Raw genomic sequence first — 132,885 nt, forward strand, 5'->3', positions numbered from 1 at the left:
AATATCATTATCAAATTTAAACAAATACCATTTTGACATTGTTTTAATGTCTCGTGTTGTAGCTCCTTCAACCTCATTGTAGCTCCTCAGTTCAAGCGGTTATTGACTGAATACCTTTTTTTCCTTTTTACTCATTTCTAAATAAACTATCCTGAATAAACGAATCATGTCTCGTGTAATCACTCAAACTAAGAAAGCTTGAGAGCAATGTTACATTTACCTCATAAAAGTAATTCAATAAACTCATTAGACAATTACATTAGACACTATATTACATATTCATTATATGTACATTTCTTTTTCTGTATATCTGAATAAATCTAACAATCTAAAAGTTTTTATATCAACCAGTTAAAACAAAGTTAGCGATATAACTTAATTATTATTACTGTGATCTTAAAGGATTTGCTATCCTGTGGCTCCCTCTGATGGACAACATTAGTACTCATCTCTGAATCGAACTGACATAAATGTCTGATATTTTTTTCAACGATTACATTTTTTAATGATTATTTTATTACTGATAATATAGCCACATCAAACTCAGATTCACTGATTCGTGGTACCTTATTTCATGCTTTAACGGTTGAATTTTAAACTTCCATTTTGTAGCTAAGCAGTAATTATACATCATAATATCACTTGTTAAATGGTTATTTAATAATTGCATTCAGTCCTGCACGAACAGATTCGGTTTGTTTGCAGATTCGATGTGCGCTCACGCGCTCTGCTCACGCACGCGACTTCGGGTGCGCATGCGTGCATATGAGTGATTTGAATTTGAATTGCTATGGCGACGGGGACGCCTGTTATGAATTCTGACTGCAAATATCAACACTTTTGACTGTCTGCTGGTTGAGACTAGACGAGACGGACTCAGAGACTTTTTGCTGAATATTTTCTGCGCTGATCTTGAGATTTTGAAGCTGTTCGGAGGATTTCAGAGAGGAGACTTTCATTCTACAAGGAGCTCGGATAACCCCTAACGTTACATCGTTGTATTTTTTTTAAAACTTCATATTATTTCTGAGGACTCTTTCATTTGATTGTTCTTTTCTTATTTTAGAGGGAGTTCGGAGTTTTATTTTATTTCTTTTTTTGGGAGGGGTATTTCTGAGGGGCATTGTATTGTATTTTGTATTGTATTTGTATTGTTTTTATTGCACTTTGAAGGATGCCAGGCCCACATGTTTCTGCGCCCACAGGTCCGGCTCACAGGGAGCAGAGCCCAGATGACGGACGTCCGTCCACTTCCTCTGGCAGAGGTCCGGCACTGAAGAGACAGCTTAGTTCTCGCGCTCAGGTGTACGACTCCCATCAGAGCGCTGAAAATGAGATGCCACTGAGAAAGAGGAGGAGGATGGACAAGTCTGAAGGTAAAACAAATGACCATTGGAGAATATCGCTGGAGTGTCAGTAATTACCATATTTGACCACACCGGCATATTATATCAAAATATAATTTTTGAAGTTCTTCCTCCTGCAGATCAGCAGGTTCAAACCCCTCCAGCTCCAGGCCACCACAGTCCAGCACTTTTCCGGAATTGGTTTGAGGTATTGGCCCTAATAAGCTACAAATGAATTTTGATTTTGATACCTTTTTGTGCATTTGTTTTAAATGTTCTTTGTTTATTGTGATATGGAAAGAAATCAGGGTCAAATCTCTTCTATGTGCTCTATGTATATCATCAGCCTGTTAGCAGTGAGGGAAGTGATAGTCAGGAGAGACAGAGGAAGAAGAGTAGGTCTCTAGATCTGATCTCTCTTCACTGGAGTTCTGGAGAGCATCTCTCTCTTCACTGGAGTGGCTCAGGTCAGGTTCAGAAAGTGGAGGATCAGACCGCTGCAACCATTAGTGAGAGACACGCTGAGGGTAAATCCAGTGACCAGTTGACAATGTGTAAATGCTCTGTTTATTAGTGCTCTGGACATCATAAAGTCTACATCATTTTCAGCTAGATATGAGTATCCATTAATGGAAACGTGTCGTTCGTGGGAACTTAATTAATTAAGGGAATTTTTCTGTTCCCTTGGATGAAGTGCCATTAATTACCATATGCTACAAAATTCACACCATATCAATAAGTTTGATCAAAGTCATGATTTGTCTTAAATATTTAAACAGAACTTTTTATTTTATTTTAAGAATTAATGTAGTGACTGAAGAATCACCATAATATGACTATGCAGTGTTTAATATTTTTTGATTGCATTTAAACATGCTTTTGTTTGATATTCCTTGCTCTATCCGGTGGTCTTGAAGATCATCAGGTTCAAACCCCTCCAGCTCCAGTCCATCACAGTCCAGTCAGTCCAGCACCAGCTCACGACAACAGAGTGGACGAGGCAACTGAGGGTGAGTTTACGGCCATGACCTCAAACATTAAACTCACTGCTGTCCATGCAACTAAATTGAATCATCTTTTTGCAGACAACATTCTGAGCCGGTATGAGATGGGCAGAATGCTTGGTGAGGGATCATTCGGCTCCGTTTACGAAGGGAAACGCTTGGAGGACGGCCTTGAGGTATCGTCATTTTCTTACAATATTTAGCCAGCAAATTATTTTCTCTCACTACATCCATTTCAAGTCTTTTTGTGTATATTTTTCCACTATTTACTGCATTTGACATGTTAGAAATGTAACAGTGTTGTTGTTGTTTTTTGGGTTGATCAGGTGGCAGTGAAAATTGCCAGAAAGCCGCAGGACCTGAAATACATCAACATTGTAAGTATAGCCTACACTCACTGTGTTGTTTTCAAATTAAAATATGTAAACATAATGACAACACCTTCATGTAATAATGATCTTTCTTCCAGCCTGGACATCCCGCACCCTTCCCATTAGAGGTCGGCCTATTAATCCTGGCTAATGGGGGCCCCAAAGTTTCAGGGATCATTGAGTTGCTGGACTGGCAGGACCAGCCTGACCAATACATCATGGTCTTGGAGCGTCCCTCACCCTGTGAAGATCTGTGGCATTTTTTGAATCGTCACGAGGGCATCCTAGATGAGGACACGGCGCGGTTCATCGTGGCGCAGGCAACACTGGCTGCTCACATGTGCTGTCGCCGTGGAGTGTTTCACCGGGACGTTAAGCTGGAGAACCTGCTGGTCAACACAGAGACGCTCGAGGTCAAACTGATCGACTTCGGGTGCGGGGATCTCCTGCAGGAATCTGGCTATGAAAGATTCTGTGGTATGAATTATGAATCAAACCTGTAGTTTGGGACTTAGGTCCTAGTGACTAGTTCAATTGGTATCATATTGAACCGTATCTCACATTTGAGGCAGCATTTTTTTTAAATTAAAAACACCAGATGTTTTTGCCACATGTTATGGTATTTCATGCTATGGTTCTTACCCATCAGACAAATCTTTTTTCTGCAGGCACTCTATCCTACCGCCCACCTGAGTACTGCGCAGAGGGCAAGTACCACGGGAAACCAGCTACCGCGTGGTCTCTGGGAGTGCTCTTATTCCTGTTGGTGTGTGGACGCTTTCCAGAACCAAGAGACAGGCGAATGATTGAAGAAGACACCTGGTCTGATCCTGGCTTGTCAAACGGTAAGATGGCATTCATCACAACAAAGAAGACCAACTGTAATTTAAATCATACAAAACAAAGAAAGTACGAAAAAGTAACACCTGAGCCAAGTGGCTGTATAGAAGATAGATATTGGATAATGCAAGCGTTTCTTCTGATTTTCTGAGCGTACTTTATAGAATAGTCGAATCTTACAGCTTAATTAAAGTTGAAGGGAATAATCTGACTCGCTTCTATCGTTCTGCACAGAATGCTGCCTCCTGATTCGATCCCTCCTGAAGGAAAGCCCGAGACGACGGATTTATCTGAGGAAAATCCTTCGACATGAATGGTTTAAGGCAGGGGTGCCCGATCCTGCTCCTGCCGATCGACTGTCCTGCACCGTTCATCTCCAACCCTAATCAAACACACCTGCCTTTAATTTTCAAGCGATCCCGAAGACGTTAATTGGTTGCTTCAGGAGTGTTTGATTAGAGTTGGAGTCGATCGGCAGGATTGGGCACCCCTGTTTAAGGTAATGAGCCAAAGATCAGCTGCAAATGATTTTGAAGATTATATTCACTTTTCATTTGAAAGATTTTAAAAATGTTTTCTTCTAATTGTAATCTATGACTGTAACCTTTTTTGTTTGTTTGTTTCAGGTCACCGAATAAGACATGAAGAGCAACGTCAGAATTCCTCTCTTAGCCGCCCCAGATGTTCCTGCGAAAGCTGCTTCTGCCACGGCCCTCTCCGAAGGATCTCCGGAGAACACCATCTTTGTATATTTGTGAATAATGGCTGTTATTGTTCATTAACTATTATTGTATATACATTTTATTGTAATAAAATAAATCATATTTTATATAAATACAATATTGGCGTACCTGATTTTGAGAAATGGTACGTGTGTTAGACCGCTTAACATTGTGATTGCTATCAGGATATGAGGAGACTTTCAACTAGCATAACACAATTATTTTTTTGTAGACAATCACCCATTGCACCTCAGCATTTTCCAAACACTTTTATCTTTATATGGAAACAATTCTGTATTCTTCAGGAGGGGCAGGTCCTCTTACCACCTTATTTTGTATTTTTTATTTTTCAATGCCAAGGTATCAAAAATACAAGTACATAGCAAAAATGTAAAAGTTACATACAATTAAATGATAATAAAATCCATAATTTATACATGTATACATGGGCCTATACATACAGGTTTCATATAGCGATTTACAGCTCATTTGCAAGGAGCAATAATAGATTAATAATAAAGTATTCGTTAGTTTTAGCTTTTTGTATATTAAAGAAGCAAAACATGACATCCTTAACAAACAAAGAGAAACCCGGAAGCACATTGCAGTTAATAAAATGAGGAAATTCATCCCAAAATAGTTGTACGAGGACAATCCCAGAAGATATGAGGAGCAGTTTCATCAGGGGCGCCACAGAAAGAACAACTTGTGTCTACATCTGACTTAAACCCTTTCAAAACAGCTTTAGCAGGGTACAATTTGTGTAATAATTTGAATGAAATTTCTTTCTCTAGCCTTGTTAGTTATTATGTATTTCAAAGGCAGAGTAGGCTATATACTTTTTTCCAATCAATATGGTCAACCAAATTCATCCAACATGACGCCACATATGGAATTGTTACAAGCTCCTTTTGAAAGAGAGATCTAATTCTATAATTACGTGATGAAGGATGCGACAGTTTTCCTACTGGGAGTTTACGTAAAAATTCTTCATAATTTAAAGACCTTCTGAATTTAATAACTGAGAAACAGTCAAAATATGTTTCTCAAACCAATTGCTAAAAAACAAAGACTTATTCTCACACATACAATATCCCGGTTGTTCCAAATAAAGTACCAGTGAGGGGGAAAGTTGTGCTCAAAAATGAAAGACCACGCAAGTGATGCTTGCTTATGGAACTTAGATAAGTTGCAACACAAAAACTGTCGAATCCAATCAATTTTGAAAGTGTTGTTCAGAGATGCGAAATCAAGAAAATTCAACCCACCATCCTTGTATGTATTCATTATTACAGACTTCTAAAGATACTTTGTTTTTCCCAATAAAATTTGATCGGGTTATATCGACAGTGCTCTGCCTCTCCAGGTCAAGTCTCTCTGCAGCCATGCATTAAATCTTCTTTGGGCTTTTTATTATCAAGTTCAAGGTACTTCTTTTATCTTGATTTTTAGTGATCGTCACGATGCCTAAATATGTAACTTCAGATCTAACTGGAATATTATAAAAAGAGGATGCGGTGCAATCTTTAATAGACCTTAACTCACACAGTTTTATATAATCAATTACTATAGGGATTTAGGAAGCATCTCTTAAAAATAAGGTAGTGTCATCTGCTAATTGGCTATCCTAAATACCGATCGGATACCCTAAATACCGCTTTCACAGATAAACATTAAGAGTAAGTTAGCTGCAAACAAAGTAGAAATAAATACGGAGAAATGGGACACCATTTGTCTGACTCCTCTAGATAAACTAAACCTTGGGGAAGTGCCATTCTTTCATTTAATTCTTTAATTTAATCGAACAGCTTCCATTATTGTAAAGGGTTTGAATTACTTTGCAAAACATCTCCAAAACCAAATCTATGTAATGCCTTAATAATAAATTGGTGCTCTAAAGAATCAAACGCCTTATAGAAAAAGAAGGGAAAAAAGAAAAGAAAATGTGTTAGTTTTCTTTTGCTCTCACACAGGCACACTTCAACTACAGGCGTGCGTGATCAGAAAATGGCGTCGGTGAACAAGTCGAATGCATTCCTCTTTTCAGTCGGCTTCTTCTAAATGCATCAAATGAATTAGATCTCAAACTTTCTCCTACTTTTTCAAAGATTTTCAATCTAAGATTTATAAAATGGATCACGACGATCAGATTGCGTCTGCTCCTCTCAATCAAGCTCGTCTCTTCTCTTCTGTCATCGCGCATGCTCGTCGACACCCATAGCGCGAATGACAAAGAGCTCTCATTGGTTGATCACTGAGCTTTTATCTAGAATGAATTCGCATATATTTTTTTTATTATTATTATTTTTTTTCATCTCTTATCGACTTTTATTAAGGGAATACGATATCACTAAATTGTGTATACATTAAATAATTACCTTTATTTAAGGTAATGACTTAATAATAAATTGGTAAAAAAAAAAAAAAAAAAAAAAAGGATAATTCTTTAGAAAACTGTTTGTAGAACTCTGCGATAAGCACATCAGTTCCGGGTGATTTATTGTTTTTTAAGTTCTATAATTGAGTTATTAACTTCTAATAAAGTAATTTCACTATAGCAGAGGTTTCTATCATTACCCGAAATAGTCTTGCAATTTTTAACAGATTCAATAAAAGTAGCTGCCTCTTCAGAATATTTTTGATGGTAAAGATTACAGTAAAAATCAGCACAGAAATCTGCAAATTCTTGAGGGGTATTAGTCACTGTCCCGTCAATATTTAGAGATTCAATTCGCTTCTTATTTTTATGAAGGAATATCAATTCTTAAAGTCAGTCATTTTTAAATTAAATCCCAGTTGTGCAGGTGGAGCATGTTGTCACACTGCGTTACAATGTGCCCCTATTAGAAATATGCTATTCTATTCTATACTTTTTTGAATTCTATTGAGGAAACATGAGAAAAAGGTGAATAAAGACTGAGAGTCAATGCTCAGAAATGACTAATTATTAATATGTTTTGAAGTATGTTGTATAGCTGTGTTTTCCTGTGTTCGTAGTCAAAACTCAAAAATGAGTTTATATTTAATTATTAAAAAATGGCATTATTTTATATGAAAAGTTTTTTTTGGTTTTTTTTTGGAGAAAATATTCTAGTTTGTCTTGTATGTTTGTTTGATTAGATCAGATAGCATTTTAAGCTGTCATATGGTCATGTTACTATGAACCCCTCACATGTTACAATGTACCCCACCTATGGGGCATGTTGTCACATTTCACTTCCATTCTTTCGGGATATATCAAGAAAAAAAAGGGTATACTGTATTAAAAAAAACAAAGCCACATAATTGTACTAGACATGTGTGAAATTAATGTGGGAAAAAATTCAAATTGTGTCAATATCATTATCAAATTTAAACAAATACCATTTTGACATTGTTTTAATGTCTTGTGTTGTAGCTCCTTCAACCTCATTGTAGCTCCTCAGTTCAAGCGGTTATTGACTGAATACCTTTTTTTTCCTTTTTACTCATTTCTAAATGAACTATCCTGAATAAACGAATCATGTCTCGTGTAATCACTCAAACTAAGAAAGCTTGAGAGCAATGTTACATTTACCTCATAAAAGTAATTCAATAAACTCATTAGACAATTACATTAGACACTATATTACATATTCATTATATGTACATTTCTTTTTCTGTATATCTGAATAAATCTAACAATCTAAAAGTTTTTATATCAACCATTTAAAACAAAGTTAGCGATATAACTTAATTATTATTACTGTGATCTTAAAGGATTTGCTATCCTGTGGCTCCCTCTGATGGACAACATTAGTACTCATCTCTGAATCGAACTGACATAAATGTCTGATATTTTTTTCAACGATTACATTTTTTAATGATTATTTTATTACTGATAATATAGCCACATCAAACTCAAATTCACTGATTCGTGGTACCTTATTTCATGCTTTAACGGTTGAATTTTAAACTTCCATTTTGTAGCTAAGCAGTAATTATACATCATAATATCACTTGTTAAATGGTTATTTAATAATTGCATTCAGTCCTGCACGAACAGATTCGGTTTGTTTGCAGATTCGATGTGCGCTCACGCGCTCTGCTCACGCACGCGACTTCGGGTGCGCGTGCGTGCATATGAGTGATTTGAATTTGATTTGCTATGGCGACGGGGACGCCTGTTATGAATTCTGACTGCAAATATCAACACTTTTGACTGTCTGCTGGTTGAGACTAGACGAGACGGACTCAGAGACTTTTTGCTGAATATTTTCTGCGCTGATCTTGAGATTTTGAAGCTGTTCGGAGGATTTCAGAGAGGAGACTTTCATTCTACAAGGAGCTCGGATAACCCCTAACGTTACATCGTTGTATTTTTTTTAAAACTTCATATTATTTCTGAGGACTCTTTCATTTGATTGTTCTTTTCTTATTTTAGAGGGAGTTCGGAGTTTTATTTTATTTCTTTTTTTGGGAGGGGTATTTCTGAGGGGCATTGTATTGTATTTTGTATTGTATTTGTATTGTTTTTATTGCACTTTGAAGGATGCCAGGCCCACATGTTTCTGCGCCCACAGGTCCGGCTCACAGGGAGCAGAGCCCAGATGACGGACGTCCGTCCACTTCCTCTGGCAGAGGTCCGGTGTTACACCAGAATCTGTGACCGTCATAATCTGTGACCGTAGTGGGCGCGGTTGTTACTGTGCTGCGTGATCTACGCAAACAGCGTAACTTCTGACTATAAGCCAAAGGTGAGGTATTTATGAAACGTTTGTTTAGAAATGATGGTTATTTACACAATAAATGATTATTTGCTTGCCCAGATTGAGCTCAGTGTGTGTGTTTTTTCCAGAGTAGCCCGACTTCGTGTGTTTCCGTGTTCATTAATGTTTAATGTTTATGTTCTCTTCTCACGCGAGAAGAGAACCGCCCTGACGTCCGTGCACGTTTAGGAAAAGTTTTTTCTCAGAGGATATTAATCATAATAATCATAATTGGATATTATTTTATAAGATATATGTTTAATTTGCGGAACCAGTAGTCAATGAAAGACATGTATGGCGGTGTGGGCGGGTACTACAATGTGTACAATGTGATAAGGCTATTTTAAAGGTCACCAAATTGTGTTACCCTCCTCTATTTCACACTATTACCCTCTAAATTCACTCTGATGATGTGTGAACTCCTCAGCTTCTTACAGTAGAAATCATTTTGGGCTGACATGAACAGAAACAGACATACAGTATAGGGTCACCAAATCTGATAAGGCTATTTTAAAGGTTACCGAATTCTGTTACCCTCCTCTATTTCACTCATAATGAAGGTGAAATCCTCCAAATTCACTCTGATGATGTGTGAACTCCTCAGCTTCTTACAGTAGAAATCATTTTGGGCTGACATGAACAGAAACAGACATACAGTATAGGGTCACCAAATCTGATAAGGCTATTTTAAAGGTCACCGAATTCTGTTACCCTCCTCTATTTCACTCATAATGAAGGTGAAATCCTCCAAATTCACTCTGATGATGTGTGAACTCCTCAGCTTCTTACAGTAGAAATCATTTTGGGCTGGCATGAACAGAAACAGACATACAGTATATGGTCACCAAATCTGATAAGGCTATTTTAAAGGTTACCGAATTCTGTTACCCTCCTCTATTTCACTCATAATGAAGGTGAAATCCTCCAAATTCACTCTGATGATGTGTGAACTCCTCAGCTTCTTACAGTAGAAATCATTTTGGGCTGACATGAACAGAAACAGACATACAGTATATGGTCACCAAATCTGATAAGGCTATTTTAAAGGTCACCGAATTCTGTTACCCTCCTCTATTTCACTCATAATGAAGGTGAAATCCTCCAAATTCACTCTGATGATGTGTGAACTCCTCAGCTTCTTACAGTAGAAATCATTTTGGGCTGGCATGAACAGAAACAGACATACAGTATAGGGTCACCAAATCTGATAAGGCTATTTTAATGGTCACCGAATTCTGTTACCCTCCTCTATTTCACTCATAATGAAGGTGAAATCCTCCAAATTCACTCTGATGATGTGTGAACTCCTCAGCTTCTTACAGTAGAAATCATTTTGGGCTGACATGAACAGAAACAGACATACAGTATAGGGTCACCAAATCTGATAAGGCTATTTTAAAGGTCACCGAATTCTGTTACCCTCCTCTATTTCACTCATAATGAAGGTGAAATCCTCCAAATTCACTCTGATGATGTGTGAACTCCTCAGCTTCTTACAGTAGAAATCATTTTGGGCTGACATGAACAGAAACAGACATACAGTATAGGGTCACCAAATCTGATAAGGCTATTTTAAAGGTCACCGAATTCTGTTACCCTCCTCTATTTCACTCATAATGAAGGTGAAATCCTCCAAATTCACTCTGATGATGTGTGAACTCCTCAGCTTCTTACAGTAGAAATCATTTTGGGCTGACATGAACAGAAACAGACATACAGTATAGGGTCACCAAATCTGATAAGGCTATTTTAAAGGTCACCGAATTCTGTTACCCTCCTCTATTTCACTCATAATGAAGGTGAAATCCTCCAAATTCACTCTGATGATGTGTGAACTCCTCAGCTTCTTACAGTAGAAATCATTTTGGGCTGACATGAACAGAAACAGACATACAGTATAGGGTCACCAAATCTGATAAGGCTATTTTAAAGGTCACCGAATTCTGTTACCCTCCTCTATTTCACTCATAATGAAGGTGAAATCCTCCAAATTCACTCTGATGATGTGTGAACTCCTCAGCTTCTTACAGTAGAAATCATTTTGGGCTGACATGAACAGAAACAGACATACAGTATAGGGTCACCAAATCTGATAAGGCTATTTTAAAGGTCACCGAATTCTGTTACCCTCCTCTATTTCACTCATAATGAAGGTGAAATCCTCCAAATTCACTCTGATGATGTGTGAACTCCTCAGCTTCTTACAGTAGAAATCATTTTGGGCTGACATGAACAGAAACAGACATACAGTATAGGGTCACCAAATCTGATAAGGCTATTTTAAAGGTCACCGAATTCTGTTACCCTCCTCTATTTCACTCATAATGAAGGTGAAATCCTCCAAATTCACTCTGATGATGTGTGAACTCCTCAGCTTCTTACAGTAGAAATCATTTTGGGCTGACATGAACAGAAACAGACATACAGTATAGGGTCACCAAATCTGATAAGGCTATTTTAAAGGTCACCGAATTCTGTTACCCTCCTCTATTTCACTCATAATGAAGGTGAAATCCTCCAAATTCACTCTGATGATGTGTGAACTCCTCAGCTTCTTACAGTAGAAATCATTTTGGGCTGGCATGAACAGAAACAGACATACAGTATAGGGTCACCAAATCTGATAAGGCTATTTTAAAGGTCACCGAATTCTGTTACCCTCCTCTATTTCACTCATAATGAAGGTGAAATCAAATGAACAGCAGACAGTCAAGTAAATTAGTAATTTAGAGATAGGTTGCAGACAGTAACACTTAACTCTTAACTTTTATCTCATTTGCAGGTGATGAAAAAGCACACCGATGAGATGGGGAACTTCGGTCCAAGGGTATGTGTAGCAGGAAAAAGGTGAGCATGCAGGTAAGTAGTAATGGCGCTTTTCCACTACACAGTACCAGCTCGCCTCGGTTCGGCTCGGCTCGACTCGACTCGGCTTTGTTTGGTTTTCCACTGTGTAAAAGTTGTACCTGTACCTGCTTCCAGGTACTTTTTTTCGTACCACCTCCGGCGAGGTTCTAAGCGGGCTGAGGCGATACTAAAATGTGACGTGAAAACACGGCAGACTGCTGATTGGTCAGAGAGAATCGTCACTATTCACTGTGTCATCATTGCACGCGCCAGACGCAGTATCCTGAATAAAAAACAGCAAAAACAAAAACAAAAACACAGCATACACTCGATTTCCTCCATTGTCCTGTGTGTGTGGGTAGCGGGTCTGTCTCGCGCGTCTCGCATAAAAGATTAAGTCACGGCAGTTTCCTGCGGCGTCGCTATGACGACCAGGTACTATTGTGGAGGTACTATCTGCAATGGAAAACTGAGCGAAAAGCGAGCCGAGCCGAGCTGAGTCGAGGCGAGGCGAGGCGAGCTGGAACTGGTAATGGAAAAGCGCCATAAGAGTCAGGCAAGGGCGTTATCATGTGGAGATGAGACTGGACAACGAGTTAGTGTGGCTAGTGAGTGTATGTAGGGTAAGTAATCAAATGGCGACTGGTTAGAGTTCGGGCGATTGTGAGTAGATAGGTGGAGTTGAAGCTGGTGCTGAAGGCGTGTTGGTGGAATCCATGACAGAACACCAGAACACCTCCACGGGCAGGTCCAGATCACTGGGCACAGCGGTGAGGACGGCCTCTGCCCCGAGGTGCTGGGCATTCTGAATGGGCAGCGTGGAATTCTGTGAAAAGAGTAGGATCAAGTATATCATCCCGTGGTACCCAGGATCGTTCCTCACGGCCATATCTTTCCCAGTCTTTACCAGTGAGTACTCTAATCACCCTCTTCGCCAGCACTAGGGCCTGTGGAGGAAGGGAGAAGAGATGCATGGTGAGGTTTAAGCAGTGGTAGGTAAGGTTTAAGGAAGGTAGGAGCAATCTTATATTGAGGAGGTAGGTTTAAACAATATGTGATGTCATTGATTTGCCACTGAATGGTGAATGGTCCAATCAATCGGGACTGAGCTTGCTGGAAGGCAGCCGGGGACGGATGTCCCTGGTAGAGAGCCAGACCTTCCCCCCTGGATGGAAAGTGGCCTCTACTTGCATTGCCCTTATGTCTCTGTACTGCCCTATGAAGGTGTCCTACACCCTCTCACTCTCCTCGGTCAACTGCAGGTGTTGATGTCGGAAGGAGGTAAGTGTGTGACGAAAACAATGCTAAGGTGAGACATGGGTCTATTGGGAATGGGTAATGGTTGCAGCTTGTCTTCTGGAAGGTATCTCAGAGTTCTGGAAACAGCGCATGTGGAACAGCCTCAGACCAAGCGCTGTCCTTAATGGCAATGACTTTCCCCTGAATCATCTGAACAGCAGATTCATCAATAATGTAACCGAGGAATTGGATGAAGGGACAATGGAATTCGCACTTTTCAAATTTCAGGTAAAGATGGTGTTCCCTGAGTAGTTGAGGACCTGCAGTGTTCAGCCAGATTCCAAAAATAGATGAGAATTTCATCATTGTAATGAATAACGAATTTCTGGAGCATGTCTCGGAACACCTCATCCATGAAAGCCTGAAACACAGTAGGTGAGTTAGCCAGCCCGTTCTGCATAATCCGGTACTCATAGTGGCCTGACGGTGTTAAGAAGGCGGTCTTCCGTTCAAAACCAATCCATTCCTTCCCTTCCTTTCCTAAATTCAATTGATTGACTTTCAGTAGATAAAATGCATTAAATTCATTACAGTTTTATAAAGTTTAAAATGGTCTAATTTAAGTCTAATCAGTTTACAAAGAAATCTGTGTTCTCCAAAATACCTTCTTTTTTAAATATAATTATTAATGATAATGAAAACATATTTGTCAACCTGACTGATATGATTGAATGTATTTTAATGTAGTATTTATCTATTTTATCATAGCACATGGAATAGACACTTCATAAATCGTTTAATATTTAAAAAAAGATGTGGCCATTGTACAATCATATCCTCTTTTTTATCATATATCTATATTTGTGTAAGGCTTCTCTTTATATTTTATTTATTTATTTTTTTAGAGTTCTTGCCAAGCTGGTCGAGGATAAGCCCAATACCTGGGACCAATATTTGGATGCAGCTATGTTTGGGCTACGGACAAAGAAACAGCTGACAACACAGTTCTCCCCATTTTATTTGATGTTTGGGAGAGAAGCACGCTACCCATCCGAGGTCCCAGAACAATATCAGGTGATTTTGTGTAAATATTCTGGATTACATGATTGTATTACATAATTATGTAGTATAGATAAATGATTTATTAATCAAATTTGTTCACAGGTTGATGCTTCCTTCGAAAATGACAACAATGACGAAGTGGTGGCCATCGACATTGAACGGCATAAAAAAATTATGGACATTGTTCAAGAAAATGTTGAAAAAACACACTATAGAACGAGGAGAAGGCTATCACAAAAGGACAACAGCCAAAGCCTTTCGGTGGGAGCCATGGTGTGGAGGAAGAATGTCCGCAGTGAACAGCGGAAAGGAGGAAAACTCGATCCAGAATATTTTGGTCCCTTTATGGTGACCAAAATAGAAGGGAAATGTATTGATCTTGTGGATTCGGAGGGTCGCACCACACACAAGGTCAACATTGACCATCTCAAACACCATCATGAGGAGACCCCAAGAATACCACACAATTTGAGGAAGCAACAACCAGCTGCTCACTCCTCCCCTCCTCCAGCTGCTCACTCCTCCCCTCCTCCAGCTGCTCACTCCTCCCCTCCTCCAGCTGCTCACTCCTCCCCTCCTCCAGCTGCTCACTCCTCCCCTCCTCCAGCTGCTCACTCCTCCCCTCCTCCAGCTGCTCACTCCTCTCCTCCTCCAGCTGCTCACTCCTCCCCTCCTCCAGCTGCTCACTCCTCTCCTCCTCCAGCTGCTCACTCCTCCCCTCCTCCAGCTGCTCACTCCTCCCCTCCTCCAGCTGCTCACTCCTCCCCTCCTCCAGCTGCTCACGCCTCTCCTCCTCCAGCTGCTCACTCCTCCCCTCCTCCAGCTGCTCACTCCTCCCCTCCTCCAGCTGCTCACTCCTCTCCTCCTCCAGCTGTTCACTCCTCTCCTCCTCCAGCTGCTCACTCCTCCCCTCCTCCAGCTGCTCACTCCTCCCCTCCTCCAGCTGCTCACTCCTCCCCTCCTCCAGCTGCTCACTCCTCCCCTCCTCCAGCTGTTCACGCCTCTCCTCCTCCAGCTGCTCACTCCTCCCCTCCTCCAGCTGCTCACTCCTCCCCTCCTCCAGCTGCTCACTCCTCCCCTCCTCCAGCTGCTCACGCCTCTCCTCCTCCAGCTGCTCACTCCTCCCCTCCTCCAGCTGCTCACGCCTCTCCTCCTCCAGCTGCTCACTCCTCCCCTCCTCCAGCTGCTCACTCCTCCCCTCCTCCAGCTGCTCACTCCTCTCCTCCTCCAGCTGTTCACTCCTCTCCTCCTCCAGCTGCTCACTCCTCCCCTCCTCCAGCTGCTCACTCCTCCCCTCCTCCAGCTGCTCACTCCTCCCCTCCTCCAGCTGCTCACTCCTCCCCTCCTCCAGCTGTTCACTCCTCTCCTCCTCCAGCTGCTCACTCCTCCCCTCCTCCAGCTGCTCACTCCTCCCCTCCTCCAGCTGCTCACTCCTCCCCTCCTCCAGCTGTTCACGCCTCTCCTCCTCCAGCTGCTCACTCCTCCCCTCCTCCAGCTGCTCACTCCTCCCCTCCTCCAGCTGCTCACTCCTCCCCTCCTCCAGCTGCTCACTCCTCTCCTCCTCCAGCTGTTCACTCCTCTCCTCCTCCAGCTGCTCACTCCTCCCCTCCTCCAGCTGCTCACTCCTCCCCTCCTCCAGCTGCTCACTCCTCCCCTCCTCCAGCTGTTCACTCCTCTCCTCCTCCAGCTGCTCACTCCTCCCCTCCTCCAGCTGCTCACTCCTCCCCTCCTCCAGCTGCTCACTCCTCCCCTCCTCCAGCTGTTCACGCCTCTCCTCCTCCAGCTGCTCACTCCTCCCCTCCTCCAGCTGCTCACTCCTCCCCTCCTCCAGCTGTTCACGCCTCTCCTCCTCCAGCTGCTCACTCCTCCCCTCCTCCAGCTGCTCACTCCTCCCCTCCTCCAGCTGCTCACTCCTCTCCTTCATCTGCTGACTCCTCTCCTCTTCCAGCTTTTCTCTCTTCTCCTCAGCCATCTGTTCCATCTTCTCCTCTTCCAGCTGCTCACTTCTCTCCTTCATCTGCTGACTCCTCTCCTCTTCCAGCTTTTCTCTCTTCTCCTCCGCCATCTGTTCCATCTTCTCCTCTTCCAGCTGCTCACTTCTCTCCTTCATCTGCTGACTCCTCTCCTCCTCCACCTGTTTTCTCTTCTCCTCCTCCACCTGTTCTCTCCTCTCCTCCACCACCTGTTCTCTCTTCTCCTCCTCCACCTGTTCTCTCCTCTCCTCCTCCACCTGTTTTCTCCCCTACTTCAGCTGCAGTCTTGTCTCCTCTACCAGCTGAACAATCATGTTCTGATGTTCTGAATCATAAAAAATGTACGTAAATTTGATAAACAAACTACATTTCCTACATTTTTATTTAATAATAAACTGTTGTTTTAGTTAACATTGTACTTAATTTAATGTTTGATATATATTTTTGTTTACATTCAAAGATGTATTTCATATATTAAAAATAACTAATGCTGTTGTGCAATACATTATAGTTATTTCAATTACTATTTTTACCTCATACATAGGCATAAGGGATGCCTGGGGAGGCAAAAACGCACATGTTCTGCTGTCGCGAATGGGGCCCTACAAAATATTTTACTGGGACATTTTGAGGACAGCCCCAAATGGAGAGCTTGAAAGCGAGGTAAGCTTAATTGAATGACTGGCTTGTCTACTTGGATTGTATATAATTTATCCAAGGTAATGCTACATACTTTTACTCATTTATCTGTCTCACAGGTAATAAATGCATACATAGCCCAGGCAGTCAAAAAAAACAACCAAATAAGAGATGAAAAGGCTCTTCAAATTGACTCCTTTGAAATGACCAGAATATGGGAGAGAAAAAACTCACGACTGAAAGTATGTACAGGAAAATCTTTTTTGTAGGGCCTTAAGTGGATTGTAATTTAATAGAATTTATTAACTGATTTTGTAAATAATTATTATCTGTTTTAGTGTGATCCAATAAAATATAAAGTGATTTTGGGAGCTGTCCATGAGCCGGGTCACTGGATGTTGGCTGTAAGTACCTTGCTCTGTGCATTGCTGACATTTGTTGAGAGCCAAAATATTACCAATAGCTGTTATATTGATACTATATAATAATATATTGTAATATAATAATCTACAGGCAATCTTTCCGGCTGAAAAAAGGAGCCTTGTGCTGGATCCCCTGGGGAATGATGCATTCAAAATAAAACAGTGTTTGGAGTCCACAAGGTAATTGTTGTGTCCATATATGCAAGTTGTTCCCTTTTAATTATATAACTAAAATATGTGTAAATATGTTGCCATAATTTTACCTTTGTCTTGCCTTTTCAGGGCCTTTGTCAGAAAACGAGGCTGCAATGTTTCAAAGTGGACAGCCAGCACAGCTCCACACAGTGCACAATTGGATGGAACGTCATGTGGGGTATTTGTTCTGAAAGTAAGGTTTTTTTTTTATCATACTGTGTCCACTTTATTATACTGGTGTCTACATCATTATAGCAGTAAAGTATTTTAAAACAATAGTATGCTGGTTTATATAGTACTTATGTATTTATTTACTATGCACTAACAAATCAGTTATAAGCATGTGTCATATTAGTATGCAGAGAAAATTCTGGCAGGGGAGCCTCTGACATTTGCAAACAAGGCGTCAGCAGTGAACAACTTTAGGAAAAAGATCGCCATGACCCTGCTGGATGAGAGTGGTATGTTTGTTTAATTATGTACTTTTGATTAATAATTAATCTTCTGAGCGGCTGCACAATAGAAGTGCACAAAATATCACTTATAGGTCTTTAATTCAAGAACTCTCAATACAAAAAAATGTGAAAATTCAGAACAAGTAGTATAAATAAACAGGAGATTATAACTGAGACAACAGGTGAATGGGATAACTAATCAGACACAATGGGAAAACTGGATCAAAAGACAGGCACTAAACTAAAACAAAATAAAACAACCATAACACCAGTCAAATTTAGAGCTGAACACATCAATGACAGCTTTTACTGTAACTTGTGGTGGCAAATGACCATGGTATAAGGAGGAAAATCCAAGGTTAGCTGTTCATTAAACTCCTCTGAGCCTCTCCTCTCCTCTGTGGTGCAATAAAATAGTTTAATGAGCGAGTGGATTATCCCTTACATACAATGTGTTATTTAAACAAATAGCAAGTTAAATTTCTTTTCAATGGTTACCAGATGACCTTACTGATTTGTGCCGCCATTGTGGGGAGAATAATGTGGAGGAGAAGGGCAAGACAACACCTTGGGTAAGAAGCTATTTTTTAAATAAAGAAATCCAACATAGGGCTCTGATCATTCTGGGCATGGCCTGTCTTTGCTAGAGTAGGAAATATATGCATCACGGGTATATGTAACTCATATTCACCCTGAAAATGATAATTATTATCTTTGTTGATACAGATCCAGTGTGATGTCTGTGCCCGTTGGTTCCACATGAAATGTGTTGGGGAGCCCGACCCCAAGAAATCCTATTGCTGTGCAGCATGCATTTAAAATATATTTGCTTTTCTTTTCTTTTTTTTTTCTTTTTTTTTTTGCTTAGTTCGTCAAATTTGTTAATAGTTAATGTTTGAAATCAATGTTTTTAATGTTTTAGGAGGTTAACAGAATTCGGTGACCATTAAAATAGCCTTATCAGATTTGGTGACCCTATACTGTATGTCTGTTTCTGTTCATGCCAGCCCAAAATGATTTCTACTGTAAGAAGCTGAGGAGTTCACACATCATCAGAGTGAATTTGGAGGATTTCACCTTCATTATGAGTGAAATAGAGGAGGGTAACAGAATTCGGTGACCTTTAAAATAGCCTTATCAGATTTGGTGACCCTATACTGTCTGTCTGTTTCTGTTCATGCCAGCCCAAAATGATTTCTACTGTAAGAAGCTGAGGAGTTCACACATCATCAGAGTGAATTTGGAGGATTTCACCTTCATTATGAGTGAAATAGAGGAGGGTAACAGAATTCGGTGACCTTTAAAATAGCCTTATCAGATTTGGTGACCCTATACTGTATGTCTGTTTCTGTTCATGCCAGCCCAAAATGATTTCTACTGTAAGAAGCTGAGGAGTTCACACATCATCAGAGTGAATTTGGAGGATTTCACCTTCATTATGAGTGAAATAGAGGAGGGTAACAGAATTCGGTGACCTTTAAAATAGCCTTATCAGATTTGGTGACCCTATACTGTATGTCTGTTTCTGTTCATGCCAGCCCAAAATGATTTCTACTGTAAGAAGCTGAGGAGTTCACACATCATCAGAGTGAATTTAGAGGGTAATAGTGTGAAATAGAGGAGGGTAACACAATTTGGTGACCTTTAAAATAGCCTTATCACATTGTACACATTGTAGTACCCGCCCACACCGCCATACATGTCTTTCATTGACTACTGGTTCCGCAAATCAAAAATATCTCTTATAAAATAATATCCAATTATGATTATTATGATTAATATCCTCTGAGAAAAAACTTTTCCTAAACGTGCACGGACGTCAGGGCGGTTCTCTTCTCGCGTGAGAAGAGAACATAAACATTAAACATTAATGAACACGGAAACACACGAAGTCGGGCTACTCTGGAAAAAACACACACACTGAGCTCAATCTGGGCAAGCAAATGATCATTTATTGTGTAAATAACCATCATTTCTAAACAAACGTTTCATAAATACCTCACCTTTGGCTTATAGTCAGAAGTTACGCTGTTTGCGTAGATCACGCAGCACAGTAACAACCGCGCCCACTACGGTCACAGATTATGACGGTCACAGATTCTGGTGTAACACCGGCACTGAAGAGACAGCTTAGTTCTCGCGCTCAGGTGTACGACTCCCATCAGAGCGCTGAAAATGAGATGCCACTGAGAAAGAGGAGGAGGATGGACAAGTCTGAAGGTAAAACAAATGACCATTGGAGAATATCGCTGGAGTGTCAGTAATTACCATATTTGACCACACCGGCATATTATATCAAAATATAATTTTTGAAGTTCTTCCTCCTGCAGATCAGCAGGTTCAAACCCCTCCAGCTCCAGGCCACCACAGTCCAGCACTTTTCCGGAATTGGTTTGAGGTATTGGCCCTAATAAGCTACAAATGAATTTTGATTTTGATACCTTTTTGTGCATTTGTTTTAAATGTTCTTTGTTTATTGTGATATGGAAAGAAATCAGGGTCAAATCTCTTCTATGTGCTCTATGTATATCATCAGCCTGTTAGCAGTGAGGGAAGTGATAGTCAGGAGAGACAGAGGAAGAAGAGTAGGTCTCTAGATCTGATCTCTCTTCACTGGAGTTCTGGAGAGCATCTCTCTCTTCACTGGAGTGGCTCAGGTCAGGTTCAGAAAGTGGAGGATCAGACCGCTGCAACCATTAGTGAGAGACACGCTGAGGGTAAATCCAGTGACCAGTTGACAATGTGTAAATGCTCTGTTTATTAGTGCTCTGGACATCATAAAGTCTACATCATTTTCAGCTAGATATGAGTATCCATTAATGGAAACGTGTCGTTCGTGGGAACTTAATTAATTAAGGGAATTTTTCTGTTCCCTTGGATGAAGTGCCATTAATTACCATATGCTACAAAATTCACACCATATCAATAAGTTTGATCAAAGTCATGATTTGTCTTAAATATTTAAACAGAACTTTTTATTTTATTTTAAGAATTAATGTAGTGACTGAAGAATCACCATAATATGACTATGCAGTGTTTAATATTTTTTGATTGCATTTAAACATGCTTTTGTTTGATATTCCTTGCTCTATCCGGTGGTCTTGAAGATCATCAGGTTCAAACCCCTCCAGCTCCAGTCCATCACAGTCCAGTCAGTCCAGCACCAGCTCACGACAACAGAGTGGACGAGGCAACTGAGGGTGAGTTTACGGCCATGACCTCAAACATTAAACTCGCTGCTGTCCATGCAACTAAATTGAATCATCTTTTTGCAGACAACATTCTGAGCCGGTATGAGATGGGCAGAATGCTTGGTGAGGGATCATTCGGCTCCGTTTACGAAGGGAAACGCTTGGAGGACGGCCTTGAGGTATCGTCATTTTCTTACAATATTTAGCCAGCAAATTATTTTGTCTCACTACATCCATTTCAAGTCTTTTTGTGTATATTTTTCCACTATTTACTGCATTTGACATGTTAGAAATGTAACAGTGTTGTTGTTGTTTTTTGGGTTGATCAGGTGGCAGTGAAAATTGCCAGAAAGCCGCAGGACCTGAAATACATCAACATTGTAAGTATAGCCTACACTCACTGTGTTGTTTTCAAATTAAAATATGTAAACATAATGACAACACCTTCATGTAATAATGATCTTTCTTCCAGCCTGGACATCCCGCACCCTTCCCATTAGAGGTCGGCCTATTAATCCTGGCTAATGGGGGCCCCAAAGTTTCAGGGATCATTGAGTTGCTGGACTGGCAGGACCAGCCTGACCAATACATCATGGTCTTGGAGCGTCCCTCACCCTGTGAAGATCTGTGGCATTTTTTGAATCGTCACGAGGGCATCCTAGATGAGGACACGGCGCGGTTCATCGTGGCGCAGGCAACACTGGCTGCTCACATGTGCTGTCGCCGTGGAGTGTTTCACCGGGACGTTAAGCTGGAGAACCTGCTGGTCAACACAGAGACGCTCGAGGTCAAACTGATCGACTTCGGGTGCGGGGATCTCCTGCAGGAATCTGGCTATGAAAGATTCTGTGGTATGAATTATGAATCAAACCTGTAGTTTGGGACTTAGGTCCTAGTGACTAGTTCAATTGGTATCATATTGAACCGTATCTCACATTTGAGGCAGCATTTTTTTTAAATTAAAAACACCAGATGTTTTTGCCACATGTTATGGTATTTCATGCTATGGTTCTTACCCATCAGACAAATCTTTTTTCTGCAGGCACTCTATCCTACCGCCCACCTGAGTACTGCGCAGAGGGCAAGTACCACGGGAAACCAGCTACCGCGTGGTCTCTGGGAGTGCTCTTATTCCTGTTGGTGTGTGGACGCTTTCCAGAACCAAGAGACAGGCGAATGATTGAAGAAGACACCTGGTCTGATCCTGGCTTGTCAAACGGTAAGATGGCATTCATCACAACAAAGAAGACCAACTGTAATTTAAATCATACAAAACAAAGAAAGTACGAAAAAGTAACACCTGAGCCAAGTGGCTGTATAGAAGATAGATATTGGATAATGCAAGCGTTTCTTCTGATTTTCTGAGCGTACTTTATAGAATAGTCGAATCTTACAGCTTAATTAAAGTTGAAGGGAATAATCTGACTCGCTTCTATCGTTCTGCACAGAATGCTGCCTCCTGATTCGATCCCTCCTGAAGGAAAGCCCGAGACGACGGATTTATCTGAGGAAAATCCTTCGACATGAATGGTTTAAGGCAGGGGTGCCCGATCCTGCTCCTGCCGATCGACTGTCCTGCACCGTTCATCTCCAACCCTAATCAAACACACCTGCCTTTAATTTTCAAGCGATCCCGAAGACGTTAATTGGTTGCTTCAGGAGTGTTTGATTAGAGTTGGAGTCGATCGGCAGGATTGGGCACCCCTGTTTAAGGTAATGAGCCAAAGATCAGCTGCAAATGATTTTGAAGATTATATTCACTTTTCATTTGAAAGATTTTAAAAATGTTTTCTTCTAATTGTAATCTATGACTGTAACCTTTTTTGTTTGTTTGTTTCAGGTCACCGAATAAGACATGAAGAGCAACGTCAGAATTCCTCTCTTAGCCGCCCCAGATGTTCCTGCGAAAGCTGCTTCTGCCACGGCCCTCTCCGAAGGATCTCCGGAGAACACCATCTTTGTATATTTGTGAATAATGGCTGTTATTGTTCATTAACTATTATTGTATATACATTTTATTGTAATAAAATAAATCATATTTTATATAAATACAATATTGGCGTACCTGATTTTGAGAAATGGTACGTGTGTTAGACCGCTTAACATTGTGATTGCTATCAGGATATGAGGAGACTTTCAACTAGCATAACACAATTATTTTTTTGTAGACAATCACCCATTGCACCTCAGCATTTTCCAAACACTTTTATCTTTATATGGAAACAATTCTGTATTCTTCAGGAGGGGCAGGTCCTCTTACCACCTTATTTTGTATTTTTTATTTTTCAATGCCAAGGTATCAAAAATACAAGTACATAGCAAAAATGTAAAAGTTACATACAATTAAATGATAATAAAATCCATAATTTATACATGTATACATGGGCCTATACATACAGGTTTCATATAGCGATTTACAGCTCATTTGCAAGGAGCAATAATAGATTAATAATAAAGTATTCGTTAGTTTTAGCTTTTTGTATATTAAAGAAGCAAAACATGACATCCTTAACAAACAAAGAGAAACCCGGAAGCACATTGCAGTTAATAAAATGAGGAAATTCATCCCAAAATAGTTGTACGAGGACAATCCCAGAAGATATGAGGAGCAGTTTCATCAGGGGCGCCACAGAAAGAACAACTTGTGTCTACATCTGACTTAAACCCTTTCAAAACAGCTTTAGCAGGGTACAATTTGTGTAATAATTTGAATGAAATTTCTTTCTCTAGCCTTGTTAGTTATTATGTATTTCAAAGGCAGAGTAGGCTATATACTTTTTTCCAATCAATATGGTCAACCAAATTCATCCAACATGACGCCACATATGGAATTGTTACAAGCTCCTTTTGAAAGAGAGATCTAATTCTATAATTACGTGATGAAGGATGCGACAGTTTTCCTACTGGGAGTTTACGTAAAAATTCTTCATAATTTAAAGACCTTCTGAATTTAATAACTGAGAAACAGTCAAAATATGTTTCTCAAACCAATTGCTAAAAAACAAAGACTTATTCTCACACATACAATATCCCGGTTGTTCCAAATAAAGTACCAGTGAGGGGGAAAGTTGTGCTCAAAAATGAAAGACCACGCAAGTGATGCTTGCTTATGGAACTTAGATAAGTTGCAACACAAAAACTGTCGAATCCAATCAATTTTGAAAGTGTTGTTCAGAGATGCGAAATCAAGAAAATTCAACCCACCATCCTTGTATGTATTCATTATTACAGACTTCTAAAGATACTTGGTTTTTCCCAATAAAATTTGATCGGGTTATATCGACAGTGCTCTGCCTCTCCAGGTCAAGTCTCTCTGCAGCCATGCATTAAATCTTCTTTGGGCTTTTTATTATCAAGTTCAAGGTACTTCTTTTATCTTGATTTTTAGTGATCGTCACGATGCCTAAATATGTAACTTCAGATCTAACTGGAATATTATAAAAAGAGGATGCGGTGCAATCTTTAATAGACCTTAACTCACACAGTTTTATATAATCAATTACTATAGGGATTTAGGAAGCATCTCTTAAAAATAAGGTAGTGTCATCTGCTAATTGGCTATCCTAAATACCGATCGGATACCCTAAATACCGCTTTCACAGATAAACATTAAGAGTAAGTTAGCTGCAAACAAAGTAGAAATAAATACGGAGAAATGGGACACCATTTGTCTGACTCCTCTAGATAAACTAAACCTTGGGGAAGTGCCATTCTTTCATTTAATTCTTTAATTTAATCGAACAGCTTCCATTATTGTAAAGGGTTTGAATTACTTTGCAAAACATCTCCAAAACCAAATCTATGTAATGCCTTAATAATAAATTGGTGCTCTAAAGAATCAAACGCCTTATAGAAAAAGAAGGGAAAAAAGAAAAGAAAATGTGTTAGTTTTCTTTTGCTCTCACACAGGCACACTTCAACTACAGGCGTGCGTGATCAGAAAATGGCGTCGGTGAACAAGTAGAATGCATTCCTCTTTTCAGTCGGCTTCTTCTAAATGCATCAAATGAATTAGATCTCAAACTTTCTCCTACTTTTTCAAAGATTTTCAATCTAAGATTTATAAAATGGATCACGACGATCAGATTGCGTCTGCTCCTCTCAATCAAGCTCGTCTCTTCTCTTCTGTCATCGCGCATGCTCGTCGACACCCATAGCGCGAATGACAAAGAGCTCTCATTGGTTGATCACTGAGCTTTTATCTAGAATGAATTCGCATATATTTTTTTTATTATTATTTTTTTTTTTCATCTCTTATCGACTTTTATTAAGGGAATACGATATCACTAAATTGTGTATACATTAAATAATTACCTTTATTTAAGGTAATGACTTAATAATAAATTGGTAAAAAAAAAAAAGGATAATTCTTTAGAAAACTGTTTGTAGAACTCTGCGATAAGCACATCAGTTCCGGGTGATTTATTGTTTTTTAAGTTCTATAATTGAGTTATTAACTTCTAATAAAGTAATTTCACTATAGCAGAGGTTTCTATCATTACCCGAAATAGTCTTGCAATTTTTAACAGATTCAAGAAAAGTAGCTGCCTCTTCAGAATAATTTTGATGGTAAAGATTACAGTAAAAATCAGCACAGAAATCTGCAAATTCTTGAGGGGTATTAGTCACTGTCCCGTCAATATTTAGAGATTCAATTCGCTTCTTATTTTTATGAAGGAATATCAATTCTTAAAGTCAGTCATTTTTAAATTAAATCCCAGTTGTGCAGGTGGAGCATGTTGTCACACTGCGTTACAATGTGCCCCTATTAGAAATATGCTATTCTATTCTATACTTTTTTGAATTCTATTGAGGAAACATGAGAAAAAGGTGAATAAAGACTGAGAGTCAATGCTCAGAAATGACTAATTATTAATATGTTTTGAAGTATGTTGTATAGCTGTGTTTTCCTGTGTCCGTAGTCAAAACTCAAAAATGAGTTTATATTTAATTATTAAAAAATGGCATTATTTTATATGAAAAGTTTTTTTGGGGTTTTTTTTGGAGAAAATATTCTAGTTTGTCTTGTATGTTTGTTTGATTAGATCAGATAGCATTTTAAGCTGTCATATGGTCATGTTACTATGAACCCCTCACATGTTACAATGTACCCCACCTATGGGGCATGTTGTCACATTTCACTTCCATTCTTTCGGGATATATCAAGAAAAAAAAAGGGTATACTGTATTAAAAAAAACAAAGCCACATAATTGTACTAGACATGTGTGAAATTAATGTGGGAAAAAATTCAAATTGTGTCAATATCATTATCAAATTTAAACAAATACCATTTTGACATTGTTTTAATGTCTCGTGTTGTAGCTCCTTCAACCTCATTGTAGCTCCTCAGTTCAAGCGGTTATTGACTGAATACCTTTTTTTCCTTTTTACTCATTTCTAAATGAACTATCCTGAATAAACGAATCATGTCTCGTGTAATCACTCAAACTAAGAAAGCTTGAGAGCAATGTTACATTTACCTCATAAAAGTAATTCAATAAACTCATTAGACAATTACATTAGACACTATATTACATATTCATTATATGTACATTTCTTTTTCTGTATATCTGAATAAATCTAACAATCTAAAAGTTTTTATATCAACCATTTAAAACAAAGTTAGCGATATATCTTAATTATTATTACTGTGATCTTAAAGGATTTGCTATCCTGTGGCTCCCTCTGATGGACAACATTAGTACTCATCTCTGAATCGAACTGACATAAATGTCTGATATTTTTTTCAACGATTACATTTTTTATGATTATTTTATTACTGATAATATAGCCACATCAAACTAAAATTCACTGATTCGTGGTACCTTATTTCATGCTTTAACGGTTGAATTTTAAACTTCCATTTTGTAGCTAAGCAGTAATTATACATCATAATATCACTTGTTAAATGGTTATTTAATAATTGCATTCAGTCCTGCACGAACAGATTCGGTTTGTTTGCAGATTCGATGTGCGCTCACGCGCTCTGCTCACGCACGCGACTTCGGGTGCGCATGCGTGCATATGAGTGATTTGAATTTGATTTGCTATGGCGACGGGGACGCCTGTTATGAATTCTGACTGCAAATATCAACACTTTTGACTGTCTGCTGGTTGAGACTAGACGAGACGGACTCAGAGACTTTTTGCTGAATATTTTCTGCGCTGATCTTGAGATTTTGAAGCTGTTCGGAGGATTTCAGAGAGGAGACTTTCATTCTACAAGGAGCTCGGATAACCCCTAACGTTACATCGTTGTATTTTTTTTAAAACTTCATATTATTTCTGAGGACTCTTTCATTTGATTGTTCTTTTCTTATTTTAGAGGGAGTTCGGAGTTTTATTTTATTTCTTTTTTTGGGAGGGGTATTTCTGAGGGGCATTGTATTGTATTTTGTATTGTATTTGTATTGTTTTTATTGCACTTTGAAGGATGCCAGGCCCACATGTTTCTGCGCCCACAGGTCCGGCTCACAGGGAGCAGAGCCCAGATGACGGACGTCCGTCCACTTCCTCTGGCAGAGGTCCGGCACTGAAGAGACAGCTTAGTTCTCGCGCTCAGGTGTACGACTCCCATCAGAGCGCTGAAAATGAGATGCCACTGAGAAAGAGGAGGAGGATGGACAAGTCTGAAGGTAAAACAAATGACCATTGGAGAATATCGCTGGAGTGTCAGTAATTACCATATTTGACCACACCGGCATATTATATCAAAATATAATTTTTGAAGTTCTTCCTCCTGCAGATCAGCAGGTTCAAACCCCTCCAGCTCCAGGCCACCACAGTCCAGCACTTTTCCGGAATTGGTTTGAGGTATTGGCCCTAATAAGCTACAAATGAATTTTGATTTTGATACCTTTTTGTGCATTTGTTTTAAATGTTCTTTGTTTATTGTGATATGGAAAGAAATCAGGGTCAAATCTCTTCTATGTGCTCTATGTATATCATCAGCCTGTTAGCAGTGAGGGAAGTGATAGTCAGGAGAGACAGAGGAAGAAGAGTAGGTCTCTAGATCTGATCTCTCTTCACTGGAGTTCTGGAGAGCATCTCTCTCTTCACTGGAGTGGCTCAGGTCAGGTTCAGAAAGTGGAGGATCAGACCGCTGCAACCATTAGTGAGAGACATGCTGAGGGTAAATCCAGTGACCAGTTGACAATGTGTAAATGCTCTGTTTATTAGTGCTCTGGACATCATAAAGTCTACATCATTTTCAGCTAGATATGAGTATCCATTAATGGAAACGTGTCGTTCGTGGGAACTTAATTAATTAAGGGAATTTTTCTGTTCCCTTGGATGAAGTGCCATTAATTACCATATGCTACAAAATTCACACCTATATCAATAAGTTTGATCAAAGTCATGATTTGTCTTAAATATTTAAACAGAACTTTTTATTTTATTTTAAGAATTCATGTAGTGACTGAAGAATCACCATAATATGACTATGCAGTGTTTAATATTTTTTGATTGCATTTAAACATGCTTTTGTTTGATATTCCTTGCTCTATCCGGTGGTCTTGAAGATCATCAGGTTCAAACCCCTCCAGCTCCAGTCCATCACAGTCCAGTCAGTCCAGCACCAGCTCACGACAACAGAGTGGACGAGGCAACTGAGGGTGAGTTTACGGCCATGACCTCAAACATTAAACTCACTGCTGTCCATGCAACTAAATTGAATCATCTTTTTGCAGACAACATTCTGAGCCGGTATGAGATGGGCAGAATGCTTGGTGAGGGATCATTCGGCTCCGTTTACGAAGGGAAACGCTTGGAGGACGGCCTTGAGGTATCGTCATTTTCTTACAATATTTAGCCAGCAAATTATTTTGTCTCACTACATCCATTTCAAGTCTTTTTGTGTATATTTTTCCACTATTTACTGCATTTGACATGTTAGAAATGTAACAGTGTTGTTGTTGTTTTTTGGGTTGATCAGGTGGCAGTGAAAATTGCCAGAAAGCCGCAGGACCTGAAATACATCAACATTGTAAGTATAGCCTACACTCACTGTGTTGTTTTCAAATTAAAATATGTAAACATAATGACAACACCTTCATGTTATAATGATCTTTCTTCCAGCCTGGACATCCCGCACCCTTCCCATTAGAGGTCGGCCTATTAATCCTGGCTAATGGGGGCCCCAAAGTTTCAGGGATCATTGAGTTGCTGGACTGGCAGGACCAGCCTGACCAATACATCATGGTCTTGGAGCGTCCCTCACCCTGTGAAGATCTGTGGCATTTTTTGAATCGTCACGAGGGCATCCTAGATGAGGACACGGCGCGGTTCATCGTGGCGCAGGCAACACTGGCTGCTCACATGTGCTGTCGCCGTGGAGTGTTTCACCGGGACGTTAAGCTGGAGAACCTGCTGGTCAACACAGAGACGCTCGAGGTCAAACTGATCGACTTCGGGTGCGGGGATCTCCTGCAGGAATCTGGCTATGAAAGATTCTGTGGTATGAATTATGAATCAAACCTGTAGTTTGGGACTTAGGTCCTAGTGACTAGTTCAATTGGTATCATATTAAACCGTATCTCACATTTGAGGCAGCATTTTTTTTAAATTAAAAACACCAGATGTTTTTGCCACATGTTATGGTATTTCATGCTATGGTTCTTACCCATCAGACAAATCTTTTTTCTGCAGGCACTCTATCTACCGCCCACCTGAGTACTGCGCAGAGGGCAAGTACCACGGGAAACCAGCTACCGCGTGGTCTCTGGGAGTGCTCTTATTCCTGTTGGTGTGTGGACGCTTTCCAGAACCAAGAGACAGGCGAACGATTGAAGAAGACACCTGGTCTGATCCTGGCTTGTCAAACGGTAAGATGGCATTCATCACAACAAAGAAGACCAACTGTAATTTAAATCATACAAAACAAAGAAAGTACGAAAAAGTAACACCTGAGCCAAGTGGCTGTATAGAAGATAGATATTGGATAATGCAAGCGTTTCTTCTGATTTTCTGAGCGTACTTTATAGAATAGTCGAATCTTACAGCTTAATTAAAGTTGAAGGGAATAATCTGACTCGCTTCTATCGTTCTGCACAGAATGCTGCCTCCTGATTCGATCCCTCCTGAAGGAAAGCCCGAGACGACGGATTTATCTGAGGAAAATCCTTCGACATGAATGGTTTAAGGCAGGGGTGCCCGATCCTGCTCCTGCCGATCGACTGTCCTGCACCGTTCATCTCCAACCCTAATCAAACACACCTGCCTTTAATTTTCAAGCGATCCCGAAGACGTTAATTGGTTGCTTCAGGAGTGTTTGATTAGAGTTGGAGTCGATCGGCAGGATTGGGCACCCCTGTTTAAGGTAATGAGCCAAAGATCAGCTGCAAATGATTTTGAAGATTATATTCACTTTTCATTTGAAAGATTTTAAAAATGTTTTCTTCTAATTGTAATCTATGACTGTAACCTTTTTTGTTTGTTTGTTTCAGGTCACCGAATAAGACATGAAGAGCAACGTCAGAATTCCTCTCTTAGCCGCCCCAGATGTTCCTGCGAAAGCTGCTTCTGCCACGGCCCTCTCCGAAGGATCTCCGGAGAACACCATCTTTGTATATTTGTGAATAATGGCTGTTATTGTTCATTAACTATTATTGTATATACATTTTATTGTAATAAAATAAATCATATTTTATATAAATACAATATTGGCGTACCTGATTTTGAGAAATGGTACGTGTGTTAGACCGCTTAACATTGTGATTGCTATCAGGATATGAGGAGACTTTCAACTAGCATAACACAATTATTTTTTTGTAGACAATCACCCATTGCACCTCAGCATTTTCCAAACACTTTTATCTTTATATGGAAACAATTCTGTATTCTTCAGGAGGGGCAGGTCCTCTTACCACCTTATTTTGTATTTTTTATTTTTCAATGCCAAGGTATCAAAAATACAAGTACATAGCAAAAATGTAAAAGTTACATACAATTAAATGATAATAAAATCCATAATTTATACATGTATACATGGGCCTATACATACAGGTTTCATATAGCGATTTACAGCTCATTTGCAAGGAGCAATAATAGATTAATAATAAAGTATTCGTTAGTTTTAGCTTTTTGTATATTAAAGAAGCAAAACATGACATCCTTAACAAACAAAGAGAAACCCGGAAGCACATTGCAGTTAATAAAATGAGGAAATTCATCCCAAAATAGTTGTACGAGGACAATCCCAGAAGATATGAGGAGCAGTTTCATCAGGGGCGCCACAGAAAGAACAACTTGTGTCTACATCTGACTTAAACCCTTTCAAAACAGCTTTAGCAGGGTACAATTTGTGTAATAATTTGAATGAAATTTCTTTCTCTAGCCTTGTTAGTTATTATGTATTTCAAAGGCAGAGTAGGCTATATACTTTTTTCCAATCAATATGGTCAACCAAATTCATCCAACATGACGCCACATATGGAATTGTTACAAGCTCCTTTTGAAAGAGAGATCTAATTCTATAATTACGTGATGAAGGATGCGACAGTTTTCCTACTGGGAGTTTACGTAAAAATTCTTCATAATTTAAAGACCTTCTGAATTTAATAACTGAGAAACAGTCAAAATATGTTTCTCAAACCAATTGCTAAAAAACAAAGACTTATTCTCACACATACAATATCCCGGTTGTTCCAAATAAAGTACCAGTGAGGGGGAAAGTTGTGCTCAAAAATGAAAGACCACGCAAGTGATGCTTGCTTATGGAACTTAGATAAGTTGCAACACAAAAACTGTCGAATCCAATCAATTTTGAAAGTGTTGTTCAGAGATGCGAAATCAAGAAAATTCAACCCACCATCCTTGTATGTATTCATTATTACAGACTTCTAAAGATACTTTGTTTTTCCCAATAAAATTTGATCGGGTTATATCGACAGTGCTCTGCCTCTCCAGGTCAAGTCTCTCTGCAGCCATGCATTAAATCTTCTTTGGGCTTTTTATTATCAAGTTCAAGGTACTTCTTTTATCTTGATTTTTAGTGATCGTCACGATGCCTAAATATGTAACTTCAGATCTAACTGGAATATTATAAAAAGAGGATGCGGTGCAATCTTTAATAGACCTTAACTCACACAGTTTTATATAATCAATTACTATAGGGATTTAGGAAGCATCTCTTAAAAATAAGGTAGTGTCATCTGCTAATTGGCTATCCTAAATACCGATCGGATACCCTAAATACCGCTTTCACAGATAAACATTAAGAGTAAGTTAGCTGCAAACAAAGTAGAAATAAATACGGAGAAATGGGACACCATTTGTCTGACTCCTCTAGATAAACTAAACCTTGGGGAAGTGCCATTCTTTCATTTAATTCTTTAATTTAATCGAACAGCTTCCATTATTGTAAAGGGTTTGAATTACTTTGCAAAACATCTCCAAAACCAAATCTATGTAATGCCTTAATAATAAATTGGTGCTCTAAAGAATCAAACGCCTTATAGAAAAAGAAGGGAAAAAAGAAAAGAAAATGTGTTAGTTTTCTTTTGCTCTCACACAGGCACACTTCAACTACAGGCGTGCGTGATCAGAAAATGGCGTCGGTGAACAAGTAGAATGCATTCCTCTTTTCAGTCGGCTTCTTCTAAATGCATCAAATGAATTAGATCTCAAACTTTCTCCTACTTTTTCAAAGATTTTCAATCTAAGATTTATAAAATGGATCACGACGATCAGATTGCGTCTGCTCCTCTCAATCAAGCTCGTCTCTTCTCTTCTGTCATCGCGCATGCTCGTCGACACCCATAGCGCGAATGACAAAGAGCTCTCATTGGTTGATCACTGAGCTTTTATCTAGAATGAATTCGCATATATTTTTTTTATTATTATTTTTTTTTTTCATCTCTTATCGACTTTTATTAAGGGAATACGATATCACTAAATTGTGTATACATTAAATAATTACCTTTATTTAAGGTAATGACTTAATAATAAATTGGTAAAAAAAAAAAAGGATAATTCTTTAGAAAACTGTTTGTAGAACTCTGCGATAAGCACATCAGTTCCGGGTGATTTATTGTTTTTTAAGTTCTATAATTGAGTTATTAACTTCTAATAAAGTAATTTCACTATAGCAGAGGTTTCTATCATTACCCGAAATAGTCTTGCAATTTTTAACAGATTCAAGAAAAGTAGCTGCCTCTTCAGAATAATTTTGATGGTAAAGATTACAGTAAAAATCAGCACAGAAATCTGCAAATTCTTGAGGGGTATTAGTCACTGTCCCGTCAATATTTAGAGATTCAATTCGCTTCTTATTTTTATGAAGGAATATCAATTCTTAAAGTCAGTCATTTTTTAAATTAAATCCCAGTTGTGCAGGTGGAGCATGTTGTCACACTGCGTTACAATGTGCCCCTATTAGAAATATGCTATTCTATTCTATACTTTTTTGAATTCTATTGAGGAAACATGAGAAAAAGGTGAATAAAGACTGAGAGTCAATGCTCAGAAATGACTAATTATTAATATGTTTTGAAGTATGTTGTATAGCTGTGTTTTCCTGTGTCCGTAGTCAAAACTCAAAAATGAGTTTATATTTAATTATTAAAAAATGGCATTATTTTATATGAAAAGTTTTTTTGGGGTTTTTTTTGGAGAAAATATTCTAGTTTGTCTTGTATGTTTGTTTGATTAGATCAGATAGCATTTTAAGCTGTCATATGGTCATGTTACTATGAACCCCTCACATGTTACAATGTACCCCACCTATGGGGCATGTTGTCACATTTCACTTCCATTCTTTCGGGATATATCAAGAAAAAAAAAGGGTATACTGTATTAAAAAAAACAAAGCCACATAATTGTACTAGACATGTGTGAAATTAATGTGGGAAAAAATTCAAATTGTGTCAATATCATTATCAAATTTAAACAAATACCATTTTGACATTGTTTTAATGTCTCGTGTTGTAGCTCCTTCAACCTCATTGTAGCTCCTCAGTTCAAGCGGTTATTGACTGAATACCTTTTTTTCCTTTTTACTCATTTCTAAATGAACTATCCTGAATAAACGAATCATGTCTCGTGTAATCACTCAAACTAAGAAAGCTTGAGAGCAATGTTACATTTACCTCATAAAAGTAATTCAATAAACTCATTAGACAATTACATTAGACACTATATTACATATTCATTATATGTACATTTCTTTTTCTGTATATCTGAATAAATCTAACAATCTAAAAGTTTTTATATCAACCATTTAAAACAAAGTTAGCGATATATCTTAATTATTATTACTGTGATCTTAAAGGATTTGCTATCCTGTGGCTCCCTCTGATGGACAACATTAGTACTCATCTCTGAATCGAACTGACATAAATGTCTGATATTTTTTTCAACGATTACATTTTTTATGATTATTTTATTACTGATAATATAGCCACATCAAACTCAAATTCACTGATTCGTGGTACCTTATTTCATGCTTTAACGGTTGAATTTTAAACTTCCATTTTGTAGCTAAGCAGTAATTATACATCATAATATCACTTGTTAAATGGTTATTTAATAATTGCATTCAGTCCTGCACGAACAGATTCGGTTTGTTTGCAGATTCGATGTGCGCTCACGCGCTCTGCTCACGCACGCGACTTCGGGTGCGCATGCGTGCATATGAGTGATTTGAATTTGATTTGCTATGGCGACGGGGACGCCTGTTATGAATTCTGACTGCAAATATCAACACTTTTGACTGTCTGCTGGTTGAGACTAGACGAGACGGACTCAGAGACTTTTTGCTGAATATTTTCTGCGCTGATCTTGAGATTTTGAAGCTGTTCGGAGGATTTCAGAGAGGAGACTTTCATTCTACAAGGAGCTCGGATAACCCCTAACGTTACATCGTTGTATTTTTTTTAAAACTTCATATTATTTCTGAGGACTCTTTCATTTGATTGTTCTTTTCTTATTTTAGAGGGAGTTCGGAGTTTTATTTTATTTCTTTTTTTGGGAGGGGTATTTCTGAGGGGCATTGTATTGTATTTTGTATTGTATTTGTATTGTTTTTATTGCACTTTGAAGGATGCCAGGCCCACATGTTTCTGCGCCCACAGGTCCGGCTCACAGGGAGCAGAGCCCAGATGACGGACGTCCGTCCACTTCCTCTGGCAGAGGTCCGGCACTGAAGAGACAGCTTAGTTCTCGCGCTCAGGTGTACGACTCCCATCAGAGCGCTGAAAATGAGATGCCACTGAGAAAGAGGAGGAGGATGGACAAGTCTGAAGGTAAAACAAATGACCATTGGAGAATATCGCTGGAGTGTCAGTAATTACCATATTTGACCACACCATATTATATCAAAATATAATTTTTGAAGTTCTTCCTCCTGCAGATCAGCAGGTTCAAACCCCTCCAGCTCCAGGCCACCACAGTCCAGCACTTTTCCGGAATTGGTTTGAGGTATTGGCCCTAATAAGCTACAAATGAATTTTGATTTTGATACCTTTTTGTGCATTTGTTTTAAATGTTCTTTGTTTAGTGTGATATGGAAAGAAATCAGGGTCAAATCTCTTCTATGTGCTCTATGTATATCATCAGCCTGTTAGCAGTGAGGGAAGTGATAGTCAGGAGAGACAGAGGAAGAAGAGTAGGTCTCTAGATCTGATCTCTCTTCACTGGAGTTCTGGAGAGCATCTCTCTCTTCACTGGAGTGGCTCAGGTCAGGTTCAGAAAGTGGAGGATCAGACCGCTGCAACCATTAGTGAGAGACACGCTGAGGGTAAATCCAGTGACCAGTTGACAATGTGTAAATGCTCTGTTTATTAGTGCTCTGGACATCATAAAGTCTACATCATTTTCAGCTAGATATGAGTATCCATTAATGGAAACGTGTCGTTCGTGGGAACTTAATTAATTAAGGGAATTTTTCTGTTCCCTTGGATGAAGTGCCATTAATTACCATATGCTACAAAATTCACACCTATATCAATAAGTTTGATCAAAGTCATGATTTGTCTTAAATATTTAAACAGAACTTTTTATTTTATTTTAAGAATTCATGTAGTGACTGAAGAATCACCATAATATGACTATGCAGTGTTTAATATTTTTTGATTGCATTTAAACATGCTTTTGTTTGATATTCCTTGCTCTATCCGGTGGTCTTGAAGATCATCAGGTTCAAACCCCTCCAGCTCCAGTCCATCACAGTCCAGTCAGTCCAGCACCAGCTCACGACAACAGAGTGGACGAGGCAACTGAGGGTGAGTTTACGGCCATGACCTCAAACATTAAACTCACTGCTGTCCATGCAACTAAATTGAATCATCTTTTTGCAGACAACATTCTGAGCCGGTATGAGATGGGCAGAATGCTTGGTGAGGGATCATTCGGCTCCGTTTACGAAGGGAAACGCTTGGAGGACGGCCTTGAGGTATCGTCATTTTCTTACAATATTTAGCCAGCAAATTATTTTGTCTCACTACATCCATTTCAAGTCTTTTTGTGTATATTTTTCCACTATTTACTGCATTTGACATGTTAGAAATGTAACAGTGTTGTTGTTGTTTTTTGGGTTGATCAGGTGGCAGTGAAAATTGCCAGAAAGCCGCAGGACCTGAAATACATCAACATTGTAAGTATAGCCTACACTCACTGTGTTGTTTTCAAATTAAAATATGTAAACATAATGACAACACCTTCATGTTATAATGATCTTTCTTCCAGCCTGGACATCCCGCACCCTTCCCATTAGAGGTCGGCCTATTAATCCTGGCTAATGGGGGCCCCAAAGTTTCAGGGATCATTGAGTTGCTGGACTGGCAGGACCAGCCTGACCAATACATCATGGTCTTGGAGCGTCCCTCACCCTGTGAAGATCTGTGGCATTTTTTGAATCGTCACGAGGGCATCCTAGATGAGGACACGGCGCGGTTCATCGTGGCGCAGGCAACACTGGCTGCTCACATGTGCTGTCGCCGTGGAGTGTTTCACCGGGACGTTAAGCTGGAGAACCTGCTGGTCAACACAGAGATGCTCGAGGTCAAACTGATCGACTTCGGGTGCGGGGATCTCCTGCAGGAATCTGGCTATGAAAGATTCTGTGGTATGAATTATGAATCAAACCTGTAGTTTGGGACTTAGGTCCTAGTGACTAGTTCAATTGGTATCATATTAAACCGTATCTCACATTTGAGGCAGCATTTTTTTTAAATTAAAAACACCAGATGTTTTTGCCACATGTTATGGTATTTCATGCTATGGTTCTTACCCATCAGACAAATCTTTTTTCTGCAGGCACTCTATCCTACCGCCCACCTGAGTACTGCGCAGAGGGCAAGTACCACGGGAAACCAGCTACCGCGTGGTCTCTGGGAGTGCTCTTATTCCTGTTGGTGTGTGGACGCTTTCCAGAACCAAGAGACAGGCGAATGATTGAAGAAGACACCTGGTCTGATCCTGGCTTGTCAAACGGTAAGATGGCATTCATCACAACAAAGAAGACCAACTGTAATTTAAATCATACAAAACAAAGAAAGTACGAAAAAGTAACACCTGAGCCAAGTGGCTGTATAGAAGATAGATATTGGATAATGCAAGCGTTTCTTCTGATTTTCTGAGCGTACTTTATAGAATAGTCGAATCTTACAGCTTAATTAAAGTTGAAGGGAATAATCTGACTCGCTTCTATCGTTCTGCACAGAATGCTGCCTCCTGATTCGATCCCTCCTGAAGGAAAGCCCGAGACGACGGATTTATCTGAGGAAAATCCTTCGACATGAATGGTTTAAGGCAGGGGTGCCCGATCCTGCTCCTGCCGATCGACTGTCCTGCACCGTTCATCTCCAACCCTAATCAAACACACCTGCCTTTAATTTTCAAGCGATCCCGAAGACGTTAATTGGTTGCTTCAGGAGTGTTTGATTAGAGTTGGAGTCGATCGGCAGGATTGGGCACCCCTGTTTAAGGTAATGAGCCAAAGATCAGCTGCAAATGATTTTGAAGATTATATTCACTTTTCATTTGAAAGATTTTAAAAATGTTTTCTTCTAATTGTAATCTATGACTGTAACCTTTTTTGTTTGTTTGTTTCAGGTCACCGAATAAGACATGAAGAGCAACGTCAGAATTCCTCTCTTAGCCGCCCCAGATGTTCCTGCGAAAGCTGCTTCTGCCACGGCCCTCTCCGAAGGATCTCCGGAGAACACCATCTTTGTATATTTGTGAATAATGGCTGTTATTGTTCATTAACTATTATTGTATATACATTTTATTGTAATAAAATAAATCATATTTTATATAAATACAATATTGGCGTACCTGATTTTGAGAAATGGTACGTGTGTTAGACCGCTTAACATTGTGATTGCTATCAGGATATGAGGAGACTTTCAACTAGCATAACACAATTATTTTTTTGTAGACAATCACCCATTGCACCTCAGCATTTTCCAAACACTTTTATCTTTATATGGAAACAATTCTGTATTCTTCAGGAGGGGCAGGTCCTCTTACCACCTTATTTTGTATTTTTTATTTTTCAATGCCAAGGTATCAAAAATACAAGTACATAGCAAAAATGTAAAAGTTACATACAATTAAATGATAATAAAATCCATAATTTATACATGTATACATGGGCCTATACATACAGGTTTCATATAGCGATTTACAGCTCATTTGCAAGGAGCAATAATAGATTAATAATAAAGTATTCGTTAGTTTTAGCTTTTTGTATATTAAAGAAGCAAAACATGACATCCTTAACAAACAAAGAGAAACCCGGAAGCACATTGCAGTTAATAAAATGAGGAAATTCATCCCAAAATAGTTGTACGAGGACAATCCCAGAAGATATGAGGAGCAGTTTCATCAGGGGCGCCACAGAAAGAACAACTTGTGTCTACATCTGACTTAAACCCTTTCAAAACAGCTTTAGCAGGGTACAATTTGTGTAATAATTTGAATGAAATTTCTTTCTCTAGCCTTGTTAGTTATTATGTATTTCAAAGGCAGAGTAGGCTATATACTTTTTTCCAATCAATATGGTCAACCAAATTCATCCAACATGACGCCACATATGGAATTGTTACAAGCTCCTTTTGAAAGAGAGATCTAATTCTATAATTACGTGATGAAGGATGCGACAGTTTTCCTACTGGGAGTTTACGTAAAAATTCTTCATAATTTAAAGACCTTCTGAATTTAATAACTGAGAAACAGTCAAAATATGTTTCTCAAACCAATTGCTAAAAAACAAAGACTTATTCTCACACATACAATATCCCGGTTGTTCCAAATAAAGTACCAGTGAGGGGGAAAGTTGTGCTCAAAAATGAAAGACCACGCAAGTGATGCTTGCTTATGGAACTTAGATAAGTTGCAACACAAAAACTGTCGAATCCAATCAATTTTGAAAGTGTTGTTCAGAGATGCGAAATCAAGAAAATTCAACCCACCATCCTTGTATGTATTCATTATTACAGACTTCTAAAGATACTTGGTTTTTCCCAATAAAATTTGATCGGGTTATATCGACAGTGCTCTGCCTCTCCAGGTCAAGTCTCTCTGCAGCCATGCATTAAATCTTCTTTGGGCTTTTTATTATCAAGTTCAAGGTACTTCTTTTATCTTGATTTTTAGTGATCGTCACGATGCCTAAATATGTAACTTCAGATCTAACTGGAATATTATAAAAAGAGGATGCGGTGCAATCTTTAATAGACCTTAACTCACACAGTTTTATATAATCAATTACTATAGGGATTTAGGAAGCATCTCTTAAAAATAAGGTAGTGTCATCTGCTAATTGGCTATCCTAAATACCGATCGGATACCCTAAATACCGCTTTCACAGATAAACATTAAGAGTAAGTTAGCTGCAAACAAAGTAGAAATAAATACGGAGAAATGGGACACCATTTGTCTGACTCCTCTAGATAAACTAAACCTTGGGGAAGTGCCATTCTTTCATTTAATTCTTTAATTTAATCGAACAGCTTCCATTATTGTAAAGGGTTTGAATTACTTTGCAAAACATCTCCAAAACCAAATCTATGTAATGCCTTAATAATAAATTGGTGCTCTAAAGAATCAAACGCCTTATAGAAAAAGAAGGGAAAAAAGAAAAGAAAATGTGTTAGTTTTCTTTTGCTCTCACACAGGCACACTTCAACTACAGGCGTGCGTGATCAGAAAATGGCGTCGGTGAACAAGTCGAATGCATTCCTCTTTTCAGTCGGCTTCTTCTAAATGCATCAAATGAATTAGATCTCAAACTTTCTCCTACTTTTTCAAAGATTTTCAATCTAAGATTTATAAAATGGATCACGACGATCAGATTGCGTCTGCTCCTCTCAATCAAGCTCGTCTCTTCTCTTCTGTCATCGCGCATGCTCGTCGACACCCATAGCGCGAATGACAAAGAGCTCTCATTGGTTGATCACTGAGCTTTTATCTAGAATGAATTCGCATATATTTTTTTTATTATTATTATTTTTTTTCATCTCTTATCGACTTTTATTAAGGGAATACGATATCACTAAATTGTGTATACATTAAATAATTACCTTTATTTAAGGTAATGACTTAATAATAAATTGGTAAAAAAAAAAAAAAAAAAAAAAAGGATAATTCTTTAGAAAACTGTTTGTAGAACTCTGCGATAAGCACATCAGTTCCGGGTGATTTATTGTTTTTTAAGTTCTATAATTGAGTTATTAACTTCTAATAAAGTAATTTCACTATAGCAGAGGTTTCTATCATTACCCGAAATAGTCTTGCAATTTTTAACAGATTCAATAAAAGTAGCTGCCTCTTCAGAATATTTTTGATGGTAAAGATTACAGTAAAAATCAGCACAGAAATCTGCAAATTCTTGAGGGGTATTAGTCACTGTCCCGTCAATATTTAGAGATTCAATTCGCTTCTTATTTTTATGAAGGAATATCAATTCTTAAAGTCAGTCATTTTTAAATTAAATCCCAGTTGTGCAGGTGGAGCATGTTGTCACACTGCGTTACAATGTGCCCCTATTAGAAATATGCTATTCTATTCTATACTTTTTTGAATTCTATTGAGGAAACATGAGAAAAAGGTGAATAAAGACTGAGAGTCAATGCTCAGAAATGACTAATTATTAATATGTTTTGAAGTATGTTGTATAGCTGTGTTTTCCTGTGTTCGTAGTCAAAACTCAAAAATGAGTTTATATTTAATTATTAAAAAATGGCATTATTTTATATGAAAAGTTTTTTTTGGTTTTTTTTTGGAGAAAATATTCTAGTTTGTCTTGTATGTTTGTTTGATTAGATCAGATAGCATTTTAAGCTGTCATATGGTCATGTTACTATGAACCCCTCACATGTTACAATGTACCCCACCTATGGGGCATGTTGTCACATTTCACTTCCATTCTTTCGGGATATATCAAGAAAAAAAAGGGTATACTGTATTAAAAAAAACAAAGCCACATAATTGTACTAGACATGTGTGAAATTAATGTGGGAAAAAATTCAAATTGTGTCAATATCATTATCAAATTTAAACAAATACCATTTTGACATTGTTTTAATGTCTTGTGTTGTAGCTCCTTCAACCTCATTGTAGCTCCTCAGTTCAAGCGGTTATTGACTGAATACCTTTTTTTTCCTTTTTACTCATTTCTAAATGAACTATCCTGAATAAACGAATCATGTCTCGTGTAATCACTCAAACTAAGAAAGCTTGAGAGCAATGTTACATTTACCTCATAAAAGTAATTCAATAAACTCATTAGACAATTACATTAGACACTATATTACATATTCATTATATGTACATTTCTTTTTCTGTATATCTGAATAAATCTAACAATCTAAAAGTTTTTATATCAACCATTTAAAACAAAGTTAGCGATATAACTTAATTATTATTACTGTGATCTTAAAGGATTTGCTATCCTGTGGCTCCCTCTGATGGACAACATTAGTACTCATCTCTGAATCGAACTGACATAAATGTCTGATATTTTTTTCAACGATTACATTTTTTAATGATTATTTTATTACTGATAATATAGCCACATCAAACTCAAATTCACTGATTCGTGGTACCTTATTTCATGCTTTAACGGTTGAATTTTAAACTTCCATTTTGTAGCTAAGCAGTAATTATACATCATAATATCACTTGTTAAATGGTTATTTAATAATTGCATTCAGTCCTGCACGAACAGATTCGGTTTGTTTGCAGATTCGATGTGCGCTCACGCGCTCTGCTCACGCACGCGACTTCGGGTGCGCGTGCGTGCATATGAGTGATTTGAATTTGATTTGCTATGGCGACGGGGACGCCTGTTATGAATTCTGACTGCAAATATCAACACTTTTGACTGTCTGCTGGTTGAGACTAGACGAGACGGACTCAGAGACTTTTTGCTGAATATTTTCTGCGCTGATCTTGAGATTTTGAAGCTGTTCGGAGGATTTCAGAGAGGAGACTTTCATTCTACAAGGAGCTCGGATAACCCCTAACGTTACATCGTTGTATTTTTTTTAAAACTTCATATTATTTCTGAGGACTCTTTCATTTGATTGTTCTTTTCTTATTTTAGAGGGAGTTCGGAGTTTTATTTTATTTCTTTTTTTGGGAGGGGTATTTCTGAGGGGCATTGTATTGTATTTTGTATTGTATTTGTATTGTTTTTATTGCACTTTGAAGGATGCCAGGCCCACATGTTTCTGCGCCCACAGGTCCGGCTCACAGGGAGCAGAGCCCAGATGACGGACGTCCGTCCACTTCCTCTGGCAGAGGTCCGGCACTGAAGAGACAGCTTAGTTCTCGCGCTCAGGTGTACGACTCCCATCAGAGCGCTGAAAATGAGATGCCACTGAGAAAGAGGAGGAGGATGGACAAGTCTGAAGGTAAAACAAATGACCATTGGAGAATATCGCTGGAGTGTCAGTAATTACCATATTTGACCACACCGGCATATTATATCAAAATATAATTTTTGAAGTTCTTCCTCCTGCAGATCAGCAGGTTCAAACCCCTCCAGCTCCAGGCCACCACAGTCCAGCACTTTTCCGGAATTGGTTTGAGGTATTGGCCCTAATAAGCTACAAATGAATTTTGATTTTGATACCTTTTTGTGCATTTGTTTTAAATGTTCTTTGTTTATTGTGATATGGAAAGAAATCAGGGTCAAATCTCTTCTATGTGCTCTATGTATATCATCAGCCTGTTAGCAGTGAGGGAAGTGATAGTCAGGAGAGACAGAGGAAGAAGAGTAGGTCTCTAGATCTGATCTCTCTTCACTGGAGTTCTGGAGAGCATCTCTCTCTTCACTGGAGTGGCTCAGGTCAGGTTCAGAAAGTGGAGGATCAGACCGCTGCAACCATTAGTGAGAGACACGCTGAGGGTAAATCCAGTGACCAGTTGACAATGTGTAAATGCTCTGTTTATTAGTGCTCTGGACATCATAAAGTCTACATCATTTTCAGCTAGATATGAGTATCCATTAATGGAAACGTGTCGTTCGTGGGAACTTAATTAATTAAGGGAATTTTTCTGTTCCCTTGGATGAAGTGCCATTAATTACCATATGCTACAAAATTCACACCATATCAATAAGTTTGATCAAAGTCATGATTTGTCTTAAATATTTAAACAGAACTTTTTATTTTATTTTAAGAATTAATGTAGTGACTGAAGAATCACCATAATATGACTATGCAGTGTTTAATATTTTTTGATTGCATTTAAACATGCTTTTGTTTGATATTCCTTGCTCTATCCGGTGGTCTTGAAGATCATCAGGTTCAAACCCCTCCAGCTCCAGTCCATCACAGTCCAGTCAGTCCAGCACCAGCTCACGACAACAGAGTGGACGAGGCAACTGAGGGTGAGTTTACGGCCATGACCTCAAACATTAAACTCGCTGCTGTCCATGCAACTAAATTGAATCATCTTTTTGCAGACAACATTCTGAGCCGGTATGAGATGGGCAGAATGCTTGGTGAGGGATCATTCGGCTCCGTTTACGAAGGGAAACGCTTGGAGGACGGCCTTGAGGTATCGTCATTTTCTTACAATATTTAGCCAGCAAATTATTTTGTCTCACTACATCCATTTCAAGTCTTTTTGTGTATATTTTTCCACTATTTACTGCATTTGACATGTTAGAAATGTAACAGTGTTGTTGTTGTTTTTTGGGTTGATCAGGTGGCAGTGAAAATTGCCAGAAAGCCGCAGGACCTGAAATACATCAACATTGTAAGTATAGCCTACACTCACTGTGTTGTTTTCAAATTAAAATATGTAAACATAATGACAACACCTTCATGTAATAATGATCTTTCTTCCAGCCTGGACATCCCGCACCCTTCCCATTAGAGGTCGGCCTATTAATCCTGGCTAATGGGGGCCCCAAAGTTTCAGGGATCATTGAGTTGCTGGACTGGCAGGACCAGCCTGACCAATACATCATGGTCTTGGAGCGTCCCTCACCCTGTGAAGATCTGTGGCATTTTTTGAATCGTCACGAGGGCATCCTAGATGAGGACACGGCGCGGTTCATCGTGGCGCAGGCAACACTGGCTGCTCACATGTGCTGTCGCCGTGGAGTGTTTCACCGGGACGTTAAGCTGGAGAACCTGCTGGTCAACACAGAGACGCTCGAGGTCAAACTGATCGACTTCGGGTGCGGGGATCTCCTGCAGGAATCTGGCTATGAAAGATTCTGTGGTATGAATTATGAATCAAACCTGTAGTTTGGGACTTAGGTCCTAGTGACTAGTTCAATTGGTATCATATTGAACCGTATCTCACATTTGAGGCAGCATTTTTTTTAAATTAAAAACACCAGATGTTTTTGCCACATGTTATGGTATTTCATGCTATGGTTCTTACCCATCAGACAAATCTTTTTTCTGCAGGCACTCTATCCTACCGCCCACCTGAGTACTGCGCAGAGGGCAAGTACCACGGGAAACCAGCTACCGCGTGGTCTCTGGGAGTGCTCTTATTCCTGTTGGTGTGTGGACGCTTTCCAGAACCAAGAGACAGGCGAATGATTGAAGAAGACACCTGGTCTGATCCTGGCTTGTCAAACGGTAAGATGGCATTCATCACAACAAAGAAGACCAACTGTAATTTAAATCATACAAAACAAAGAAAGTACGAAAAAGTAACACCTGAGCCAAGTGGCTGTATAGAAGATAGATATTGGATAATGCAAGCGTTTCTTCTGATTTTCTGAGCGTACTTTATAGAATAGTCGAATCTTACAGCTTAATTAAAGTTGAAGGGAATAATCTGACTCGCTTCTATCGTTCTGCACAGAATGCTGCCTCCTGATTCGATCCCTCCTGAAGGAAAGCCCGAGACGACGGATTTATCTGAGGAAAATCCTTCGACATGAATGGTTTAAGGCAGGGGTGCCCGATCCTGCTCCTGCCGATCGACTGTCCTGCACCGTTCATCTCCAACCCTAATCAAACACACCTGCCTTTAATTTTCAAGCGATCCCGAAGACGTTAATTGGTTGCTTCAGGAGTGTTTGATTAGAGTTGGAGTCGATCGGCAGGATTGGGCACCCCTGTTTAAGGTAATGAGCCAAAGATCAGCTGCAAATGATTTTGAAGATTATATTCACTTTTCATTTGAAAGATTTTAAAAATGTTTTCTTCTAATTGTAATCTATGACTGTAACCTTTTTTGTTTGTTTGTTTCAGGTCACCGAATAAGACATGAAGAGCAACGTCAGAATTCCTCTCTTAGCCGCCCCAGATGTTCCTGCGAAAGCTGCTTCTGCCACGGCCCTCTCCGAAGGATCTCCGGAGAACACCATCTTTGTATATTTGTGAATAATGGCTGTTATTGTTCATTAACTATTATTGTATATACATTTTATTGTAATAAAATAAATCATATTTTATATAAATACAATATTGGCGTACCTGATTTTGAGAAATGGTACGTGTGTTAGACCGCTTAACATTGTGATTGCTATCAGGATATGAGGAGACTTTCAACTAGCATAACACAATTATTTTTTTGTAGACAATCACCCATTGCACCTCAGCATTTTCCAAACACTTTTATCTTTATATGGAAACAATTCTGTATTCTTCAGGAGGGGCAGGTCCTCTTACCACCTTATTTTGTATTTTTTATTTTTCAATGCCAAGGTATCAAAAATACAAGTACATAGCAAAAATGTAAAAGTTACATACAATTAAATGATAATAAAATCCATAATTTATACATGTATACATGGGCCTATACATACAGGTTTCATATAGCCTATATAAAAACAGGAGAAAAACAGAACAGAAAACTTTAATGAAATAAATTAAAAAGTTGAAACAAGGTTATTGTCTTAAGAGCTTTAAGATTCTTAGATGATGAAATATTTTGGATGTACTGTTGGACCTCTCTCCTAAAACCAAGGAATGTAGGATTTTGAAGAGAGAATTAACAGCGGTGAATGTAAAATTTTGCAAGGAGCAATAATAGATTAATAATAAAGTATTCATTAGTTTTAGCTTTTTGTATATTAAGCACGTTTTAGCACAAAAGTATATATATATTTTTAAGTTTAAAGCATGGCTAATTGCCATATAAAATATGCAAATCCAATAAAATAAATGTTCAACATTTTTGTTAAGTTCCCTAAAATATTTTATAAACATCTTACTTGGATATAGAATTTAAAAGCAGTTGGCATTCAAATAAAGTCATTTATTTACAGCCTGAACAATATTTTGACTTTAATCTCGGAACATTACATAAAGTCGTAATATTTTGAGAATAAAGTCAAAATTAGCCTACTAGAATACAGTCTTCCATAGAAGTTATTTGTGTGTGTGTGTAAAGAAATGCGTTCGTGAAGGATTTTTTTTTTATTTTTTTTTTTTTTACGTTGGGCTTCCGACGGCCACTTCGTGTCCCTGGCCAAAATAGTCACGGTAGGATGGCATAAAAAAAAGTAATAACAGAGAACAGATATTGTTTTTCAAACTATTTTTCAACCATGATGGGACGTGTTGGAGGGACATCTTTTTAACGGTCATAGACGTCCATGTTTGCTGGGTGACAGTAACGTAACGTTACTTCATTAGAAATGCAAAATGCCAGAACAAAACCAATCATCTTTCATCTTTATTTTTGATTCATCTTTCCATACAGAACATATTTATCCATGTGGGGCAAGCGAGTGTCCAGATGGATAAAACGTTTGGGGCAGAGTGCGAATTACCCCACCACAGAGCCATAGAGAGAATTTCTCTCTATGGCTCTGCCCCACCATAATTGGGGGGTAACGTTACTTCACTTTGGGGTGCTTCTTCAGTATGTGTTCCGCAAGCAACACGGAAGATCTGGAAGTTGGAACCCTCTGTTATTGGTATGTTTATCTTTAAAGTGGTAGATATAAAGTGAAAAACAATACCATTACACTTTTAATGAGTGATTTGTAATGATATTTAATTGTTCAATCAGTAGGCTATTCCTCTGTGTCGCTTTAGATAGCACAGTCAGATTGGTTTGAAAATGTAAACTATTGCACTTGTTATTCACCTTCACCCAAAAAGGTTATTTATTCAGAAAAATGCTCAGCAAAGGTGTATTAATATTTCTGAGGATAACTGATCCTTGTGCATTGTGGCAAAGACACCACTAGGAGGCAGTATAACTCTAAGCCATGTGGTGAGGAGAATAGTTTCATTGTCAGATGATCTAACTTTAGTTGGAGTTTATTTATTTGAATTAATTGAATAAAAGTCTAAACTGAAAGTGCATGACTGCCAGCAGCCCCACATTTATTATGTTAAAAAAATGGGTATTAAAACATTTAAACCATAATTATATGGATCTTGGGTTGATGATGAATACATTTAGCAATATGCACGGCATGACGGCATACTACAAATTCCAATACACAGAAATTAGGATATAGTCTAGTGGGACAAAGCTAAAACAAATGCTAAATAATGTAAAGTTAAAAATTGGAAACCAGAATTAGTGATTGAAAAATTCATGTCGACTTGTTAAAAAAAAAAAAAAAAAGATTTATGGCATTTCACTTTTATTTGTATAGTAAATATCCTATTATTTGCGAACACACATTCTCGTTTCCAGGTTCACATTCTGATAGCATATTAATCAGCTGCATAGCCTACTGTAATATGCAGCTGATGAAATTAGGCAAAGGATCCACTAAGCAGTGGCCAACAGGTCTCAGAACATCACAAAGAAATATGTTGGCCAATAGATTTACAACCATCAAGTTCAGCAAGCTCAAAGTGACGTCGTACCTCTTTCCATGTCTAAATTAATCACTAGAGTGACCTTAACTCTGTAGCTCTCACACACACATAGGAATGAATTACACTTTGATTAAGGTTAGCCACAGTTACGTCCTCGTCAACAACCCCGGGCCTCATGCTTACAGTGTATTTGATTGTCTTTCATGCATTACCTCTTCCACTTTCTGTTTTTGGTGGCATAAGAGACTATGAAAGGCTGTTTTTGATGGAAAATTTAAAGTAGGATAAATGTCTCTTATTTACAATTCGACGATCGCATGCTGTGCGATTAAGAAATTATATTTCTTATGTAATCTAATTAAGAATATTTCCCGTGCTGGATTTAGATGGAGCCCCTGGGAGCAACTAAAACACAAATGGTGTGAAACTGGCAATGGCGTTCAGCTGTTAGCTGATTACATTGATTCCATTTATTTGTGACTGTTTTCCAGTCACTTCACTCCTGAAGGTGAGCATTTCATCTCCATATAAACGCTTTGAGCTCGGAGCCCTTCTGTGGACTCTGAATCTCGCCGAGCAGATTGGAAAACGCAAAGCGTTTTGGGATAATCAATACGGACATGGATCAATGCGGATAATTATTGATTTAATTCATTTACACACTCAACTTTCTCCTCATTCACTTATGCAATTAGAATATGAAATAGCCAACATAGCATATTTACTAAGGTATGGTTTGCACATATCATTATCTATTTGAGAGTTAATGTAATAGCATTTCACTGCACTGGTATGTGGGCAGTGATCTTAATCTAAAAACAGCCCAAAAAGACACTGTTAAGAACGATAACTATAATGATACCTATATTAGTGTCCACACCATCGGACGATACCGTTTATTTTAAATGCGTACAGTGCAGTTTTGTCGTTGTATGCTTTAAGTGCTTGAGCTCTTTTAAGCAGGATAGATTTTGATTGGTTGTCGATGTTTTTATAGTTCATCAGCTGGAAAAAAAAAAAGTTCTGAAAGTGATTCCAACAATATTGTTTCTCTGTTTGTCAACTCTGCTATTATTCTACATTTAGAATCATTTTTAGAGCTTAATATTTATCATTATAGTTGTTGTCCTTGATGTGAACGGGCCTTTAATGTGGAATTCAGATTGTTTGATTCAGTTTTGACCTGATTTTTCATTTTGAACTTCTTAACCATATCTTATATAGTCAAAGCTATAACATGCCAGCTGTCATCGTGTTGTTTTTAGTTATGTAAGTTTTCAAAGGATAGAGAGCCAAGCTCTTTTTGACCTGTTAATCATTACTAGTAGCTACTTACAAAAAACGTCCAGTCTTCTCAGCAAAACTTCTCCGAACTTTGACTAAAACATTCTGCAGAGGTTCTCTCAAAACTACAAACCGAATGTTCTTGTAATAATGCTAATGTTGATTTTAAAGATAAATGTCCTCAAAACATCAGCATGAAAATGCTATTAATACATTGTTAGAGTAACATTCTTTAAATGTTGGTATGAGCAGTTTGACCATTCTTAATTTAAATTTACATTCATGAGTTAATGAATTATCAGCTTTATGGCCTCTGTTATTTATCATTTTACTTTCTTATTTTAATGTTATGAAACCGTATTTTAGTACTATAGCTCACTTATCATTTCTGATAGGATGTATGCGTAACAAGAAAATAAATGTTCATATAGCCAGGGAAAATGTTCTTAAAACATTACAAATGGTAGTTTTGTCTTATTGGCTACATGAGGTATAATCTCAATCTGGGTTGTTAGGCCCAAGACATCTGTTCTTGGTGTGAGTTTTTGTGTGTGTGATTTTAGGCTTATGGTTTTGACCGTTTATACGGTCTCTCAAAGTTCTAATCATGGTTTATTACGAATGGATTTACAGAATTTGTAACGGGGTTTAATCCTGTGACAGTTAAAGCACGCTGGTAATTTATCAGCCATGTCTTAACGTGAGGTTTGATAGGGTCTAATTGGTGGATTAGGGCCTTGTTAAAACAGATTAAGACTGATGGGATTGTGCGGCTGTGAGAGAGATGAGACAAAACGGGAGATGCAGCACGAGTTAGGGGTGTCGCTGGGAATTAGTTGATTAAAGGAGCCTCTACAATGGCAGGCCCAGGAGGAGGCGTAGGATCGTGATTTATTCCTGCTAGTGGGTGGTGGTGTAACATTTGTGTATTCTTCCACACTGTTGTCAGAGCGAGAGTGAAAAGTATTCATCGATTTGTACCCATTATCATGTCAATAGACTAAGAGGGGTTGGGCAAAAACGCACACACACACACACACGCACACTTCTGTTCCCTCCTTCTGTGTGAGTTTTGAAATAATTCAGTGGAATTCTTTCCCTGGCACACATTCTCTCTCTCACTCGCTGTCACACACACACACACACACACACACACACACACACACACACACACACACACACACACACACACACACACTTCTGTTCCCTACTTCTGTGTGAGTTTTGAAATAATTCAGTGGAATTCTTTCCCTGGCACACATTCTCTCTCTCACTCGCTGTCACACACACACACACACACGCACACACACACACACACACACACACACACCCTCAAGAGTCCTTTTACCGTAAACCTGATTCATTTTCCTGAAACAGTGACATAGACAAGCCTTCATGTTGATTAAATGGATGGGCAGTGTTGAAACACCAGGACATTGCTACACTGTTGCATATTTTATCAGAAAATTTGTAATATTGATATGTAACCGTGTGAGCATGCATCTAAATACACCAAATGTTTTGCAAATGTTTCTACACTTAATCTATTGTTAGTTCTCACACTCAAGGTTACAAATAAAAGCTGAGTTTGGCCTAGCTGGAACCATTGAGAATTAATTTGCTCATTTCAAGGATTTAAAAGGACATTTTCAGAGTAGCCCATGATAACCCTTACGAAAAAGGAAGTATACTTCAAGTTCATTTTATGAAGTTCAAATATGTAGTAAGTATACTTTATTTAGTAAGTATACTAATACTAATACTTTATGTAGCAAGTATACTTTATGTAGTAAGTATACTTTATGTAGCAAGTATACTAATATCAATGTACTAGTAGTAAACTTGTAGTGTACTATTTAAATACTGCTTGGGACTTGGCTCACTTTTCTATATAAAATGATATGTTTAAGTGTACTATAAGTATAACAGTAGTAAAATTTAGTTCACAACTACGTTTCTCATTTGTACTGCATCTGTACTACAAGTGAACTTATAAGTAGTCTATACTAGTGGTTTACTATTTTAATACTTGTAATACTTTTTTATTTTATGAAAGTACACTTTGAAGTGTACTCTAGTTAGTAGTTTTATACTGTGAATAAGTGAATATAACATAATTATAGTTTCTATTTGTATATTATTTTTGCACTTTAATTACTAATATGTTCCTATTTAGGTATTCATTTTTTATACTTGAAATATACTATTAACTGTACTTTAACTCTTTCTATTTTAAGAACATTTTATTTTAGCTTCATGCATCCTTTTTATCAACACTTGAATGTGGGTAAGTTCCATAAAACATTACATTTGCGTAAGCAATCTTTATTCACTTGTTTGTTTCTGCTTCTTCTTCACCTGTGTTTGAATCCGGGGATTCTTTCAGAAGATGTGTAATAGCGCCCCCTACCGTATAACAGTAAAAAACATGGATTGCTGGAAAATTCTGTCAATGGCGGGAAAGAGTAAAGTAGATATTAATATCGACTATACAAGCCAAGTATACTTAGAATACTTCATCATACTTTTAAGTATCCCGATCAAAGGACTGAGTTACTAGTATAGTACCAAATATACTTAGACCTTTCTGTCAGTATAAATCAAGTATACTTAAGTGCTATTTTAAGTTTATTTCCGAGAATTACATAAAAAGTAGACTGAAAGTATGCTTCACTGAAAAAAAATGATTTGTTGAATTTAAGCAATTTTTTTTATCGTAAGTGGTTGCACACAATTGATTTTAGCTACATTTAAACAAATGCATTAAGTTGAACTAAAATTGATTAAGTTCAACTTAATGCATTTGTTGAAATGTAGCTAAAATCAATTGTGTGCAACCACTTACTATTTTTTTTTAAATTAAATTCAACAAATCATTTTTTTCAGTGTTTCTTATTTTTAGTTAAAAAGAAGCATACCATCCTTCGACACTTGAATAAACTTCTTTTTCGTAAGGGTAAGTTTAGTCAAAGAAACAGAAATAGACATTTCTAGATATGCAGAACAGGAAAAGAACATTTAAAAAGCACCTGAATGAATCAAAGTGCATTGTAGTCCAATTCTAAACTTAATCTCCTGGTCTCTATTATTGACACTTCATATAATAAAAGACAGATTATATATTCTATAACGTTAGCTATGCTGAGAGCCTTTAATACCTCATACGCACTTAAAGTTCTCTGTGATTTGTTTTCATTGACCTGTAAACAATACCAGGTGTTAAAATGTCAACCATTTCCAAAGACAAATGACAATCTGTCCTTTGATGGTTATTAATTGAGGACTTCTGTTCCCATTGAAGAGTCACACTGCAGTATGGCTCTTTACCAATGCAAACAGCAGAAACAAACAAACTCAGAGACACAGGTACGCAAGATTAAATTTGTGGGTGAGGCCATGATTTAATAGAGCATTCATTGTAATTTTATTCTTTATTCAAGAGACCATTTTAGATGATCTAACTGTTGCTGAATAAACTTGAGTGAATGAATAGAAATTAATCCCCCATTCAAGTTTTCTTTGTCTGTAAGGAAGAAAGAAAAAAACAGTTGATGCTGTGCTTTTATAAACTATTATATATACTATAATATACTGTACTATACTACTATTATATTATATTATATTATATTATATTATATTATATTATATTATATTATATTATATTATATTATATTATTAGACTGAATTAATGCCAAATTATTTTTCTGTTGCACAACTAGTATGGCTAACAATGCCAAGGTCACAGGGTTTGATTCTCACACCAATAAAATGTGTACTTGAAATGTAATGCAAGTCGCTTTGGAGCATCTGTCTCCAAAATATCTTTAAATCCTTTTTAAAGATTGGAAGTTGCATGCAAGTTCCAATTAAATCTTTTTTTTTGCATTGTACATTCTTTATGCAAAATGTTTTGTATTAGTAAAAGGCATTAAACTAGGCATTCATCACTGCTTGCAAAGGACATATTAATCACAGTATAGGGACAGCAGGACATTTAACTAATGCATGACCAGATGTACCATTTAGCAGTGCTGCAGTGTTTTAATTAGTCCAATTGCAGCGAGTGTCCAACCCTTCAACCACACCACCGCATTTAAGGGTTAAGCAGCCTGATAAATGGCTTCTTTCACAAGCTTTTGGCTGAGCTGGGGCTCATTTTGTCTGCACCCCCCCCCCCCCCCCCCCCACACCTCCCATACCTCCCATCTCCTCCTCCCTCTTGTCTCTGTGGGGTCAGTCAGTGAGACGATAATTGAGAGATTCCCAAACAGTAATCTTTTATCTGCCTGATTGACCTCAAGTCCTATTCAGTAGAAAGCAACTAAGTGACATCTGTTGACTCTGCTTGAAAAGGACATCGCAGGCTGCATTTGTTTAAGTGGCTGTACACCCTTTGTGATCGCAGTGTCCGCTGCTTTTATTAACATGTTGAGCTGTTAAACACTCTAGCTTGTTTTCTGAGGTGACATTAGCTTTTCTTGACGCCAAGTGGACAATTCACAGGAAAACGAATTCAGCTATAGTCACACATTGCACAAAGAAATCTTCTTATTTATCAGGAACTTATGAAAAAACACCAAGATATATTAGTTGCTCATAAGGATTGTGCATGTAATAATGCCAATGTCTAATAATGCCTAAGAAATCTTATTTGGAGAAAAACAGGTGGTGAAAACCTGTAGTTTTCCCAGTTAAAGAGACCCAAAAATGAAAATTCTGTCATCATTTACTCACCCTCAAGTTGTTCCAAACCTTTATGAATTGTTTTTCTTCTGCTGAACACAAAACTTAAGAAGATATTTTGAAGAATATGAGTATGGGGAAAAATACAATGGAAGTCAATGGGGTCCATCAACTGTTTGGTTACCGACATACTTCAAAATATCCTCTTGTGTTCAGCAGAAGAAAGAAGTTCATACAGGTTTGGAACAACTTGAGGGCGAGTAAATGATGACAGAATTTTCATTTTTGGGTGTACTATCACTTTAACTTGCAATACATGCACTAAAATAGCTTTTAAAGAGGCTACATGCGATTTTCTGAAATTTAAACTCGCGACTGACACCTGTGGCCAAAAAACGGAACTGCTCTTCCTTTCTGCTCGCTCTCGTACGTGCACACTTCACAAGTCATCCGCTGCAAAGAAGTCAACATTATGTTTACAGAGGTAAGAACAGTCAAATACATAATATTGTTTGAGAAACTAAGTTTGTTTGCTGACAAACGGTGGTGGCAGAGTGATCTGAAACGTTTAACATAAACGCGCTTGACGTCACATCCGCAGACAGCGCACGAAAAATCCGACCCGACAGAAAATAGGAAAAATAGGATACAGGCTTATAGGTGCACCCACTGTGAGCTGACAAGGTGTCAGTATGCTCATCAGGAGATGTTTGAGTCATAAATGGTCAAATAAAAAGGCTATTGTTACGTTTATTTTGGGGAAAAAGTTGCATGTAGCCTCTTTAAAATAGATTCTGCATAAATGTATTTTTTTAATCTTATTAAGGCTGATCTAAGAGTGAATGACAAAATGAAAATGGTTGGAATAGTGTGCTTTAGCATAATGGTCTTATTTTAGAATGCATGTATGCAATGTATGACCTTCCTAGATTTGACTCCAAACATGTTGCGACCGTTCCTCAATAAATCATCCGTCTTAATCAAAGTAGAACCCTCCTCCATCACTAAAGCAGTGCAGCGAGTCCAATTCCACTACACAATGCGGCATAATGGAACTATTTATTTCCATAATGCCGCATTGTCACTGTGATGTTGTGCCCTCGGGACGATGACGGAGAGGCGGAAGGATCGAGGAGAGGTGACGAAGTGCTAGAACAGAAAGGGTGGGGGGGTTCTAATTAGCGAATGAAATTTCATGTTGGGCTCCATAGGAGATAAATTAGCTTTTGACAGCTCCTCCCTTTCAGCTTGTCAGAACCTCTGACAGAACGGCCAGTTAACGGATTGCTAATTCCTCTTTTTGGCCTCCCTGGTCCGGACTGCTGGTCCAAGACCATTTCCTAAATGGACTGAAGCCATATGTAGAGCTGGCAACATGCCACTTTACACAGATGCAGCAATACAAACCCCATCTCATGCATCAAACCTAACTGTTTTGGTGGTGATTTCGTAAGAATTCATTCTACTTGATGTAAAAAATCCAAGCATGAAGGTCCACCCTTAAACCTAACCATCAGAGAGGAGTAAGCAGGTCATATGGAAACATAAAAAATGAGATCGTACAAATTCATACGTATTAGCCACCAAGTTACCAAAATGTAAAATTTTCCACGAGTGTGTCTCAGTTACACCTAAAGCAAACGATGACTGCACATTGTCAAAACTCGGTATAGACCTTATGTAGCCCCTCCCCTTTTCAGCGCTGCGCTCGTTGTGTTCTGTCTTCCGGTTTGTATTTCCACATCATGAAAGTAAGATCTTACGGATTTACGAATGAACCGCTCTTTTTAAAATCTTCCTGTTCTACTGAAATTAGTTATTACATCCACTAAAGACATTACAGTTGCTAATGATAACTTTCAGTAACTCTACAATAAGGAAATCCACTTCACCAGCTAATTACTCTTCGACAATGATGCCATAGAAATATACACAACTACTGCAAAAACGGAAGTTCGAAGACAAATCTCGATATGGCTGCGCGCTTGTTTCACTGGTGCATAAGGTCTATATAAACCTTCTTCATATGTTTCCATCCAAAGTAGCGAATTTAAAGGATTAGTTCACCCCAAAATGAAAATTTCCTAATAATTTACTCACCCCAATGCCATCCAAGATATCCATGTCTTTCTTTCCTCAGTGGGAGAGAAATTATGTTTTTTGAGGAAAACATTTCTGGATTTTTCTTCTAACAATGGACTTCATTGGTTACCATCGTTTTTAAGTCCAAATCAATGCAGTTTCAAAACTCTTTGAAGTGTTTAAAAGGGCTGTACGCGATCACAGCTGAAGAAGAGGTTATCTAGCGAAATGATAGGTCATTTTTTTTTTTAAATTATAATTTATAGACTTTTTACCTTCAATAGTTCGGATTGAGCTGATCAACAAACGGACAGGGAACTATGTCATCACGTTGAAAGGTCACGTCGGCGCCGGCAATACTATTTGAACTACTATTCATATTCATCAGAATGTTATTCATATACTATTCATATTCATATTCACTGAATACTATTACTATATATATAATAGCAAACAATACTATTTGAACTATCCTCCTACGTACGGTCGCATTGTAAACAGAGGGGCGGTACTTCTGCCGGCGCCGACGTGACCTTTCAACGTGATGACATAGTTCCCTGTCCGTTTGTTGATCAGCTCAATCCGAACTATTGAAGGTAAAAAATCTATAAATTATAATTTTTTTGAAAATGACCTATCATTTCGCTAGATAACAACATCTTCTTCAGCTGTGATCGCGTACAGCCCCTTTAAACACTTCAAAGACTTTTGAAACTGCATTGATTCGGACTTAAAAACGATGGTAACCAATGAAGTCCATTGTTAGAAGAAAAATCCAGAAATGTTTTCCTCAAAAAACATAATTTCTCTCCCACTGAGGAAAGAAAGACATGGATATCTTGGATGGCATTGGGGTGAGTAAATTATTAGGAAATTTTCATTTTGGGGTGAACTAATCCTTTAACTTATGCGCAAAATTGTAATATCGCATAACTTTTGCGAATAAGGCGTTTCTTTAGTTCATCTATGGTTCTATGAAGAACCTTTAACATCCATGGAACCTTTTCATTGCTCAAAAGGTTCTTTATAGTGAATTTTACATGATGAATTTATAGTGAACAAAGGTTCTTCAGATTATTAAAAGGTTCTTTACACTACGAAAAAAGTAGTTCTTTTAACAACTGATCACTGAAAGTTTCTTTCGGGGGCACAGGCTTGTACAGTTCAGCTTATTGCCCACTAAATTATTTTGAGTAGTGATAATGTCAATCTTATTATTATGAAACGTATTATATTGTTATTATATTATTTGATGATTTATTTAAGACAGTCGACATGGAAAAAATCTGAACTAGATTAAAATCTGATTAAAACCTGTAAATAAGCAGAACGTTTTGGAGTTCGATTTTTTTATAGAATGTACATTTCTTTTGTCCAAAATTCTGCATTTTCAAATCACTATTCATTAACCCGAATTTGTGATCATTTGAACTTCTTTGCACAAAAGATCAGATGTTCTTGCTTCCATTGAAACACAATATGTTTATCGAAACATACCTAATTTAATTCTGAAATATACATTTTTCAATTAAACTTTTCACTAATGTTAAGGGAAAAATATTACATTTGAAAAATGCATTTTCACTAGTGTTCCCAAGACCCAAGTTTCAGTAATGTTCGAGATACTAAATTATTCACAAGTGAGATTTCCTTCTGGATGAGAACATGCTTTTTAGGACCCTTTCTGTGCCCCCTAGACTTGATCCCCTTATAGATCATCACACATTTAAATACACCTCGCAGCCTATGCAGTCACTCTGCAAATTGGCATAGATTTGCAAAGCAAATATTAAATTTTAACGACAACCTTCCAGACAAACACAGAGATTTAATGTGCGCATGTCATTATCTAAGAGAATATTTAATGAATTCCTGATGGAAATCCGATGCTGTAATTTATGAATGACAGGTTTATGATATAAAAGCACAGACATAATCAGTACATAAAGGGATCGCAGGCTGTACACAGATATTTGTTTCAGAGTTATTCACGATGGCTATTCAAATATTGGCTATTCATGGGATATTCAAATGGATAATGGTGTGTAGCTATACATTTCGATTGGGGTTAAAAGCTAAAGGTTATCGTTTTTTTTTTTTTTGCTTTTCTGCTTTCTACTTAAGATATGCAAATCTCATTCTTTTCTTTTTAAGAAAGCATTACTTAGCATGTGAACTATGGGAAGGGTGCACAATTCAGAAAAGTGAGGTGGTTTTGAATTATGGCTGCATGTGGTCCCTTCATTCCTGCCACAGTGAGGACTGTCTGATTAAAAAACATATAGTCTATTGGTGGGTGGGGATGCTTATCCTACAGCAGGATTAGGTGCAACCATTCGGACGAGCAGGGCTAATTGAACTGTCATATTTAATTTGCTCACCTCTGACAGCCACACACACATACAACCCTGGATGAAACTGTGAGCTGACTAGGATGGTCCTGGAAGATAAACACAGAGCCTGATTAGATGTAGTAGTTATCCATCATACCTGTCCTGTTATATATCTCCAGACTGACCAAACACACACATACCCGTACACAAAGGCCACGGCAATTCAGCCCTGGCTTATGTGCATGTTGTTTGATTTTTGCTTTGCTAATTAAATTTCACCCTGACATATAAAAATACGGCTATACTTTGGAAGTTATTACATTGTGGTTCAGGAATCTGGAATGATATCCCATAAATTATTGTGACTCAGGAGCAGAAATGACCCCAAAGAAATGTACTGATTAAACTGTTTTAATATTTTATATGTCTGGAAAGAGATTGCATTGCATGTATTTAGTTTATTTTGTTTTTAATGAAATGTATACATTTCATTAGATGTTTCATTAAAATAAAAACTTAAGTTTAGTTGCTACCTTAAATTTATAAGTATAATCAAATTGGCTGTGCAAGTCATTTCAACTAAGGGGCCATTTGTTTTCAACTAAAAACAGAAAATTGTATGCGTTTTGGTTGTTCATTTACATGACAATATGTTTTCAGGGGCTGAAAACGCTAACTTTTGAAAACGGGTTTCATAGTAAAAACGATACTGTTATTGTCTCCGTGTAAACTACAAATACGCGAATTTGTGAAACCAGTGACAGGCGTATTACATGTTCAGTCTATAGGCGTGTAGTGTTTCTTTACAAAGTCACAGCGCCAACTACTGGCCTGGCATGAATAATACATTGTGTTAAGTCATTTTTGTGGATCTGTGTGAAAGGGGATCATTATGACAATGTTGTCGTCTGTACACAAAAAAACGAACGAAAAACTTTTCCATTTTTAGTACATCATTGTCTTGTAAATGTGCCCTTAAACTGACTTTAAAAAAAAGAGTTGAATCTCGTATAACTTTTTTTTTAAACTTGAAATTGCTTAAAATATTTCGATGAGTTTAAGTAATGTAAAAACATACACTATATTGCCAAAAGTTGTGGGATATCTGCCTTTACATGCACATGAACTTTAATGACATCCAATTCTTAATCCGTATGGTTTAATATGGAGTCGGCCCACCTTTTGCAGCTATAACAGCTTCAACTCTTCTGGGAAGGCTTTCCACCAGGTTTAGGAGTGTGTATATGGAACTTTTTGACCATTCTTCTAGAAGCGCATTTGTGAGGTCAGGCACTGATGTTTGATGAGAAGGCCTGGCTCGCAGTCTCCGCTCTAATTCATCCCAAAGGTGTTCTATCGGGTTGAGGTCAGGACTCTTTGCAGGCCAGTCAAGTTCTTCCACACCAAACTCACTCATCCATGTCTTTATGGACCTTGCTTTGTGCAATGATGCGTAGTCATGTTGGAACAGGAAGGGGCCATCCCCAAACTGTTCCCACAAAGTTGGGAGCATGAAATTGTCCAAAATGTCTTGGTATGCTGAAGTATTAAGAGTTCCTTTCACTGGAGCTAAGGGGCCAAGCCCAACCCCTGAAAAACAGCCCCACACCATAATCCCCCCTCCACCAAACTTTACACTTGGCACAATACAGTCAGACAAGTACCGTTCCCATGGCAACCGCCAAACCCAGACTTGTCCATCAGATTGCCAGACAGAGAAGCGGGATTCATCACTCCAGTTAACACGTGTCCACTGCTCTAGAGTCCAGTGGCTGCGTGCTTTACATCACTGTATTCAACGCTTTGCATTGCACTTGGTGATTTAAGGCTTGGATGCAGCTGCTCGGCCATGGAAACCCATTCCATGAAGCTCTCTACACACTGTTCTTGAGCTAATCTGAAGGCCACACGAAATTTGGAGGTCTGTAATTATTGACTCTGCAGAAAGTTGGTGACTTCTGCGCACTGTGCACCTCAGCATGCGCTGACCCCGCTCTGTGATTTTACGTGGTCTACCAATTCATAGCTGAGTTGCTGTTGTTCCCAATTGCTTCCACTTTGTTATAATACCACTAACAATTGACCGTGGAATATTTAGTAGTGAGGAAATTTCACGAATGGACTTATTGCACAGGTGGCAACCTATCACGGTACCACGCTTGAATTCACTGAGCTCCTGAGAGCGACCCATTCTTTCACAAATGTTTGTAGAAACTGTCTGCATGCGCTTGATTTTATACAACTGTGGCTATGGAAGTGATTGGAACACTTGAATTCAATGATTTGGAGGGGTGTCCCAATACTTTTAGCAATAGTATAGTTTGCCATGTTTTACTGATCTTGTAATTTTTTTAGAGTGCAATGATTGACATTATACATTTCATTAAATAAATAATATCATTATTGGTATTGAATTTTTACTATAAAATGTAATGCCATAATTGGTATTGCATGTTTATTTATTTATTTACTTTTTTTATGAAATGTCTCAATTGGTAAAAGAGAATTATATGTTTTTGTGTTTTTTTTATCTCAGCAAAAGAACCACCCACGATGCACCACCAGCTCCTGATGTTGCCACCATTTCTTCCGGAGCAACAGATGTTTGTAGCAGCTCTGCGGGACTAATTATCCATCCCAGTCATCCTCTCTGTGTAGTACGTGCACGTGTGTGTTGAACTTTCCGTTATGCTTTAACTCAACAACGGTAGGATTTACCAGTAATTATCCAGAAACACACCCCTCTTGCCTCAGCCATTGTCTTGATGTCTCTGCAACATAGCTGTCATTAATCAAACGATTCAACGCAGGCCTGAACTGGTTAACCTGCACCGCCCAGCCCTGGTTACTGAGGAAGTTTTCAATTCCCTCTGGTCAATCACAAGGACACAAGAGTGCAACAATGGGATGGTTCTGAATGGAAATTAAAATAACATGCAACAATTCAGTGGAATCCAGCATGCAATTTTAACTTTTGGTAGGTCTGGACAAAGACTTAAATTCGCTGAGTAGGAAGGCTGGAATTGGAAATTAGACAGCACATTAGCTTTAAAGCTGTCACTGAAACCTACACAAGCATAGCACATTGCTATTTTTTTACATCTGACCTAGAGCAAGAGGTCAGACAGTTACGAAAGGGGCAGCCCATGTTGCATTTGTGTATGAATAGCTGTCTATTCAGTGACTCTTTTACAGTCTCTTGAATACAAGTGTTGGCTCCCTTCTGGACAGCCAGAATGCTGAGTGCTTGCACTTTTGGCAGGCTTGTTAGGCATCTGTGGTCTCCTTTTTTAGAAAGAGGACATTTATTTGTAGATCTGTCTTGAAAAATAGTGTTACCATTTTACTCACTCTTCAAATTTCACAGTATACAAATGTATTAAAATCAAATCATTTTAAAGTAAAATATTTGTAAAAAAAATAAAAATAAATCTGTATTTGTATAGTTATTCAGTCCTCGCATTTATAAAGCGATTTTCAGCAATAACCACTTTGGGTCCTTTGTGCTATGAAACATTTCATTCATTTAGATGTGTTTCTGGCCCATTCACTCAGCTGTATATGCTTCAGGTTGCTCGGGTAAGCCAATTTTTAAATAGCACAGTTTCTGAATTGTTGGGGATCAGGGCAGAAACCTGCTCAATATTATGCTTTTTGAAAACTCCAGATGAGTTTTCACGGAAAAAAAAGTTGCCTCAAATTTGTAAGTACAATCAATGTTTAAGTCATTTCAACTTAAATTACATTAAACACTTAACAATTTGTATACTTGTGTAACTTGTTAAAAAAAGTTGAAAATTGCTTAACTTATTTTAATTTTATTTTTTGAGTTAAAGCAAAGTAAAAACATATGTTGTCATACCTTATTGATCATATTTGGCTTCTTTTGTGTCTTTTATTTAGTTCTTTGCATTTTTAGGGACCAGGCACCTAATTTACTACATTAATTTAGTTATTGATATTATTGTGTACCTTTATTTGTAACAAATTATTTTCAGTTGAATACAAACTGTTCTAATTGATCTTCTTTTAAATGAACTTAAGTTTCATTTTCACAGCTGTCCTACCCCAACCCCAAAGATATAGGCTACTTAATGTGGTACTTATTGTATTTTATTGTTTGCAGAGGTCTTTTTAACACAATGTTGCATTTAAAAAAGGTGTATTAATTGTATAATATTTATAGCCTACTGATTAATAATATTAGTATTTGATAACAAATTTGATTCAGTGCCTTAAAATAATAATAAATGAATCAGTATTTGAAACATTTTATTATGCCATTTCATTTATTTTCATTTTATTTATATTGATATTGGAGAGAGTAGATTTCAGTCTGAAAACCCCCCCAATGAAACAATGTTAAAATCGTGATCTAATTATTTTAATTTCTGACTGAATGAAAAGTAAGTCACTGACAGCAAGAATATATTAATTGCAGTGCTTAAAAGTGGGGATTCACACAATTGCAACTTCTTTTTCAAATAGCACTTTTGAGCTGTTGGAGGCAAATAAATGTAAAACTGAATTACTATCACAGGTTACCTCAAAATATATGCCATTTATCTTTCCAGAAATGAAAGAAAATAAAGGCAGATCTTTTTATTATCTTTTCTGCTGTGTAAACTCTACCACTGTTAATGATTGACAGGTAGAAGCCTAATAATTGACCTTTATCTTCCTAATGAACTGAGATTAATTATAACCTCAAGGTCTTGTCTGGGAACTCACTGACAGTGCTGAGAGCATGACCAGACTTCCCATGAGAAAAACGATTCACAGAAAAACAAATAGGCCTAACAGAGAATTAAATTGTTGTTTAGACGACTTAAAACAGCAGTCTCCAGGTGTGAAAGCCATGCCTTTAAGCTACTGAATAATATTGGCATCTTTCTCGTTTTTGAATCAATGTTTTTTTACTTTCTAATATATGAACGTAGCCTACTCCACTTTCTAACGTGTTGGCACGGTACCATAGTGTCAGATCGTTATTCTCTCCAACCGTCTCCAGTTGTTTCGACATTCGTTAGGCTACTGGAAAAACAAGCAGCAAATTACCGGCAGATAATTTCAGAACATCACAACTGCAGCATGTGCGTTTGCGCTTCATGCTTGTCGATTTATTTGTGCATTAGTATATGTTTGCACCCGATAAGAAGAAATAGGGGTGAGCGGGTGGTCATGCAAACACGCCGCATTACTAGTGTGTGTGAGAAAAGTAAGGCGGCATCGCACCTGCGAGCGCGCGGAGTGGAAAAGGTCAACATGTCCGCCATTGTCCCTTTGTCAAGGTTAGTGTGAGTTAGCAATGTATTTGAACCTTTAAGTAGGCTATTTATTACACCATTCAGGAAAAACCTGAAACTTAATTTCAGAGTGCAATTTATGTTGAATCCCTCCTCTGTGCACTATGCAGTCCTCTTCAGTGCTCTAAATAAGCTACTTTAGTCAAGTAGCCTTGTAAAATTTGAATTGCCATCTGAATGTGACATAAGAGCATATAGCCTATTGGGCTATATCAGATAAACGACTGGCTATTCAGAATTTCAGATTACAAGATTTTTGCACGTCATTTGACATTCTCTTTATAATTTGCATTTTAAAAAACACTAGGTTTCGATTCTATTCTTTCAAATTATTTTTTTAAATGGTTATAGGCCTATCGTTGCAATTTTAATTACTAATTGTACTCTATTATTAATTATATTAAACAAGGCTTACTTGCACCTAACATATTTCTTAAACATTTTGTTCCACTAAGAATTGAATTAGGCTACTGATGAGGAAAATCACGTTTAATAAAATTAAATATTATAACATACCGTGTAAACCCAATCTTTATACAGTGAAATAAGAAACCAGTCGAAATCATATCGATAATGTGAATGAATATGTAAACTATTTGTGAGATATTTTGATTGCTAATATGCTGTAGGCTATTTGTAAAAATCCTTTTTCTGTACACGTTTTATTAATATTGTCCAGTACAGGCCTAGCCTATTGCAAATAATTCGGTAGACACAAATTATTTTTATAAGACCAATTGTTGTGAACAAATGTTTGTGTGGCCAATTTATAATATTTCATATTTTTATCAATCGACTGATTAGTCGTAAGCGATGTGAATTTTATGGCTTGATGTTGAAATAAATTCCTGTGTAGTGAATTAATTAGAATGTATTGGAAGATTCTCAACGATAAGGGCATCCAAATGAACCAATCAGAGAGTGTTTAGGAGGAGCGTGCTAGAGCGCGAGACAGTCAAAAACTGATGCCTGCTCGCGCTCCAGGGCATAGCGTTGCGTCACGGGTGGTATAGAGATGAAAACACTCAGTCACAGTAACAAAATATCCACAACTGTCTTAAAGAATTAGACAATATTACCGACGGTCAAAGTAAAAGTTCATTGTAAATGCAGGCTTAGTGTCAAGGGGAAAAAAGGAACTCTTAAACTCATAACCATATTTTTAGCTCCTATCGTACTTGACACTTAAAGTTCGGCTCCATGGATAAGTCGAAGAACTTTCGAATAGACGCTCTGTTGTCAGAGAGCTCTCAGCGGATAGTTCGCGAGGATTCCCCGGGACTGTGCAATGAAGGCATTGACATCGAGCCCGCAACATGCAAACGGACACAAAACTCTCCTACTCGCGCTTTTCAGCTTCAGACAGGGGTCATCCCCAAACCAGGCATGCTAAACATTTCTCACCCGGGATTTACCTCACTTTCTCAAGGGTCTGTGCAAGGAATGTATCCCTCACCTATGTACTCCATCACGGCATTCGGAGCGCAACATCCCACCTTCGCGTATTCTGGTTTTGCGCATCCGTACCCGGAGCACCTGAAAGCAGCAGCCGTGGCCGGTTCATTTCCGTTAGAACACTGGCTCCGGGCAGGACTCATAATGCCTCGCCTTGCAGACTACAGCGGTATGTGTGTCCCTTCTGCAGGTTTACTTTTTAAATAGCCTATACTTTAGTATTTAAAAAGTATTGAATCGAGTATCTAGCCATTGAAAATGTCTAAATGGTGCCACTATAATGGAGCTATGTCATTTTAAAGCATTTTTTTTTCAACTATGCTAATTTCCACCAAGTTTGCTACAAGTTTTTTTTTTTGTCGTTTTTTTTTCATAGTAAATAATGTTACAAAAACATCTATAAACCTTTATATATCCCAAAAAATATATTCATGTTCTCTCTGCAAAAAGTGCACTCACATGCCATAAATATTCTCTATCATAACTGAATCAGTATTTACTGCTAACGGAACTATAATGTAAGCTTTTTTTTATTTTCAGTCTTTTCATAGCATCATAAATGACAACTCCATTAAAACAGCCTTCATCGAAAGGAAAACTATAAAGAAACACTTAAAACAGCCTGAGCTTCATCAATAAAGTTATCTGGTAGCATTTATTGAATTTTCATTAAGTTAATGGTGCTCTCTGGTGTTTTATTGTCCCGCTAAAGCAATATCTCCCAGCCTTGTCATCAACAATAAACTGAAGTAAAGCTGTTATCATTATCTATTAGGGGGGAGTAACAAGAGGTGAATATGTTGTTTGCTGCGTCTGCTTGGTGTCTTCACCGTATGTCTTTGTTTTTTTGGCACAAGTCTCACACCTCCTTAATCAACAAACTCTCTTTTCAGGGGCACCTCAATCTGGTTTGATTGGAAAGTGCCGGAGACCACGCACAGCTTTCACCAGCCAGCAACTGCTAGAGCTGGAAAACCAGTTCAAACTCAACAAGTACCTATCACGACCCAAACGCTTCGAAGTGGCCACGTCTCTCATGCTGACCGAGACACAGGTGAGGAGAAAGCAACACACTCACATGTTTTATGTTTTAGTGAATTGATAGCTAATTTATGTGAAATCGTACAATCGCAATTGTACGTTTTCGTACAAGCTTACGCCCCACTGCTGGTTAGACGTAGACCTTCATATACTTTTTTTCCCTAAAAAATCATAAGTATTAATTCAAATCACATTGTACGGATTCATATGAAATCGGCACTTCGTAAAATAGTTGGCTAATGAAATCGGATTGGGAGAAATAAGGGATTTGTGGCACTGATACACAAGTGAGGAGAAAGCAACACACTCTCACACTGAAAAGTTGCTGCCTTAAATTTTTAAGTACAATCAACTTGGATGTTTAAGTAATTTCAACTTAAATTACATTGAACTGACTTAAAAAAATTAGTTGAATCGTGTATAACTTATAAAAAATTGCTTGACTTATTTTGTTGAGTTAAAGCAATGCAAAAACACATGTTGTCATAACTTATTGATCATATAAGTTTTTACAGTGGCATGGCAATTCATAACTATTTTATGTTTTAACGAAATGGTAGCAAATTCGTATGAATTTGAATATTATGTTTCGTACAACATGCCCCATGCCTGGTTAGGTTTAAGGGTTGGACCTTCATGCTTTTTTTACAAGAAAAATCATGCATTTCCGTACAAATCACACTGTATGAATCGCCACCTTGTAAAATAGTTACGCTTTCTCATGAAATCAGGATCTGAGAAAGAAGGGATAAGGTGAAAAAACATATTGCGTACAAAGCAACAACAAAACAATTTTGATAATCATTCAAATAAAAAGCTCTTGAATATTGCCAAAAGCTAATACCAATGCATCACCTTTTATGTAAATGATTGTGATGTTTGTTATGCATTTTCCAGGTGAAGATTTGGTTCCAGAACCGACGGATGAAGTGGAAGCGCAGCCGTAAAGCTAAAGAGCAGGCTGCGCAGCAGGAAACAGATGGCTGTAAGTCAGGAAAAAGAGGAAACAAGCCCAAAGACCTCAGTCGCTGCAGTGCACACGATGACGATGAGGATCTGGATGCAGAGGAGGAAGATGAAGAAGAAGAGGAAGAGTTCAGAAAATCCATTAACGTCGGTGTGAGCCTACCTCACCCTTCGGACTTCCTGCAGCACAGCTCCGCGCTGAGCTACAGCTCTCATGGCTCTTACTCTGATGACGACCTGGAAGAGATCGGTGGAGACCGAAAGATCAGGCTGGGGTTATGAGGGATTAACGGCAGCTGGATAGTCTGCATGTCCATTCATGAATCGGACTGCTAACTACATCAAGGTTTAAAATACCACACCTCGAGACTGAAAGCTGTTGATGTCAAAATTAAGTTCATTGACGTTTATAGTCGAAAAGTCTTAAATAATTCATGAAAATGGTCTTCCAGTTTATTTGCACTTAATATTTTTTCTTGAAGGCTGCTTGTAAACTGCAAATGTACACTATTTCAAACTTGTTTTTCTTATGCGATCAAACTCTTTACTATGTATGTTAATATGGACATTTTGGTTAAAAAAAAAGAAATAACAAAGCAGCTGTTGAACCAAATGAGGAGGCCTTTCCACTGAAAGTCACAGGCTGACTTGGTCTCTTAAACACATTTCGTTCGAGTGGATGCTGAGGGACAGAAGATTGTCCAGAGGTCATCAGTGTCAGCTTTCTTCCAGTAACCATTGACTAAGAAACACAGAGGAACTGCTAAATCCTCAGCAAATATTGAACAAGGGCAAACTGTGAACGGTTCATTAGTTAGTCCATTAGTTTATGTCATGTTGTTGCTGTTGGTGTCTTTAATGTTATTTAACTGTTATAGATTATATATCTAATTTATTCAACGTGATATCGGGACTCCGTTTGAAGGGTTGTGTGACCTTCAAAGATCGCTGGTAAAATATGTACTTGGAGACAAAGGGAAATAAACAAAATTGAAGATGAGTTTCAGGCATTCTCTCACTTGCTGTCATTGAACTCTTTTTGTTCTTTGAGGATGTGAAAATGCTGCAGTGCATACAAAAATAAATGTATAGGCTATGTTTATGCATCTGGCACATGAGCGAACGGTTTAAAACTAAATGAATGTTACCTGCATCCTATATTCATCGTCCCACTCTCCTCTCTCCCTTTTAACCTCTAGCTGACAGAGATGGTGATTAAAGCGCAGATGAATCTACAGTGCATTATAAACAACGAGAGCCCTGATATTTATGGCCACAGCCTCTCAAATATGAATTACTCAGGGGGGTTTACTGATAGGCAAATAATTAAGTTAATGAAGGGAAAGTAAAATAATCTACTCCTTATGCTGATGTCACCAGGCCATTTAATTTGAAAAGATTAATTACCTCAATGACCAAAAGAGCATTTTTACAGGGGTGTGGTGTTAGGCCAACAATTAAATATTAAAGCAGAGAAGGTGCAGTCAAGCTAGAATTGGACATATTTATATGTTGATTAAATGCATTGCAGTGACGGGAATAAATACCCTGCCAAACCAAAGGAAACTCGAGCACTCAAAGTGGCAAACTGTGAACATTTATTATCACGTATTTGGAAAAGTGCACCTGCATTTCGATCTCACCTGAGGCTACTGTTGAAGTCTTTGAGGGAAAAAAACGTCTCGCTGTATGTAGAATGTCCCTTGGCTGTTTCCGTCGGCGTTGTCATGGAGCTCGAACACAACTGATCTGGGAGTAAAACTTTCAGCATGGCGAAACAAATAAATCGACACATTTCTATTCAGTTTTGGCGTCTTGTTTGATATATAACTGCTTTAAATAAATCTACTGTGGTAAGTTATATTTTAGTAGGCTACACAATGTAAAAAAACGCGAGTTTTGCGATTGTATTAGTAGAAGGAACAAACGTAATATAAGCGTGTGACTGTAATACTCGTAATAATAGCAATACTCGCAATAATATAAGTTGTTTTTATTGTTTAGCAATCGATTTTATGATTGATTATAACAGAATTATAGAATGTATGCTATTTTAACGCCTTGTATAAGTTTTAAAAGAAAAGATGTGAGTAATTTTCTAAATCTAAAACATAACCCACTGTATCTTTATCAATAACATTTCATTTGATGATCCTCTGAGTCAGTCACCTTTGCTGTCACTGATTTTCATAAAGCAAATCACTTAAGCTAATAGAGAGGTAAAGAAATGAGTGACAGGGTCATACATTTACACCAGCCTCGGTTAACCTCAGAGTCAGACAGGCATATAAGTTAACAGATCCTGCTTTTGCAATAAATTTAAATGTATCACTTTAGCATGCAGCTGTTTAAAGTAATACAGATATTGCCTAATGGAGTATGGACTTTATATGTTCATAATATCAGTCAAGAAATTAAGGTTAATCTCTCTGATAAAGTCCCAAATCCTTCAAGTATTACAGTCATGTCTAACGTTAATTAATCTAATTTGATACAAAAGCTATATGAAATACAGCACTATTGACCTCTGTTGGTTTGTTTTAGTTGCAATGTTGACGGATAATCCAGTGAATCCTCTGAACTCAGGCATTCCCTTTGGAGGCACACACAACCCACATAAAAAGGTAAGGTGTTTTGAAAGTCAAAAAAGTGCAAAAAAAAAAAAGATGTCACACTCTATAGGCTATAGCAGGTTGTCACACTAATTGGGTTACAGTTTACAATGGAACATTTTAGACTGTGTGAAACAATTATTTAATTAAACACAACACAACACACACACATATATATACGCATAAAAACATTGTAATTTACCACAATAAAAATTACCTTTACAACTTGACAGCTAGCTCCTATTTCTTATTCATGCTATCTTCAGTTCTTATTTTTTGTTCATTATTACTCTTTTATGTCAACTATTTTGTTTCTTCTGCTATTGTTTGCCACTAGTTTTAATAAGTTGAATGATTTTGCATTGGCTTTTTGCTATCAGTCTGCTAAAATGCTTTCCTGAAATACAATGCCCTCTGCTGGTGTAAAAATACAATAGACATTATGATGTGCCTACTTTGTTTTCAGAGGGTCTCAAGCCTCAGGTCAGGGGGCCTTCAGAAGAGAACCCAAAACTGCTTCTTTGGGGTGGAGACCTGTGCTGAGCTGGTCTGGGAGGACTGGGAGCTGGGGCTAGAGTATACCAAATCTCTGTTCCTTAGAAGCATACATGGAAAACTCCTGAAACTCACTGTCAGGTCAGTCCACTTAAAACATTAGCCTAAATCATACAAGCACTCAAGGCTAAGTGTACTGGCAAGTACACTACCTTAATTAGTTTGGGGAAATTTTACGGTTTAGTTTAAAGGCTGCATTTAATATTGTAAAATGTTATTTCACTTTAAAATAACTGTTTTCTATTTGAATATACAGTACCTGAATATACTCCTAGCCTGCATTTTATTTGATAAAAAAAAAAAAAACAACAAAAAAAACGGTAATATTGTGAAATATTTTTTACAATATAAAATAATGGTAAAAAATAATTTATTTCTGTGATTTTTCAGCATCATTACTCCAGTCTTCGGTGTCACATGATCCTTCAGAAATCATTATAATATGCTGATTTGATACTCAGTTATTATCAATGTTGGAAACAGTTGTGCTGCTTAATATTTTTTTGGAGCCTGTGATACTTTTTCAGGATTCATTGATGAATAAAAAGTTAAAAAGAACAGTATTTATTCCAAATAGAAATCTTTTCTATCACTTTTTATCAATCACATCCTTGTGAATAAAAGTATTCATTTCTTTAAAAAAAAAGATACTAAAAAATATAAGATACAAAAAATACTGACACCAAACCTTTGAACGGTAGTGTATATTTTTACACAAATATTTATATTTTAAATAAATGCTGTTCTCTCTTTTTTTTTTTTTTTTTTTTATTCATCAAAGAATCCTGAAAAAAAGTAGCACAGGTAATACAAAAATATTAAGCAGCACAACTGTTTCCAACATTAATAATAAATCAGCATATTATAATTATTTCTGAAGGATCATGTGACACTGAAGCCTGGAGTAATGATGCTGAAAATTCAGCTTTCCATCACATAAATAAATTATATTTTAAAGCATATTCAAATAGAAAAAACATTATTTAAAATTGTAAAAATATTTTACAATATTAGTTTTTTTTTTTTTTTATCAAATACATGTAGGCTTGAAGAGCATAAGAGACTTCTTTCAAAAACATTAAAAATAGTAGTTTTAAACTTTTTACTGTATTTTAAAATATAATTTATTCCTGTGATGGCAAAGCTGAATTTTCAGCATCATTACTCCAGTCGTCAGTGTCACATGATCCTTCAGAAATCATTCTAAAATGATGATTTAATACTCAAGAAACGTTTCTAGAAAACAGTTGTGCTGCTTAATATTGTTGTGGGAACCATAATACATTTTTATACAGGATTCTTGGATGAATAGTGAGTTCAAATTAACAGATTTTATTAGAAACAGGAATTTATATTATAAATATCTTTCCTGTCACTTTTGACCAATTTAATGCATCCTTGCTAAATAAAAGTATTACATTTAACTTAATCTTTACGAAAATATTTCTGACCCCAAATTGGTCAGGATTATAGTGACGGATTTGTTTTATTTTGTCAATTTCAGACCTCCTGAGTCCAAGTTCTTCAACACACCATATCATCAGACCATCCTTCTGAGCCCAGGAACATCTTTCTCACTCCCAGTTACTTTTCAGCCTCTTGAGAAAGTAAAGTTTAATCCGCTTGTCTTATCTGTTATATCATTTTAAACTTGTTGTATCAATAATCCTGTGATTATAATGAATTAAAATTGATTATGCAAAAATATATTTTGGATTTGTGTATAGACTTCTTTCTTGCCCTGCTCTTTCCAGTGCGAGTATGTGGACACTATAGAGTTTCAGGGTAAGGAAGGCACGTTCCAGGTGTCTCTGCGATCTGTGATTCCTCATCATGACCTGAAGGTTCCAGACACGGTGATCCTGCCACCCTGTGCTGCCCGCCACAGCTCCCAAACCAGCTTCCTCTTTCGTAATTCCAGGTAAAGATGTGTTTGTATGGCTAAAGAGCTGCCACCTAAAGAATATTTCAACTGTGGGAAACTATGCTGTCACAAAAGCAGCTGAGTTATGGAGAAATTGTGAAGAAAATGCAGAATTTTAAAACGTTCAAATGCATATTTTCCCACTAGTAAGCTGCAGACAGGATTCAGGTGGTTTGTGGATCCTCCGTTCCAGCTGTCCCCTGAGACTGGACAGTTAAAGCCTGGAGAAGAATGCAGGGTTACAGTAGAGTTCAAGCCCCAGCAGGCTGTAGTGTGCCAGGCTGAGGCCTGCTGTGCTTTCGGAGACGATGGGGAGAGGAGCTGTACTGTACTTCTGCGTGGGCTGTGTGAGTACACTAAGCTTTTGTTGGACTCTAAACGTCAATTAAATGTCAAAGAAGACAAAGATGCTTAAAATTTGGTTGTGCATCATTTTAAGAATTTCAAAACGCACATTTAGGGTGTTTAGTTTACACTTGTAGATTGGTTCTCTCAGTCCTTTTGGTCCGGACCAACAAAGAAAATTATACATTTTGTCCTCGTTCACTTAGCGTTCACACTGTCATTTTTAACAGCGAATGTAAAGATACAAAACAGCTTTTTATTACACATATTTAGCGACAGAAGTTACTGGCCAATGCTGTGTGCTGGGCTAAATGCGTTCGATGGATGTGCGTACATGGTTCAGTGTTCACACTTTTTCAAAGAACCGCACTAACACATTGTAAAAAAAAATATATATATATATTATATGATCAATAAGTTATGACAACGTGTTTTTATCAGTTTAATGTAATTTAAGTTGAAATGACTTAAATATCCAGCTTGATTGTACTTAAAAATTTAAGGCAGCAACTTTTTTGTTTTTACAGTGCAGAGCAATCGCACCAAAATTGGTTTTAATCGAACCAAACCTGCCAACCTAGGGTATACGTATTGTGGTCTTTTCTAACATTTCTCAGTAGTAAAATCAGTAATTTTCTACATACATAATATTTAACAATTCTTTATAAACCTTTAAAGACAGACCTACCATGAGCTCAGAAGTTGTTAATCTATGATATATGATTTTAGAAGTGAAATTTCAACTTTATTAAATTTTTTAGTTTTTAAAAGCCAAATTCCAGAAAAGTGACCTTACCCATAAGCCCACAGCAAACAAAACAGGACAGAAGAGTGTACTCCCATAAAGCATTGTGAATGACTAACTGAGTTAGTTTCCCTACACTCCCAAAATGAATATATATTTGTGAAAATTAATGTTTTGCATACATTTAAAATATATTGTTTTTTATACTTGTAACCATTTACTATAATCATAAGTTTTAAATTGGACCATTCTTCTTTATTCTATTATGTAATTTCAAGTGCTTCATGGGATTTATAGTTTTATCGTGAACACATTTTTTTTTTTTTACCTGATTTTAAAATACTTTTTTTCTTCAAATAATAGTTTACAAAGCTATGCTCCTTTTATCAGAGGTTGGTCTGGTTCATGGTGTAGAAATACTTTTAATTTTTGAAAAAATTTGTAAACAAAAAATAGTTTAATCCAAGGCCGCTAAAATGTGGGTGTCACTGTTATTACAAAAATGATGACTATTCATTGGTTAGACAAATAATCCTGCTCCAAATTCATTGCATTGGTTGAGTCATTGTTGCAGGAGGAATGTTAGTACTGAAGAGCCATAGTGTTGCATTGTTGTCGCTGTATGTTAAACTGGGAATAAGTATTTTAATATCAAAACTATCTCACATCCCATTTAACTTCCTTTCCACAGCCAAGTACCCCCGCCTCCAAATCAGCTGCATGGGACAGGAGGAAGGATGTAAGGTGCTTGAGTTTGGCAGTGTGGCAGTAGGAGACTCTCATGAAAAGCACTTTGAGATCCACAACCTCTCCACTGTATGTTTCCCTCCACCCTGCTTTCTTTGCTCATTGAATATTTAGACAGTACTCAGATATTTCTCTCTCAGAGTCACTCTCTTTCTCCGTTAGGTCAGCACAACATTCAGTCTGTCCTGGCTGAGACGACCCCCTCTCATGGAGTCTGTGTTCAGCTGTGAGGTGCATGAGGGGAAGATCGCCCCACATTCAGTGTTGAAAGTCCCTGTCTGCTTCTTCCCACTCACAGTGGACACCATAAGTGTGGACTACCTCTGTCTTACCTGTCCTGGGGCTGTAAGCGAAGAACTGCTCAAAGTGTCAGGCACCAGCATAGGTACAATACATAGCCCTAAGAGCTTTCCAAACATCTGCTAATAAACATATCAAACGTGGTTTGATCGTCTTCTTCTGTTCACTATAGGTCCAATAGTGTATCTAAGTACCTCTGTACTAGACTTTGGCTGTATTGAGGAGGGCACAGAGGTCACACACAATGTAAAGATCATCAACTCCTCTGCAGTATCGGCTCATTACCAGTTTGATGTGGACACTGGCAGCCATAGTGTGTTCAGTGTTGATAAGCCTTGTGGCTCTCTGCCAGGCGGCAGCAAACTCACCCTGCGTGTGAAGTTCCGACCACAAAACCCTATAGCCTATCACAAGGCAATGATCTGTTTGCTGCTGCACAGGGTAGGTCTATCTATCTATTTATCTATCTATCTATCTATCCATCTATCCATCTATCCATTCATCCATCCATCCATCCATCCATCCATCCATCCATCCATCCATCCATCCATCTCAGTCTGTTTTTCAGCATCTTGGTTGAATATCTACTGTTTCTTAACTTGTTTACATTTGATTGATAGTGTAGTTCTGATTTTCTTATTAAAGGAGCCACTGTTTCTGGATTTGATTGGCACCTGTCACTCAGAGCAATTGAAGCCAGCCATTTTAAAGCCCAGACACCTGAGTGTCTACAGATTAAATCTCCTACGAGGGCTCACCTGTTACCCTCCTGACTTAATGAGTGCCTTGCTGGAAGAACACCGATTAAAACTGGATGATACCGGAGCATTGCAAATGCAGGAGGTGTGTGTTTGTCCATCTGCACTGTGGTGTAACATACAAATGCTTTGACATCTAAGAGTTAAGTCAGATTTCCTTCCATTTCTTTTAAATTCTTAGGCCAAAATCCTATCCTCATACTCAAAATCATACTCAATTCACAAAAAAATAGGGTGTCCCACAGCTAAAAAAAAAAAAAGTTGAAATCTTCCTGGAAATTAAAACATGGATGTTACATCACATAACCTTGCATCTAACTTTTATTAGATTCCAGCAGAGGACACTGGCAACTCCACACCTCCCTTCAACCCACGCAGTCCCCTGGAGGAGTATTTCCATGTAAATTCCGCACCTGAAGCGGAAACAGAACTTTACAACACCTCAAACTCCACCCGATTCCCCGTCCCCCATGTTACAGTTCAGCCCTCTGAACTCATTTTTTATGACGGCCCAGCATCTAAGTCAGTCTCTATCACCAACCACACCAAGGGCAAGATCTGTCTGACGTGGTCCAATGAAGCCGAGTCCCCTTTCTCCATCTCTCCTCTCTCCTGTGAGCTGGGCCCTCTAAAGACCACAGCCTTTAGAGTGACGTACAGTCCCAACCAGCAGAACATCGTCCATGCAGCACAGCTTGAGTGTTTCACTTTTTACAAGGTAATGTGAGACTAAAGAGACGTTCACACCGATAATGATCCACACTGACAGAGGGACCTGAAGTCATTCATTTTCAACTAGCGGAATGATAAAATGTCTTGAAACTCGACCAAGTTCAGAGAAGTTTAACTATATGCAATTAAGATCTGGCGCCTAACAATAGACAATGTAAACAATGAGAAATGTCATGGTTCTATATAAATGGTCTCTGTTCATATACAGTGATAGAATTTAAAAATTGTGCGTAGAAGTTTTCAGCATTCTGAGTCAATCTGATTCATGATAGAAGTTCTTCTTGTGCATGATATGATGCATTATGTTTGACTGCAATTTATATACGAATGTTTTCCCCTCATTTTAACCAGCAAGAAAACTGATTTCTGTTCAAAGTAGAACAACATCTTATTTTTACCATCAATATCGGTAATCAGTCATTTTACAGCAGGGTAGTATATATATTTGGTGACCTCCAGCAATTAATTCGCAGTCAGTGTAAATGGGACAATGGTGATGAAGGTTTAATTTGTCATCCCCAGGTTCTGAGGGATCAGAGAAATGTGGAGGATCCGACTTTGTGTCCACCCTGGTGCCTTACAGTCAGGGTGAGCGGCCACTCGTTTCAGCCTGGAAAAGAGCACTTCATCCCCAAGATCTCTCTTCAACACCCTCAAGTAGTAAGTCTGACAATGATGACATCTTTCAAAGTAATGGCTGCGTCCAAAATCTGAAAAACACTGCATCTGCAGGCAGCATACTAATGTAGAAAGGCACATCTGAATCCAATGCTCATACCATATCCTGATTACTGACATTTCTTCATCTGATTGATTTCAGAAGGCAGCACAGATGTATCATTTGCTGCCTATGATATCCCACAATTCTGTGCTTTCAATCCCGAGAAAGTTGTGCTAAAAAATAAATACAGCATCTGAAAGTGTCAGTTGGTGGTCAGATTGTGCGTAAATGTACATTTTGTGACCAACTTTTTCCAGTTTTGATGTAATTTCTAGCGAGAAGTTACTATTGTAGTAATAAAATATTTGCTTGGCTATCACCAAAGCTCTCTTTATTTTGTTGTAGATTATTAAATCGTTATGCTGTCTCAGAAGCCTGCTTGCACAAAGGCTGCTTGCAGAGTCATTGCCTGATAGGGCAGTGAGGAAACAAGTCACTGCCTAAGCTTTCGGACACAACCAATATGTAGTGAGAGAGCATAAATGGAAAGAGACTGTATGTAAATATACTTATAAGGTTTTAACAAACATCCATCTCCCTGCAGGTATTCCCTGCCCTGAAACAGTTAGCATACCGCAGTATTCTCCTGCAGAATACAGGAGACCTGCCAGTGATCTTCAGACTGGACCCAGACGAGTGTCCGTCAGTATGTGTGCTGCCATCCAGTGGTCTGGTGCCACCTGGAAGCCACCAGATCCTCACATTCAGATGCACTCCATCTCCAGATCACTCTTCCAGTATCCCTTTGACATTACAGCTGAATGCCAGCCCCAATCACGCACAGGTTAACACTATAATGTTTACAAAAAATAACATAATGTAGTGAGTTGCCAGAGTGAGTGGTTAAAGCCAAGTGGATGAGTGATGAAACGTTTTGAGCGACAGAGAAGCACGTTCAGTTGACTAGAATAATCTAGAATCATGAAAACAAGAATCTTCACATAATTATTCTGTGGTGTTTCAGTCACTCATTTGCCAAATGGAAGTTTCTAAATATCATTAAAAAGCAGGAGGAATTTCTGAAACTGAAAGCTGGAAAGTGGTTTCATGGTCCATTTTAGCCTTTAAATTAATCTTTTGTAGGTACTGAATGTGGTTGCTGTAGCAGAGAAGCTTTCCATGAGCGTGGAGGAGGGTGGCAGTTTGTTCTTTCAGCCCACAGCAGTGGGCTCCTGCTCTGAGCGAACACTGTGGGTGAAGAATCTGAGCAGGGTGCCGGTGGAGTTCAAGTGGAGGCTTTGTGGATCTGACCAAAGGGTTCTGACTGTTCTGCCAAACACAGACATTCTCCAGCCCAATGAATCCAAGGTAAGGCTGCAGCATGAGTGTGGTGTTTTGGGGCATAGTAGTTTCGATCTTATTGATTGAAAGCATTTGTTTGTTTTCAGGTACAGAAGTGGTCCTTTGCTCCAAAGGAGGAGATGATGTACAACATGAAGCCTAGTCTCACGTTCTGGCCTGTCCAAACACCACAATGCAAGAAGTCCCGCCTTACCATTGAAGCTGTTGGATTGGCATGCAAAGGCTCTCTCCAGGTGTGTTACATATTAGATTACATTCGCACAAAGCTGCAGATCATCATCATACATCTCTAAGGGACACACCAAACCGACGCCAAAGAACTAGCGCTGATGAAAGCCGACTGTGTTGTCGCCTTAGTCGGGGGGAAAAGCTGCACTTAAACACACCGAGAGAACCACAGCCGTCTGTCAGCTAGAATGTGTGTTCTGCGCCTGCGTGTAAATGAGACAACGGTCTATTTCTGCAGATATAGTCATCTATATTCGTCATTCAAAAAGGGAAACCGACGTTGCAGGCTGCAGATACACAAACCGTAAACAAAGCAGTGTGTGGTTACCGTTTTGAATATCAGTCCTTCTGTTCCCTTTCTTTATTCCACTCTGCTCTTGTTAATATTGAAATATTCGCCAAGGAACACTCAGGTAAGATGACGTAACATTTGAACAGCCTTCAATCTGTACTGTTTTGACTCGTTCACTAAGCTGAACAGCCAATCAGAGTTCCCTCTTTCACCGATGGCACGACGCATGTCCAACATTTTGAATCGTCCCAAAAAAAAACCACGGCGTCCGACTAGAGCCAACGGAAAAACTACGTCGGCCGACGCTCAAAAATGGCCAACGTTACCCGACGACAGATCGTCGGCTTGGTGTGTCCCGGGCTTAAAGTCCAACTGAAATCAAAATTGACCCTATTTACTTTGTTAGCGCAAGTTAATACACAGAAAAAAATTGTTTGCCGTCGTAATCTTTAATCAAAGTCTGAAAAGTTACTTCCGGTCTGGAATGGCGTTCCTTCTCTGATGATGTAGGTTTGACGGCTTGGGTTGGGAAACGCTTAACCACTCCCCTCAAACCGTTAGTCTGCTATGAGCAGAGATGGAGAGGAGGAGCGCTAGAGTAAAACCCTGCCCTCTGTTCAATATTCCTTTTCACTGGGAAATACGTCACAACACTGGAGAAAAGTCGTTTGCAACTTCTGGTTCACGCGGACTTTAAGACGTCAGTTAAAGAACGCTTCATCTGGAAGACATCTGTTGTGTACATACATCTGTTAAACAGCAGTTTTACATACAAACGGCCTAGAAAGACATCTTCCAGATGAAAATGCATGTTGTAAAATCTCTCCAATGTATGTGTGCTATCATGAGATAATCTAAAGATGATGATCTAATGATCTTAAGAGCATCTTGTGCTTGAATGGAAATAAGAACATCTGACCATATGTACAACAGAGTTTATCAATGACAAAGATTTTCTTACATTTGATTAATGACCTTGGGTTTGAATGGGTTGGACATGCACACTTTTCTATAAGAAAATGATTGTCATAACTGTTTGTAACTTTGTAAAATGATTTTTTTTTTCCCAGGCAGAGCACCCTGTTATAGATCTGGGTGAGGTGCTGGTGGAAAGCTGTAAGTCATTTGAAGTTCCTCTACTGAACGACAGCCCTTGTGCCGTCAGCTACTCTCTGACCACACAGCAAAGTGTCACTGATACAGGCCTCCTTGAAGACATGACTCAAGATCCTTTGGGTAGGACTCAGTAACTCACTATTGTTATCCTAAAAATATGTTTACTGCCATTTCAAGGACTCTGTGTCTCACTTTAAAATGATTCACTATCTAGTGTATATTCCGCTATATACAAATGATGTGGGGGTTTTTGGGGTATTTTTGTTGTACGAAATGTATACTTTTATTCATCAAGGATGTTAAATTGAATAAGGGACAGTAAAGACTTACAATGTCAACAAAACAATCTATTTAAATAAATGCTGTTCTTTTGAACTTTCTATGCATCAAATAATCCTGAAAAAAATGTATCACGGTTTCCACAAATATGTTAAGCAGCAAAAATATTATGGAATTGTTTTCAACAAATTAGAAAGATTTCTGAAGTATCATGTGACACTGAAGACTGAATTAATGGCTGCTGAAAATTCAGCTTTGCCATCACAGAGATAAATTGCATTTTAAAATAGAATAGAAAACGTACTCGGTTACCTAATGTAACCTCGGTTCTCTCTAGAAGAGGGAACGAGTATTGCGTAAGTTGCTTACGCATCGGGAAAGTCTTCTTTCTTTGAGATCTGAAGCCAAAAATTATCCTTAATTTTGTATTCATTGTCAACGCAGTGCGGCAGCCGGCAGACCTAGGCAGGCTGTATAAGCGTGCTCATTGGCTGCTCGGCGGCAACTGCTTAAGCCTATCAGTGAGCACTCTGAAACGTGGCCACCAATGAGGGCGCTTCGCGCCCTCCACACCCTTCTAACCGTCAGAATGGGTGTGGCCAGCGTGTATATAACCAGTGCTCACAGGCTAGAAATCTGGTTTTCGCAGTCAGAAGCGCAAAAGCTCGTGGCGCGACACGGCAGGTTACGCAATACTCGTTCCCTCTTCTAGAGAGAACCGAGGTTACATTAGGTAACCGAGTATGTTCTCTTACGAGAGGTTCTCTCGTATTGCGTAAGTTGCTTACGCATCGGGAACCCTTTGTCAACGCCGTGTGCGCCGAGCATCCAGCCCATGAATCCCGGGGAGACCGGGGAAAACATTCTGCTGGAATAGGTGGCCGGTCGGAGAGACGGGCCAACACAGTACAAAGCACTTCACTCAGTATATATAAAATAGAGCGGCGCGGCCGGTCTATAAGCGTATAACAGTGCAAAATAGTAGGGCCGGCAGAGCGAGCCCATACAGTACATAAGCACTTATTAGGGTAAGAAAAAGTCTTACCCTAATAATAAGCGACATAGTCGGTCTTTCATGAAGGGAATAGACCCCCGCGCCACAGAGTGGAATACGGGCGGCCAGCAGCGCGGGCCAACACCGGAAAGCAGCGCGTAAAGGGGAATGAGAAACAGAGCGGTCCAGCCGGTCTGAGTATAAAACACTTCACCCCAAGTATCATTCCAGAAATATCGTCAGCATGTAAACGTAGTCTGCACATGAGAGACTGGGCAGAGCATATATGTCACTTACACTGACAGTAGTTTTGCTTGTAAGGCGGGAACTTCCAGGTTATAAAACCTCACGAATGTTGATGGGGAGGCCCAGCCCGCCACCATACAAATATCGTGGATAGAAATTCCGCTGGACCAGGCCCACGAAGAGGCCATGCCTCTAGTAGAGTGGGCTCTGATACCCAGAGGGCACTGCAGGTGTTTGGAGGCATAAGCTGCTGCAATCGCGTCCACTATCCACCTGGACAGGCTCTGTTTCGAGGCGGCGAGACCCTTGGTGCGTCCGCCGAAGGAAACAAAGAGCTGCTCTGAACGCCTGAAAGCGGCGGAGCGCGTGATGTAAACTCTCAGCGCCCGGACAGGGCATAGGAGGTTATCACTGTCCCCATTATCGGATGCTGGCAGAGCCGAAAGGGAAATGACTTGTGCCCTAAAAGGGGTTCCAATCGCTTTGGGAACGTAACCGTGTCTCGGTCTGAGAATGACTTTCGAGTCGTTCGGTCCGAACTCAAGACAAGCAGGGCTAACAGATAGCGCGTGCAAATCCCCCACACGTTTAACTGAAGACAGAGCTATCAGAAAAACGGTTTTAAGTGACAGGTACTTTAAATCCACGGATTCGAGTGGTTCAAAGGGAAAAGCCTTCAGGGCCTCCAGGACCAAGGACAGATCCCAAATAGGAACCGAGGGGGGCCGCGGGGGATTCATCCATCTAGCTCCTCTGAGGAAGCGGATAATGAGCTCGTTCCTTCCTATTGCCCGGCCGCGCGTCGTCTCAGCGAACGCCGCAATAGCCGCTACATACACTTTGAGCGTGGAAGGGGACCTGCCCTTTTCCAACAGCTCTTGTAGGAAGGAAAGCACCCGCGGGACCCCGCATGCGCGTGGATCCAAGCTCTTGGTAGCGCACCATTTAGAAAACACTGACCATTTAGATGCGTAGAGCCGTCTCGTAGAGGGAGCTCTAGACTGTGTGATCGTGTTCACGACCCCTTCTGGCAGGTCAACGGGTATCCGTTGATCACCCATGCATGCAGAGACCAACGCTCTGGATGGGGATGCCAAATCGATCCACCGGCTTGGGAGAGGAGATCCTTTCTCACCGGGATCGGCCATGGGGATGAGCGCGACAGCCTCACTAGCTCTGGGTACCAAGTTTGGTTCTCCCAGCGCGGGGCTATGAGAAGCACTGAGTGGTGCGTTTCCCTGATCCTCGAAATGACCTGTGGCAACAGGGAGATCGGAGGAAAAGCATACAGCGGGAGGCTGGGCCATGTCTGGATTTCCGCTTTGCCGAATAGGCGCCAGAGAAACTGGACTGTCTGGGGGTGCAGGGACCATTCTCCCGGGGGAATGTTGTCCCTGGACAGTCTGTCTGGACCGATATTCAAGTGGCCCGGCACGTGCGCGGCTCTCAGCGAGCGCAACGAGCGGTAAGCCCACACAAGAAGGCGTTCTGTCAGTTTGCACAGATTCCTGGATCTGACACCGCCCTGTCGGTTCACATAGGATACCACGGACATGTTGTCCGAGCGGACTAGCACATGGTGATCCTGTATGAATGGGAGGAAGCGCTTGAGCGCGTTCTCCACCGCTATCATCTCCAAACAGTTTATGTGGAGGCATTTTTCCTGGTCTGACCACAGGCCAAAAACCGGTTTGCCCTCGAACAGAGCGCCCCAACCTGAGGTGGAAGCGTCCGTCGAGATAACTTTGCGGTGTGAGATGGCTCCCATTGTCACTCCCCGCTGGTACCAGTCGGCCGCTAACCAGGGCTTCAGTGCTGAAACGCAGCTCTGAGTCACTCTGATTCGGATGCCGCCGGAAGCCCAGGCTCTGTGAGGCACTCGGGCATTCAGCCAGCGTTGTAGCGGGCGCATCCGTAAGAGACCCAGCTGAAGCACTGCTGCAGCTGAGGCCATACAACCCAGCAACCTCTGAAATGTTTTGAGAGGTGCGGTGCTGCCCGGCCGGAAGGACGCGGCCAGGCGTCGAATGCAGCGCGCGCGCTGTGTCGACAGGCGGGCCGTCATTGCCACAGAGTCCAGATCCAAACCCAGAAAAGAGGTTGATTGACTGGGCACTAGCGAGCTCTTGGTCCAATTGACCGTAAGCCCCAGGCTGTCCAAGTGGCTTAGAAGCACTGTTCTGTGGGCGATGAGTTCGGCCTCTGACTGTGCTAGAATCAGCCAATCGTCCAAGTAGTTCAGAATTCGCATTCCCCGACCCCTCAGGGGAGCGAGAGCCGTGTCCATGCACTTTGTAAATGTACGGGGTGCCAGAGACAGGCAGGACGGTGTACTGATATACCTGACCGTCGAAGGCGAATCTCAAGAATGGCCTGTGACGGGGTATTATCTGGATCTGAAAGTACGCGTCTTTCAGATCGAGAGATATAAACCAGTCTCTCGGGCGAATCTGCGCGAGAATTTGTCTGGTTGTGAGCATTTTGAACGGTCTTTTCATAAGAGCCTTGTTCAAACGTCTCAGGTCCAAAATCGGTCTGAGAGCTCCGTCCTTCTTGGGAACGAGGAAATAACGGCTGTAAAAGCCCGACTCGCTCATGGAAGGGGAAACCGGTTCTATAGCCCTTTTGCACAGAAGTGTAGCTATTTCTGCTCGAAGTAGATGTGCTACTTCCCCATTCACTCTGGTCTCGATACGCGCTTGAAAGCGCGGAGGGCGGCGAGCGAACTGCAGAGTATAGCCCTGTTTTACTGTGCTCAGCACCCATTCTGACGCGCCCGGAATAGCTTCCCACGCTTTCACGTGTACAGCCAGGGGCAGAATGGCCTCCGGGCTCTGATCGCCGCTGATCGCGGGCTCGAGAGCTCGAAACGGAGGGGCGGGTGCGGAGCGCGCGCTCTCGGTGCTTAGATACGGCGGGTCGCAAGCAGCGAAAACTGGCCGTTTTACACACAGCGTCCCGGTGGCTTTGGACGGGGAACATACAGTGTGGGGCACGACGCTTGAAAGCGGCGTCGGGGGCGAAGTATTCGAGAGGATGTGTGAGCACGTGGGAGCGGGCACAGCATCTGTATTTATAACATGACCGGTGGTGAGGGGTTGTGTAACAGAGCGGGCAGTGAGTAGGTGTGGGCACAGCGGGGTGGACACGTGACCTACTTTTAACGCTCGAGCAGCTTTTGCCTGCTTTATGCGAGCGGGCTCTGTGAGAAACACGGGGTTTATGGTGCTTGTGTGCAGAGGTGAACACAGATAAGTGGGCACATTTACTGCATTTGAAACACACACAGCGCGAGTCGCGCGACCAGGCATAACGCTCTTTTCGAGATATCTCTGGGTCGCCGTGAAAACGGCGGTTGTGTGCAGGCGAGAGGGTGAATTCACCGGCTCGTTGGCTGCGAGATGAGGGTCTGCAGTAACCGTAGCAACGGGGACTGACAGAGCGTGAAGCTTTGACGATGGTCCGGCCGCGGCGGGACACGATCGTCGCTTCTTTCCTCGGGCTAGGAGGTTTTTTGCAGGCTCAGGCTTCACCGCGATCCTCTGCCGGGGTCCCCGGGGAGGAGGCGGCCTGACGCGGCTGGTCGAGCGAGAGCGAGGGCGGCCGCCCTGTCGTCGCTGCGAGGACGGAGGTCGAGCTGGGCGCTGGGCAGAGGTTTGCGCAGGCTGGTCACGAGGACGGCGTGCAGCAGGCCTGGAGCGCCGAGGCAGAAACAAATTCATAGCCTGTGTGGTCTTCTGAACCTCCGAAAAGCGGTCCACGATCCCGTTTACCGCTGGGCCGAACAGGCCGGTGGGGGAGAGGGGGGCGTTAAGGAACACCGCACGCTCAGACTCCCTCATATCCGCGAGCGTGAGCCAGAGATGCCTTTCTGCGACAGTCAGAGAGGCCATGCACCGTCCAATGGCCTGGGCAGCGGATTTCGTAGCGCGAAGGGAGAGGTCCGTCGCGCTCCTCAAATCCGTGATGGAAGCAGACTCCGAGCCCTTCTCATCCAGATCACGGAGGAGGTTAGCTTGGAGGATCTGCAGTATGGCCATAGAGTGGAGTGCAGAAGCAGCCTGTCCGGCGGCGGAGAAAGCGCGGCCGACGAGGGCTGATGTGGTCCTGCAAGCCTTAGACGGGAGGGCAGCCTTTGAGCGCCAACCAGAGGGCGGGCAAAGGTGCGCTGCGACCGCCTCTTCCACGGGGGGAATGGCATTATACCCCTTCTCAGCGGCGCCGTCAACCTGTGAGAGCGTCGATGAGGCGTGTGAAGAAACTCTCGCGGAGAATGGAGCATTCCACGATTTAGAGAGCTCGCTGTGAAGCTCAGGCAGGAAGGGTGCAGTTCTGACCGCTGGCTGTCGGCGGCGATGATGAAGGAAGCAGCCGTCGAGTCTGTTCGGTGCTGGCTCCTGAGAAGGAGACCAATCAAGGCCCAGCTGTTCAACAGCTTGCGTGAGGAGGCGTAACAGTTCCGCGTCCTCTCCCGCTCGAGTACGGCCCGACTCCTGGACTGAAGAGGAGGCAGTGGACCACTCCTCGCTGTCAGAGGCCAGGATGGAACAGCTGTCTGCGGCGCGTTCATCAAACTCGTCCGCCTCATCCCCTGAAGCGGCGGCGGCGCGGGCGGGAGCCGGCGGCTGCGCGGCCGGGAGGGGGGGCGGGGAAGGCGAGAGGGAAGCTCGAGGGAGAGGATCCGGCGAGCTTCGAAGCGCCTCGTCGGTCTCCGGTGGTCGCTGTGAGCGGCGCTTCTTTTTGCGCGGCCCAGCAGGGACAGGCGGAGCGACATCCTGGTCAAAAACTTCAAGTCGAGCCCGCAGGGTCGACATTGAAAGTTCCTCGCACTCAGGGCAGCCGCCCGTGGAGAGTGCGGTGGCGGCGTGCTCGCGGCCCAGGCAGAGAGCGCAGATGAGGTGGCGGTCTCCGTTGCTGAGCGGAGCGCGGCACGTGCCGCAGGAAAAACGGGGCATTTTGAGAAAAACGCCCCGTGCTCTTTTAGAGAGAGAGAAAACGTGTGTCGCAGTAGGCGAACACACAGCAGTAAAGGTTATGACGCCGGATAGCGTAGCAGGCACGGAAGGCTGAAGGCGGCGAAGGCGACCGGCTTCTTCAGGCGCTGTCCTAAGCTTGCTGGTCGCTGGTTTCAACGGCGGCGGCTCTCAAGATCCAGCGATGCGAAGAGCTTCGCTGAAGACAAGAAAATCTGATTTCTAGCCTGTGAGCACTGGTTATATACACGCTGGCCACACCCATTCTGACGGTTAGAAGGGTGTGGAGGGCGCGAAGCGCCCTCATTGGTGGCCACGTTTCAGAGTGCTCACTGATAGGCTTAAGCAGTTGCCGCCGAGCAGCCAATGAGCACGCTTATACAGCCTGCCTAGGTCTGCCGGCTGCCACACTGCGTTGACAATGAATACAAAATTAAGGATAATTTTTGGCTTCAGATCTCGAAGAAAGAAGACTTTCCCGATGCGTAAGCAACTTACGCAATACGAGAGAACCTCTCGTAAGAGAACAGTTATATTTAAATTATAATAATATCCCACAATATTACTGTTTTTACTCTATTATTGATCAAATAAATGCAGCCTTGGTGAGAGACTTCTTTCAAAAACATTCAACAATTTTACACCCCAAACTTTTGAAAGGTAGTGTAGATGTTTTATGTTGTACATATGATTGATGTTCGGTCTGTCAAGTCAATTAAGCTTTAATTTTTCAGTTCTGGAGATGGAGAATGTAAAGGGAACCATACCTGCCGACTGCAGGCTACCGATCCGCTGCACAGTGAGACCGGCTCGCAGAGTCCATTACTGCTGGACAATCAGTTACCATATCCTCAGTGCCTCTGGTAGCGTACTAAAAAAATAATCACTTCAAACTGCAATTCCTGTGTGTGTATTAGACAATATTGAAACACCTTGCATACTACAACCTTCCAAACGTTAGTCCAGTATTGGCCACCACTAACCAGCATAAACCAAACTGGACCATGCTGGTATTTTCAAATATGCCATTTTGCACATTTGAGAGAATGTGAAATTTTATCACAATGTAAAGTTTGTTTTTCTGGTGGCCAGGCTCTGTGGAAGGAGAGCCCCAGTCTATATGCCATGTACAGGCTGAGGGAGTGTATCCCACCATGGAGGTGATGGATGTCCGTAGCTGTGGCAATGTGGAGCGGCTGAGTAAACTTCAGCTCTGGCGCCTCTTCAATCTGGATGCACTCAACGCTTATCTACGCAGAGATCCCAGCCCACCTGAGCTCACCTTCAGGGTGCCCACTAGACACAGGCAATACTTTTGTTTGTTTTTTGCTTCATTAAAACAGTTCGATAAAAATAAAACTTTCTTTTGATATCTATTGAAACCTTCCGCAGTTTTCGACATCGCCCCTCTATCTTTACCTCGGCCACGATGGATTTTAGCTTCAGCGCTGCTCCCCTGGGCTCAGACCCCACCAGTATTCTGCTTCTGTTTAAAAACCCAGGAAGCATTCCTGTAGAGTGGTGAGCATCCATAACTTGGTCTGCCGATAGTTTACGGTAGTCACACCGGCAATATAAAGAAGTGATCAAAATGGTCTCCCTTTAGGTCGTTCTTGTTCCCAGAGGACCAACAGATTGAGTTGGAGTACTGGGCTGAGACTGGAGATTTCAGTCCATCTGAGCTCCACCTGATGAAGATTCAAGAGCACAGGCTTTTCTCCATATTCCCACGCTCTGGTAAACTCCAACCCGGCCAACAGAGGACAGTGCAATTCACATACAGGTCAGGAAAAAAAGCACTGTAATGATTCTGCTCTGAAGTGTTGTTTTATGATGCACAGAAAACTATAAGGCATATGCTTCTCTCCCAGACATGAATTTGTGGGGACAGACCGTCTTCCTGTCTTGTTGAAACTTTCACATGGAAGAGAGATACTGGTAAGACAAATGATTCTTTTCATTACAGCACATGCATATTTTTTTAGCAAACAATGTATGCTGATAATTCTCGAATCTTTTAGCTGAATTTTACAGGAACAACTGTGGAAAGAGATAGACGCTACATTCACCTTTCCTCCAATTGGCACATCTTTGCCCCGATGGCAATTGGTGGATTCAGCCCCCCTAAACAGGTTGGTATATAGGTTACCTGAATTGACGTTTTTTCCTGAAAGCTCTTTATTTTTATACGCAAGAAAGTCTAAACTTTTTTCTTTTTATAATAGAATCTTACAAATAAGCATTTATATTATATTATATTATATTATATTATATTATATTATATTATATTATATTATATTATATTAATATATTATATTATATTATATTATATATTTGGTATATTTTTGAAGTATCTACCAGCAGGGGCTAACAGGGTCATGCTAACCAGCCAATAGGGCCTCAAGATTACTTACAATTATTTAAAATAAGACAAAACAGGTATTATAGTGAGCTAAACAACTAAAAATCAAGAAATTATAGTAAAAAAAAAAGTCCAGTAAATCACAAACAACTGGAAAAGACATGCAAGTTTATTGGTTAAAAAGAGTGGGATCCCTGAAGAACATTTAGCGCTTAAACCGTCAGGAATCCTGAAATTTAATGTATATAAACTGTTGCATAGATAAAGGGGGTCTCCAAATATATTGTTGTGGACAATGGGGGCCTTAAAGTCAAAAGGTTGAAAACCTTTGTGGATAAAGTGAGTAAAAAACAACAAAAAATATTCATTGTTTAATTATTGGCAGATTCTTACAGTCATCTGCTAGATACCATCTGTTTATATTTAATAGTCACAAATATGCTAAATGTTTCATCTGCACAGGTGTATGAACTGTATAATGCAGGCACTCTCCCACTGAGGTACCACTTCGACACCACTCCACTGGAGGAGCTGATGGAGGAGAACTTCAGTCACCCGATCTTCCAGTGTATGAACCCTGGTGGAGAGATCGAGCCAGGCCACACCGCCCTTGTGGAGTGGATCTTCTCCCCACTGGAGGCTAAAACATACAGTGTTAGTTACTTCACTTCAAAAATCTTTTCTTCTCTATTGTGACATATATAAGCGAAACAGCTTCTTGACTTGATTTTGTTCATCAGGAATTGATTAGATTGTAGTCAGTTGTCGTTTGCCAGGTTGTAAACTTGGCAACTTTAATATGCACAATATTAAGTGTTTTGTACTGAGTTTGGTACACAACTCCATGTTTTACAGGTGGACATTCCAATTCATGTGGTGGAGGGGGACAGCATGTTTGTAACGTTTGAGGGCCAAGGCTTTGACGAAAGAGAGTCAGAACCCATTCAAGTACAGGATGGACGTATTACTGTGCCTTGCACTCAAAGAATCCTAGTACCTGGACAAGTAAGAGTGCTTGATGATACACACTGTTAAAAAAAAAACTGTGAAATTTACGGTAGAAATCTGGCAGCTGTGGTTGCCAGTATTTTACCTTAAAAAATATGGTGGCAACCCTTTATGTTTTACAGGACTTAAATTTACGGGCAAAAAAAACCCACAATGTAAAAAAAACCCCTGATATTTACGGTAAAAAAACGTCAGCTTGGTTGCCAGTATTTTACTGTAAAGAATATGGTAGCAACCTTACTTTGGACTTAAATTTACGCCAAAAAAAAAAACTTCAGAAGGACTTAAATGTGTAGTAAAAAAACATCAGCTGTGGTTCCCAGTACTTTACCATAAAAAATACAGTAGTAACCTTTTAGATTTCACAGGACAACCCTTACCGGTATATTTCATTAACCGATAAACGTTATCATTTATTTTCACTAAAATATTAAAATCTGCTTTATACCGTTGTAAAATTCTTTTAAAAAAAAGTGTAATATTTATTTTGGGTGAACTATCCAAGATACATATTGTTGCATTTATATATTTTGCATTTTTTGATTTATTGTGACACGATATATTGTTACACCCCTAGTGTTTAATAAATAAGTGAAATAAAGACAGTATTGCTTTGTGGAATGATTTCAGCAAAAAAACATTTTTTATCAGTGACAGTCTTCAATGCAGTGACAGTCTCCAGTTCAGTGACAGTCTCTAATGCAGTGACAGTGTGCGGTTCAGTGACAGTGACAGTCTTCAGATGCAGTGAAAGTCTCTGGGTCAGTGACAGTCTCCAATGCAGTGACAGTGACAGTCTCCGGGTCAGTGACAGTCTCCGGGTCAGTGACAGTCTCCAATGCAGTGACAGTGTACGATGCAGTGACAGGCTCCAATGCAGTCAGAGTCAGTCGGAGAGGCACTGTCAGTCTTAAAGAGACTGTCAGTTTCAGTGGCAGTGTCGTTCTCAGAGGCAGTGGCAGTCGTAGAGGCACTGTCAGTCTCAGAGGCAGTGTTGTTTCTAAGGCAGGGTCGTTCTCAGAGGCAGGGTCGTTCTCAGAGACAGTGTCGTTCTCAGAGACAGTGTCGTTCTCAGAGACAGTGTCGTTCTCAGAGACAGTGTCGTTCTCGTTCTCAGAGACAGTGTCGTTCTCAAAGGCAGGGTCGTTCTCAGAGACAGTGTCGTTCTCAGAGACAGTGTCGTTCTCAGAGACAGTGTCGTTCTCAGAGACAGTGTCGTTCTCAGAGACAGTGTCGTTCTCGTTCTCAGAGACAGTGTTGTTTCTAAGGCAGGGTCGTTCTCAGAGGCAGGGTCGTTCTCAAAGGCAGGGTCGTTCTCAGAGGCAGGGTCGTTCTCAGAGGCAGGGTCGTTCTCAGAGGCAGGGTCGTTCTCAAAGGCAGGGTCGTTCTCAGAGACAGTGTCGTTCTCAGAGACAGTGTCGTTCTCAGAGACAGTGTCGTTCTCAGAGACAGTGTCGTTCTCGTTCTCAGAGACAGTGTCGTTCTCAAAGGCAGGGTCGTTCTCAGAGACAGTGTCGTTCTCAAAGGCAGTGTCGTTCTCAAAGGCAGGGTCGTTCTCAGAGACAGTGTCGTTCTCAAAGGCAGGGTCGTTCTCAGAGACAGTGTCGTTCTCAGAGACAGTGTCAGTCTCAGAGGCAGTGTTGTTTCTAAGGCAGGGTCGTTCTCAGAGGCAGGGTCGTTCTCAAAGGCAGGGTCGTTCTCAGAGACAGTGTCGTTCTCAGAGACAGTGTCGTTCTCAGAGACAGTGTCGTTCTCAGAGACAGTGTCGTTCTCGTTCTCAGAGACAGTGTCGTTCTCAAAGGCAGGGTCGTTCTCAGAGACAGTGTCGTTCTCAGAGACAGTGTCGTTCTCAGAGACAGTGTCGTTCTCAGAGACAGTGTCGTTCTCAGAGACAGTGTCGTTCTCGTTCTCAGAGACAGTGTTGTTTCTAAGGCAGGGTCGTTCTCAGAGGCAGGGTCGTTCTCAAAGGCAGGGTCGTTCTCAGAGGCAGGGTCGTTCTCAGAGGCAGGGTCGTTCTCAGAGGCAGGGTCGTTCTCAAAGGCAGGGTCGTTCTCAGAGACAGTGTCGTTCTCAGAGACAGTGTCGTTCTCAGAGACAGTGTCGTTCTCAGAGACAGTGTCGTTCTCAGAGACAGTGTCGTTCTCGTTCTCAGAGACAGTGTCGTTCTCAAAGGCAGGGTCGTTCTCAGAGACAGTGTCGTTCTCAAAGGCAGTGTCGTTCTCAAAGGCAGGGTCGTTCTCAGAGACAGTGTCGTTCTCAAAGGCAGGGTCGTTCTCAGAGACAGTGTCGTTCTCAAAGGCAGGGTCGTTCTCAGAGACAGTGTCGTTCTCAGAGACAGTGTCAGTCTCAGAGGCAGTGTTGTTTCTAAGGCAGGGTCGTTCTCAGAGGCAGGGTCGTTCTCAGAGGCAGGGTCGTTATCAGAGGCAGGGTCGTTCTCAAAGGCAGGGTCGTTCTCAGAGACAGTGTCGTTCTCGTTCTCAGAGACAGTGTCGTTCTCGTTCTCAGAGACAGTGTCGTTCTCAAAGGCAGGGTCGTTCTCAGAGACAGTGTCGTTCTCAAAGGCAGGGTCGTTCTCAAAGGCAGGGTCGTTCTCAGAGACAGTGTCGTTCTCGTTCTCAGAGACAGTGTCGTTCTCAAAGGCAGGGTCGTTCTCAGAGACGGTGTCGTTCTCAAAGGCAGTGTCGTTCTCAAAGGCAGGGTCGTTCTCAGAGACAGTGTCGTTCTCAAAGGCAGGGTCGTTCTCAGAGACAGTGTCGTTCTCAGAGACAGTGTCGTTCTCAGAGACAGTGTTGTTCTCAAAGGTAGTGTTGTTCTCAGAGGCAGTGTCGTTCTCAGAGACGGTGTCGTTCTCAAAGGCAGTGTCGTTCTCAAAGGCAGTGTCGTTCTCAGAGACAGTGTCGTTCTCAGAGACAGTGTCGTTCTCAAAGGCAGTGTCGTTCTCAAAGGCAGTGTCGTTCTCAGAGACAGTGTCGTTCTCAGAGACAGTGTCGTTCTCAGAGGCAGGGTCGTTCTCAGAGGCAGTGTCGTTCTCAGAGACAGTGTCGTTCTCAAAGGCAGGGTCGTTCTCAGAGACAGTGTCGTTCTCAGAGGCAGTGTCGTTCTCAGAGACAGTGTCGTTCTCAGAGACAGTGTCGTTCTCACAGGCAGTGACGTTCTCAAAGGCAGGGTCGTTCTCAGAGACAGGGTCGTTCTCAGAGGCAGTGTCGTTCTCAAAGGCAGGGTCGTTCTCAGAGACAGGGTCGTTCTCAGAGACAGGGTCGTTCTCAGAGACAGTGTCGTTCTCAAAGGCAGGGTCGTTCTCAGAGACAGGGTCGTTCTCAGAGACAGGGTCGTTCTCAGAGACAGTGTCGTTCTCAAAGGCAGGGTCGTTCTCAGAGACAGGGTCGTTCTCAAAGGCAGGGTCGTTCTCAGAGACAGGGTCGTTCTCAGAGGCAGGGTTCTCAGAGGCAGTGTCAATCTGAGAGGTACGTTCTTAGTAGGAGTCTCAGACACTGTGGCAAAAGAAGAAAGCAGAAACTATTATATTTTTAAATTTACTTCATTTTTATCAGTATAATAAAAAACAGAGTCAGCGCAGATCCAGTTTTCTAAAGCTACCCACTTTCGAACATGCCTGACAGTCGCTCCGACCCGAAATAAACAATAACCCAGAGTATATGTGACTCCAGTAACTACGACAGTTAACTGATGGAACTGATGAGTACGAGCAGCAGACACTGAGCATGTGTTTACTGCCGAACGTACAGTCAGGTACAGCCACGGTATCTTTGGCCAGGTGGTATATAGCATAGGGAACGGGACGCTTCAGATTCTAGAGAGCATTTGATTGGACAGAAGATGTGATAAGAAGCCATAGACTAAAAAAATATGGACGTAGTGTTCGTGACGTCACCCGTAGGTTTCTAAAGAGAGTTTTTGAAGCCTAAAGTGTAGCCGGCCGTTGCCATCTTGGCAGCGCGTCACTCCCGGATAACAGAAAATGAGCAAAGAGGCGGGCGTGGGTGGAGCTGAGGTGCCTGGCTGCTGAAACCACGCCCCCTATCTCAGGCTTAGGAGCTAATGCTATATGCTACTGGCCTTGCACTACAGTGACAGCTGACTTGAAGAAGTAAAGCCAATAGTTAAAGTTCATGTTTTTGCCCTTCAAAATACTATAATAGTTAAAAGACATAACTAAAAGTGGGACTATCTGCATCGTGATGCATTTTTATTCTGCTAGTTAAAAATGTATTATCATGCAGTAACTTGCAATATTGCTCTGAGCTTGTGCGTGTGACAGTGATTCATGCGCATACATGTCAGTCAGCGCGGCATCGCACGTCAAGTTCGTAGAGAGCTTTATTCATATTCAGTCCACTCAAATGGGTTTAACCCCTATGGTTTAACCATAGATATTACCTAAGAAGTTCAAGTAAATGCACTAGAAATCCGCACTCATTCAAGGGTTCAAAGGCATTTTAAAACATGGCGCGAGAAACTGTAAAAGCAGAAGAGATGCAATAACGGTCAAATACGCTTGTTTAACGCATTAATCTATGTGTTTAGATCTAAAACAACGTTTTCTCTTTATTATTATTATTTTTTCATCATCACTAGGCTAGCTAGTGCGAACAAAGTGCAAGAATTTATATTAAAATCTATATTATTTCGCGTTTTTAACGTGAGTGAATCTTCAAAAAGTGATCACCATTCCATAATGCGCGCGCCACAAGTGCGCGTGCAATTTACTCCTCCCAAAGAGTATAGAAGCCCTTCTAGCCCTTCTCTTTGCTCCTCCTCCATAAAAAAAAAACATTGTAGGCACATTACCCCCTTTTTTATTTTATTTTTTTATTTTTTTTGGAACATCGTTGAATAATCATGAGCACTGCACATTTCAACGTCAAAACGCGGCGTGTTTTTATTTTTTTATATATGAATGTATCTTTGAAGGGAACTGACTGTCTTTACAAAAGTTTCGATGTTATTTTCATTGAATCTTTCTTTATCGTTCCTGATAAAGCAGCGTTAATGAGCGTTGCGCTGCTTTGTGTACAGCCGTTACCGTGGAAACCGCTGTTTCTGCCGGCTACAACTAACTGGTTGAAATAAATAAAAATTGTCACAAAATGTACACATTGAAATGTTATTTAACAACATAAACTTGTTTAAACACATCGTAAATGACTCAAAAATATGCATTATATCAGTTTTGAAAAGGTTTTTATATATTTGTTAGGTTTAGGTTAGGTTTTTATATATTTGTTTGATTGCACTGTTAATTTAAAAATAATTCAGCTATCTTTAAATGTCAAGATCACCCTTTTTTAATTATACAACATAAACCAGAAGTTAAAGGATTAAAGGAAAGTTAAAGGAAAACCACCTTTTAAAGCTGGGCTCGCCCTGAACAAAGCATCTTCCTCCTTATCAAGAATGGCATTAAGGCCTAGCCCTAGAGCAGCAAATAAAACAAAACATAACATTTCAATTGTGCAATTTACTGCATAAATGATAATTTACTTGAATATATGCTCAGATGGAGATGGTACAATGACAATGCACTTACATTGATATTTTGTGAAAAGCCATTTTTGTTGTCCCTTCGTTGTCTTTGCGATCAGTTTTTCTTGTGTGGTTCGTTCTGACTGCATTGTATTAGATGCATGTTTGTTCACCTTGGTGAAGAAGTAACGCACCAGCACCAGACTCACAGTGATCAGCATGGCTTGATGTTCTTTGAGAGCCAGCTCAATCTTCCAGGCAACAGTTCAAACTTGGTCTTGCAGATTGAATATGTCGACGGAATTGTATGCAACCGAGCAGAAAGAAACTATATCATTTTCGAGCAGTCAAATCTTGCAATAAAGCAAACAAACTATTAAAGTAAGCAGTACAGAGTAATGCAGATACCAGTAGCCAAACAGACTGAGTGTTCGCTATAGCGATTGTCAACATTCTAATTTTTCTTAGCTGTGATGTCACTAGTGATCTCACCTAGGCCTGTATTTCTCTAATCTCTTTCATAAAATGCCCTCTCTTATTGCCAGTCTGATCTGCTTTTGAACCAGTATACAAACTAATATAAATTAAAGGATCGTTAAACTCTAAATCAGACATTTTAAGAGACTGCTGATGTATGTTTGCACATGATGGGACCCTAGTGAAAAATAAATATACTAAAATGTATTTGAAATACATAACAGTATACTACAAATACATTTACATATTTATGTACTTAGTATAAATACCCTGCAATTGTACCTTTAGTATAATTTGGTATACTAAAAGTGCTAAATTGGAACAACTAATTTTGTACTTAATGCACTTTAGTTATCCAGAAATAGTGCTGAAGTTCAACTTAAGGTATACTTAAGTATATTTGATTGTGCTGAAGTGGAAATATTGCAAGTATACGTTAGGTACGCGTTAAATATCTTGCATTTAAAGACTGATATTATACTGAGATTACATACTATCCTTACTAATAGTGATATTAAAACACATTTTAGGCTTAATATTAAGAAATGTGCATTGTGTAATAAAGAAGCAATCCAAATAAAGTTTAATTATGATATTTATATCAGTAAGTCTTAAATGCATTTCTGTTTTAAATACATTTTGATATAGCTTTAGTTTTAAGTGACTAAAAATGACTAAGGTTTCCCTGATATCTTTTTTTGTTGTTGAAAACAAACACTTTTCCCTGAAAATGTCTTCTTTACTTTTGTAAATTTGTAAATGTGTTTGCATTTTGCACCTGTCATTAGATGCATTTTTGTGTTCTTTTTGATGAACAGACTGTGTTAGATGACTAACATCATCAGAGATGCAAACATTTCAAATGTGCAAGAATGCATTGTCACAGGTTTTGTTTGCACAAAATCTCATCACAAATGCTCTGTATTTGCAGTAAAAATGACAAAACATATTTGCAGTCTAATGATGGTGTTTATTATTGCTGCAAAATTAATCAAAATCGTGATACGATTCAGTGAGATTATCAAATCGTAGAAAGGTTTTGAAAATTAAAACTTGTGATTTGCTTAAATATCTGATCCTTCTGCTATTACGTTTAAAGCATTATCTCTTTTAATGTGATAAAAACACAAAATAATAATTTTGACTTTGTTTTTCTATGTAATTTACGGTGGTATAAGGTGCTGGAAAAAGCTTTAAAATGGACCTTGAAAGTGCTCGAAAAGTGCTTGAATTTGACCTTGGAAAAGGTGTACGAACACTGAATATACTGATAACCACCATAATAATACAGGCGGTAAAAAAGAAAAGCACATGATGATTCAAAGTTCACCACCATTAGTTTTCCATAAGCTGAGGCAAATGTTAATATAAAGAAGGTGCACAGTGTCATACACACAAATACAAAACACCATCATGATGACACACACATGACTCCAAATAATGCCATAAACATTCATTAAACAATATATTATGTAATATAAACCCCAAATGTACATAACTGATAACAAAAACTAAGAAGAAACATAATTATTTAAATGAAATAACATCAAATGTGAAGTGTCACACAGGGAATTCTGGCAATGTCAGTTTAGAGAAACAACAAGAACAGAAAAAAGAGAAGCGACGAGCAGAAACAAAAGAACCACAGCCTTAGATGAAATCAGCTGAAGATAAAAGAAGACATTAAATCTCTCAAGATCTCAGAGGAGGATTAAACAACTCCACAAACAGCATTACCAGCTTCACTTATTAACCAGATTGTCTTTATTTCTGTCATACATCTACAGTTCTGTTTGAGAATTAACAGAGGTTTAGATGTTGACGATTTATTGTTTCATTTGAAACAATTCATTTGTTTGCTTTATTTGGGCTCTTGACCCTTGACTTTCTAAGATTAGTTTATCTCTGGCTGCTGTAACTCTGTGTTTATAAGACATGTTGGTTATGGCAAGAAAATCAGATAGATAATGAGTCAGGTGATATTGGCTATCTATTGATGATGACATAATCATCATGTAGAGGTCTGATTCACTGAGCTCATATAGAGTCTTACCTTTGATTAAATGGTTCATTAATTTTACATTATTGATTGTAGTAGCCCTATGATTCTACAGCGTGTGATCCATCAGTGTTGTGATAATCTGAAGAATAAAAAAAAAAAAATTGTGCACAATAAAGGTTTGAACTACTGTATCTTTACAGACACACACAGAAATCAAGAATCAGCATATGAATCTCAACAACGGTGATGATAAAAGTGCAGTGCAGGATGGGAGCCATCATTCAAAACTCATCAATATCTCCCAGCATGCATTGCAGCATTATGCTGAATTGCCTTAGTATTTTCTTTTAATTATTATTATCTGCTTTTATTTTTACTGTTCTTTTTGTTGCAACTTTTTAGTAGCTTGTTTTGTGATGTTCAGAGTTTTATTTGATTATTTTGTTGATTGTCACCGTTGTTGAGATTCATACGCTGATTCTTGATGTCTGTGCTGGTCTAAATCGTACAGTAGTTCAAATGCTTTTTTCTACACCATATGTTTTTAAAGTTCTTCAGATTATCTGCTATTACACTCAAAAACTTGAAATATATTAGTATTAAACATTCGTCATATAATAAAAGATAAGACTCTTTATGAGATCAGTGAATCAGGCCACTACATGACGATTATGTTATCATCAATAAATAGCCAAGAACACCTGATCAAATTTTTTTCTCTGATTTTCATGCCATAACGAATGTGTTTTATAAAAACAGTTAATGCAGTCAGAGAAAATCTAAGGTTAGAAAGTCAAGGGTCAAGAGCCCAACTAAAGCAAACAGTCATCTCCATAATGGTGACTTTAAACTTTATTAATTTCAATAAAACATCAAGTCTGAACCTCTGGTAATTCTCAATAATAACTTTTATGACAAATTGGTTTGTAATACAATATTTTTAAATTGCAGGCAACCACAGCTGGCAGTTTTTTTACCGTAAATTTGAGTTCAATGATGTAAAATATAAAAGTTACTACCGTATATATTTTTGCGATAAGGTACGGTAAATGCAACAGTATTTTACTGTAAAATTACATGAAATGTTCCTTGAGAGCTATTACAGTTTTTCATTGTATATAGTAAGGGAACATACTGTTAAGCAATTAATGCAAAGCAATTAAAAATGTCTTTTCTGTTGCTTTTTTACAGTTTTTTACAGTTAAAATTACGAAAAATGTTTACAGTGCAAGCCATATATAAGAAGTGTTCCACAATAATTTCAGAATATTTTCTCTCTCTCTCTCTCTCTCTCTCTCTCTCTCTCTCTCTCTCTCTCTCTCTCTCTCTCTCTCTCTCTCTCTCTCTCTCTGTGTGTAGGTGGTGTTCCTGTCTGAAGATAGAGTGTGTTTTGGTGATATCCCAGTGTGCTCTCGAAGCACACGCATGCTTTTTTTGACCAATGTCTCATACACAGACCAAGTGTTGTATAAGTGGAACGTAACAAGCACAGAATGCCAGCAGGTGTGTATATTATAGGTATTAGATCATGCAAAAATGAAAATTGTGATTATATTCCAAAAAATGTGTATTGATCAGATAACATGGCCAGTCTACTCAGTATATATTGACTATTGATCGCATGTGTTTGTTTGTAATGTTGACCATAGACTGTAAGGATCTGTCCTATGAGTGGTCGTCTTGCACCAGGGGAAAGTGTTCTCTGCATCGTGACAATACAGGCCTCAGCCAGCCCCGCTTTCTACCAACAAGACCTCCTCTGTGAGGTGACGAATACAAAGATACACCAGTGAACACATTCACGTATAGACACAAACAGTATGCTTATATGATAAGGTTCCGTTGAAAAGTTTGGGGTCGGTATGATTTTTATTTTAAAATGTTTGTGAAAGAAAGTCTTGTATGTTTACCAGGGCTGCATTTATTTAATCATAAATACAGTAAAAATAAAAACAGTGATATTGTGAAATATTTGTGCAATTTAAAATAACCGTTTTGTATTGTAATACATTTTGAAATGTAATTTATTCCTGGATGACAAAGCTGAATTTCCAGCATCATTACTCCAGTCTTCAGTGTCACATGATCCTTCAGAAATCATTCTAATATGATGATTTGGTGCTCAAGAAACATGATTTATTAATATCATTGTTGAAAACAATTGCGCTGCTTAATATTTTTGTGGTACATCAGTATTTTTTAATGAATAGAAAGTTTAAAAAGAACAGGATTTATTTGTAATATAACTCTTTTGTAACAATGTAGTCTTTAATGTCACTTTTGATTAGTTTAATGCATCCTTGCTGAATAAAAGTATTAATTTCTTTTTTTTTTTAAATCTTACTGACACCAAACAGTAGTAGTTACGTAACACGATCATGACTACACTTTCAATGTTGAGTCAAGACCACTTGTTTGAACTTGAGGAGAACTGACTTCATATAATATCCACATACATTATTTTGGGGCCACTGTATACTTGAAACAAATCTAAATGTTTGTGGCTCTCTTTGACAGATAACACTTGTGAATATGCTAGCACAGTATCACAAAGACCTGCGACAGTGGGAAGAGGAGACAGAGAGACAGAAATATGAGTTTACACTCACTGAGAAAGACCTGCTACAGACAAAGCAACTGGATAAATGCTCTCAGGTCAGAAATCACACATCTTTAACACAAGTAGCCTTTCAAATCCCATTCACCATATCAAAACATCATGTTAAAAAACGAATTATCCTCCTCAGAAAGGTGCAGTGCTTGAACAGAAAACTGGCACAAGAAAATATAAGGTAAACCACAAAGACAAGACAATTAAGTTATGTGATTCACACAAATTTTGAATCTAATTTACATGGTACATTTTGTTTCTAAATGAGAGACTAATGATTTGTTCCCCATATGGCAGGCCCTTCCGCCCATTCGTAGCAGTGATCAGGCTGTGGGCGGTCCCTCAGCGAGACCCAGTCGGGCTGAACAGCGGGTCCTGCAGCAGACAGGCCAGGAAAGGAGGAGACGCCCCGAGCCTCCCTGTCCTACACTGCTCCACTTGGTTGTTACGGCACGCTCTCACAGCCTCATGGAGTACCAAACACATTTCCCCACTCAGTTCAACACTCATTACATCAACAGGTACAATGGGGTGCAAAAGTCAGCATTGATCCGGAATTTATTTCATTGAAACCTGGAGGATTTAGTTTGAGGATTAAAAGTAAACAAATGTCTATTATTCTATTTCTTTCAGATCTACGCAGCCCAAGCATTCTCAGTCTGGCACAGGCAAGAGCTGCCATCTTCCTGCAAACCTGCCCCCTCTCACTCTTCTCGAGAGAGACGTCATCACACATGCGCTCAATTCTTTACTACAGTATGTCTTACATTGTCTAATTTATAGACTACCAATCAAACGTTTTTTGAAAGAAATCAGTACTGTTATTCATCAAAAATGATGCACTTAATTGATCAAAAGTAGACATGTTTTATAATTATATAATGTTATAACAGATTTTGTTTTTAAAAATGCTGTTCGTTTGAAGAATCCCTGAAAAGAATGTATCACAGTTTCCACAAAAACATTAAAGGTAGGGTAGGCAATTTCAGAGAGGCTAGCAATAGCAAGCTAGCGTTGAAAGCATGAGATCCCACCCTCCCTTCAGTGCGCTCTCCAAAACCACGCCTCCTTCAAAAGTCTGCAAAGCGTCACGAGAGATGACGTAAAATTACATTGTCTCTCAAAGCACGTAACATTACAATAATAATTCATTTCGGAGTTTATAGTGTTGCCAGAGAAACGCATAAATCAGAGTCCGAGGACCAAATGCAATGATTGGATGAAAATGTTTTGTCCTGAGACTTTCACAAAAGATGTACATGTTTTAATATTTAGGCCACTTATATTATAGATTGCTATCAAGATGTGAAGAGAGTTTCAACCAGTATAGCAAAAAGTGTTTATAAAACGAATTGCCTACCCGACCTTTAAGCAGTACAACTGTTTTCAACATTGATGATAATAATAAGAAATGTCAGCATATTAGAATGATTTCTGAAGGATCATATGACACTGAAGACTGGGGTAATGATGCTGAAAATTCAGCTTTGCTATCACAGGTATAATTAAATTACATTTTAAAATAGAAATATTTTACTAATGTTAGGCAATTTTACCGTGATCAAATAAATATAGCCTCATGAGCATGTGACTTTTTTCAAAAACACAAATGTAACCTAATCCCTATTTTTTGAACGGTAATGCACATTCTGCGCGTCTTCTGTCGTTTTAAATGGAATAATTGTCATTCCTAGTCTTCCTCTATGCGAGGTCACACCGTTCACTCTCTCCTACAGGAGTCTTTTAGATGAGCCTCAGTTCCAGCAGTCTCTGGTAGAGGGCGACACTGAGCAGGTGCCGTACTTCACACAGCTGCGACCCGCTCCTGCTCCTGCCCTCCCCGCACAAACTCAACCCCGCTCTGCTGCAGGCTGCCAGGACCCTGTAGAAATGTCCAGTGCCGCTCCAGCAAAGACTTACACCAGAAACTGTAGCACTGCAGACAGACCCAGGAGTGAGTGCGACCAGGAGTCTCTGAAAGAACTACAGGAGGAGACAAAGATGAAGGTCCAGGAGTCCATTCGCAGGTGTGCTGTTTTAAAGCAGTCAACATTAGTTTTTGCAGTTCCACATGGTGATGCGAGTCTGCAGTGGTTCACTGCATGGCCCCCCACTGTCCAAGACCATATTTGATGTGTATATTTCTGCTGTACTACTGACAAAGCTGCTTCTTTTTCAAATTTTGTATGGCAGTATGGTAAAATAATTAAATTGAATTATTATAAATTTTGTCATTCAACCATGTTGGTTAATGATGTCACGCAGGTGGTGGACATCTATTAATTAAACAATATGTTTGAGATCGAATTAATGCGATTTTTTGTTTGCAATGAATTACGGACATGAAATCTATTGCTTTTCTTTTTTGTCAGCTTTCTTATTTTGCTCAAGATAGGGATTGATTAAGTCCACATGTCATACAAACAAGAAACTATGCTTCCAACGACACAACTTTGCAATGCTATTTTCTAATGTTCGTTAGAACTATGGTTTCAGGAAACACCGACTCGTTGAATTATGTTGATTATGATGCAACCATAGTTGGCTAAGGATGTTTTGTGGAAAAGCTCTCCTGATAAACTTCTTTATCTAGTTACAATGATCAGTATCAGTTCAATGCCATACTTACAGGCGTTCTGGCCAATAAACCTGATTACAGTATTGGTGTTTTACATTTTTTTTTATAGCAATTTCTGCCAAATACAATTTTTCAGTGCTAGACAACAAAAAAACTAATTTCCATGACTATTCCATGTCTGGGAATCACACTTTTAAAAATGCCATCATATACTGTACAGTAACCAGATTTCCCATGACAGTGGGTTCAAGTTCTTAAATAAAAAATGACAGTTCTTGAAAGAACTAATAAGAACACCTTGGAAGTGTGCTGAGCAAGATGCCCATTAGTGAGTTCTCTCTTTGTTTTCTGCAGGTTTCCTGAGTTTTGTGACCTGCTGGAGGACATTTTGCTCAACACCTTGCAGAACTTAATGATGGAGGCTTTCTTGGGTGAGCTGGTGCTGACGACGCGACCGCGAATCATCGCTCTTCCGCCTTCCTCTTCCAGGTTACTGGCATCTACATTTTATTTTAATCTCACTTTATCTGGATCAGATAAAAAAATATATATATATATATATAATAAGAAATGCACTCAAGTGGCATTGACTCTTGTTTGAATAGCCTAAGAGATATTAGCCAAGACTTTACTTTCTCATTTTATGTATGTGTACTGTAGGAAAAACAGCCTTGGCTCCAATAGACAGTCCAGTGCTGAATCTAATAAGAGAAAGGAGCTGTGCCCAAGCCCATACATGTCGACCCAGGCCAAAGTCTCAAACCTGAAGCCAGAGCAGTAATGAGCCGTACTTAACACTCAGTATCACTGTATGACATGCATGAGACTGATTCATATTAAACTGTATTCAAAATGACAATCCTGGTGTAATTTCTCTGAGTCTCTCCCACCACCAACAACTGTATCTTTTAAACTAATGCTGACTGTTGTTGCGCAATTTGAGTCCATTGAATTCTGAAGCAATTTGGTTAGAAAGAAAGTCCAGAGATGTGGCTCACATGAAGTACAGTATGTCATTTAAACATAATTAAATAAGCCGCAGATGTTTGCAGTTTTTTTTAAGTTTTGTTTTTTATCTGTGCTAGACCTGACTACCTTGCCTGTTGTTAGTCCCAAGGGCATTTAAATAGTGCAGTCACATGTCCAGAGTTGCCCATTATCAAGTTAAGGACATCGTCTGTGAGAAATAACTTGAGCAGCGCACATTTCTGTCCTGGTGCATGGAGGATGTCGGCTGTACTATAGCAATGACCATGAGTATTATGATGGACTGAATTTTAGCTCATTTTAGGGGGAACATTTTTTTGTTGCTCTAAATGGGCGCCTTTTATTCTGGCTGCTGTCCTGTTCATGGAACTAATGAGGAGAACAATTGCATTTTAAGGTAAGTGACCAAATGTTGGTGTTTTCTGTTTTGTATAGAGTGTACATAATTAAAGAATAATTTGTTATGAAAAAATTATAGAAATTAATACCACAAGCAGTGAGTGATTTTTTTGTATTTAAAAAAGATAAATACTTAATTATTATTATGGTTGAATATTTTAATCATATTTAATGATATAAGAATACATATTGTTATTAATATACAAATAAATATAATTATATATTTGTAAAAATGACAAATATACAGTAAATGTGTTATTATATAGGTGTTTTTTTCTGGTGTAGAGTACATAATTAAAGAATAATTTATTATCAATTAAAAAAAGAAATGAATACTATAAGCAGTGCGTATTTTTTTATTATAGAAATGATTAATAGTGGTTTTGAATATTTACAAAGGAAAAATAAATACATACAAATAATTATTATGGTTGAACATTTTAATTATATTTAAGAATAATTATTGTTATATATAAAACGTGTTATTATATAGGTGTTTTTCCTTGTATAGAAGTACATAGTTAAAGAATAATGAAGGATATTTTTTTTTTTAATGAATTTCCACAAGCAGTGAGTGATTAAAAAATGTTATGAGTATTTAAAAAAAAAAAAACATACATAAGAATTATTATTGTTGAATATTTTTTATAAATGACAAATATAAAATTGGTATTTTCTTGTATAGAGTATAACTAATTGAAAGATAATTTATCATGACAAAATAAGAAATTTAAATTAATATCATTTAAAATCATATAAATAATGGTTTTGAGTATTTAATAATGAAAAATAAATACATAATAATAATTTATATTGTTGAATATCTTAATTATATTTAATAATTATACGAATAATTCTCTATATATATATATATTTGTAGAAATGACAAATTCATTAATAGAATTTTTAACAGAACTTTATCCAGATGTGTTTGTGCAGTGTAGTTTAATAAAGTCTTTTAATGCAGGCCCAGTATGTCCAGGGACAGTGAGACAGCAGTGGGTCGTGAGCTTCAGGACAGCAGATGTGGAGCAGAGAAGGAGAGCACTCAAACCTCCATCTCCATTACTGAGGGGGAATCAGATGCTGAATTAAACACGTTCATCAAGATGAGGAACAAAGCGGACAAAGATACTGAGGTGAGGAACAAATGCACATGCACTTTGAGATACAGTAGCAAGTGAATATATTTTACTGCAGTTATCCGAGTTAATTCTTAAATTCTTTGTGAGTCGCACTTAAATATGGGCATATGAATGACAGCTTACACAATTCTTGAAATTAATTCTGGGAAATGTCAAGTGTGATGATAATCTATGGAAGTTTGTGTGTAATTTAGGTCGTATTTTTTTAGTTACCATTCAAGTACTGCTTCGTGTTTTAGAGAAGATGTGATTTTTACTTTTTTGTATTAGTTTGGCTACAAGTAAATACGTTGGAATTTAGGCCGATGTAATTTGCCAATTTTCTCAAATTGAATTCGGCTCACTCAACTGTGCCAGAAAGACAAGTGATGAAGAGTTCACTTCAGACACAGCGCTAAGGTGAGGACAGCAGGACACTGATCTGGCCTCGCTACATTTTAATCATTTTAACTGTAAACCAAAATCACATGAGCACAGCAGACATTCTTACTCAGTTGGGATGAAACAGAAGTTGTCTTTTCTTCCCTATTGTGACGAATATCCGAGTGAAACGGCTTCTCGAACAAGAAAAAATGTCGGACAGGACTACATTGTCCTTCGGGAATTGATTGGATGGTTGTGGTTTGCTATTCCTGTGATGTCATGTGAGTGACAGGTTGCCCCGCCCTCGCGCCAGTAAACGTCATCAGAGAAGAGATGTCACAGCAAGAGGGAGGGGAAGTTATTTTGATTAAAGATTATAAGGGCACATTCATTTAAAAAAAAAAATATATATATATATATACATGGATAAATATTTATCATTTCTGAAGTTAGTCTCCACTTCATACAGGATCAGTAAGCTTTAACTTTTCTCATGTTTATCAGTCTTTGGACAGTTGGAAGAGCACATGGTCTATAATGCTCTTAGGAACTTGTTAGAGTCAATTGACAGTAACTCAATAGTGATGTTCTGCCACGCAAACTACGTCTCCGTCCACAAAGCTCATCAGAGCATTCTCTCGGTCTTGCTCTTTGACCGCTCTTCTTATTTTTGTACATTTCTGTTGCATTGGCATGCACAGATTCGTTGATTTATAGACTAGATATGAATAGTGCTATAAAAACATATGTTTGTGTGTGTGTGTGATCCCCGGTAAACCATATGTTGTGGGGACCTAATGTGCCCACAATGATAGTAATACCAGTCATTTTTGGTGTTTTGTATAGAGGATATACAGTTTGTACAGTATAAAAATCATTATGTCTATGGAAAGTCCCCAGAAAACATGGAAACCTGTGTGTGTGTGTGTGTGTGTGTGTGTGTGTGTGTGTGTGTGTGTGTGTTAGGAATGGGAGAAGCTGAACTATGATATCCACAGTCTGAGATGTGCTCGTAAAGAAGTCGGGACACGTTGGAAGAAGATCTTGCTTCAGCTGGGTGAGGTGGACTATATATTTATATTTTATATTCATTGTTTTCTTTATTTTTTTCAAAATGTATTTAATATATTTATATTATCTTTATATGTTTTGTTTTGTATACAGTATGTTCAAAAGTTTGAGCTCAGTAAGATTTTTTTTTTAAAGAAATTGATACTTTTTTTTCAGGAATGACATCAAATCCCTGAAAAAATGTATTACAGTTGCTACAAAAATATTAAGCAGCACAGCTGTTTTCAACATTGATAATAATAAGGAAATGTTTCTCGAGTAGCAAATCAGCATATTCAAATGATTTCTGAAAGATCATGTGACACTGAAGAAAGTAATGATGCTGAAAATTCAGCTTTGCATCACAGGAATAAATTACATTTTAAAATATATTCAAAAAGAAAATAGATATTTTTTACAATATTACAGTTTTTACTGTATTTTTGATCATATAAATGCAGCCTGGGCGAGTGTAAGAGATTCAGACTTACTGACCTCAAACCATTGGGTGGTAGTGTATGTATTTTTATATATATATTTTTGTTTTATTTATATTATGTTTATTCTTTATTTTCAAATTTCTCTGTCTTATTAAATTCTCTTGCATACTTTTCCATCTCTTGTCACAGCGAGAACAATGTTCATTTTGTGCTTAAAACGGTTAATTATTTAAGCTTAACTGTACAATGCACAATGCCAGCGGATAATAGCAATAGAATACCAAGTCAAAGCGTGACCCTTATTTGCCCATGTAATGGCTGTGTGGAGCGTAAGCATGCCGTGGTGTCTGAAGACGTGCATTCATGTAAATGTATCTGTATGTTGTTGATCCAGGTTACCAGAGGGAGGTGGACTCCTTACTGACAGTGAACAGACAAACTGTTCGGAGTGACTGGGAGAATGTGGAGAAGGCCAGAGAACTGCTGCACATAGTGTCAAAGGAGACAAGCCTCTTCCCCTGTGGGCTCAGCAACAGCGAAAGATACGTCTTCGTCATGGTAAATTGTCCTAATCTTTAGCCTCTCAAGTATGAGTACATTACATGGACTCATCATGATGAGCTATCTACAGTGGAGCTATCTACATTGCTATATTTTGCTTGATCAAGGTTATCCCAGTTTTACAAGCACTTCAGTCAGTTTGAAGGATAAATGAAGCATTTTAATTGTAATGATCATTTTCTAGGATCGCCTGGTGTCTTTGGACAGTGCTGAAGACTTTGTGCGGTTGGCCAAAAAGAAATATCCAAAAATGTAGTCTTGAGATGGAAAGGAGGTTTTGCGTTTGGACTCATTTGCTACTCATTAACTATTTCAATCAATAAACTAAGTGATGTTTTGAATGAATGAATTAAGAATGAATGACATTAAAGTCAACATGAAACATAACCTGTGATTGTCTTTTCTTCCCTATTGTGACAATATATCTGTGTGAAACAGATTTTTTTCTTTAAAAAGTTACATAACATTTACTTATAACATTAATAATGAGAAGTAAATAAATAAACATAAAAAAGTGAATAAAAAAATTAAAAACAAAATAAGTCTTGAAATGGCTTTTTGAACTAGAATTTTTTTTAGGGCAGGGCTGTTCTTTGAATTCTTCAAATAAATAATATAAAATTGCATAAATTGTTCTTGAACTGACCAAAGTATTTAAAGACAGAAGGTTATATTAAAAACATACATTTTATCATTAGATGTTAAATTTGGATGTTAAATCCAGCATTGTTTTTATATAGAATTATTCTATAGAGTATTTAATATTCTATACTCTTTAAATACTCTTCTATACAGTGTTTAATGCATTTACATCAGGAGTAACAACAATTAATTTACTGAAAAAGTAAGAGTAATCCCTTACTTGTCATTTTTTCAAGGGAAAAGTAATTAAATTGTAGTAATTAATTACTTAGTAATGCATTACACCCAAAAGTGGGCGGGACTAGATTTTGTCCATCAGGAATAGATTGGATGGTTGTTGTTGCTGTGATCTCATGTGAAGTATTAATTTCTTCTCTGCATTTAACCCAATGCAAGTACACACATTAGGAGCAGTGAGTAGTAAACACACTTGAATTTCCCCCTTATGTGATTTTATGTACTTCATCAGATTTGCCTGCAGAGGTCAGTCTAACCTATTTATTTGAAAATACTTTCTTTTCACTCAGCAGTAGTCCAGCATGATCTCACCAATCATTTGAAGAGATGAGAAATCTCACGATGAAGATTGACGACAGCGTGTTTCGTAACCCTCTGCTTGATGCCACGCATGTCTGTTTAATGTCCTTCTATCAGATAATAAGTGAGTGCGGTCATAGTTTCAGCTGTGCACGTTGACCTATATATTGTTGTCTCCTGGGCCTGATGTGAGGGGCCAAAAAACAGATGTGGTGCAGAGAAAGAGAGAGATTGAGAAAGCAGTGTAAGGAGGAGGAGGAGGGGCTTTATTATAAATCTTCTGAGTCTTCAAGCTTGGCTTTCTCGCAGTGCTGAAGGCCAGCAGAAACACCTTGTTCTGATTATGTGTTTGTGTGTGCGTCTGCTCATGTCAGTGTATGTATGTGCATGAGTGTGATAGTCTTGGCTTTGTTGTCCCGTCCCTCTAGCAATTGCTGGAAATGTTCATCCATGACCAAAGGACAGGTTCCAACTCTCCACAGCTTACATCATCTCATGATCTGTCTATGAAAAATGATCTGCCCCCATTCACCTCCTCTCAGACAGAGAAAAATAGGAGCATTTTATCCCTATGAAGGATATGTGATTGTATTTCATAATGACTGAGTCCAACTTCATATCAGCTTTACAACTGGGTCAAAGTAGAGTACTATAGTAAAGCAGGATGCCTGCCCTTTTTTCTTTTGTCTTTTTTCCACTCTTTTCTCACTTCTACTCTCTCTTTCTGAACTTTATTTCCTTTCAAACAGTGCCACCATTTCTTCTTCCATTTCAACACGATCTCGTGAAAGTGCGTAGCCTATCTATAGCACGAATGATATTTCACGTATCATTTATACGCCAAAAATAGTTTTTGCATGCAAATGATACGCACTGTAAACCCCTTGGGTAGGATTAGGGGTGTGGAGTGCGTGCGTATTACACGCCATAAAGTGCGTATCATATGCACGCGAAAACTGCGTAGGCTATATATGTACGCAAAAACTATTTTTGGCGTATAAATAATACGAGAAATATCATTCGTGCTATAGATACGCACTTTCTTTCTTCTTCTATTCACACAATTCTACAGCTGAGTTGCTCAAGCTTATTATAATGTTTTTTTTTTTAAAGTTGTAAATAAAACAGATTATTGGAGTATGTTTTAAAGGTGCCTTATGTAAAAATTGAGGTAAAAATATCCAAAAAATGAGCTACATGCATCAAAAGAATGAGAAGAAATAAGGGCGATGATGTCATTAAAAAAATGTCAAGTTATAGTGCTGCAGAGATATCAACCTGAATTAGCATTAGCATTAATAGCCACGGCCCGACAGGTGTCGTAATACCAGTTTCGGCCATGGGAGGCGGTATGCCGGCAACATAACCACCAGCCAAACATGCAATACACGAATAACTCGCACGGCTTGTGGGCGTACTTGAACCTGATGTCAATCATGTGGAAAGTAGCCTACTGCCCACTACTACATTCAAATAAAATATGATAAAAAAGGAACAGAACCAGAGTAAACATTGGCACTGCTTTCCATCGCTGGAGACAACTAATGGACATGAAAAAAATGAGGTTTGACTTCGAACTTGCAACATTTCTTTTGGATTGGTAAGTAAGATGCTGTTAGTATTTCGTTAGAAGTTTGTTTTATATGTTTGTGTAGATTTTCGGGAAGTTATAACATAGAAATGTATCGAAGGCTGTTCGATAAACGTATATAACGTTCATAAATACAGTATTGTAATATAGTACACACATAGCACAATCTCTATTGCTCTTTTTTTCTTGCCAACTACGTGACCTATATTATGTATATTAAATGGCTTTCCTGAGGTAAATCTGACATAATTGTTCTCCAGCTGTGTTATTGACCTCTTCACGATGATAAAAAACACTGATTGGTCGATATTATGTATGAGGAATACATTTTGGTAAGTTGTAGCCTAACGTTACTGTATCTTTCAGTGTTCGTGATTTTTTTTACTATTAGCTAGTAGAGATGATCGGTTCACATGCGCTAGGGATCTGTCGTGTAACATTTACAAGCGCCAAAACGGTATTTAATTGACAGAATCTGAGAGCTGAGATTTTTTTATATCATAACTAACCTGCTCTGTCTAGTCTGTCGGTCTCCGTGTCCTCTTTGCTTCGCGATTTTTCTGTGCGTGAGAAAATTGATGTGTGGGGTGAGAGCGTGTGAAAAGTGTTTGCGTGTGTCTCACGGTTAATGCGTGAGAGTTGGAAGCTCTGGTTACGTTGGCGCTAGCTTGGTCAACATCAGCGAATGCTGTCTGTCAAATTAATGTAATTCAAACTAACAATAAAAATGTAATATGAACAAAACGAATATGAACATATTCACTGGTAAAGGTGAAGGGGAGTAGCTTGAAGATATTCATACTCTAGAGTAGACCAACTCACTTTCTGGAGGTATACTGCCCCCATCTGGTATGGAATGTGGAGTATGAATTTATTTATTTTTACACAAGGCACCTTTAAAAGAAAATACTATTTCAACTACTTCAAATTCCCCACTTGATTCAGTGTGTTACTTGCTGTTTCTTTGTAATTGACTGAAATTTACTGAGAGTTACTGAGTACTGAATTTCTGAGTGATTTTTTTTCTCCGTGTATCACAGTTGTACAAGAAATCTTTATCAAGTTGCCCAAATTAGAAGATCTGCTATACATGCTGCTGCTGCAGAGTATATGTGTACTTGCTACTGCCATTAGATACACAGACAAGCTGCTGTGAGCATATGCTGATGATGCATAAATAGACATACATAAGTCCCATAGCAGATCTAGGCAGGTGGAGCTGGGGGAGGTAGAGGGTTTCAGAGGAACTCAGACAGCGCCTGCGGAATCAGCAGAGGTAAGTGGTATACGATATTGAACCTAAAATTGTTATACAGCAACCATCCAGTCTCATTGGAATTATGGTGAATTATTACAGAAATTATAGCTTCATTTTCAGACCATTTAAAAGGTGAATGCGGTAAGTTGGTTGCTGGCTTTTATTCGTCCTGAGCTCATTCAAGCTAAATAATGGAATATACGCAGTGTACCATCTGGCCTCAAATTTTTACATTACCCTGCATATCACACACCACAACACAGGACATGACTTACATGTGTAATATGCTGAAGTATGACTAACTCTGGAAACTTTATTTTCTTACAGGAAAACAAAATATTGAATTACTAACAGAGTTTACCATTATCTCAACACTCTTTAAGATGTCCAGCACCAAAACCAGTGCCTGATTGATCAAATAATAGTGCTGCATTTCTGTAATTTTACTGGCACTGTCAAATCTCCCAGAAGCACCATCAACAACAAAAGTGTCCAAATACTTTTTGGTGCCACTGTATATGTGTATAATACCATTATATGCCTATGTAAGTGCGTTTAACAGACTATGGGGGATGTGAGAATGGTTTTCTCATCATAAGAACACTTGGCAAAGAGAGCAGTCTCTCTCTCGCTGCTCTGCTGCCCTATGAGGTAAATAGACGTGGAGCCAGACATCTCTCCCTTTTCCTTATAATAAGGATGTGAGGGATCATGTGATTGGCATAATGTGTTAGTTTAAAGGGGTCCTATTATGCTTTATCAACTTTAGTTAGTGTGTAAAGTTGTTGTTTGAGCATAAAAACATCTGTAAGGTGAAGGCGGCGGATTCAATCACAATAGCTGAATCATTATCGTTGGCAGCACATTCATTTTCATAAGCTGCATGGAAACATTCAACCTATTAGGGGTTTCCACAAAGTTTCTGTTTAACTTGAGTCACACTTATACTCACGGTTAAAACTCACCTTAAGATATTACAGAGATGGAGGCAACAATCTTTGAACAACACAGCTTGGCTTTTGCGTGATGAAACTGCAAAGTATACTTCAAATCACTACGTTACATATACTGGTCCAAGCCAATTTGGGACACAATTTTTATATATTTTTCTCGGGATCGTTCCTAATGCATCCCTGGCAAACATCCCTATTTCTAATATTTTTATTTAGCTCATCTAATACCTAAATCCCCACCTGCCTAAATCACTACGTTCGGGGTGGAATGGGAGAGGAATTGAGAGTCAGGTTCGCGATTTTACACTTGAGAATCATTCAAATGTCTTTACACTCTGCCCAGTGATGCATACACCACCCAGCCTCTCACCGGAAGCCGCCGGAACCGGCTGGCCCGGTTTATATCCATTCCCTCCGGAGCCGCCGGATCTGTGAGTAACTATCTCTCCCCCCTCTCTCAACCTCTTCCACCCAGATAATAAAATCTTCCTACCTTGTTTTGTTGATTAGCCAGGGATGTCACCGAAGAATTTGCCCGCATCATCCACCATTAACTGTTAGGGTATTTACAGTTAAACAGGGGACCAGATATGATTAATTAAGACCAGGAGTTAGAAGTGCAGTCAATTTAAGACAAGAGTCAGAATTATAACAAATTAAAGAAATTTTTTACTGAAGACAGTTTGCAGTTTCATCAGGCAGAAGTCAGCTTCAAGACTCTGGGTTGCTGGGCGCCAACATGTCGAAGAAAACAACTCAGTCAATCTCCAAAAATGCCACTTGTTCCTTAACCTGTAACCAAGAATACTAACACAGACACACAGCATCTTCAAGGTTGGATTTGGTTGGGCTCTAACGATAAACAGGAGACTCTTCCATAACTTTCTCTCAATGAGAGGACACTTTAATCTAACAGTAAAGTAAATACTTTAACTAAGAAATGGTCACTCAAACTATAGATTTCAATGACCATTGTGACCATAGCTGTCATGGTGAGCTAGAAGAACAGATCTATCTATCTATCTATCTATCTATCTATCTATCTATCTATCTATCTATCTATCTATCTATCTATCTATCTATCTATCTATCTATCTATCTATCTATCTATCTATCTTTTTTCATTCAACTCAGTCATTCAACTCATGTGATATTTAGAAGCAAAATATTGATTAATACCTTGAATATTATTATAATCACTCATTAGATATACATTGAAGCAGCAGTGGATTCCAGAATCTGCCCCCTTCAAAGGTTACAAAGCTCAAAGTCCACTCCAAAGGGAGATATTTCATTTATATAACAGAATCCACTTTTTAAGAACTAACGAATGGCTCGTTTGGACTACAATGCACTTTTTCCCAATCTTTTGAAGTCATAATGTTCCTCATTTAAATAATCCCCGCCCACTGAATATACAAAAAAGTTGGCGAGGCCTGGTTAAGCTGCGCTAGAGAAGATAAGGAGTGTTGTCGCTGTTTATTCCACCTCAGAAAAAGTTTGTTCTAAGGCTTATGAACTTGGTTAAAATGTATTTAAACCAATGTTCCTGAAGATTATAACCTCAAAGTTTGTCTGTGAGCTGCACATTTTACACAGAACAGCAGACAGAGTACAATGCAGGCTATACTCACAAAAGCTTCTCTTGAAACCGTTCCCATTTTTTCGGGACAATCTGTTGTTGTATGGATCACAACTTGTATGTCTTATTATTTGTAGTTGTGCTTTCTATTAACAGTTCCAATTATAAGTTTTATATAGTTGCTATGATAGCTATGATGTAAACGAAGGCAAAGCTTTGCCTCCACTAGCCTGCTAATTAACATTTCAGTATTGATGTAGTGTTTACTTTAGCTTTTGTAAGCTTTTGTTTTTGTAAGACTGTTCACTGCCCCTTAGGAAAATTATCCATGATTTTGTGATGGATTACTGTTTGTATTACCATAGTTTTCCAACATATATGATTAAATGGTGGATAACATCGTATCTATAAGAAAATTACAAAAACAACATAACACTCTGAAACGTCCTGTGAAATCCGTCCTTGCAAATCTGTGCTTGAAATCCATTCAGCACAATCCACTTGTTCGTTAACATTGTCAGGGTCTGAATCGGGCTCGAATTGGTTTGAAATTGATGCCATCGTTAATATTTACATCTGAGTAGAGCTGGCGGTTATGAAGGGGAGGGACATTTCCCGAACACGCGCTATGCCCTGCCAATCACAACACACTGGGCCAGTTAACCAATCACAGCACATTACGTATTTCGGAAGCCTTCATTGATATCGATGCGTTCAACCCAGACTGGGCAGAGAGGAGCTGTAATAATGTAAAATATGTGAAAAATAACAATCAAGCATGTAAACATATTCTAGTACACCCCAAAAACTAAATCATGACTTTGTAAAAGAACATAATAGGACCCTTTAAGAAAGCAAGTAGAAAATACAAAATTTTCAGAAGAACAGACAGACCAGGAGCAAGACAGCAGCTGAACCTTTATTTTAAACCTTTAACTTTTAAAATAATTGTCTCACTAGTAACTTTTTGCATCTAAAATGTCTGATGGCTTGATACATTTTTTTTGTAAATTAATGAACGTGAGCTTCTTTTTCCTCTTGCATGTCATTTCAATACAGATTTTATGTGTTTAATTTAAGAAGTTGACTTAGCATAGTAATAGTACTGAACTGAATAAAATCTTATTAGCTAAATAGAAAAATGACATAATGATCGTCAAAAATAGTTGTAATATTTGGTAGGGGAAAAAAAAAATCACAGTTCACACTGTGCCAACATTGCTATCTTATTCTTCGGCACATTCATGTTAGATTTCGTTTAGAATACCAAATCTTGTTCTGTACAATATGTTGATGAAGAGACAGGTATCAAGTTGATATCAGTGCATATATAAAACCAGGTTTAAATCTAACGTATTGTTATCTTTTTGTAAGCACAACCAATAAAATCTTTAAAAAACACAACAGTAAAGTATGGAGTCCCTCAAGGCCCTGTTTTAGGACCGGTGCCGTTTTGTTTTCATTAAAAACTCTATACAGATGTGACTGAAAGCCTAAGTAGATAATTGAACCATTGCAATCAAAGGTCTCTTGATTAACTTTTGATAAACGCAGCCCAGAGGTTTCTGTAGTTCATCGTATGCTTTTTTCCATCATTTTCTTTATTGAGAAAGGAGTGGGGTATTTCTAGGCAGGAGCAAGGAACAGGTTTTTTTATTGTTAAATTTGTTTCTGAAAGGAGAAAAGGAATTTAATATATGATCCTTGCTTCTGCTCTGAGGGGGCCATACAGTGTTTACTTATTGAGGGAATGCGTTCTGTGGCTTAAAGCCATCAATGATTGGACACTGGCCTCTTATTGGCTAACTTATTTGGTGTGGTGAAATAAATAGATGTAAGTCTTTCTGAATGAAAATAAGTTTCTTTAATGTCCTCCTCATGAGGCCCCAGCATGTTGGGGGGATATCTCTCTATTCTCATAAAATATCAGAAAAATTTAAGTTAAAGGTTTTGCGTCACAGTGAAAGAGAGGAACTTGTAGCCCTAGGCATGTTGGATAACATACAGATTTATTACTTCAGAGGGTAAAAGGTGAAAGGTCACTGTAGGTAAGTAAAAATGCTACTTATCACATGTGCAAATCATTCAAAATACTGCTTATTTCCCCTGGCCTGCTGTCTTTAATGAACTCTTTACTTCATCATACGAAAATTCAGACTTTGATTTTTTATTTTATTTTTATGGAAAAAGAAAAATGGGAAAAACCTTTAATAATGGCCATAACTTATCAAATCAGGAGTAGAATAATTACAATGACCATTGAGAATGTTTACAAACCCGACCATCATGAAATCTAATGTAAATTCCCTTCTGTAAAAGAAGTGTACTTTAGCATTTAGCCATACTTTAGCAATACAAAGAGAGATTATTATGTATTTATCACATATTAGAATATTAGAAAATAATATACTTAAGTACGAACTGGATGGAATGTTTTTGAAGTTATATTTCCTATTTGTTAATTGCAATTAAATGTATTATATCATATTAAATGGAATTATCTCAGCATAAGAGTAGTTTTTGTGACATAAGTACATCTTTATATGTATGTAAATACTCAATTGCTGAATGTACTGAGAAGCATTCATAGTAAACTAAAAATTTATGTTTTGTGTTTATAATTACACATTTGTAATGATGAATTTGCAATTTAGTACTTTACATGTGCTTTAGTATGTTAGTCAATACATCAAAATTAGTGTAGGGTAGGCCTACTTTAAATCATGAAAAAAGATTATAAAAACAATGATTTAAAATGTACTTTAAAATAAATATTTTATTTTGACAATATTACAAAACATTTATGAAAGTGTACTCTCTTTAAATACACTCAAGTGGCCTTTTACTTAATTTATATAACTTTCATTAAGTACACGTAAGTGGCCTTTTATTAATATCTGCAAGTACAGGTTTTAAAAAAGTATACTTTCAAAAACTGAAGTGCACTCACTACAAGTGCATGTCTTTTTCACATGGGTTTACATCTGAATGGTACGAAATATATGTCAGTGCATTCTAACAGCCCAGTCCAGTGCCGTTGCATACACATTTGGTTGAAGGAATTTTGTCTGAGGACATAAATCATGTTAAATCTACAATCAACTTTGCTGTTTCCTTCCTAAACAACACAAGGGTCAGGTCACCAGACTGAGGTAGGATAACCAGCTTTAAATCAATCCAGTTGACTCATGTGCTGTGTCCTTATCTACAGCCTTGCTCTACTCTGCTTTATCTCACTATAAGACACTCCACAACCTAAACTGACCCCTTTGGCCAAGCTCACACTACCCCCTCATGAAACATTAGACTTATTTGGGTCAGTTGACGTAGCCCACAAATGAAAGCCATTATGCTCAGTTCCCGTGAGACTGGACCATACTGAATCTGAAATTTTGCACGTAAGCATACTGGCATTGACTCGTCCAGTGTTTTTCATTTCTGATGCTATTCACTGATTTAAACAGTTTGGTTTAAGCTGATTTGAGGAGTGAAACGGTCTTTTTTGGAGCAGAGCAGAAATCCAGATGTGCTTAGAGGGTGAAATGTGCAGTTATGTCACAAGCGCTCAGGGAGAGAGAGGTGAGCAGAGAGATTTGTTTAAGAGAGAGGCCCTCTGAATGGAGATAAACATTCAGAAGAGAAAGCTTTACTGCCGTTTGCATCCACATGGTATGTGCTTGAGATATGTGTCAGGTTTGAGTTTTAATGTGTCTGCGGACCCCCAGAGTTCGGTCTTAAACAGGCAAATGGTCAGCAGAATTGTAAACAAAATCTCATTGCAAAACTGTGACAAGCAATATTGTAGAGTATAACAGTAATCTTTATGTTTCCAGTAGCCGTTTCTAGTATCTTTAGGTTTTACTGTATTTTTGAGCAAATAAATGCAGCCTTGATGAGCAAAAAATATTTATTTTTCCAAAACACACAAAAAAACTTTTTAACAGTAGTGTATTTTTTTCTCATTAATTGTCTCCATTTTACCAAACCAATTCCAATGAGCTCTGAGATAAATCACAGCATTTTGTAAAGACAAAAACAGCAAAATATATGACATGTTAGAGGTTATTTCCAAATATTCAAACAGAAAACTTTGCAAAGATGGAGACATACAGATTCCGTTATGTAATTCACAATGCTTTATTAAGGTGATGGGATTAATGAACAGTTCCGAGTTATGAAAGGAGTCCTTGGTTCAAAAACGTTTGATAAATCCCGATCTATGCTATGTTAATCTGACTGTGTCAGTTGCCCTGCAAAACTAATGCTCAATTGATTGTGTGTATGTTCCCATGGAAAACTGGCTCTCACCAAACCTGATTCTGTGACCTTGAAATACCAAACCGTCCCATATAACAATAACATCATGCTGACAGCAGTAAGAAAAAGTGTTGGAAAGAAAGGGAGAAATTCAGACTGCCACGTAACAGGAAAAAAGAAGAGCGCTTTCAAAAACGTCTAATTACCTATGAATGTAGGCACACGCAAAACAAAACAAACATTTAACTTTGTGACATTAAAGAAGTTTTTTTTTTTTAATCCAGTTTTCATACAATGGTGATATTTAATTTATTTATTTATTTCAAGGAAATTATAGTGACGTCACATTTGACGTCAATTGTAGTTTGACGTTTCTTTTGTTTTCCGTTTCTCCTGATTTCCCTTTTCCTGTTTAGTTTCTGTTTCTTTGGCTGTCAGGGGCTGAATCCACAATTGCCTCCTATACCCTCAAATAGGGCAATGTTTGAGGGTACAGCCATTTATAGTAGTGTCCGAAAACATAGTGGACTTTATTGAGTGCACTCATTCAATCCCACATTGCACCACAATAACGAGTGTTCAGACGATGTACGCTCAACAGCTGTCCGAATTCGCTCACTCGTTTTCATTCACTCCTTCAAGTGAGCAGTATTAGTGGACTAACGTAGGGAATAGTGATTTAGGGTTTAAGAGGCGATTTCGGATTCAGCCATGGTTTCTAAGTATGTTTTCATTTGTTCCCTTAGTTACTGATTATGTTCACCACCTGTTTCTTGTTCAGTTTCTTGTTCATTATCTTGTGTATTTAAATCCTCAGCTCGGTTCTCTTTTTGTTCGGTGTTGTCTTTGTGTTATAAAGCTGTCATGGTTTCAAGTAAGGATTATCTTGTTTTTGATTATCTTGTTAAAAAAAAATAAAAAAAATGTATTGCTGCAAATAGATCCCCTGCTCTTCATCTTGTCATCAGCAACTCAATGTATTTAAGCATGTAAACATGGTCAAGACGATCTGCTGAAGTTCAAACTGAGCATTAGAATAGAGAAAGGTTCTTAAAGTGACTATGAACGTGTCTTGATTGTTGGTGCCAGATGATGGGCTGGTCTGAGTATTTCAGAAACTGCTGATCTACTGGGATTTTCACACACAAACATCTCTAGGGTTGATGCCATATCATGTCAATATGGAACAAAATCTGAGGAATGTGTGAAGCACCTTGTTGAATCTATGCCGCAAAGAATTAATGCAGTTCTGAAGGCAAATGTGGTCCAACACTGTACAAGCAAGGTGCACCTATTTAACTGGCTGGTGAGTGTAGCAATGGATATTCATTCCAAAAGTCCAAAATCTATGTCACCATTTCCATTTAATTGAATGAATTATGTTTGTTTGTTTGTTTGTTTGTTTGTTTGTTTGTTTGTAGATTATGGTGATGTAAATTACATTTTGGACATTTGTATGAATAAAATGGAACCTCATAGCATTTTTCATTACATTTTAATATTTTATATATCCTAAATATACAAATTGTATTTTCATAATAACATTTATAGGGACAAATTGTTGGCTGTGGTGGAAATGACATGACAATTAAATAAATAATAAATAACCAAATCAACAGCAAAAACTATAACTACTGTACATTATAACAATGACAAAATAGTTAAAATAGTTTAAACTATATTTTCAATATAGTTTAAATAGTTTAAACTATATTTTCAATATAGTTTAAATGTCATCTTTCTATAACAATGAAAGCAAAGTTTTAATAAAAAATCTAACTTTGAGAACATAAAAGTGCCCCAATTTGAAGAAACACCCAAGATATCACAGACATATACACAGCTGAATTCACTTACGAGTGAACGCCCAGGGCTGGCAGGCTGGTAGAGGTCGACCGTAGAGGAGCCCAGTGTGGTGGATATAAGGCTATAATTGAAGAGGAATCTTCCTTTTTATGGTATGATTTATTTGTACACATTAAAACATCTGCAAAGTACAGTCAGATAATTACTGCACTCAGCAAGATACTTTAGTGCATCCTTTATAGGAACGCCCCGCACATTACTACTGCAGTCAAAGATAAAACAAATGTCTGTTTTATTGTGAAGTTCAATTCACATTTATTTGTATAGCATTTTTCACAATACATATTGTATCAAAGCAGCTTTACAGAAAATGCATGTTTATATATATAATACAGTTTAGTGTAATCTGTTATCAGAGGTGACTGTGTCAAAGTAAAGTCAGAAATGTACAGCTCTAAGACAGTACAGATCATGCCGTTAGATAACATCATGTATTCATTTAAACAGAAACAATAAGCTCATTAAAGCAATTATAACAAGTTGGGATCATAATGATATAAAACATTTGGCAGTTGTGTATGTTGATTCAGAGTTGGCATCATCTGAAGTCCTGGCATTGGTTGTGTTATCTAAAATTATCGTAAGAGGCAGGATCCAAACTGGAGCTGGCATAAACAGTTAAAGGGGTCATCGGATGCCCATTTTCCACAAGTTGGTATGATTCTTTAGAGTCTTTGTGTAAAGTTTGTAACATACTTTGGTTAAAATTCCTCAATGGTTGTGTAAAACAACACCCTTTTTACCTCCTCAAAAACAGCTCTGTTCACAGCGACACGTTTCGGTGAAAGTCTCTTTAAAATGATAATGAGCAACTGCTCATTATAGATGCTCTCAGCTGTTGGTGGTCCTGAAGTCTGACTCTGACTAGCCTCAGGTAGGGAGCTGCTCTGGGGTCCAGTGGTGATGCAAGGGCTGGGGTCTGTTTGCACCTGATCTGCCTGTTTGTGCTTCTTTAAAAAGAACTCTGATATCTCTCCCTTTCTTTTCATGTTTAATTGATCCTGTGCAAAAATATGACAGCCTATGGTTACATCTAATCATCCAATTACCAACATTTTTATCTTAACTCTTTCCCGGCAGCATAAAAAAAAAAAAAAAAAGTTTGTCAGCCACCGCCTTTTGGTCATTTTCACAATTTCATGGCTCAATTTCAAGACTAAAAAACAAACTAAGAAGCAAAAATGTATCAAGGACGTCTCAATTCACTGTCTTTAATGGCCATTGAATGCGATATTGTGAGGGAACTGGATTTTGATGATGTTGTGGAAGCGTTTTCTCTGAGGAAATCGAGAAAGATACCCCTCAGCTAAGGTAAAGTTAAAACAACTTTTTTGTTCTAAGCTAAATGCCTGTGGTGAATGACAGTTACACATGAACTGTTAAACGCATGTCTGCTAAATGTAGAAATGTAAATGTAAATTATTCATGGAATTTTCTCCTGTGATATGATTTGGAGAGGTCGAAGCTTTTTTAGATGTTGATAGATACTGGTGAGATATAAATAAACCAATTTGTCATGTGAAAGTACAGAATATTGTGTGCATTCTCTCCCCGCGTATTAGTGCCATTGTTAATCCAGTATGATGGGGCATACAGGTGCAATACTGTTGGTGAAAAATTTGGTGAAGGGGGCCTTTGAGACATCCGTGCCCAGGGCACATCATTGCCCTGATGATATCGCTTGTTTCTGCTTCTTGGCCTGCGTTTTGATCTGGAGGTACTCAATCAGGAGATGCGTAATAGTGCCCCATACCTTATAACAGTAAAAACACAGAAAGCCGTAAACTCGTCAATGGCGGGGAGAGAGCAATTTAAATTACATTCATATCTGTACATTAAAATCAACTACCAGTCTAAGATACCAATTTGATCATTGCTAGCCCTATTCTGAACTGAACTACCTAATCGATTTCAAACTGCCAAATGTTAACTCGCTGAACACTGCAGCTATAGCCTACTTCCCCACATTAGTTAAACATTTGTAAACTGTAAAGTACACACGGCATGGTATGCGTGTATACTAGCACAGGTGTAAGCGTATATGGATTGTTATGCTAAACTGCGAACCGATCTCTCTAGTCTGATTAACTGCCTATTGCAGCCTTATTAACTCACACAACATCTCATAAAATTTATTCAGAGCAAACAACCCTGATGTTAAACCTTAAAAACTTACTTAGCCTATATGATGTTTTCTTATTCTTCGGTATATTGCAAGTTGCAACCATATTCTCTCGTCCTCTGCTCGTCCGTTTGAAAACGCGATGCCTGCGAACGTTTAAAAAAAAAAAAAAATCAGCATCAGCATCAGCAACTGCCAGTATAGCAAATAAAATTTTGGAGTGGCACCCGGGGTGGCCAATCGGATGTCAGGGGTGTCCATTGCGGTGGTAGAAATAGAAAAGCAAATGAAAAATAATTAGCATAACTGCCGTTCATAACATTTCAGGCAAAAGATAATCATGTGCTTTTGATTTAATAATTTGTCACGGTTCATGAATTCACTGTCTCTCTCTAGTCTAACGTGCTGTTATGTGTGTGTCTGTGGGCGTGGTCACTGATCATCAGTGATCAGTAGCGCCAGCTAGATTCAATTGTTTGTCCCTTTATATGTTCAGTAACCGCCGGTGTCTCATGTTGTCAGATCGTTGTGGTTTCCCGGTGTGTTTCCCGTGCCTGTTCCTGTGTTCCTCGGGTTGTACTGGATTCCTGTTTCTTCGTCGTGTCGTTTCTGGATTACCTGCACTCTACACTGGATCATCGAGCACCATCACGAGGAATCATTCACTGCACCAGAGCACCGTCACGAGGGATCATCACTGGATTAAGGCACCAGCACCTGTTGCCCACCGAGGTCCCTGCGTCACCGTACCATCAGCGTTTGTGTCCGCCCGCCTGTCCCGCTGTGCTCGACCATCTGTGCTCTGTGTCCTGACCATTTGTGTGTTCTCTAATAAAGAGCGTTTTTGCATTTACATCCTGTTCTGTCATCCGTTACAGAACGATCTGACCATATTATGGATGTAGCAGGCGCCACGACTTGGGACGAGTTTGCAGCTCGAAGCATCGCGAGAATGGACACCCAAGAGGAGAGCATCTCCAACACAGGACGGGCGGTTCAAGCGCTTGTGACGCAGTTGTCCGAGCTCACCCAACAACTCCAACAGCTAAGAGTTCCCACTGCGCCGCCCACACCGCCCGTTCAGCCCAATCCACCAGAGCCGTCCCAGCAGCGCGAACCGAGACTACCGAAACCAGAGGGATATGCAGGTGAACCGGAGTTTTGCAGAGCATTTTTGACCCGATGTTCTATGCACTTTTCATTACAGCCACTGACGTTCAATCAAGAACAGACCAAGGTGGCATTTGTGCTGACGCTGCTGTCCGGCAAGGCGGCTCTCTGGGGAATGGCGGTGTGGGAGAATCAAGACCCATGCTGCGCCCCGTTCCAGGCACTCTCCGAGGAGATGAGAAGGGTCTTCGATCGTGCGGTGGCGGGTAGGGAGGCGGCCAGACTACTCGCCGATCTCCGCCAAGGTAACGGCTCGGTGTCGGAATATTCCATCCGGTTCCGCACCCTGGCTGCAGAGTGCCGATGGAACGAGGAGGCGCAGTGGGATAGATTCCTGCATGGGTTGGCTGACCGTGTCTAGAGGGAGATTTATATGCTGGACCTTCCTCGCAGTCTGAATGGACTTATTGAGTTGGCGTTACGAGTGGATGCTCGGTTGGGCAGAATGGGTCGCTTCCAACAGAACCTTCCGTTTCGCGGCACGGAGACCCTGCGCTCAGAGAACCTGGACACGGTCAGTCCCGTTTGTGATCCCGAGCCCATGCAGGTGGGTAGAGCTCGGCTTTCCCAGGAGGAGAGAGAACGGCGGAGATCCCAAGGACTGTGCCTATACTGCGGGAAGGCGGGCCACTTCATCCACTCGTGCCCGTTAAAAGATCAAGCCCGGTAGTAACAATGAGGCTACTATCGGGTGGGATCTCCGCCGAGAAGACCTCATCATCACCATCATCATCTACTCTCCTTCCGGTAAGACTAAGGTGGGCAACCCACACACACGACACCAAGGCTTTACTGGATTTGGGGGCAGAAGATAATTTTATGGACTCAGAACTGGCTCACCGTCTTCACATCCCGGTTTCCCCTCTTCCGTACAAGATTTCTGTCATTCTCATGAACTCACCTCTCGCACCTGTCGTACTCGGTCATCCCTGGCTTACACAACACAATCCCAGAGTCGATTGGGGTCACAGTTCTGTTTCCATGTGGAGTAATACGTCTCATGAGTCATGTCTAGTGTCTGCGTGTTCGTCTGTACCTGTGTCTGTATTCCAGGAGGAGGCGGTGAATTTGTCTAACGTGCCCGGGGAGTACCAGGACCTGAGAGAAGTGTTCAGTAAGTCTCGTGCTGCTTCTCTTCCTCCACATCGTCCCTATGACTGTGCCATAGACTTAGTGCCAGGTGAGTCTCCGCATAAAGGCAAGTTATATTCACTTTCTGTCCCAGAGAGGGAGGCTATGGAGAAATATATTTCTGATTCTCTAGCATCCAAATTCATTAGACCTTCCTCATCTCCAGCGGGGGCGGGGTTCTTTTTTGTGGGGAAAAAGGATGGGTCTCTGCGACTGTGCATTGATTACCGAGGGTTGAACAACATCACGGTAAAGAATACTTATCCTTTGCCGTTGATGTCTTCAGCCTTCGAGCGGTTGCAGGGAGCATCCATCTTCACAAAATTGGATTTACGTAACGCTTATCATTTGGTTCGCATAAGGAAGGGTGATGAATGGAAGACCGCGTTCAATACCCCCAGGGGGCACTTTGAATACTTGGTCATGCCGTTCGGGCTGTCCAACTCCCCAGCGGTCTTCCAGGCACTCGTCAATGACGTGCTGAGAGATATGGTTGACCAGTTCATATATGTCTACCTGGATGACATATTGATTTTTTCATCTTCTCTCCAGGAACACGTTCAGCACGTCAGACGAGTGCTTCAGAGGTTGCTAGAGAATGGGCTTTTTGTCAAGGCGGAGAAATGCGTTTTTCATGCACAGTCTGTTCCTTTTCTAGGGTACATCATCTCGTCTGAGGGAGTGCGTATGGATCCTGATAAGGTTAAGGCTGTGATAGATTGGCCAAGTCCAGATTCCCGTAAGGCCCTACAGAGGTTTCTGGGGTTTGCCAATTTCTATCAGCGTTTTATTCGCAATTTCAGCCAACTAGCCGCACCTCTGACTGCCTTGACCTCCCCCAGAACGACGTTCAGGTGGTCCGATACAGCGGAGGCTGTATTCGCCAAACTCAAGAGCCGCTTTGTTTCGGCTCCCATCCTCGTTGCCCCTGATCCATCACGTCAGTTCGTGGTGGAGGTCGACGCGTCAGAGGTGGGGGTAGGAGCAGTTCTTTCCCAACGTTCTGCCACAGACGACAAGATGCATCCTTGCGCGTTTTTGTCTCATCGTTTATCACCTGCCGAACGTAACTATGACATTGGTAACAGAGAATTGTTGGCAGTCAAGTTAGCGTTGGAGGAATGGCGTCACTGGTTAGAAGGGTCAGGGGTACCTTTTATCGTATGGACCGATCATAAGAACCTAGAATATATCAGAACCGCCAGAAGACTCAACTCTAGGCAGGCTCGGTGGGCACTTTTTTTCAGATGTTTTGACTTTTCTCTGTCGTACCGCCCGGGTTCCAAGAACATCAAACCCGATTCCTTATCTCGTATTTTTGACCAATCCGAATGCCCGTCTACTCCCGAGTGTATTTTACCCGAGACATTAGTGGTCTCCACTCTCAGATGGGAGGTCGAATCGAAGGTCATAAAGGCCTTAGAAGGGGTAACGCCTCCGCCCGATTGCCCACCGAATCGTTTGTTTGTGCCAGAGGGGTGTCGGTCCGACGTCATTCAGTGGGGTCATTGTTCCAGCATAGCGTGTCATCCAGGAGTTAATCGCACCAGTTTTTTGGTGAAGCAACGATTCTGGTGGCCATTAATGGCTCGCGACATCCGCAGTTTTGTTTTGGCTTGCTCGGTTTGTGCCACTGGCAAGACTTCCAATCGACCCCCGGATGGGTTACTCCAACCGCTGTCTGTCCCTTCGAGACCCTGGTCCCACATTGCGCTAGATTTCATTACCGCCCTCCCAGGGCAAGACGGTCGTTTTGACTGTCGTGGACCGGTTCTCGAAGGCGGCTCATTTTATTCCCTTGCCCAAATTACCCTCAGCCAAGGAGACAGCGGTAACTGTCGTAGATCACGTCTTTCGCTTACATGGCCTCCCGATGGACGTGGTTTCTGACAGGGGACCCCAATTTGTGTCCAAATTTTGGCAAGAATTTTGTAAGTTACTGGGGGCGACTGTCAGTCTCTCTTCGGGGTTTCATCCCCAAAGCAATGGTCAAACGGAGAGAGCCAACCAGGATCTGGAGAGAGTGTTGCGATGTTTGGTTTCCAAGAATCCTTCCTCCTGGAGCCAACAACTTTCTATGGTGGAGTACGCCCACAATTCGTTACCAGTGTCATCCACGGGCCTTACTCTGTTTGAATGTAGTTTAGGTTACCAGCCACCAGTTTTTGCTAGTACAGAATCCGAAGTCACGGTCCCCTCCGCTCACGCCTTCGTCCAGAGGTGTCGCCACACTTGGACTAGAGCCCGTGAGACTCTTCTCCAAGTGGGGGCGCGCACCAAGGCTAAGGCCGATCGCCACCGGTCGAAGCCTCCCGTATACGTCGTTGGTCAAAAAGTGTGGCTTTCAACCAAGAACATTCCTTTCCGCTCCGTTTCTAATAAACTTGCTCCCAAATTCATCGGCCCGTTTCCTGTCACCAAAATCATTAGTCCGGTGGCAGTCCGACTCAAACTTCCTCCCACGTACAGGAGAATTCATCCCGCCTTTCATGTATCAAAGATTAAACCTGTGTTTCGTGCACGCATTAATCCGCCAGTCCCGGTTCCCCCCCCGCCGCGTCTCGTAGATGGGGAACCAATGTATTCGGTTAACCGTATTCTGGACTCGAGAAGGAGGGGACGCGGATTTCAGTACCTGGTGGACTGGGAAGGTTACGGTCCGGAGGAGAGAAGTTGGGTTCCTGCTAGAGACATTCTGGATCACTCCCTTATCGATGATTACAATCGACAGGTAAGTCCGTCGGGGAACGCCAGGAGGCGTTCCTAGGGGAGGGGGTACTGTCACGGTTCATGAATTCACTGTCTCTCTCTAGTCTAACGTGCTGTTATGTGTGTGTCTGTGGGCGTGGTCACTGATCATCAGTGATCAGTAGCGCCAGCTGGATTCAATTGTTTGTCCCTTTATATGTTCAGTAACCGGTGTCTCATGTTGTCAGATCGTTGTGGTTTCCCGGTGTGTTTCCCGTGCCTGTTCCTGTGTTCCTCGGGTTGTACTGGATTCCTGTTTCTTCGTCGTGTCGTTTCTGGATTACCTGCACTCTACACTGGATCATCGAGCACCATCACGAGGAATCATTCACTGCACCAGAGCACCGTCACGAGGGATCATCACTGGATTAAGGCACCAGCACCTGTTGCCCACCGAGGTCCCTGCGTCACCGTACCATCAGCGTTTGTGTCCGCCCGCCTGTCCCGCTGTGCTCGACCATCTGTGCTCTGTGTCCTGACCATTTGTGTGTTCTCTAATAAAGAGCGTTTTTGCATTTACATCCTGTTCTGTCATCCGTTACATAATTGAATTAGTTATTTCCAGTATTTATTCTGATAGAGTATAAATAACTTTTTTGTTTTTGCTTAAATGTATAAAAACAAGCACCATTACTTTGTTTTAAAGCTTATTATAAGGCTTCTGTATTTTACTAGAAATTACAATGATTGCAGTTAGGTTGTATTTCAAGGCATGACGTCTTTCAGCAAGATCTAATCAGTGTGCTGTAGCCTTTCACCTGGGGGCATGTGTTTGGGACAGACAGAAGCACATATTGACGTTGTTCCATTTACCTGTCGACTTTTATCTTATAGACAGCTCTATATTACCTTGAGCTGTCAGACAGTGACTCACATACTGACATCACCAGCCTGAGGCTAAAAAAAACTCTGTTGACCCCACAGAAACTTCCCCATTCTTATGGAGCTCTACAGAAGAAATACTCTTACAAGTTGCTTGGTGTCTGACATGTTCCCCTATAAATGTAATGAAAAAAGATAATTTAGAAAAGAAAAAATCCTTTATTTTGCTTTGGTGGTGGCACAACAAGTAATTGCAACCTAATCTGCATTGAAGTAATGATGCATTGACAATACTTTCACTGATGGATTCAGTGAGTTCATTCAGTGAATGATTTGTCAGACTGATTCGAAATGGTAGCTCAGACTGGTGTAATTGAACTTAGTCTTTGTGCAATCCATTTGTTGAAGACAGAAATAAAATTACCTAGTTTCAGCTTTCAGCTTTTCCAGGAAAAAGACATTTTTCCAATGATTATAGATGTAGCGCAACCAAACAATCGCTGATTTACTGTCACATTTGTATTGCACAAGCTACTACACACTCAAGCCAGCTGAGGTAACAAAGACACTGTCTGCTCTCTGTCCTTTATGTAGCGCTGTCACGCTCTCCCCAGTCCATCCTCACATTACTCAGATTCAGAAGCACCTCCGCGGACTTCTAAAGGCACACTCTTGTTCCCCATTCATTAGCATTTGTGTTCTTTGTATATAAAGCCTTTAGTTTTGTCAGTTCCTTGTTAAGTCTTGTTTATGTGACACAACACCGTGTGCATAGCTGTTGTTAACCCTCTTTTCCGACACCCTTGATTGAAAAGCTGATTGAAAAGTGTGTTAATTGTATTCAGTTCCTCTTTATTTCTATGCTCTTGAACTGGATTCAGTTTCAGTTATATTTTATTGAAAAACTCCCAAAAACTTGCATTTGGGATCTACATTTTCATTTGTCTGTCTCTCTGTTTCCATTCCTGACAGAAGACTTGACCATGACCATGAACCCAGCAGAGTTAACTAAGATGCAGGATACTATATACACTCTCACCCAGTCAAACAGCATGCCCACAAAGTTGCATGTCTTCATCCTCATCCTCATCCTCCACCTCTCTATCATCCTCCACTGCGTTTGATACAGCCTCGCTGCCTTCATCTTCCACCCGTGGCTCAGGGAACGCCAGTCCCATGGCCAATCCAAACTTCCTACTCCAGGTCCCCTGATGGATGCAATGGGTTTCCGCTACAGTGTAAGCTCGCCTTTGACATGCAACCCTCCTTGTTCCACTTGCAAAAGTGGCCTATATCACTTCTCATCTTACCAGCAGGGCACTTCAGTGGACAGACTGGTCCTTAACTCATCCAGAGCCTTTATGAGTAACTTCCAGGAGGTATTCAGAACCACCGTAGAGGGATTGAGCACAGGGTGACCATTCCATGGCAGAGTAATAGCAAAGAGTTTCCCAGTTGCCCCCTCATAGCCCTTGGGATTGTGCCATTGATCTCCTCCCAGGGATTCCCAGTTAAAATCTATCTTCAAATTCCCCTCAGGCTAATCTATCCTCTCTCTCTCTCTCTCTCTCTCTCTCTCTCTCTCTCTCTCTCTCTCTCTCCCTGAGCAGAAGGCGATGGAGGAATACATTGAGGAGGCTTTGACAGGGCTAAAAACGTCCTTCTACCCCTCCAGTGGCTTTCATCATAGTGTACATAAACGATATTCTCATCTATTCCATCTCACTCCATGAACATGTATACTATACCATATCTAACAGGTACTGCAGTGCCTCAGACACCATCATCTTTATCTCAAGGCAGAGAAGTACATCTTCCACCAGATCATCATCCCTTTTCTCAGCTATCTGATCAGCCCACGGAGAGTAGAGATGGATGCAGAGAAGGTCGAGGCCATCCGATCTTGGCCACAACCATAGACAGTGAAATGCCTCGTTTCCACTGAGCAGTACGGTACGGTACGGTACGGAACGGTACGCATTTATTTGCGTTTCCACTATCAAAAGTTGTGAATGGTACCAAAATGCCGAACCGTACCGTACCACTTTTTAGGTACCCTTCCATTGGGGTACCTAGCACAGTGGTATGGTACTAAAAGGTGGAGCTAGACTCACTGCAGGACGTTGATTGGTTGACAGAGAATCGTCACTTGCGCGTGCTACAAGGGGAATGACAACATAAGAAGCGCCATTTTTTAATATACAGTTTAATATAATACTACTGTTACTGTATCACGAAATGTAATTTTAAGAGTTTTTCAGGCGTGAATGTAGTTGTTTAAAGCTCAAATCTGTGGTTTATTTATAAAGATGATTTTTTTTTCCCGGTTGTGAGATCCATGCGGTCAGCGGGCGCTCGGCGCTCATGTTTCCCGGCTGGATGAGCCTTTCCTCGGCTAGTCTTCTGACATTCGTCGCTGAGACGCTGACTCCGACGGTAGTGGTTAAACATGAGATATTTCGTCTTGTGTAGACCTAACGGGCGATCTTTGCTCTCGTGAATATATAATGAGTTCCCTGTCAATCGTTTTGGCTGAGGGCTAAGTTTAGTTTCATATTAACGTTATAATGTTAGGCTATTTGTATTTAACTTGTAATGTTAGACTAGAGCGCTGCATTTGGATATTTGACTGAATTGTTTGCTTTATTTCTTATTGTATAGCTTATTGTACCTTTTACTTAAACTTTTATATAGGCTATTATTGATAAAACTGAAATTTTACAAAAAGAAATATGGTTTCTTGTCATTTTTTTATTACAAGATTATCACTGATGTTTATTGCAACATTTGTACAAACGCATATATTGCCTGGAATATGTTTAATTTTTTTTTATTTAAACGAAAAGAGGTAACGTTAGGGTTGTGTTTTAAATTTCGTTTTATTATAAATAGAATAACGTATAACGTGCAGTGAATAATCAATATGCGTTGCGCATGAACCGCATTTGTGTCCCTATAATGTTTAATTTATTTAAATGAAAACGAAAAGAGGCAGAGTGGTGTTTTATAACATATTTCGTTTTATTGTTGCTTAAAATGTACATACAGAGTAACAGAGATAACCGGAGTAGCAGAGCGAGCTGAGTGACGCTTTTAAGAACGCGCTGTACCATTTGCATGTAGGAGTCGCACATGGCAAGTACAAACTTTGCGTACTTGATATTGAGAAAAGCCTAATGTCGGCGCTTGTCTTCTTGTGACAAACATGTCGAGGAGCAAGAACAAGATCTGCTGCATGTCATCCATTGTAGTTTACTATGTTCTTCTTCGCGCGAAAATGACGTCGATCGAAAAACCACGCCTATCAAGTAAGGGTACTGTTGGCAGTGGAAACGCTAGCCAGATCATGGTTAACAGACCCGAACCGTACCGTACTGTCCCGTACCGTACCGTACTGCTCAGTGGAAACGAGGCAAAAGATCTCCAGCGGTTCCTTGGGATGCCAACTTCTATCATAATTCTATTTTATCATGTCCCCAAAAGTATCATCCCGGCACCTTCTCATCCAAAACGCTTGATTCCACCCAGCAGAACTAAGAACTATAACCTGGAGCTGTTGGCCATGAAAATCGCCCTGGAAGTGTGGAGACACTGTCTGGAGGGGTCCTAGCTCCCTTTCCAGGTGATCACGGACCACCATAACCTGGAATATCTCCTCTCCGCCAAGCAGCTCAATCCCGACAGGCACGCTGGGCCCTCTCCTTTACCCGTTTCCAATACACTGTCACCTATAGACCAGGATCAAAGAACACCAAAGCTGATGCTCTCTCCTGGCTGCATACTCCAGAGTTTCATAATCCTGCATAATCCTGAGACCATCCTTCCATTCTCAGTGTTCATCAGTCCCATTCAGTGTTACATAGACCAGGATATTGCATTGGCTACCACTCACCATCCCAGTCCAATGGCTTGCCCTTTGTGCCTGAACAGTGGTGTCTCCAGCTCTGAATAGTAAGATTTTTAAGCTTTTATAGCCAAGTATTTTTTCAAAAGAATATCTTAACTGTACCTCAAAATATGATTAGCTTGTAGCTTGACAAGCAACTTACAAAGTAGCTTCCATAGCACTACCATGCTGGGAACTGTAGCCTAGTCTTGTCTCTAGCATTATAAACATCACTGTCCAGTATATTAAGGTAAATATTGTCTCAAAAAGGCTAAAGAAAGAGGTACACATCAAAATATTCAAATTTCGGTCATATAATGGCACAGAACACAGGTCCATCCTATTTCACAAAGATTCACTCACTTTGTTTGGCCTCGTCACTGTTACTACGTTATTTTTCTAAGAAAGTTCATTTTACTGTCCATTTAATCTCATTGCAGTTTTGGAGAAACAATTATAATTTAAAATAGATCTTATTTGGTATTTTTCTTCCCCTCCACATGTTCACATTCCACAATCATAACACACACTGTCCAGACTTTCATAGACCATTGATTCTCTCCAAACTGTTGTATCCATCTTAACTCTCACTTT

General features: G+C 39.4%; 4 protein-coding genes across 4 annotated transcripts; all 4 read left to right on the top strand.

The window, feature by feature from the left end:
• Positions 1 to 11,705: 11,705 nt before the first annotated feature.
• On the top strand, positions 11,706 to 19,117 carry LOC311087852 (uncharacterized protein). Its single transcript, XM_084121322.1, has 14 exons — positions 11,706 to 13,531; positions 14,002 to 14,170; positions 14,261 to 14,887; positions 15,054 to 15,391; positions 15,534 to 15,727; positions 15,846 to 16,472; positions 16,676 to 16,794; positions 16,890 to 17,012; positions 17,109 to 17,174; positions 17,284 to 17,372; positions 17,475 to 17,580; positions 17,743 to 17,848; positions 18,344 to 18,414; positions 18,569 to 19,117. The coding sequence occupies exons 1-14, from the start codon at positions 13,467 to 13,469 to the stop codon at positions 18,659 to 18,661; spliced, it is 2,793 nt and encodes a 930-aa protein (XP_083977448.1). The 5' UTR covers positions 11,706 to 13,466; the 3' UTR covers positions 18,662 to 19,117.
• A 45,833-nt stretch (positions 19,118 to 64,950) lies between these two features.
• On the top strand, positions 64,951 to 68,353 carry mnx2a (motor neuron and pancreas homeobox 2a). Its single transcript, XM_084121145.1, has 3 exons — positions 64,951 to 65,552; positions 66,277 to 66,437; positions 67,322 to 68,353. The coding sequence occupies exons 1-3, from the start codon at positions 65,129 to 65,131 to the stop codon at positions 67,670 to 67,672; spliced, it is 936 nt and encodes a 311-aa protein (XP_083977271.1). The 5' UTR covers positions 64,951 to 65,128; the 3' UTR covers positions 67,673 to 68,353.
• A 1,586-nt stretch (positions 68,354 to 69,939) lies between these two features.
• cfap65 (cilia and flagella associated protein 65) lies at positions 69,940 to 103,638 on the top strand (the record flags this gene model as incomplete). The annotated part of the gene is made up of 32 exons (XM_084122758.1): positions 69,940 to 70,014; positions 70,469 to 70,638; positions 72,062 to 72,164; positions 72,312 to 72,478; positions 72,629 to 72,828; positions 74,263 to 74,387; positions 74,481 to 74,703; positions 74,791 to 75,059; positions 75,264 to 75,461; positions 75,705 to 76,094; positions 76,631 to 76,768; positions 77,374 to 77,613; positions 77,913 to 78,137; positions 78,218 to 78,364; positions 79,722 to 79,887; positions 86,994 to 87,122; positions 87,352 to 87,565; positions 87,652 to 87,780; positions 87,866 to 88,042; positions 88,131 to 88,197; positions 88,281 to 88,391; positions 89,084 to 89,275; positions 89,477 to 89,626; positions 98,952 to 99,095; positions 99,242 to 99,358; positions 100,110 to 100,247; positions 100,340 to 100,384; positions 100,501 to 100,724; positions 100,837 to 100,959; positions 101,940 to 102,230; positions 103,136 to 103,270; positions 103,442 to 103,638. 32 exons carry the CDS (start codon positions 69,940 to 69,942, stop codon positions 103,560 to 103,562), a joined length of 5,343 nt encoding a protein of 1,780 aa, XP_083978884.1. The 3' UTR covers positions 103,563 to 103,638.
• A 294-nt stretch (positions 103,639 to 103,932) lies between these two features.
• Positions 103,933 to 108,105, top strand: LOC311088869 (melanoregulin). Its single transcript, XM_084123244.1, has 5 exons — positions 103,933 to 104,165; positions 105,135 to 105,306; positions 106,642 to 106,732; positions 107,560 to 107,723; positions 107,911 to 108,105. Exons 1-5 carry the CDS (start codon positions 104,098 to 104,100, stop codon positions 107,980 to 107,982), a joined length of 567 nt encoding a protein of 188 aa, XP_083979370.1. The 5' UTR covers positions 103,933 to 104,097; the 3' UTR covers positions 107,983 to 108,105.
• Positions 108,106 to 132,885: the final 24,780 nt, after the last annotated feature.

Source organism: Abramis brama (assembly GCF_963993115.1).
Source record: "Abramis brama genome assembly, chromosome: 8".
In the NCBI taxonomy this organism is placed as follows: Eukaryota; Metazoa; Chordata; class Actinopteri; order Cypriniformes; family Leuciscidae; genus Abramis; species Abramis brama.

What these genes read in the sequence shown, in the direction of transcription:
- LOC311087852 (XM_084121322.1), top strand. Translation starts at nt 13,467, where the DNA reads ATGAATAACGAATTTCTGGAGCATGTCTCGGAACACCTCATCCATGAA. An exon ending in AGGTCCCAGAACAATATCAG is followed by an intron (nt 14,171 to 14,260) that starts GTGATTTTGTGT and finishes ATTTGTTCACAG; the next exon opens with GTTGATGCTTCCTTCGAAAA. An exon ending in CGGGTCACTGGATGTTGGCT is followed by an intron (nt 17,175 to 17,283) that starts GTAAGTACCTTG and finishes AATAATCTACAG; the next exon opens with GCAATCTTTCCGGCTGAAAA.
- mnx2a (XM_084121145.1), top strand. Translation starts at nt 65,129, where the DNA reads ATGGATAAGTCGAAGAACTTTCGAATAGACGCTCTGTTGTCAGAGAGC. An exon ending in TCGCCTTGCAGACTACAGCG is followed by an intron (nt 65,553 to 66,276) that starts GTATGTGTGTCC and finishes CTCTCTTTTCAG; the next exon opens with GGGCACCTCAATCTGGTTTG. An exon ending in TCATGCTGACCGAGACACAG is followed by an intron (nt 66,438 to 67,321) that starts GTGAGGAGAAAG and finishes TGCATTTTCCAG; the next exon opens with GTGAAGATTTGGTTCCAGAA.
- LOC311088869 (XM_084123244.1), top strand. Translation starts at nt 104,098, where the DNA reads ATGGGCGCCTTTTATTCTGGCTGCTGTCCTGTTCATGGAACTAATGAG. An exon ending in GAAGATCTTGCTTCAGCTGG is followed by an intron (nt 106,733 to 107,559) that starts GTGAGGTGGACT and finishes TTGTTGATCCAG; the next exon opens with GTTACCAGAGGGAGGTGGAC. An exon ending in AAAGATACGTCTTCGTCATG is followed by an intron (nt 107,724 to 107,910) that starts GTAAATTGTCCT and finishes ATCATTTTCTAG; the next exon opens with GATCGCCTGGTGTCTTTGGA.